Genomic DNA, 142,697 nt, shown 5'->3' on the forward strand with positions numbered 1-142,697 from the left:
TTTTACTAAGCAGCTGGATATTGAATGTTATAGTGAAGCAAGTTTAGTTGTACGATACTTTTTCTATTTCTATTTCTATTTCACTTCAGTGATAAAGACTGAAGTAAGGTAAGTGACCTATTTTAGAGTTAGATTCATATGTAGGATATTGTGCTTGTGTTAAAATGTATGAAATATGTATTAAATAGTCTTGCATGTGTAAAGCAGTACTGAAAAGGAAATCATACTAAACGTGATGTGTAACAGCTTTAACGGGAGCACCAGCACTAACACTGCTGTTATGATTGAGACAGTGAAGAGAATTCACACAGAGAACCACGAATAAAGACTCAAATGGCTTCCTAGTTTATTTTATTTTATATATATATTTTTTACCAGATTCTGATGCAGCATCTCTTTAAGTTAAATTAGACATGAAAATAATCCCTGTGCAATAACCCTATTATACCAAAACATCTACTTTGCTTACAAATGCCAAATACTACAGTTTAATATACGAATTGTGCAATAACATGTACATATAATCCATTATTGTGTATATCAACTTATATTTTCTGTATATAAATGTGTATCCATGCATATGTAGCGGACGTGGATAGGGCATGGAAGGAGACGACCCAAAAGATAGTTTTCCAGCATTTATTTGCTCCCTGCAGAAGACAATATAACACACTTAGATTGCCTTCTTTTCTCTTTCTCACTCTGCACCTCTGCTCCCTCAGCAATGTAAAACACCACTGTGAGGAGAAGACGGAGCTACTGAAGCTTAGGAGGTGCAGAAGAGATGAGACGCCATTTCCAAAGGAAACATAAATAAAAGTAACGCTAAATAAAAATAGCTCATTAAGATAAAATTCACACATACTCAACAGGATCGCTAAAGGAGAAACTAAATTCAAATATTACAAATAGGAAATAAGAAATGATAAAGTGCATTTTTAACTGCGTTACACATACTGTACTGTACTGTAATGGTACATTTCTACTTAGTATATATTTCTACTTAGTACATTGAGTAAATGCCTAAGTGCTTGTACTTTTGCTCTGAACTCAGTAGATCTTCATCCTTTGTGTTAGCGTACATGCTCAAATGTATCTTGCTGTTTGTTTTATGGAAATTTGATATACTTATGTGTATTTTATATTCTTATATGTAGAACTGTTTTATATACTTGTTGTGAAACAGTCTATCATATGCTTGCATCATGAGACTTGTGATCCATGCAGCAGCTGACTGCCTGCACACATATCGTCTCCTTCTCTGTGTTGGATAACAAGTACCTATTGTGTTTTCACATGTTCTGTGCCTTAAGGATAAAACGTATATATCGGTGTGTCTGTTGTTACACAGATAAAGCACCTCTCATACTTTAACTACCATGGCCTGCACGGCCTGAAACAGGATGTTCCATTGATCACTCTTGTATATAACTTGGTGTGATTTTTACTTCTGTAGTGCACACTTCTACAGAGTCCGAGTGACTCTGTGTAACTGTGCCTCTTCTCTGGCCAGAGAATAAATACTTTAAAGACAATTCCTGTTTCACAATATTCTTCCTTTCAGTTTAATAAGACTCAACAGCGGGTAAAATCATTTTCCACCACAGTACACAAACAACAATTTGACATTTTTTTAATAATTTGACCCGTATATAGTTACCTACATATCTACTTTTACACATTTCCTCTGCATAATAAACGTTTGTGTATCTTTGTTTAGCTCCTTCTCAGAAGATTTGGAGTTACCCTGAAATACACACACACCGGAGAGGATGAGGTCGCCCTATTTCCCAGCGAGGTCGGTGCTTTTTCACAAGGAGCCCAACGGAGTGACGTACAGAGTCCCGGCGCTGCTGTTCCTGTCCCGCTCCAGGACCTTCCTGGCCTTCTGTGAGGAGAGACTCAGCCCGTCCGACTCTCAGGCTCACCTGCTGGTCATGAGGAGAGGAACTTTCTACAGGAACTATGTGGAGGTCGGTGTTGAGTCACTGGCTCTGGACTTTGAAGTGTCCTGCTGATTTTAATTAAGGAAAAAGGAAAAGCACTTGTTTACTTGAGTAAGAGTAGCAGTTCCTTCAAAATGCACAGCTCCAAATTCAAGTTACTGATTTAAAAGCAACTATATACTGTAAATACACAAATAACAGGTAACACAGTCAGGTTTGAAAAGTTACAGAGAAAGAAAGCCTCAGATAATGAGGAAGTTCATTACAGTATATTCTCTGTATTTTCAGATAGAACAGCGTCATTAATCATACAGATACAATACAATAAGACATAAAAGTAAACAACAATAAAGTCAAGTCACTCCTTGGTGCTTGAGATTGATAAAGTAAAGACACATTGAATACAAACCATAACAATGATAGTGGTAAAAGAAGAACATTTCTATGTAAGTTTGTAAATGATGAGATTGGTGAGAAAATATGTGACCTAACACTTTAATTTTCCTTTCCTTTTGTGTGTGTCTATATAGCATTCTGCTACATCTGTTTAGATATAATGTAGAGTGATCATATCTTTTAGACTCGTCATTTCTAATCTCCTTTCCTTCTTCCTTTTCCTTGCTGCAGTGGGAGGACATGCGTGTCCTGGGCACTGCCTTCCTGCCAGGCCACCGGTCCATGAACCCGTGCCCGGTGTACGATGAGTTCACAAACACTCTCTTCCTGTTCTTCATCGCGGTCCTCGGCCACACCTCGGAGTCCTATCAGCTGGTGACGGGGAAGAACCTGACCCGTCTCTGCTACATCTGCAGCACTGATGACGGAGACACCTGGAGTCCTGTCACCGACCTAACCACGAGGGTCATCGGAGATACAATCAAAGGTCAGGGATACAAACAGGGAGAATCCACCACGAAACTTCCTTTGTGTTATTATGATTATTAAACACATAGAAAGATTTCTATTTAAAAGGGAGCTTCACTGATTTTACAGGTCTGGGGGGGGGGGGTAAACCCTTGAGGGGGCTGTGTGATATTTCCTTAAATTATGTCATTTGATTCAGCATCAGAGTTCGAAAGAAGTGAGCTCACCAGACCTCTGTAGCCTGCTCCTCATCTCTGCTTGAGGTTAGCAGTTAGAGGCTACATTAGCTGCAACTATAACACACAGTCTGCATTCTTGACTGAACTATAAGTGGACACGTTGCATTGTGGGTGATGTGGGCACCAGGCTTTGACAATGAAGAAGAATGCATGGAATTAAAGACAGATCCCCTCTCTGGTTCTGATGCATCAATTATGATCCTTTTTTTCTCTCGTTTAATTTAGGTGAATCCTATAAATCTGAAAATGCCCCCTTATCATGAATTGTCAGGTTAGAAAACAAAGAACAAATATCTGCTGCACAAAATTAAGATTATATAATCTGTAGATTTGTATTTTGGACTTTTCTCAAATCTTTGCCTCTCACTTATGAAATACTGAATAGTTTTATGTCTTCAGGACTCTAAAATTATTTAAATGACACACTTTGAACTGTTCACAACCAAATCATAGTCAGGCAACCTGAGATGAGTGGTCACAAGTAGATGTGGCTTTGTACTGACGGGTCACACATCATATCACAGTTCTGTCTCACTGCTGTAGAAACTAAAGAGAGACTTTCAATTAACAAATTAAAACCAAACGGAGCGATATTATTCCATGAAATCTATTGTAAGAATCACATTACACATATTTGTTTGTGCTTTAGGGTACCTTTTCTCTTTAATATATGATGTGATATAACTAAACCTGTTAAAGGATAGTTTCCCATTTCTTCCAAGTCTGTCACAAAACATTACTCACATCCTCATTACATACAATGAAATGTTTTGGGATGTTTTAGGATGCTGTGAATGTCCTAACTATGAAAAGATCCCTTCCTAAAGAGAAAACTACAATGATCAAAAACGGTTTCGTATTTGTCACTTCCTCCCCTGTCCCTGCAGAATGGGCCACCTTCGCCCTCGGCCCGGGTCACGGCATCCAGCTGAAGTCCGGCCGTCTGCTGGTTCCTGCCTACGCGTACCACATCGAGTGCAAAGAGTGCTTCGGACGGCTCTGCCAGACCACTCCCCACGCCTTCTGCTTCTACAGTGACACCCACGGGCGAACCTGGCGTTTCGGGGAGGCGGTGCCCGTGCCGGAGAGCGTGGAGTGTCAGATGGTGTCTGTGGATGAAGAGGACGGGACTAACGTGCTGTACTGTAATGCGCGCAGCCCTCTGGGGTACAGGGTGCAGGCCCTCAGTCTGGATGACGGAGCGGTGTTTCGGGAGGGGCAGCTGGTGCAGCGGCTGGTGGAGCCTGGAAATGGGTGTCATGGTAGCATTGTGGGATTCCCTGCACCGTTACATTTAAGTCACTCTCTTGACAATCACTTAGACCAACCTAAACATCACTCCAGACACTGGACATCCTGCATGACTGACTCAAATCACACCACCTCTGTTCCCACCAGCTCCTTGACACCCAATCATCCGTATTTCCTCACCCCCACCTGGGTGGTATACTCCCACCCAACATGGACCACTGGGCGCAGGGATCTGGGTTTGTACCTCAGCCTGTTTCCCCGTGATCCAGACAGTTGGCGTGGCCCCTGGGTGATCTACGAGGGCCCCAGCGCCTACTCTGACCTCGCCTATCTGGAGCTGCCCCCCTCTCTCGGTGCACCGCCCGCCGTGGCCTTCGCCTGCCTGTTCGAGTGCGGCACCAAAACAGCCTACGATGAGATCTGCTTCAGCATCTTCACCCTCTACGAGCTCATTGATAATCTGCCCCGGGAGGCACAGCTGGGACACAACAACTCTGAACGTAAACGACAGCAGGATCAAGTCTCTGAGACGGATCGTACGAGTGGACAGGACGGTCAGAGAACAGCAGCTTTCCATCAGGCGCCCCGTGTGAAGAAGAAGAGCAAGTTGACTAAGATGTGCTCGGTGTCTTGAATATAGTTTTTCACCTTTTAATACAGCGTTAAAGTCCAGTAACTGTTTTCTATTCACACTCAGTGGGCACTTTATTATATGCACCTTTATCATTGAATCGAACTGTTCTGCCATAAAGTCTGCGATGCTTAATTTACGACGGAGCGGTTTTATTTACCTGCAAAAGATCGTACAGGTTTATCTAGTAACGTACGAGTGTGAATTAGACGTCAATATATATTAGACTGTGGAATGAACGAGTATTCCACACAGGGAATCTCAAGGGGAATATTTCTCCTCTTTCATCTTCATCAAAATTAATTGATCAAAAAATGTAATTCAAGATTTTCAACCAAAATACAAAACCTAATTTTGAAATACAGCAGAGCAGAATAAGCCGTGGTTGCTTATTATCTCAGTCTGTGGTTCATGAACAATCTGTGAACAATATAAGATCTACAATTCTGAGAAGCTGGTAATGTTTTCCTGTGATCAGCCCACTTCTCTGGATGTTTTCAGAACTCTCCTTTTCTAATCTTGAATCTTAAACTGTGTAGATTTTGCATCCTAAGGGCCCCAAATTGCCAGAACGTGTTGAATTTGGCTCAGTGAGCGTCCTGCTACATTGTTCTTTGGCACGCTGTGGACCAGGCGAAGCTGCAACCCATCAAGCTCACATAGTAATCACAGCTGCTCTAATTGGATAACTGTTCTTAAACTAATCAGATCTTCTCTTTAGGCTGCTGAAACATTTAGCGGCCGACAGCTTAAGTGAGTTGCATGACAGCGAACGAAGAACAGAACCAGATAGAGTGGAGCAGTTTGTTTAGATAAGAGGGGAACAAAATAAACAGGTTGTGCCAAGAAGACAGGACGATCTGGACAGCCTCGACTTTCTGCTCCCACCTCCTCTTACATAAGTCCACACTGATAGAAGGGTCATTTCCCTTCCTGCGCTCTTTCACAGAAGTGGTTTTTCCCTTTTCTCTAGCATCTGTGTGTTACAGCCTCCTATGATGAGTCTGAGGATCATCGTTGTTCTGGCTGTGCTAACTGGGGTAACTGGGAGCCCCGGAGTGACGATCAGGCCTGAAGCTGACCCCGCGGACATGACGGCTCATCCCAACAGCGTTCCAGAGACGGTGGCGGCAACCGAGAACTTTGGACAGGTGACCGGTTTGTAATCGTCTTGTTTTTCTGGTGTTTTGTAGCTGATCAATTGCGTTGTTAATGTGAAATATCCAAAAACTGCCACACAGAATGCTGCTGAACAAGAAGAATCAGGTGTTTGTTGTTGAGGCATACATTATCTGTACAGAACTACACTTTAAAAGACGGGTATATATATATATATATATATATATATATATATATATATATATATATATATCTTTGTTGCAGTCATTATTACATCATAACCAGTCTGTACATAGTACAAAAGCCATTACAAGTCAAATCACTGAGCTTTCCTCTTTAACAAGATCAAATGCTGCTAAAATCAAAGTAATAAATAGGTTTTTTTAGAGGGGTCAGACATTAGGGAGAAAAAATGCTCAAACTACAAAACAAGTTTTTCATGGCTCCACAAATGAACGCCTTATTGTCACGTCACGGATGACGATGATGATGATGGGCAGAAATGTGTGTGAAGATGAGGGACGGTGGTCACAGTCCTGCAGTATACATTTGGGTAGATCTGACAGTTCTTTAGCTCTTCCACTTGTTCTTCTTTGCGGGCAGCTGTCCTGTTGCCTCCAAGTATTTGTGGACGAGTTCCTCTTGCGAGGCTGGCAGGCAGGGCTGATATCTGCTGAAATCCATGGTGTACTCCCCTTTTCCCTGAATAAACAATAGATAGAGGATGTTAGTCTTTCAAATTATAATGGCAACTATGGCAGTTGTTTTGAATGTTAAGACTCCTCTGTAGTGATTGGAGGATATTGTGCCAACAACAATTAGAGAAGACTGCAAATTCCTGGATTTGTATTACTTTAATTTACAATCAAATATCCTTTAACAGACGCTAGAATTAATCATCCAAATGTGATTGTAAACATGGTTAGTGTAATAACACAGGAGTTTACCGAGCATTTCTCTTTATGAGACCACCTGATCTGGACCATAATGGACTAAACATATGGAGGTTCAACTTACTTCAGTACAAGAGCGTAGTTCTGTGGCGTAACCAAACATATCGTTTAGTGGAACCTGTTGGGAGAAACGAGCTGAAATTAGTCCAATACAAATGATGGTGAAGGATGACAGGACAACTGCTGCAAGACTTCAGATACACGCGGTATGTGAATGATTAAACGCTGGACTCACATCAGCGTACAGAGTGAAGTATCCCTCCGCTCCGTCCTGTCCCGAGATGACACCATGCCGCCGGTTTACACCAGCAATGACTGTCCCCTGGAACTCCTGCGGTGCAACGATTTCCACAGACATGATTGGCTCCAGGATGGTCGTGTTGGCTTTCTCCATCGCTAAGGGGGAGCGTATGGAAGGCGGTGTTAACGTGTGCCGGCAACGGAATGAAACAGGAGGTCAGATCTAACGCAACCCTCACCTTGCTTTAGAGCGCCCTCTCCTGCACGGATGAAGGAGATCTCGTTGGAGTCCACCATGTGATTCGCTCCATCTTCCAGGAGGAACCGGACTCCTGAGATCCTGTGCCCGCTCAGGGGCCCCTTCTCACAGGCCTCCCTGAAGCCCTGCGGCATGATGGGAATAAACAAGCATTGATAGACAAAATCGAGTGTACGGCTTTCACTTAGTGTTCATGCGAATCCTGTTATTTCAAAGCTCACTGTGACAACATTAAAGTTAGGAAGACTAACCTTTTCAACAGCTGGAACAAACTGCTTCGGGATGTTGGTTCCAACAGTCTGGTCTTCAAACTCCAGCTTGGTGTGATGCTCTGGCTCAAGAGGCTCAAGGACTCCGATAACTTTACCGTACTGCCCAGAGCCGCCGCTCTGCTTCTTGTGCGTGAAGTCAAACCTGCAGAAAAATGCAGTGGAACCAGCCGTCAACCAGAGTCCACTCTGTTTAAGCCTCTCTGTACATTTCTATTGGTAATGGAGGCGGCTGTGTCTCTGGTTATGAACACTTTTTTAAGTTCCCGCCCAACCAGATGCACCAATCACATTACAGTACAAACATCATTGGTCAGTAACAAAAATACAACTTATAACTATAACTGCAAATAAAAAACTTTTCGATAAAATCTAAATTTCTTCTTTTGCACGATTACAATTTTTGACCAAGTAAGTACATGAGTCAAAACAAACACCAAGCATTTGTACACAATCATCTCTAAGATAAACAAAATTGTAATTACATGGATTAGTGAAGAAGATTGGCCATTTGATCAAATCTGACTGATCCACATTTGCTTCCATTGCCTGTTATCTAAAGCCGATTCTATAGGACGGAAACATCAGAAAAGAGCTCTGTCTCTTTAAAAAGGGGGCAGTCCTCCCTCACTTCTGGTGTAAGAGGAAGTGGGAAGTGATCTTTCCACTTGCATGAGGAGCGGAGGGCAGATAAGTTTCCACCTGCCAAAGTAACAGGCAGGGAGTAGCAGCATTTCAGTCACAGGCAAGATCATACTCCTTTTATTTAATTCAGTTTTCAGCTGTACACCTCTTACCCCTGTACTTCTACTTATTTGCTTTCCTTTCCCCTCAATGGATGTTCTGCTTGTGTCTGAATCTTTCCTACTCTGGACACAAACCGACCCGAGACAGAAGGCTCCACCCTGCTGACACCTGAGGGTCAAAGTCCTTCAGGGGTTAGAGGCCCATCCCGGCTCATTAAAGCAGCTTCACTTTGAAGTCTTTTCATGATTCCCTCTCTCACTCTACTTTCTTTTTCTCTGGAACAACAGCAGGAGGTACCAGGGGAAGAGGAGGCTGAAGAGGATGTGATGGCGACTGGAGAGCTGAACCCCAATCACTACCCAGCTCAGAGGGCAGCCAAAGTGGTCCAACACTACCTCAACACCCACTACGGCTCTCCGTTCAGGCTGTTCGGACTGCACAGTGTCTACAGTGGAAACGCAGAGGTCAGCTGAACTGAAACGGTTGTAGTTTAGTTTACAGTGACTTTCTAACGTCTATAAACTCTGGTTATTTGTGACTTCTCTTTTAGGATGTGGCAGAATCTGGAAGGAGGTATCAGCTGGAGCTCTCGGTGCAGGAGATCATCAGCAATGTAAGATATGATTATACGTCCCACAGTGACATTTACACACGGGTTAGATACAGGCCTTCAGTCTAGAGTGGGTTCATTAACATATTGGGTCGTTTTCACAAATGTGCCTTAGATCTGGTTTAGATTCTGAATTCGTCAGTAAATGTCCAGTAAATAAAAAAGTGCCTTAAAATAGAGCAAACATGGAATAACTAATGACAAAGCCTGTTCCTGAATCATTGAAGACCTTTGACCCCTCTGCTCTGCCAGGTTTACTTAAAAGCTCATTTGGTTCGTCTGTGAAAGAAATCTAAATTCACTTCTCAAATAGGGAAATACAATCCGTGTCTAACTCGCTGCATTTACTGTCAACATTTCAACATTTGATGGCATTGCATTCACAATGTGCTGGTGGAAAGGTATTTTAAGCAGTAATCTCTGGCTTTACGGTGGGCAGGTTTGACAAGATTTAACTAAACAGCAGATGAAAGGAGGCAGTGTGGTGCAACCTTGACTCACTTGCTTGGCCTACGCCTTTGCTCTGTATACTCCCCTCCACTTTTGTCTTATCAACCCTGTTTTTTTTTTTCTCTATTTGCTTCTGTTTAATCCACCGTCCCCCCTTTTCAAAAACAAACAAAGACTACAGGGAAATGCTCTGCAGAGGTTTTGTTTCCGAGAGGAGAACAGCAGCGCTCGCCTCAGGTCCAGGTCTCGTGTGAGGAGCTCCTTAAAATCAACACCAAAGCTCAGGAGGAGGCCTTGTTCCAAAAGTACAAAATGAACCAGAGCCTGCTGTCGGCACAAAATCTACCTGGTATGTACAAGAAAAGAAACTCTGCGGACTATTCCCTCGGAATTGACACACAAACTCACATATTGCACAACATCTGCCGTTTCAAATTGCGGCATTTTGAGGATTTCAACATTTAGTATTTCTGTTTTCTGCGTGTTCCTACGCTGACCTTGTGAACCCCGATGGAGTAATATCCCGTTTATTATGAGCTCACACAGTTTGTTTACATGACAAGTCTGTATGTGGCATAAACAAGCTCCACTCGTACATACAAACTAACTTCCTGACGCTCTGACCAACAGACAGCTACGGTCACATTGAACCCGACAACAAGCCTCTCTGGCACCTCGGCATCGTGGCCTCCAGCTCCGTCATGCTGAATGAATCCACTGAAAACACTCTGTACAACATGGCTCAGGTAGCCAACATCACGCAGCTGGTACGTTTGTTTTATCGGTCACTGGGTCCGATTATTAATCTTAGATTGATGAGTAGAGAGATAATGAAAATATAAGAATCTGCACAATCTATTAACTGTATTACAGTCACAGGTTTTCTCTCATTTGGCTGCATTTTTCTATTGTCTGCTGCAGGCGACTGAGAACGAAGAGCTGAAGTTTGACTGTCACATACTGCTGCATGAGATGGTGTCCCAGGTAACACACACACACACACACACACACACACACACACACACACACACACACACACACACACACACACACACACACACACACACACACGATGTATTTATTAATCTATAACATAACTGAGGAACTAGATGGCTTACACATCTTAACATTTCTTGTTCAGACTAATGCAACTAAAGAAAAACTATTTTTTAATCATTTAACAGTGATTTGAATTTTCAATGAAAGCTAATTTATGACACTGTAAATGGTAAATGTTTGCTATATTTTCTTGATAAATAACTACAATTATTAGTTGTTTATCAGAATAAGTTGATAAAGCAGCTAATAACTTCAGTACTGGTGGCATCCGGCAGTAAACTGGCACGAGTTTGTTGAGAAGAAGACTTACTCTCATGCTAGAGATGCAGTTAGTGAGGTTTTAATACTTATATATATTGTGTTGATCTGACAATCTGTTATTTTGGCAGGAAATCATTCACTGGAAGCTGCTGTTCACCTGGTCTCCTCCAGAGGGAGTGAAAGTGCTGCAGATGGAACAGCTGCCACACTGCCACCATTGTGAAAAACCTCCAAACACAAACTAAACTTCTGACATCCATCACACTGCTAGAACAACCAAAACAACATTGTGATGCTCCCATTCTGTATTCGAATATTGGAGACCATAAATGCTGCATGTAAAAAGCCATCATATATAATGATGATATCCTTACATTGTGCTACGTTTGTAGTACTTTTGGTATTGTATTTTAGTCAAAATAAACTGTTTATACAATTTTTGTGTGTGTGTGTCAGCACTTACTGTACAGGGCTGGTGATGGACTCTCTGAAAGCTACTTTGGGCTTTCCCATCACACAGAGACAGTTGTATTCCCTCTCCATCCTCTGAAACAACGAACCAAAACAAGAATAAACCCACAGACACAGCTCGGATATGTCAGGTTTATTATAATAGGTAATACATTCCAACATAAGGATAGAGAGGATTTCCTTAAGTCTGGAGATCTTACACCAAATACACTGAAGCTCAGTAGCGTTTAGTTTGTGGTGCAGCAATGTCTGCAAAAAGACATTTCTTCATCTCCATAGAGAGACAATGAAGAGCAAGGAGTTCTAAAAACTGTCATCTTTACAAAAATTATCTATTATTAGTTACTTTTTAGTTATCTGACCTGATCTGATCTGATCTCAAAATCTCCACAAATTGAAAATAATATGATAAAAAGCAGCACCAGTAAGAGACAATATATGTCCGAATGTATCAAACATGCAGAACATCCTCTGGTACCTGTGAGTAGATTTCAAGATGCAGCTCTCCCATTCCCGAGATGATGGTTTCTTTGCTCTCGGTGTCAAAATGCACTCTAAAGGTTGGGTCTTCCCTGGTGAAACGGTTAATACCTTTGGAGAATTTATCCAGGTCATTCTGGTCAGAAGCAGGATGACAAGAGGAGAGCAGAGTTAATAGATGAGATTTAGACTGTAGAGACAGTATGTTTGGGTAAATTAAAGTATTGTTTTTACCTTGTTGGCTGGCTTCATTGACATGGAAATGACAGCCTCTGGGACGTGAATTGACTCCTGTGGGACAGAATGATAACAAATGAGCACAATATTCTCCTCATATCTTGGCATAAAGAAGGCAAAGAGGGATGCTTTCTAAGACGTTACGCACCATGGAGAGGTTAGCGCTGGTCCTGGATGTAAAAGTGTCTCCGCTGGCGCAGTCAATCCCAAACAGAGCACAAATGTCTCCTGCATAAACCTCATCCACATCCTGAAAACAGCATGGATGGAAAGGAAATGATGGGAAACAAGAGGACAAGATGTTAATTTCCAGGACTGATTGAAAGGTCTTATTATATACAGACATATAGGACTGGACAGTAAACAGTTTCATGTCTTGTTTTGATGTGAGAGATGGAAATAGTCTGGTGTCACAGGGGATGTGGTTGTTATCTACACACTTGAGTGGTGCCAAAAGAGGAACCTAACCATTTTGACAAGTCATGGAGCTTAAACAGAAAACCACAAACGGAAAACTTTGACCTCCGACATGCTGCTGACGTCGACTTGTTCTCACCTCCAACTGGTCAGCGTGGAGACGCACGAGCCTCTGAACTCTGACTTTCTTGCTGGTGCGTGTGTTGTAGATGTACTCGCCCTTCTTCAGACAGCCCTGGTACACCCGCACATACGTCAGCTGGCCAAACCTCCCCGCCTGATAGTGAGAAAGCGCCACAGGAAACAACAAAGCATGACGGATTAAGACATTCCTCTTGCGCACAATTGCAAAAATAAAGATAGAGTCGAATTTTACCTCCAGTTTGAAGGCCAGGCCAACATACGGTTTTGTAGAGTCTCTTGCCGCGTCCATTTGAATCTTTGATGTTTCGCTGACAGCTCTAATAGGTGAAAAACCCACTGACGTTAAGAGCACAAACATCCTCAGGAAGGATACTATGAATAGAACCTGGTCCGTACTCACTCGTCATTGAGGATTGCATAGTTTTTGACTTCAGTGGGGTTTGGCAAGTAATCCAGGACAGCGTCCAGTAGAGGCTGGACGCCCTTGTTCTTCAACGCTGTGCCCACCAACACCGGTGTGAAGAGACGCTGCACTGTGGCCCTGCGGATTGCGGCCTAAAAGACAGTGAAGTGACACAAGAGTGTTTTTTATTCTTCATTCACTCACACAAAGGACAAACCCTGCTGACATCATGTTGGCGACATTCTTATGTAAACTAACACGCATGTAAAGACAACGGGTAATATCTAGGTCAGCAAAAATGGCCGACGTGTCGTATGATAAGTCGATAATGTAAATATCGTGACAGGCCTCAGCATGTTTGCGTGCTGACATTAGTTTAGCTCACGCATGGCTGTAGAGTCTTTAGTCTTATCTACTTGTAATGTCAAGAAATGATTGTGAAACGTATTTTAAAACTGTGAGTCATAGTTTGACAGGAAGTGAGGTGCTACTGCTTTTACTGAGAGAGATAAATACGGTTCTATGTTTTCATTAAAACAAAAACATTGGCACTTTATCAGAAACATTGAAGGCCTTGTTATAATTTTCTGAAAACACTTAGATTTCACACATGTGCTCTCTCTCTTTTAAAGACACACACCTTCAGGTCGTCATTGGTTGGAATCTTTTCCTCTAAGAACATCTCTCCCAAGGCTTCATCAGCGTTGGCCACACACTCCACAAGCTCCTGCCTCCGGTCCGCAGCCTCAGCACGGAAATCTGCCGGGATCTCATCGTAGCGGATGTTTTGACTGCAGGGAGGAGTAAACTGTTTGAATCATATTGTTCAGGAACACAATCTCAGAAATTGTGACACAGGGGTAGAAATGAACCTCTGTAATCTGACAGATGCTGATTTGAATGGTTGTTGATCCCTGTAGGTCTCATAATTCTACTGAAGCTAAGCTGTCATCAATCAGTCTCATATGTGGTGATTATTGCTGCTAAACTACTCTGTAACAGAAACAGATCTGTTCATGTTCAAGCTACCACCACGGCAATCCCTCACCCGAAAGGTCCTTCGAAATACATGGTGCGCTCCTCTACCAGGTCGATGATGCCGCGTATGTTCCCCTCCAGGCCGATGGGGATGCTCACGAAGGCCGCGTTGTGTTTCAGCTTGGTTCTGAGGAAGGCAAAGAAACAGTCTGAAGTGAGAAGAGAAACACAGGAAGGAAAACCACAGCCGATGACAACATTGTTTGTGGAATGATGATTTCATGAGAGCTAAAAAGAGAGGCACGGAGCTTCAGCTGGTTACTGTGTGTGGCATAAAAACACAGCTGCAGCGAGTCTCCCTTCTAATTTCCGTTGCATCCACGTCTGTGTTTGGTCTATTTAAAACTATTAACTTAGCAAAAATCCAGGAAAGGCATACTGGATGGATGTAGAAGTTACATTTAAACGAACTATCACGCAAAAGGAGCTGGGAGATATATTGATTTAAATCTGAATTGTGATCTGATCTGGGTTTTCTATTGTCATATGATGATTATCATGTTTTAGCCGGTTTTACGAGCTGTGTTGTAACTTCATAACAACCTCTGACTGCCTGCTGAATGAATGAAATAGTAATGATACAGCATCCATCGGTTTGGCAGACATAAGCACACAACTAGTGATTAAAACATATTGTTTTAATACATAAATATCATCTATGTGAGGTATCAAGTAAATAGATTATGATGGTTCTATGTGTAAATGATCAGGAGCACTCTGGTATGCATGTGCATGTATTTACTGCGAGCGTGTAACTTACCTCATCTGTTGCAGGGCTCGGCTGGGGTTGGCGCCCATGCGGTCCAGCTTGTTGATGAAGGTGAGGAAGGGGACGTTGTAGCGCTTCATCTGTCTGTTCACCGTCATGGTCTGACACTGGACCCCCCCCACCGCACACAGGACCAGCACGGCTCCGTCCAGCACCCGCAGCGCTCGCTCCACTTCGATGGTAAAGTCCACGTGACCTGGAGAGACAACGTGGACAGCGATGTTCAGAGAAAGAAAAAAAGACTTTGTAAAGGCTGGTAAAGACTCATCATTTTGGACACTTCAGCAGGGCCGACCCTCGCTGACACGGTGGCTAGAAGCTGCACAGTCCAGGAAAGCACAACAGCCTCTATCATAAGCACAGATAAAACTAATTATATTTACATCTATTATTGCATTTGAGTAACTTTTTCTGTTATTTTACCTTTCTAATTTCCTGGACAAAACAACCACGAGTGAGACACAACAAGAACTTGTCTTTCTTGCATCTGACATGAAATGTTACATGATTTGCATCTCTAAAGCACAATATCACCTGAGATGGTGTGGACCTAAAAAGGACACATGACTGTCCAAGTCAGAGAAATGAAACCCATTGATCATCAATGTTGTCTTGACTTAGGATTTAAGACTAGAAATGTGTACCAGAGAGCCTGCATTACAAACTGGGGGCATTTGGCTGAAGGATATTTAGCAGGCAGATAGATAGGGTCTAATAAAGAGACATGATCAAGTTGCATCATGGGAAATCTCTGTTCTGCTTTTGGAGCTTGACCCATATGATGATCGAAGGTATCTCAGCAGCTCCGATTTTTTAAACTGTCCCCAAACTTGAATGAAGACCAGTACTAAACCATTGGATTAGAAAAGGTAAATATTACCTATTTGTAACCAAATGACCACATACAGGAGGTCATAATGAGCAAACTCTTGTCCCCAGGAGACCCAAATCAAATACAACTTGTAATACCTGGTGTGTCAATGATGTTTATGTTGTGATTCTTCCACACGGTGTATGTAGCAGCGGACTGGATGGTGATGCCTCTCTGTCTCTCCAGCTCCATAGAGTCCATAGTGGCTCCTACACCGTCCTTCCCCTTCACCTACACACCGCAGAGGAGGAAAGCAGTCCATGAATGATGAACTGTGCACCTGTAAACCTCACCTGACAGCAAGCACGTGGGCCCATCCCGGCGTTCACCTCGTGAATATGTGCTATTTTGCCGGTGTAATAGAGGACACGCTCGGTCAGGGTGGTCTTCCCTGAGTCGATGTGAGCTGAGATCCCGATGTTGCGGATCCTCTCGTTGGGAAAGAAACCAGAGGAGCATGTCCGACAGCTGTTGATGAGCACCTGTTGAGACGAAACAGATTAGATCAATAATCAACCCCCGTCTGTCTGTTTACCGATTGTGAAATGCGATGGGCTGATGGCAGAGTTTTGGGAGTCTTGATGTCAAATCAGTTCAACAGCAGTAAGCTACCCAATGTTACCTTTTTAAGAGTGACGCTTCCTGGCGCCAAAAGATGCGTTTTTGCCAAACACAACCCCGCTTGTAATACTCTCATGTTGACGACTGCTTGGTCGGGCAAAGCGTGGTCGTATTCCTCCTTCTTTACACAACCCCCGACTCAGACAACCCGGTGAATGTCACGCCGGGGCCCTGATGGTTGTGAAACGCTACTTCCGCATCTACGGAGGCTTAGATGGACCAAAATTACACGTTTGCGTTGCGTTGCAAAGATACTTTAAAAAGAAGCAAAGTAGCAATGAAGGAAAAGGCATGTGTGTGTGTGTGTTTGTGTGTGTGTGTGTGTGTGTGTGTGTGAATGAATGATGTCGATGTTATTTGTTCTGTTTAAGGTTAAAAGTCACATCAAACAATAAATAAATAAATAAAGACAACGTTATGAAATAAACAATTCACTTCGGAAAGTTTTAGGATTGTAAAATGGTATGGCAAATTAAAAAGAGAGCCCTTTTAATAATAATAATAATAATAATAATAATAATAATAATAATAATAATAATTGTTCATTGTAATTGGATTAAGTTAGAATGATTTCTTAAGTTATTTCACAATTTAGTTGTCCATATACATCTATGGGACTGTCAACATGTGTGTGATAACCATTCATTAGCCTGCGTGTTTTATAATTTCACGTACGTTATTTAGAGTGTCAACAGAGTGAAAATAAATGTTGCTCATTTGAAATGTCCTCAATAAAGATTTTATATTTTTTTTGGAAGCAGACTATTTGAGTGGCTACAGTGAAAAATATCCAAGGTGTAAGTGAAGGCAGCACTTTTAAATACCGTCTTATGTCGCGTGCAGTACACCATCAATGGTGCAGTCTGTTTGTACCGTTTTGATAGAAACAATATAAAAGTAGTTTCAGTTACTTCAGGTGTCAGTTGAAGTGTCGGAGTTAGTGGAGCTGCCGCTGTTTTGACAAGCGTTTCCTCTTTCACTTCAACCACATGCTGATACTACATAACACACACACACACACACACACACACACACACACACACACACACACACACACACACACACACACACACACACACACACACACACAAACACACACACACACACACACACACACACACACACACAAACATACCGAGCTGAGCAAACAAGCCGCAGACACCTCCCCTTCAAATCCTGCTGTAACGTTATAAACCTCCACATCTCTGTCAGCCTTTAACAGCTGCTTCACACACACACACACCAGAGGAGGAACTCAGGATCAGTCTGGTACGTTTCTGCTGATATGTTTCGTGTAATGTGATTTTAGCTGTCTCCTAAAGTACAGAAATATTTTTAATCTTCTGCCTATTTAAAGTCAGCTTTTAGAAGTCATGAAGCAATATTGGTGTCTCTGTATATTTAAAACAAATAATGTATGTCTTCAAAATGGAAAGTATTCTTAAAACAGATTGTTGAGTGATTAGCATGAAACAAAAATAAATACATATTTATTTTTGTAGAGCAAAAGTGGTCTCCACCGTGGCCACATGTGGCTGCAGATTACACAAATATAGATGACTGTGCGTGAGTGGTTATTGGATTTGACTGTCATGTATAGATATTTTTTATAGTTTAATGTTTGTCAAGGAGGGACCATTGTCTCTTAAAGAATGTGTAACTGTTTGAATGTGTGTGTGGGTGTGTGTGTATTGCGTCAAAGAATCCATTCAATGTCAGCATGGCACAGGACTCTATCATTCCTCCCGGTGTGAGTCATTATGTATGATTATTTATGATTTTGATTACACAAGAATGTACTCAAATGTGTGTGTTTGTGTGTGTGTGTGTGTGTGTGTGTGTGTGTGTGTGTGGTGCACGATGAGCTGTTCTTTCCATTGTTATCCTTCCTGTCCTGTTTCCTTTCTGTGAGCATTCCTTCCTTACAGCAGGGCGACAGTAAAGGACAGTGAATAACACTCAGCCTGCGACACATGAGAAATTATTTCAATGTTTCCAGTGTGATGAAGAGTGTCTTTTAATAGGCAAAAACCTGCAATCTTGTGGAAAATATTGATGTGAAAACAGCAGATTGTGAATAGCTACCAGCAGGGTGGAATTCATGACTACTGCATAGAGAATTGCATCATTCACCTTGAAGTTTTTTACATTTTACCAACTAAAATTCACTATCAATTGGGACCAAACAGAGGCTGAAGCACATACACTGTTTGTATTTGATGTGTGTGGACATGCCTGCCTGTGTTGGACACATACAGTAATTAGTGCTCGATTGATTAGTCGATTAAGCTTTTTGTTGATTACATCACCTTTAATCAGTCAATAACTGATTCAAGTTATCTTTTAACATCTTTGGGGTTTATATGACAATGCTGAAGTGATACAACAAGCTTACCTGAACAAGAGCCTGTGTCCAGACACAGGAGGGCAGTATTACTAGTGAAACTGAGTCTGAAACGCCCTGAAACCGTAAACATTTCTTTGCACTCAACTGTTTTATTGTCATATTTAAATCACTCCTCATGTCATATTTTCCTGGAACTATACTCTCGTTGATTTGACCCCCCCCCCCCCCCCCCCCATCAACTATTTTTCCTGGGAGCCTGCTCATATCTGACTTCCAGAACTGATAAATCACTGATTAATTGTCATTGTTGAGCCAGAAAGTGTGATTAATGACAGACAGTGTTTACTGGGTCTGTTATGCAGGTGCTTTTATGTGTTAATGATTACATTTTCAGTCTGATTAATGAGTTTAAAAGCAAGGGAGTGTTTTCGGTACATTGGGCTATTGCTCATGCATGTGTGTGCCAAATTATTCATCATCTGTTTGTTCTCACAGATTTGTACAATTCCGACGTGGGGAGAACAAAAAAGGGATGGAGCTATTTAAGTTCCCCCAGGCTTAATACATGGATTGCATTAGTAATGTCCTACTGTACATAGGGTAGGGCTCACTGTGCAAGTGCTTCCGAAAAAAATTCAACCACTTAAGGGTGTGTCTGGGTCACTGTTACTACTACGGCATGCAGGATGGGACAAACTCGCTCGGCTCTTTCGCACACCACCGACATTCCAGGCAGAGCGAAGTTGAAAGCAGGCGAAACAGCCCAGCGACTCCGCATCTGCGGGTTTAGGAGCGGAGCGAAGCGTCGGACGGACCAGTTAAAAAGGAATCCGATGAAAAATAAAGTGCTATCGTGTCTGGGAAGGAGAAAGCGAGACTCCAGCCCAACAGAAGCGGATTCAGGTTGCGGAAACGAAGCCGGAGATCTAGCGACGCACCGCGATCACAGAGTAGGAAAGTTGCCGAGGGACGAGGTTGTGTCGGGGGTAGAGGATCGTCGAGCATCCCCGGGCTGTTTAGAGTCACCGTCCGGCCTAGATGACCATGTCGAAGCCACCCAACACGTCGTGAACCGAGAGCCAGCGGCTGGCTCGTCCGATGAAGTCCGCTGCGAGGAGCCAAAGCCCCAGCGAGAAGACAATGCCTCGGGTCCCCCGACGAGGGCCATGGAAGATCAGCCACTGGGGGGTGTTGTGTCTGAGGCTCGGGAGGCTCTGAGTTCTGCCCCTTTCCTCACCTCTGACCCGGACACTGAGCGGGCTTTCTCTAGCTTGTCCCCACATCAACCGTTGGGTCGTGGACTGACACAAACAGACGATCACGCTGAGGGTGAAATGACGAAACGTGACTGCAGTAACGTTTCATGTCGGCCCAAAGCGACCGGGGACCAACACGAGTGGTGTCCGGTGGAAAGTGAGAGCCCAAAGGACTCCGGTCAGTCCCCTCATGGTCCTCCAGAGGGCCTCCATAGTTACCCAGGACCTATACCGACACTCATCATAACGAGAGACCCCAGCCCGACCCGCTCTCAGGGGACTCCGGCCCTGCTGACGGTCCGATCGGAGCTCAGCACCGGCTCGTCTCTGGACCCTCACCCGGACGACGAGTCCCCCTGCTCGGACAGCGGCTGCGGAGGGTCCCCTGCGCTGATGCGCTCACCGAGGAAGCTGTCCAACTCCTCCTCCATCGGCCTGTCCTCCGCCTCGTCCTTCGAGGAGTCCGAGGACGACTTCATCGGGAGCGACATCGAGTCCAGTCTGTCTCCGGCCCGGCCCATGTGCAGTCCCGACGATGGGACAGGGGTGAGTGCTTTTCTTGTGTTTCCCACCACAAACACTTTTATTGAAACTGTCAGCTGTAGCTACTACAAAAAAACAACAACGACTATGAACAGGTTTTACTGCTTTGACTACAAAAGAAATGCAAGTATTGCACAATCGAATGGCAGCCATATAGTATTCACCCCTCAACCGAGCAAATCATGGTGTCAGGTGTACAATTGCTACACACTGGTTTGAGAAAAACAATGGAATAGAAAGGATAACATTTATGAATCCATGCATGCACACACACACACACACACACACACACACACACACACACACACACACACACACCCAGGACACGTGCAGTCTAACAACCCCATGAGCCTGAAGACACACTTCTCATTGTGTTCTGTTGTGCACGTGCATAATGACAGTCCTATCAGTCACTGTCAGTGGCTGCCAGATGTCATTATGTCAGTTTTGTTGGTCAGATCATCAGGCTGAAGAGCATGTCAGAGCTCAGATACTAGAAGATGTTCAAACTATGTCATGTTGATATGTTCGGGTAGTTAATTCACATGAGCTGTGCAAACTACTGCAGCGCAGCGTGTGTCTAAAGGGGTTTTGGTGGATCACGTTTTTGTTGATGAGGAAACGTCAAGTGACGACGACAGTACTATAGCTTTTCATTTGAAATATTTTGTCTAATGTGCGGTTCAAATTCTCAACGGTTGGACTCGCACACTGATAATGAAACACGACGATAACACATTTAAACTAGAGAAGAGGAAACTGCCTCTTATCTCCAACCCTCTCCTCTGTGTCCCTTTACTCCCAGCACAAATATGCTGCCACAGCAATCCAGAAGTTAGTTTACTGCCCGAGAGGCTGAGGGTTTTCCTCTCCTCCAGACATGAAATGCAGTTTAAAGCTTCTAAGTAGGAAGTTGTGCAGCCCCCCCCCCCAAGGCAGGAGGCCTTGATGTGCTGTCGACTTGAAATGAGTCTTCTCAAAAACAGGATGTCTCCACTTCAGCCCTTCCAGTGCCTCCACTAACCTTCTCTGCAGAACCTGAATCTTGAATATCCAGGTTTTGTGTTCACCAAGCGTCACTAAGCAGGCATGTTGACAGGTGTTCAACTGTCTGCATGCCATTCATATTAAGCTGCACAACACGTAGAAACCTGGCAGAAGTTGCACTCGTATGTTTTTCAATAATTTAGCCACAGTTATTTTTCCACACGCTCCACCCTCGTCTGGTGCTTTGTTTTCTTCTTTTTTTTCCAGAGAAAGACAAACACAAGACACACAATATGACTCCAGTCTGATTTTATGGTAGCAGTTTGTACCGCCTGGTGTCCCCACGTTAATATGTCTTTCCTGTCATTAGCTGGTGTCTTACATACTTCATGCTTTATCTGACAGCTGCACCAAACACTGATGCCTCATTGGGAGGTGGGAATAGGCCTCTAATGTAAGACTGATAATCAATGTTTTGCTGTGATTCATATTCACAGAGTGCGTGTGCTCAGGTCTACACAAACTTAGATTAACCATTAATAATAAAACAGCTTGTAAGATCATAACAGGAGAAAGCGGCAAAGCGTAAATACAAAAACAAAGAAGAACCACAGTAAACACAATCAAGCTCAGCTTCATTATCCTAATATGTTATAGCTTAATTATTGTTGACTAAACATAAACAAACATAATTCTTCTTCTCCAGTCAGATGGTTAGATTACCCGTCTTCTGTCCTCATTCGATTAATATTCATTCTGGCCTCATTGTTATCGTCCTATCATATATCCCAAAGGTTCAGATGATTAATATTAAGTCTGGGTTCATTATTATTTATTAATCTGCCAACTATACAATGTCATAAAATACTGAAAGTAAACCCATCGTCATTTTTCGGAGCCCGAGGTGACATCTTCAATATGTTGTTTAGTTCGTCCTGCAGTCAAAAGCACAAGAGATCAGTTTACGATGTAACCAAACAGAGAAAATAACCAAATCTTCACATTAAAGACGCTGAAACCAGAGTGTTTGGAGTTTTTGGAGTTATGTCTAAATTATATCAATGCCTTGAGACTAGATATTGTCTTTGGTTTTGGGTATCGTAATATGGCATAAGTGTTGTCTTTTCCTGGTTTTAAAAGCTACATTACAGTAAAGTGATTACATTATCTGAACTTACCAGACGGTTCTATTTAAGGTCAATTGATTAATTGACTGATGGCTTCAGATTTGTACGGCTTGTGATATTTCTCCCCACGTGGTTTTGAATGGGATTAGTGTATTATTTTCTACAGTTTACGTCTTTTCCATATTAAAATAATAACGCATTTTTGTTGCGTTAGAGGGTACAACGTTTTTTCAACGCTTTGAATATACTAGATGGAAAAAAAAGAATAATACAACTCCCATTATAGTCTTGTTACTGTCCCTCCTGGTTCAGTCTTTGCTTTTTGAGCTATGTCATGGGAGTCTTTAAGAGGCTCGTTTCTCCACATGACAAACACAAAGACTGGCTTCCAGTTACAGTGATGATCACTTGACCCAGCGGGTCAGTGGACACTAGTGTCATTTCTTGGCTGTTACACTGACAGACAGGAAATGAGCAATCCGAGGAGTTGCACAGCTGTGACAAACATGAATACACTGGACTGTGTTTAAGTCACATTTTGTTCTCTAGCAGTTGCGTAAAACCTCTTCCTCTTTACGTCACACAGTAATTAATATGAGGAGTGTGTGTGTGTGTGTGTGTGTGAGAGAGTGTGTGACGAACCAGTTACATTTTGTTCACTCGGCGAGGTGAGCAGATACTTGCTCAAACATGCATACTCAGAGCGTATGATGCCGCGTTGCATTCAGAGTTCAGCGTGTGTCATGGAAAATTGGGCTGAAGGCAGAGCCGGTTGCTAGGCGACATCGTTGCCATATATGGTACTTTTTTCTTTTTTTTTTCCTCTCTCTACTTGTCTTGTTCTCTTTCACACTCACACACACGCACACACACACACGCACACACACACGCACACACACACAGTATCGACTCTGTCCCTGACATTTGAATGATATTAGATGCTAATTCCTACACACAATGCACATATTATTTTATAATTTATTATCAGATCATACATGTTGCTCTGAGCCATGCAGCGGAACAGAGAACGAGAGGAAAATGTGTGTAAGCGGACAAAACGGAGACAGAAGATCCAGTGAAACTGTGATCACAGTAGCCGACACGTGCTGCTGATGATTCTTATTTATGCGTCCTTATTCACATGAGCCACAATTGTAGACTTGTTTTCCGTGACACACATTGTACAAAGTCCCACACATCACTCCCACACCCCTTATACACATAATCCATGCTGCAAGGAAACACTCCATGCTGTTTGTTTGGGTCCACATTTCTTTATAAACTACTAGAATTCTGCAGCATGACGATATAAATCAACACCACACGCAGTGGTGGAGGAAGTATTCAGATCCTTTAATTCAGTGAGCGTTAAACTATCATATATTTTATCATTAGGTTATTATGACTGGATCAATGTGTAAGTGGCAATTTACTTTTGTAGTTGGTTGAGATGGAGCTGAATTTAACCATTTTATGAGCTGTTGGATAGAAAATAACTTGTAAACAAATGTAGTGGAGTAAAAAGTACATTATTTCCCTCTGAATTGTAGTAGAAGTACTTTCACATTTTCACCAGTAATGTTTTTACCTTCATTCCATCACTGATGACATTATGTTCTCTGATTTTGAGTTTTTCTTTTAATGGATATGAGATTTGATTATTTACTCAAACAGATTAGATTTACCGTGCTATAAAAGAGAGAATGCCAACTAACAATGCTCATATTTGAGAGGATTTAACCAGCAAATATTGAGTATATTTCCATGCTAGATGACAAATGAATACTCCACGATCAAAAGTGAGTAATTGTCTGATTTGTCACTCCCACACACACACACATACAATGGAACAGCACACACCACATTAGACAGAGAGGACACTCACAGAATCAGAGAAAATAAATACACACAATTAAATCTAAAGCCACGCCCTCTTCTGTTCCCTCAGTGGCCCGCCACAGCGATGAAGACTTGAGGAAGGGAGGGAAAGGGATGTGGTTTTAAAGTAGTGAAGTGAAGCTCTGGCGGTACATGAAGACACGCTCGGTGTATGCACATGTAGTCACTCGTGTAGCTGATAGTCGTCTGACAGGTTCTACACAAACACACAAACACACCCCTCTGTGAGTTACGTAGTGCTGAGGAATTTGCCATGCAGACAAAAGGAGAGTATGGGAAGGCATGTTGTCCCTGCCCCCATGAACCTGGCAGGAGATTGGCTCAGCATGGGGCTCAGGATAGGTCCTCTGGGGATTAGGGGATGAGCGAGAGATGAGAGAACAACGGTGAGACTGAAGGGAAAGAGAAGACCACTCATTGTGTGGAGGTTATGCCTTCAGGGGGAGAGGGAGGGAGTGAATGATTTAGTGCAGGGAGTAAAAGCAAAGGGGGGGCCGGTTCAAGCAGGCAGATGGTCGAGAAAAAAAGAGCAAAGTGACAGATTTCGGTATGTTGATATGCTTGATCAGTGAAGAAGATCTATTGAGAAAGTGTTTCGAGAGGAAGGGAGGAGGGACTCCATGTCGAAACAGGAGAAATTTTGACTCGGGATGACAAAGAGAGGGTGTACAGACCGAGCAGGGGGTCAGTGTGAGAAATGAGTGTGAGCTTCTAACAGAGGAGGATTATGTGCCAGGCAACACAAGCCTCAGTGTACAGCAAGGGTTTACAGCCTGAATACCTGGAATAAGAGAGAGCCGTAGCTCTGGGCGAGCGGTAGACCCGGTTATAGATGATTGTGAAGGATCTCAGGCCGACAGGGAGGCACACAGCCTGTGGAGACCCGGGGCCAATGGTGCGGACTGCTTTGAGCTGGCTACGTTCCCGATTTGTCTCCGGTGCGGTGTGCGCTTGTGTCAGCGCCTGCCTCCTCCTCCACTACTGCTCTGTCTGCCAGGTAAGAAGTAGAAAGTGGCACGTTTCTGTCCAGGGGCAGCGATGCAGACTGACGGGTGTGTATTTGCTAACGTCAGAAAGATGATACATGAGGGTAGATTATGTCAAATGCAGGTTTGGGCATTCAAATGTGAGTGTGATTGATATCGCTGTGTGTTGTTGCTGTTACAGTACGTGGTGGTTGTTTGGCACACATATGCAGGTAGTCCTGTGTCACTGATGATCCCTCTATCCGGGTTAAGAAGCAGGATCAGCTTCAGGCTGTCATACTCTATACAATCACTTTATGTCTCAGACTGATCACTCATTTTATAGGTACACTTAGCTAAAGCGAATGCTTCAAACTGACGGTAGACTGAATATTACCAACACCATTCACTATCATGTAATACAAACTAACAGCCCCACAAACTTAAGCCTTTAAAACAGGTGCAACGTTGAATCAGCACCTGTCTAAAACAGTTAATCAAAAACTGAACATTAAAACCTCGGAGGAGGAAGAATGAATAACAGGACTTGTTGTAGTAGACTGCATTAGTTGTAGCTAGATGTACCTAATAAACTGGCAATGTGTTTAAATATCTTAATACATATAATAGCCAGCTGATCAAAGAAACATTAGATGAGTTGCAGAGGACTCAAAACAACCTCCCAGTAAAGAATATAAGTCTACTTTACGATTATTCCCACCAAACATGAAACTTTTAGCAAAATGTGTGTAATTATTACATTTAATACTCAGTTGTTTGGTTAAAGGCTAAAAAAAAGACTGAAAACCAATTTAGAATAAAAAATGTTTCCTCTGTATTCATGTTTAGCTGTCAAATCACAAAGTAAACAGTTTGAAAAGTAACTTGCAAATAAGGACTGTATTACCAGCCAACTACCCTTATGTTCCCCCAAAGCACAGTGTAGTATAGTTCAGTATAGTATATGCTGATGTTTGTCTTCTCCCACTTGAGTGTGTGTGTGTGTGTGTGTGTGTTGGAGAGGTGAAGTAGGGGACACTGTAAAGACACATTCCTGTGTTCAGTGTGACTTCTCCCAGCATGACGGCATTGTTGTTGTCATGTGAACCGCATCCCAGCGTGCGCGTGTGTGTGTGTGAGAGAGAGTGTTGCTTCATAACGAACACTAGAGACATTCCCAGATAAATGCTACCTTTGGGGAGAAAAAATGCAGTTTGATTGAGAGGACGCTGTAGAGACGTACAGGAATGTGACTTCCATTTGACTTAAAGTAGGGAGAATATCAAGAACTCGAGCACATTCATCAGCAGCGACTCTTTGGGGAGTGGAGAAGAATCTTATACAACACTGAGCGATGACATGAGCTCTGTGTTTCAGATCCGTGAGTTATATAAAAGAGAAAGTGGAGATGGCGAGGGTTGAACTGTGAGAGGTGAAATGTGACCTCAGTGTTTAAAAAGATGGGATGTGTGGGACGAGGAGACGGCAACACAGCTACACAGTTTACTCAGTTTGAATGGAAACAACAGTCCACGTATCATTTCAACGGGATTATCTGCATTAAACGTCTCCATTAGCAGCATTAGCTCTGGCTGTGACCTGTAATTTTAGTCGGATACATTTGATCCCACAGAGGCAACACATTAAGCTGTCAGCTTGAAGCAATCAGAGAGAGAGCCTGAAGGCAAAAGAGACGTGAAAGAAGAGAAGCTGGAGATCTGGGTGTCTGCTTCACCGTTCTCTCCCTGAGGAGGACAAAAGAAACTAATACTGCAAAAGCCAAATGGAAAGAACCCCAGGTTACAGTGGTCTGCTGGGTAAACATGCTGTGTGTTGTGTCCACAAACGGATGTTATTAAGGAGATTGGATAGTTTTGTACTACAGTGTTGGCGGCTTCTTAAAACGGCTCTTTTGGTTGGTTCAGCCGGGCAGGAAATGTCAGTCTTTGGAGACAGCGCATTCATATAATAATAATAATATATAATAGCATGTGATCGTTCTTAATATGTGATTTATTTGTGCACTGAATAACATGATATTTGCATATCAAACACCCACCAAAAAGACACCTTAAATGTAATGGCACAGAGCAAAATACTGCTTAAACCTGAATGTCAAGTATGATCCTGTGACTTTAAAAGAACTGATAAACGAGGAAATACCCGACACAGCCGAGTCCTCAGCCTCGTAGACTCCTGTGTTATCAACACAAGGGGTTCTTAATTATCCCTTACAGCAGCACTTTGGAGGCCAAGCGCTGGAGACAGTTTACTGACCTGGAGGAGTGTCTGAAGGTGGATTGCTTTCTGTTTTTAATGTAAAGGTTGGGCGGGATATTTCTCTGCTCTATTTGAGTACAACTGTCCTGAAAAAGAGGATACGTGCCGGTAAAGGCTCGCAGGGTGTCGAGAGGACGTTATCTCATGTTGCAAATGCGGTGAAATGCGGTTAGTGTTCACATGTTTCATCGCCATGCTTTGCCCCCGACGGCGTCGGGAGGTGATGTCGGGGTTAATCTGTTGAGGGGATCGACGGTCTCAGGTCACAGGTGTCTCGTATTCACTCATTCCTCTCTGAAGACCTGACATTGACCAGCTGTCTGACGAAGCACAAACATGTCGTACAGAGTTTCCCATCAGAAGAGAACTTCTTGGTAAAACGGTGAAAGCCCCTGAAAACTAGGCATCAAATCTCAAGTTTTTCTCAATAACACAAAATATTCCAGACCAAATATTAACTAAATATGTGACTTTTGGACTCCATCACTCATAGTAAGGAACACATTTCAGGGCCTTTAAAAACTTTTGAGTTACAAAACGGCACTCCTAAATTCAAATAGGTCCCGTTTTGTCTTCATCTTCTTGGGTAAACGCAGACCCTGCAGTTTCCGTTGTTTTATTGTGACAGAGTTTCAACAGAGCAGCTGTGGAAAGAATGCATGAAAGGAGAGCAGAGATAGGCTGACATGTAAACATGGCAGAGATATGCCTGACAGGGAGCAGCACAGTCGTTCACAGATGTTATAGAGTTATAAAAAGATTAGTTTTATTATTATAGCCTCTTGTCCCTGCGTTTTATTACTCACATGTAAATTGAGAAAGAGCCGAGATAAGTTATACTCAGTAATGTCAGCAACGTCTACTGTAATGTGACACACACACACACACACACACACGCACATATTGCCGTCCTAAACTGGCTTTTGGTTTGTTGTGATTTCCCACACACACACGTTCTAATCGATCGATGTCATGTTCCGCTCAGATTGCTGACGTCAATGCAACCGTTGCACACTGTCCTTGGTCTGGTGTTTCCCAACACAGATAACCGTAACACACACACACACACACACACACACACACACACACACACACACACAGTTTCGGACAGTAAGGCTCTGTTTTACGACACTGCAGGGGTAGCTTTGGTAAATGTTTTATGAATGGACTTTCTCACGTATGTTGTGCACCTGGCCTAAGCTAAAGGGCAGGAACGGTCCAATGTCTACAGAGGTGTGTGTGTGTGTGTGTGTGTGTGTGTGTTTGAGCGCACCACAGGGTGTGTTTTCCTTTTAATGAATAATCATTATCTTGCCTGTATTTGGCTCATTGCTTAATTGTGACTGGAAGAGAAGCCCTCGCACCGATTAGTCACAGCTTCGTGTTTGTCATTTGTGTGACGATGCAACGCCTTTCTGCAACAAGACGATGACGTTCCTCTTTGTTTGTATTTTTCCAGAATAAGTCCTGGCAGAAATTGAAGACCATAGTTCACTGGTCCCCCTTCGTCGTGTCCTTCAAGAAGCGTTACCCATGGGTGCAGCTAGCTGGCCACGCAGGTATACAGTTTGCTTAACGTCATCACACGTGCATGATTTTATCTTCAGTGTTTTAATTCTGTCCGTCTCCGTCTCCAAAGGGAACTTCCAGGCCGGCGAGTACGGACGCTTGTTGAAGCGATTCTGTGAGTGCGAGCAGCAGTGCCTACAGAAGCTGAAGGAGGACACACTGCGCCCCTATGTGCCTGGTTATTATGGGATAGTACAGAGGGAGGAGCAGGATTATAACCTGATGGATGACCTGCTGGCTGACTTTGACTCGCCCTCCATCATGGACTGTAAAATGGGCAGCAGGTAAGACTCGGCACAGGATGATAGCAGCGTAATTGTGGGGGCGAACCATTTGCCAAGATCATATTGAGCCAGAAACCATTTTATCTTTTATCATTTTACCTTGAAAATAAATGAACCTTCCTCCACATATAAGCCTTAACACAGTTCAACCCCATCAGTTATCTGCCTCTCTATCACATTCACTCTACATGATAATAATAATAATAATGGCTGTTTGTAGTCAACAAAGTGCAATTAGACAATTAGAAAATGACAATATACATAACAATAAAGACTTAAAATCAATTAAAATAGCAAAGAGAGGAAAATGGAGGAACAAATAATAAATCATCAAAATGCATAAAAAAGAAACGATTACATTTTAAGCTTTTTACGTTTCAGGACGTACTTGGAGGAGGAGCTGATGAAAGCCAGAGAGCGTCCACGATTGCGGAAGGACATGTATGAGAAGATGGTGGCAGTGGACCCCGAGGCCCCCACTGAGCAGGAGAGGGCCCAGCAGGGAGTCCTCAAACCCCGATACATGCAGTGGAGGGAGACTCTCAGCTCCACAGCCACTCTGGGCTTCCGCATCGAAGGCATTAAGGTCAGAGGTCATCCTGGACTGTTAGCATGCCTCACTGTCGTACTCGGTGCTGGCGAGGAGACAAATAGTCTCTAACAGAAGTAAACCGATGAGTGGGAGTAAATATTTATCATTCTGATCACTGGATGGACCACAGAGGAAATGGAAAACACAGTCTGTTAAAGTTTGGGCTGGATGTGCAGACATAAAGGGAAATGTTTGTTCCTTCAAAAGTAAATATAGGGCTGGTTGTCACGTTGCACTAAGAACTGTAGTTTTGCATGAACTCAAACTGCTCATGACACTGTGAGCATTAAAAGCAGCGGTTTTGTTTCCACAAGCTGTGGCTGTGGAATCTTATCCCTCTATATTTACGAGTTAGCGTGTGTTGTTTCTCCTCAGCTAAACACAGGCGTAGTTGCACCGATAGTGCTGCACTGAGTGCTCAGCAGGAAACAGGATTTGAAGCTGAAGCTGAGTCTTGAAGCTTTAAATTCTTTACTTGATTGAATTATTGTCCTCGTGGAGGTAAAAATAAAAAGAGTAAACGGAGTGAACTAGATATCTTGTTTTCTTTCTTTCCCTCCAGAAAGCTGATGGAACTTGTAACACCAACTTTAAGAAGACGAAGCACCGGGAGCAGGTGATGCAGGCCCTGGAGGACTTTGTAGCTGGCAACACTCAGATTCTGGTATGTCACTAGTTGTTACGTTGCTGTTACGGCTCGTCTTCCAAACAAGCAAGGAAGCTTTCCCTTGTTACCTAGCAACGGGTCCTCGCCAAGAAAGAGTTTGCCGCATAACGCCTCCATAACAGCAAACTGGTGTTTATACACGTCAGGTTCTGTATGTGTTGAACAAACAATATATGATTCATCATCTTTAGAGGTGCTGGTGACTTTTGGGCTCCTTCACCCTGTTTCCAGTCTTTATGCTAAGCTAAGTTAGCTATCTGCCGACAGCATCTAAATATGTATTAAGCTGCAACTGCATCAAGGAAGGACATGAGGCTTTAGACTCAGTTAAGTGGCAAATAAATACAATAAAAGTGTTTTTTTGATCAGTTTCTCTGATGCCGTACGTCTCTTTATTTTTCTCTTTTTCTTAGAAACTCTACCTGCAGCGGTTGGAAGAACTTCGATCCGTCCTCGAGAAGTCGCAGTTTTTCAGGACACACGAGGTGAGACACACTGACAAACATTCAGTTTTCATGCTTTCTAAACCGACCCGTTGGCCGAGTTGAAGATTTCGTGATATCATCCTGCCAGTAACTTCTTAATACGCGTAAAGCTAGACTCACCCGTCTCACCGGTTTCTCCGTCGCAGGTCGTGGGCAGCTCTCTGCTGTTTGTGCACGACGCCTCGGGGGAGGCCAGAGTGTGGATGATCGACTTTGGGAAGACGGTTCCCCTGCCGGAACCTCAGACCCTGGACCACAGGACTCCCTGGATGGAGGGCAACAGGGAGGACGGCTACCTGTGGGGCCTGGACAACCTCATAGACATCTTCAGCACTATGCTGCCACAGACATCGTGAGAGGGAGACTCCAATAAAACTTTGATGTCCAGATGGTGGAAGAGATACAAAATTGGGAGAGTTTTAAGAAAAGATTACACAAACTGAGAAGTATCCAAGTGTCTTTATCCCATTGTACCTGTGTAAGAAGAGGATGAACCAAGTCAAACACAGGATTTCTATTGCAAAGTGGAATATGGCCAACTTCATGCATGATGCTCCTCTTGGGGACAGATGACCTGTGATGAGTTGAGGCAAACAGTAGAAGGAAGAGAAACGGGGAGACTTGAATGCAGAATTGTAACTTTTGTCACATGGACAGTCTGAATTCATGGACCTCAGCAGTCACTTTTTCGTGCAAAGACACACGCTTTGACGTTGCTCATCTTCCTCCTCAACATCCCCCTCTGTTGGTCAGAGTTGCACACGGCACTCTCACAACCATGAACTCCATCCAGAGGTATGAAACCTTTCCACAAGGCCTTCGAGGAGCATTGGCTAACAGGAGTGATTATTTTTTTTGTCATGGACCATTTTTGATGTTTCAGTAAACAGCAACACTACAACACTGGTCAGACCACGTGTTAACTAACTCAGTGTGTAAATACATTTTTTTTATTTAAATTTTTTTGGCCTCGGTATAACCTCCTTAACTTGTTCGTACAATTTCTGTGCCTAGCTTTTTTTAATGAACGAGCTGTTTGATCATTCCAGTGCAGTGGACTCCTGCTATTTTTCTTCCAAAGAGTTCACCCACGTATTAACTGCTTTACAATATAATCCCAAAGTTGAACTTCTTGCAGAAAAAGTGTTTTCTAAATTTGGATTTTTGTATGACAATGCGGTGAAACTGTTTTTCTCATTTAACTGTACAGTAAGCAGCTTGGCGGCCATGTTTGTCTGGAATTTATTGCACTATGGATCCTCACGAAGCCATCGAACAAATCAAGTGTGTCTTAAAATGGGAAGCAGCAGTCAAGTGCTGGGTTTACAGATGCAGACTTTTAGACGTTTAGAACATGAATTGAATTTGTCGTTACCACTTCATTCTCTCTGATCAGTGTTGCTTTAGATTTGCAGGGAGTTCTACAGCGAAGCAGTGGCGAAAAGGGTGAAATGAAACTGGAATTACCTGATTTAAAGGTTTTTGTGAGGTTTCACTTGTGTATCGGCTTAAACGTTAACTAACTGGAAATTTTAAACGTCTTATGATTCAAGAATGACGCATAATCAAATACAAGAATGTCCCTAATAAAAAGACGAGGACGTTGCTGTAAATCATTTAGCTACACTAAACACTTGGTTTGTGGGGTTGAATCTTGCCATGCAGGATGGAGCGTTTACAAAGAGACATTGTTTTATTTAGATATTACGTCGCAGTGCTTATGAGCATGTGTGTCATCCCTTGACTGGAATGCAGCAGGTCCGGTAAAAACAACGTAGTCAGTGTCAGGCAGCAGTGTTTGGGGCGTGTGCGTTAGTCGCAAACAGCCGACTCAATGAAATTGGAATTCAAATTCAGGAATTCAGTTTTTTCCACTTCCTCAGAGTAAACGTACTGGGAGAGAGGAACAATCTAGTGTTTACAAAGTATTATATTCCTTCGCCCACAAATCCTCTATATTTGTAAAATAACAAGCTGTCAGGTTTTCATACAGGGTGCGGCTTTATTATTTAGAAAACTGGATTCATAAACACATTTTTTTTATTTTTCAAAAAGCAGTGTATTTGAAGTCGCAACGCACAGGCAGACTGGTGACAAATTATATTAATTCTCTGCTTTGTCCAAGTCATGGATTGCAATAAACTGGAAATAATTTGAGTTGTTGTGAGAAATGTTTTTTCTGTTGTCGGACTCTCTCTCTCACTCTCTCACTCTCTCACTCTCTCACTCACTCACTCACTCACTCACTCACACTTACTTTTGTAAACACACTCTGATTTCAGCGTTTGAATATTAATTTTACTAAATATCCCAAAACATTTACCGGTAGGCAGTGAACCAAGATGACAAAGTATTAAATCAAGAATTTAAACAATTTACCGTACAAATAGATTCCATTCAGTCAGTGATGTATTTGTCACATTGTAAACCTGCATGACAAACAAAAACAACTATTCTCCAAAAGAACTGCACTCAGTTTAAATAATGTTTTTTTCCAACATATTGATGAAACAATATTTTTATAATGCCATCCTATGTGTTAATTTGACCACAACACTGCCTGCAAAGGGCTCAACGCAGCTAGAGAAACTCGAGCTACCCCAGTGTTGTAGAATATGTGGACGCTCGTATCTTCACCTCAATTCCTCCGAACAGGATCCACAATCACCACAACAGTAGCACACACAGTAATTCTCTTTAAAGCCCTTGACCACACACTCCTGCCTCACATGTATTACCGCTTCTCTGTCCTTGTGTGGAGCATCACCGCCCGTCCAGCCAGCCCGGCCTCCAGCCCTCCCCGAGGAACCACATACTGGGTCCCATCAGTCGCTCTCTGAGGGTCCATCGTCCTCAGCTGCTCGTTACTCCGAGCTACGCTGTCCAGACTCCACAGCTGGTAGCGCAGGCTTTTACCCTGCTTAGCCAGGACGTAAACCTCTTTGACGGCCGTGTTGCCGACGGGACAAGCCGAGCTGCTGTCCACGGCGAGGCAGAGCCAGGGCAGAGTGGCGTCAGGCCGGGTGTGCTCGCTGCTCACGCTCCCCTGGTCCACACCGAGGAGAACACCTGGAACAAAACCAATAGATGTGTCAATTGTGTGACATGTGGATGTTGTTCTCGTATATCTGCACAGTATTACACTCAGTTGTGCTTTTAATATGCTTATGTGAACTGCTATTAATAAGATAACAAATAAACAAGTTTGACAACAGCAAGATATAGCTAGAAACATTTCACTTTAATTATTTACTCTTAAGTAAGTATTTACACAGTATTTTCGCCATGTGGACGCAGTTACAGTATATTAAGTGTACAAACCAATTAACATAATCAAAGTGATTGAGAACTTCCTAAAAAATACAACTCATCTTAATGTCTTAATATATAATAAATAACCTGCCTGGTGTCCTATTTGAGACGTCAGTGTTGTTCAACAGTATGTTCCATCAAATACACCCACACCTAAAATCCACCGAAGCTCACTGCTGACCCACAATATGCTGCCAAAAGCTCAATTGTTTGTTTACTGCAGTGAAAAAGCTCCAAACCAGCTTCATGAAACGGACTTACCCTGGTTCAGTTAGTGAGGGATAACTCAAGACCCTTCACAATAAGCCCTGCTGTTCTGAGCCACCTTCATCAAACACCCCTCCGGCGAGCGAGCTACCAGTTACCTGAGGCGACTGCCCAGTGCGCCCTGTGGCCGCTCCGCTGGCATGGCTCATGGTTGTAGTCCTCATCATATCTGTACGTATCCTATCAAGGAATTATGTCCTTTCATGACACAAGTAGCAGTTTAAAAACAACAACCACACAGTGAAGTGTGTCTCCATCACAACAGCCCTCATGGCTGCTTTGTTTTGGGGATACGGGATGAGAACAGGCTGTCTCCCCCACAGGTGTGTGGTGATGGCTGCAGCATTATGACCACTTAAACCCCCCGACAGCAGCTCTGCCTCACAGCCACAGACCTCCTCTGCCAGCAGGGCCATGTTGTCAGCTGACAAAATAAAAATCTTAATGAGAACATAAAGAAACCAGACAACATCATAAACAGTTGAAATTGCACTTTAGTTGCTTGTGAAACATGAAGAGTGAATTAATACAAAAAAAAAACTTATTTTAGTTGCAAACCTGGTTAAAACTTCCACATTATAGCCTAATTACATCCTACATCTGGAGCGTAATGTCGTATTTGTACTTCTGAAGACATCCAGTGATGTCATGGTAGGCATTTTATCTTCAGCGCTGCATTGTGCTATCAGAAAACTTCCAATTTCCCTAAACAAAAAATGGGTGATCCATTACAACAGAGACACACAGCCCTCTTTGTTCCACACCTTTTTATTCAATATCCTTCAAAATAGACTCAAAACCGTTTGCACACTTTTGGTACCTGAGAACATTTCCCCCTGCGCCGTGTATCCCCTGCTCAGTGCCGTCTGAACGACAGTTTCCATGTCGATGCTCAGCTGAGGCTTTCGAAGGTGAGCGGACATCCACAGAGCCACCAGACCGCACCTGAAAGTAAATGAATAACAAACTCAGTCACAAGCTGGCAGATCGTATCACGTTTAATGACTTCAAACAGAAAAGAATTCAGGTCAAACTAATAAAGCCAGAGCCCCGTTGAACATACAACAGTTTTGGTAACTGTTTAATTTGTGTTATAAAAGTAGATCACGGTGTTACTTGACATCAGAGATGCACCGGTTGCAATTTGTTTGGGTCGATTCTGATTAGCGATTATGTAAAAGTCAGACTTGCCGATTCCTTTTTTCTTTTAAAAATGTAGAATTGACAACACCAACTTTCTTTAATGGAGAATTCAATTGTACAGCTGAGGCTGTGAGTGTGATTTTCATGGCGTGTGTGTGACGTTACTATCGGCACCACATTTGCCGCAGCAGCCCGGGATTGAATCCAGACTCTTTGCTGCATGTCGTCCCCTCTCTCTCCCCCGTTCAGTCTATGTAACCTGTGTATCTAATAACGGCAAAATGGCAAATAAAATCATCTTATAAATAAAATTGTTTGGCAAAGAAATCTGATCCACCAGTCACCGGACATGTTCGATCAGCTGACAGCAGCTTGGCGGTCGACCGGTCGCATCTGTACTTGGCACATCTGGGCCTGACACCGTAGTTCACTGACTTACTGCGGACCATCTTGGATGAGAGAGGGCACATATGTGTTCACCAGTATCCACTGCAGGTCCTTCCTAAAACTGAAGCACACAAGAAAGCACACGACATAAATACACATTATATTACAATCCAGTTCATCAGCTCTGCAACAGCACGTTTTCAAGTGAGACATTTTCACAGTGCTTTTACAAGTAAAGATGTCTGCTGTGAAAAAGGCCGATAAATCCTTTCTTTGTGAGGCTCAGAACATCAAGTTTGACTTTGTGTCAGTCGTTGATTCAACTCTACGTTGATTAGAGAGGCTGTAGTTAGTGTTGAGTCAGGATTATATTATCATATATTGAGGTTTTTACCAACCGACTTAATGTTTGTAAATTTGGGTGGACGAAATATTAGGAACACCTTTCAATATAAAGCAGTCCAGTACAACATCTCTAGAGCTGCAACTCAAGTGCTTGATTAACCGTTTAGTTGCAACGTGTTGTAACGTTAAAAGAATATTTAGCATCTGTCCTTTAAAATTACTTTCATGATAAATTCATTACCACAGTAGTTTTTTTTTGTATTATCAATTACCATATTGCCTATATCCTCAACAGAGTTGACAACACCTCTGTGACAATGTCAACAGAAAAGTAAACATCGTACGCTTCACACAGGTAGGATTTATTGCAGAGCAATTGAATTGGATTGTACATGTGTATCTTATAATCTTGTAACTAATTGATTGTGCTCAAACTATGGTCTGATGTTCAGGTTAAATGAGCAAAACTAATTATGTTGTCATCCCTCGTTGTAAATCTCACCTGCTCTCTCTCTGACTGAGCAGTAAGCGGGCCTCTGTGTGGTTCCCCTCCACAGCACTTCTGCTACTGGCTATGGTCTGATACAGCTTCTTCTTGGGGGATGAGGCTGGAGGAGGAGGTGGTGGACCTGGAGCAGGTGGAGGAGGAGGAGGAGGTGACAGGGGGATCTCCACTGACATCTCTGCTGAGCTCCTTTTGAATTAACCCGGACAGAGGTGGTACTTTGGTTAGTATTTGTGTGCATCTTTGGAAAGAGGTAAGTTACAATTGTATTAGCATTGTAATGCATGCAGCCTAACCCGCCCACCCTTCACTCTCTCCTACCTCCTAGCCTGCTCGCTCTGTAGCCTGCAAGCAAGGCGAAAAGTTAGAGAAGTTATCTTCGCTCAGTGTTCAATGCTATTTGGTTAGAAACCGAAATCAACGTTCGTCTCCTGTTAACTGTAATCGCTCACAAAAAGTATTTGTCATATTTTATACACTTGATCCTAAACACACGTTAGAGACTAGCAGAGCTGTGCTAACAGCGCCAGTGTTTAGGTTTTACCCATATTTGGCAGAGTGACTCTTCTTCGTGTTGGCTGAGCGAACACACCAACGGTTAAAGGGTCATAGCGCCCTCTGCTGCATCCACGTTAGAGTGCAGGTCATAGGCTGTATTGTGTGGGATAATGGCACTACATCATTTTGATATCGGCTGCACTGCTAATGTATGTGTCCGAGTAACTATTGCCTGCCTAACAGGCAAAAACACGATTCAAAAGGGCAATAAAAGGTCGCTAAGCTCATCTGAACAGGAACAGGTGTTATACCACATTGTGTGACCCGAGCTATCAAAATCTGTCAATCAGACGGTATCGAAAGGGTCCATTTATGTATGTGAAAATATATGGTCCTTTCTAAACGATATTATGTTGGCACCATGTGTGGTAAAAGCAGCTATCGCAAAGTACAGAAAGTGTGATAAAAAGAAAATGTTTTCGGTAGTCACCGAATCTGATGGGTCACAATATTTAGCGGAAACGGTCCCTGTGTTGTTTTGTTAACGCGAGAACAGAGCACGGGATTTGCGAGGACACGGGGTTTCATTCAGCACTTCGAGGTGAGTATTCGTCGACAGCGAGCTGATCAAATAAATAAATACTTTCTTGTTAATCAAAACCTTTTGCAAACCCGTTTGTACGTTATGCGATAATGAGGGCCGTCGGGCGTAAGCGATAGATTATAACATTTAGATCTAGTGAGCTAAATAACGTTAGCTATAGCTAGTAGTTAGCTTGTAGGCTAACGTTCACCCCACGTTATTCAAGCCGGGCGGTTGTTACGTTAGCTGCTTGGCGGCTAATCAAGAATTGTGCTCTTATCTGGTTTATACAGAACATTTAAATAGTTTTCCCTCCAACCTCTCATCCGCAGGTTAAAATATGGCCGCTCCGGATGTACGGCTCAATCATACAATCTACATCAACAATTTGAATGAGAAAATCAAGAAAGATGGTGAGTTTATCCTTAACGTTACCTTCTAGCTTTAAGTTTCTGGCTCCAAGTAAACACACACACGGCTCACAGAGGGCCTCTCTAATCAAACTGATGGTTTCTCACATTGTTTTTCCTGTTTCTACAGAGTTGAAAAAGTCGTTGTACGCCATCTTCTCACAGTTTGGACAGATTTTGGACATCTTGGTCGCACGAAACCTGAAGATGAAGGGTCAGGCCTTTGTTATTTTCAAAGAGGTTAACAGCGCTTCCAATGCTCTGAGATCCATGCAGGGATTTCCTTTCTATGACAAACCCATGGTAGGTGAATCACACAGTGAATACCAAGCCACTTTACAGATATTTAAAGATGGCACAAATGATCTACACAATACTACAACTGCATATAAACTGTAGCCTCTGAGGCACATGAGGTCTTAACTAACTCATCCGTCTCTTCCAGCGTATACAGTATGCCAAGATCGACTCGGACATCATAGCTAAAATGAAGGGGACTTTTGTGGAGCGTGATCGTAAAAAGGAGAGGATCAAGAAGGTCAAGGGAGCTGAAGCAGCAGCAGCAGCAGCAGCTAAGAAGGGTGTAGCAGGAGCTGGGGTTCCCATGGTTGCTGGCGTACCTGCTGCCATGCCTGTAAGTAGAGCAATAGGGGTTCTATTGTTAATCAGTTTTTATAATTGATTAAACGAAAGCATACAGGCGCCCCCAGATTAGAGTGGAGGTCATTGATGGTGTAGGTTGGGGGCAAAAATAGGAATACGATGGAACTGACGCGCTCGTCGCTGTTGTACTTCCCTCTTCAGGGAATGCCTCCCATGAGCCAGGCTCCCCGTATGATGCACATGCCGGGCCAGCCGCCTTATATGCCGCCTCCTGGCATGATGCCTCCTCCGGGGATGGCGCCTGGCCAGATGCCCCCTGGTGGCATGCCTCCTGGCCAGATGATGCCTGGACAGATGCCTGGACAAATGCCCCAACAGGTATGTTGTCGTTTATTTGTTTGTAAATGTTGGCCCGGTGGTTGTATTGTGATCTCTACTGTCCTCCATCCGCACAGGTTGCAGAAAATCCTCCCAATCACATCCTCTTCCTCACCAACCTGCCAGAGGAGACGAACGAACTCATGCTCTCCATGCTCTTCAACCAGTCAGTAACGACTCCCTCTCTGCATTTGATTTTGCACTTTTGTATTCGTCCATTTATTGGATGCCTGACTGTATTGTTGTGTGTTCAGGTTCCCCGGGTTCAAGGAGGTGCGTCTGGTCCCTGGTCGTCACGACATCGCCTTTGTGGAGTTTGAGAACGAGGTGCAGGCCGGCGCTGCACGAGACGCACTACAAGGCTTTAAGATCACACAAGCGAACGCCATGAAGATCTCATTCGCTAAGAAATAACTCCTTTCCAGTCAGGTCTTTTTCTTACATGCGCACACACAGGTCTTTTTAGAAATGTACAGCAGTGACCCAAACTATGAAACATTTTTAGAGATAGACGCGCAAGAGTGCAGTTCAGGCGGTGTTTTTTCTTTTTTTTCCCTTCATTCAGGATTACATGTAAGTATACATCCTTTGCATCAAGTTGCTGTGTATAATCGTACCACACTTGCAGAACTCTTAACTTACAACAAAGGTCAGGTAAATGTATGGAGGAGTTTCTTCATCCTATTGATCAGTATCCATGCTGGTTTACATTTTTTTTTTTTTTACACTCAAAATCCTCGAGCAACTTGATGTGTCGTCTGTATTTTGTTGTCATGAAGCATTGCACCCAGCGTCTGGTCTACCAGACATTGTACCTGGAGCTTTTTTGTTTTTATAATTAAAATGAATTTCCTTTGAGACGGTGTTCTGCCTCACTTCTTATGTATTTAGGTTTGGCCAATAGATGATGCTGAAAACCTACTTTCTTCTACCTCTGGTGTCGAGGTGTGTTGCTGTTGTTCCTGGTGCCATGAATTTTGCTGAAACTTTGAATTTTCAGCAATAATCTGTTAATGCAGGGGTCGTATGGGAAACTCAAAGTACGGCTTATTTAAAGAAATTGCTTGTGTGGCTTCTTGGATCATAAAACAGCCAACCCTGAGTCCTCTGGAGGACAAAGTTGATTATCATAATAGTTGTCTTTATGAGTCAGCAGTGGAGCTCTAACGGAAATGTAGCAAGGCAGAGAACGGCATTTATGTCATGCAACAAAACTGCTTGACTGGACTCGATCTCAAAACTGATTTACTTCCAAATTCTCTAGAAAATTGAATTCTTAGACCTTTGTTACAAATTTTATTAGAAAGTGGTTCAGCTCTGATAACATTCAGATCATTATGGGCCTCGATACAAATCATCATATCCCTCCTGCTTTCAAAGTAAACCAATTGGACTCATTCAATTTGTGCTTTGAAGTACACATTGCCCGAACAAAAAAATCCATCATTTATTTGGCCTTTGAGATAGATTACTTATTTACAAAAATAAATTGGATTACACAATTACCTGGCCAGTCTTGAGCCATCAAGCTTTTCCATTTTTTTTTTTGTATTGTAGAATTTTCTATATATATATATATATATATATATATACAAATCTATATAGGTAGATAAATTCACAGTAAAACGGCATTGTAATTTATATACATTGCTGTAACTTTTCAAAATTAACTAGCAATTAAAGCTGTCAGGTAAATTTAGTGAAGTGGCTAGTAGAACGGTACTTTTCTTCATAATGTAGTGGAGTTATTGAAGTATTGGGTAGCATAACAAACACGTCAGAATTCTGTTCATGCTGTAGACCTCTTTCCATAAACACTATGAGTAAACTGATGTAATATTTAATGAACGCAAATGGGAACAATTGTCTTGAGTTTGCCAATTAGTAAATGCCTGCTGTGTGTTGTGCAGCAGACCCTCAAAGGCCTCTACACACGAGTAATTACAGGCCAATAAGGACCACCACCTCCCCTCAAAGGCTGGATTCATGAGTGCGGGGCGGAGTGATGTGTGAATCCGGCCTGAAAAGCTTAATTTAGACTCACTGCGCTGCGGCCGGTGCACACTGGGCCCCCCTGTTGTGGACTTAAACTGTGGCCGTAGTAGTTGTCTTCAGGTCAGCTCAACAGTGTACACAGAAATGCACATTCTTCTGAAGTTTCCCAAGCCTTTCCACACTCCCTTATTTTGCCTTGAGAAAGCGCTGACCTTAGCCACAAGGGCGCCATGTGTGAGTGAGTGTCGCATGCTCTTGGCAACACGCCTAGTGCCTTCCCATTCACCAACACAGTGATCTTTCAGTTGCAGGGTCTGAAAGGCAACTTCTACGTATCCGGTGGGCTAGGTTTGGGAGTTGTGTCTGTTAGTGAGCTCAAACATCAGCTGGTGACGGTGCATAATCTGTATCCACGGGCACTTTTTGCTTTTTTTAAGATGGTGTTCACTTAAACCCAACCCACAGACCAGCCAGTGGGCCATGCAGTCCTCATACAGACTGACCCCATACAAACCCCTCAAACCCTCGCGTAGACCTGAATTTTATTTTCTACAGTTGATACCAAATATGGCATTCTGAAGTTTGTGCAGCTATCAAAAAACGAGCTGATCCAAAATAAATATTTTCTGAATAAAACTTTGTGTGGGAGTTTAACTTTTTAGAAAGATTGTTCTTCGATTTTTGACAATTAAGAGCAGAAATTGACAAACCGCACAGAATGCTCACGTGCACCAGATGTTCCCAGCTATATTATCTTAAGACTTAAATGGTGATTCTGCCCAAAAGGACACGTGACCATTAGATGGTGCCAAATACACTCTAGGTGACCAGAACCCACAGAGTTTGAAGGTTGCTGGTTTTTGTTGAGTCCGGCTCAGGTGAACCACACACGCACACAGCAGCCTCTGAGCAGACCCAGTCATATCTGCGTGTTTCCGGATGGTTCGTTAGAATTCAGCACAAGTCTTGGAGGTCACTGCTCCGCTATGCAAATCAACCCCTCTGCTCCTTAAGAGCCCTCTGTTCTGCTCCGGGGGTCACTGCAGAGCGCCGGGCCGCTGAAAACACCAGCGGTTGTCAGGGAAGCTCTTGAGCAACAAGCTCGTGGAGGAGGGAGGCAGAATCTCATTAGATTTCCTCCGATGAAGAAGGTACATTGTGTGGAGGTCAATGCATCCAACAAGACGAGCTCCGGAAGTCAGATGTGGAAAATATGCCATGTGACCAGTGCCAAATATTCAAAGGAAGCCTAGATGCCCCACAATTCTCTTTTATATCCATGCTCTCACCCGGTTAGTATTTATTGCAGCCGGCGGCATCATAAAGCGGCGGCATGTTCCCACAGCCGACAAGTCTAATCATAAATGTGGTTATGACAATGAGTATGCAGGTGCGTGTATGGGCACCTGTGCCACGTGTGCCATCACGCGCGCAATAACTACCATCTTCAATAGAAACTCTCCAAAGCTGCAGTTTCGTTTCTTTTTTGCCAATATATTTGTCACTTTCGTGTCACCAGCCGTAGCAGAGTGGTATTTTAATTACGGAGGGCTTCAGCTTCAAACGCCCATAGAAACGTTCCCGTTCAGAGGCCACCCGAGCCTGAGCAAAAACTGTGACACGCAGTTAATTGGCGCGGCGGCGCTTTGAAGCGAGCCGCGGGACAGCAGCGCTCTGAAACCGGAGGAGAGGAACCAGCGAGGTGCCACAAAAGGTACAGAGGAATCGGTAAGCCCACAGAGGAGAACTGAAACGCATTCGGGATAATCCCATGCGTACATGTGACATATTTAGCAGAAAAAAGTTTGGGAGGGTTGGTCCGCAGGTTGCGCAAAGTGTAGAGAGAGAGAGAGAAAGGGATAAGCGAATTGGTGCGCGCTGGGAACCATCCGGACAAGAGCTGAAAGACGGATATTCCCTGCCTCAGGACACACCCTCCATGCTCTCTCTCTCTCTCTCTCTCTCTCTCTCTCTCTCTCTCTCTCTCTCTCTCTCTCTCTCTCTCTCTCATTGTTTCCCACACTGACTCTGTCGCCGCCGGGCTTCGTATCGGGTTAACAACTGACCAACCACCGGCTTAGATGAGAGAAGCGTAAAGTGAAATCATTCCCCTGGAGAGATGCAACTTCGGTGCCGGCTTTCATGCACTCATCACGAAGTAGGACGAACATAGATGTTTGGGGTTTTTTAAAAAGTATTTTTGTGCGTTAACCAGGCTTGAAGAGAGACCGAAGAAGAAGAAGAGAGAGTGTGAGCTCATTTGGATGAGAGTTCAAGTCAAGTGAGCCGGCAGATTGGACCTTTTAAAGCCTCTTAACGCAGGTGGTGGGAGGAATACAGCGCAAAGGGGAGCGTGTTTGTGTGTGTCATTCCCAGTGGAAATCCACCCCAGACACAGCGGCAAGGGGTTGATCAGGTGTGCGTTTTATGAGGTCGGTGGGTGGGTAGAGGGGATTAATCCAAGCGGAGACAGAGGTAGTTATGGTTTCTCTGACCTGGACGCGATGAAGTGGCTCTGCGTGAGTTTCAGGGTTTAAGAACCGGAGAGGAGGAGAGCTGGGCGGACGGACGGACGCAGGGAGGGAGGAGGAGGGGGGACACACCGCCAAAGCGCACAACACGGTCCCCGATACCCTGACGCAGGGATGGAGAGCACAGGAGCGCACAGGGTATCTGGGCTCGATCCCAGAAACGGGAGCGGAAAGATCACTGCGGGGCCAGGCACGAGGAGTGACAGACACCGGGGACACCTCCACCTGCAGCGGACTGTGATTTTTCTGGTCGCGCTTACGATACAACCGCAGGTAAGCCACCGATTAAGTGCTATTTCGGGCGGCATGTACTTAAACCCCCGGAGCTGACTTTTAATGTGGTTCAGTCTGTATTTCTTATCACAGCTGCGTGAAAACAGTCAATAATGGAGTACACACGTATACGCACACACCCTGTCCCTTCCCTCTTTGTGCTGCCCTCATTCTGCTCCTACATGGCGCTGTGCCCACCTGTTGTTTCTGCCCGCTGGTGTCTATTATCCCACGCAACACTAGCACTACTGTAGTCCTGTTTTAGAAGCGGGCTGCAAATATCACTGCAAAAATGTGTGTTGGCATATGAATATTTAAGCAGGATCACATTTATGTGTTATAGAGGTCAGTGTTTATTACTCCATTGTTCGTAAACAAAAAGTAGCCTATATAATGAGGCGGACAACACACAAGCCAAGCATGATGTATAACGGAACAATTGGTTATTATTGAGATACGACCTTTTTTTGGAGGGACTGTGATGGCTCCTCAGCGAAGACGATAAAGAACACCTTAATTACGCACCACACACCCTCGGTTCAGTGTCCACTGCTTGCAGTGGCTGAATCTGCTGTTTTATTTTTTTTTACATTATTTGCAATATAGACAGTCTTTGATTGTTTCCTATCCCCTCGATCTTAACATCTCGTTGACTTTCTTTTATGTGTTACAGTGCGTTCTATAAAACAGCATATTTTTACATTACATTACATTACATTCATTTAGCAGACGCTTTTATCCAAAGCGACTTACAATAAGTGTATTCAACATCGGTATTCATATAGTCACTGCAGCAACTTGTCAGTGATTCAGACAAGCATTAGCTTAAGGCACTGTGGGCATTATTTTTGGTAGAATGGAAATGCTTTGGATATGCCAACATAATATTGTGCATGAAGGCGAAAACCCACAAAACATTTTTCTGTTTTTTGCCCTGCGAACTGTCAGCTGCTGCTGCTGGCCTGATCAGGATGCTTGTGATGTGTGACAGGATCCAACAGTAGCAAGAACAGGCCCAGAGGTGCTCCAACGTGTGCATGTGCTGTGTGTGTGTGTGTGTGTGTGTGCATGTTTTTTTTCCCAAACACTAAGCTTAGATTCAGCATCTGTGTCTTGGGTGTGTGTGGAGCCCGGGGCCACAGCCGAATAAACTCCGGGGCGTGTGAATGTTGAACGTTCGGGCAACTCTGCGTGTCTCTCTCTGCACCTCTGCAACCCCCTCACAGCTGAGGAACAACACACTCCACTCCCTCCATTCTCTGACCGCACTGCAGTGAGAAACACACACTCTGGATCCTCTGCTGCTGCCGGGGACTATTTAACAATGCAGAAGACAGGAGATCATGTTCACGAGGACATACTCAGACCTGGAAGCTTATTGACTGTCCAGCGTGATGTCTGTTGTCCAGGTTTATTATCACCAAGGCTCAAACTGCAGCACAGCGTGAGCCTTGGGGATACTGTGACAACGTGAGTTTCAGTTTGTCAGATTCAAAAGGTTAAATTTGGTTAGTCTACACTTTATCATCAGCTTTCTCTCAAATGTGTCAAGCATCAGGAGCATAAACTGTTTCACATACAACAGCTTGTATTTGTCATAGTCTTTATATGCAAGTGATTTGAATACTGAGGAAACCTGTTGTTCTAACTGGAAATCCCTCAGGACATATTGTGTTGAGATGTGCTGAGAAGCTCAGCTGCCAATATTTTTATTATCAATTAATATGCCAGATACTTTCTATCATTCTGTCCATAAAATGTCAGAAAATAAAATGCTGAGACAAGTCAAAGGTATAACTTCTATAAAAAGCTCATGTTGTCTGAACAATAATTCTAAAACAAAAGATATTCCGTTTGTTAAGACAAAGAAAAACATTCACTTTTGTCATTTTAGAGGCTGATACAGACATTTTCCCCACATTCAATGTAAAATTACTTAAATTATTAATTGATTATCAAAATTGTTTCCCATACATTTTCTGTTGATCAAATAATAGATTCATAAAGTCATTGTTTCAGCTCATTGACATTTAAAGTACCACAAAAATATTTTTGAAAGCACTTTTCCTTTGGACTTGCATTCAAACTGCTACTTTGACGGTCTCGGCTGCCTTTTACAGTGAAACAGAGTTCAGGAAGTGACCCGTGAACGTGTTTAGATGGAGAGGATTTGTTTGTGAGCCACTCTGAGTTTTGTATGTAGTGATCCTTTAACTGCCCAACGCTCTCCTGCAGAGACTCGGCTTTGTCTCTCTCTCCCTTTCTCTGTCTCTCTCTCTCTCTCTCTCTCTCTCTCTCTCTCTCTCTCTCTCTCTCTCTCTTTCTCTCTCTCTCTCTGTCTCCCTTTCTCTGTCTGTCTGTCTCTCTCTCTGGTGAGTCCTAGCGCTGAAATGCTGGTATGCAGGGAATGGCTCGGGCAGCGAGAGGAGGAGAGGAAGAAAGGAGGATGTAGAGTGATGAGCGCCACTGTATCTCCACAAGCCTTTTGATGTAGACCAGTCCGCCCCCCCCCCCCCCATGCCCCCGACCCCTCCCACCTCACCCCCTCAACCCCTCTCGGCTCAGGGACAGGGGCATGAGAGGGACACACAAACCAAACACAATGGGGCGACTGAGATTCTGGCTCGATGTCGGGCGGCGGACACATGAGAGCTTGTTGGTTGTAGTGATTTCTGTCCATGATGAAGCGTACAACACCGCTGGGGATACATGACTCTAATTCCTGGACTTAATGAGCAATAATTAAGCTCAATGATTGTGCAAGGATGCCAGAAAGGGCTGTGAATTATTCAGATGTATTCATCACTTGAGGTTGCATGGCAAACTGAGATAACAGTGGCTTCATTTTTTTTGTATTTGCAATTGTTGGAAGAAGCCAAAGCTTCATTCTGCTACAGTGACACACACACACACACACACACACGCACACACACACACACACACGTATGCACGCACAAACCTGACCCGAATGCTCTGAGACTCCCAGGGGGTCTTGTTAACTCTAGTGTGTGTGTGTCCCCTCCACCCATTTTTAAACAGGGAGGGAACACAGAGAAAAGAAAGGGAGGCGGATGAAAAGGAGCATGGCAACAATGCAGAAAAGAGTTGATAACCACAGAAAGAGAAATGACAGGAGGGTTACAGCTCGTTCCCAGATAGAGAAAGAAGAAAGGAGGAGGAGGAGTCCCCCTCCCCCCTCAGTGTCTTCCTCTCCTGGGAAGAGAGAGTGAGAAATAAGAAGGGAGTGGTGGTGACACACAGGTGAAGTGAACGAAAAAGGAAGACAATGAAGTTGAGAGATAAATGGTTTTATGTCGGGCAGTGTGTCTCTGCATGATTTGAATGGAAAGGTTAGATGTATTCCTCTTGTAAAGGTCAAGCAGAGTTGTGGGAATCAAAGTCATGTCCTCGTTTATTTTTCCTCTCTCTCTCACTCACTTGTCTGACGACTGTTTTCTTGTTACATACTGATAAACACATGATACAGAGCAGACATGCAGGCTGTTGCAGATTCCCAGAAGTAGTGAGACAGCACATTGCAGGAAACATGAAAATCTGCTCTCAAACACTTTATGAATTGAGGTATGTTATTATGATGTTTTTATCAGGTGAAATTCCTGTTTTCAATTTTTACCAACTGGAGACCAAGATGTCTAAATTGAGTGTACGGGGATTGTGGTTCTTTTCTCGGTTTACAGTGTTTGGTCCCATGCATCTGTCATTAATAACGTTGCTGATTTTTGTGTCATTGTGGAAAGAACGGGTGGTTCTGCACAGAAGTTGCCAAACCACCATTTGAAGTTTTGTGGCCAAAAATGGGATTTAGTGTCTTGACTGTTGCAAGAGACCACTGCAACTAAAGGTTTGTGTGTCCTTACGGTGGTCAACAATTACTTCTGATGAGTACAGTAAATATATAGCTACAGCCAATAGCCTTTAGCTTAGTGTAACACAAAGACTGGAAAGAGGGAACCAGCTAGCCTGGATCTGTCTAAGTGATCCCGGTTAGAGGTGCTTAGTAGCACCTCTAAAGCTTATTCATTTACATGTAATATCTTGATTTTTTTAATCGTTGATTTATGGTTGTACAGGAGGTTATGTGCTGGCTATGTCTTGATTATTCTGTAAGGATCTTCACATCTAACTCTCGGTAAGACAGCTCATAAGCGTTATCCCATTGTGATGCTCTATTCCTTGAAACGTTCTGTTCTACAGAGACTTGAAATCCCGTCCAGTTTCAAATTAGCTTCTGTTCCACTCGCTTTCATTTCTCACTAAAGACTTCTTTCATCTGTCTTTCTTAAATGCTTTCTGTCCATTTCTGAAGCTTAATTAGTATCTACAACTTTCCTAGACAGCAAAACTCAGCACATTAAAACCCACACCACCTAACGCACGCTCTAAACTCTCCTCTACCATCGAGGCAGCCATCTTTAAAATGTCCCGGCATTTTCACAGAACCTACCCTTAAATTTCAGCTGTTGACGTTTGGTGATTTTGCATCCTTGAGAACTTGCATATTGTAATTGCTCGTGTTTCCATGCAGTGCCTTTGTTTAATTACAGATCATATATTAATGTAACTCTCTCCTCTCCTCTCTGCTCCTCCTCTCTCTGGACTCAGGTTGTGTGTGCAGTCGGTATGTTCGAGCTTCAGATCCATTACTTCGAGAACACCCTCGGACTTCTGCAGAGTGGAGACTGCTGCGACCTGCAGGCCAGCGGCGGGCAGCGCTGCTCTGCCAGGGACCAATGTGACACTTTCTTCAAGGCCTGCCTCAAGGAGTACCAGGCCCGGGTCATCCCAACTGGAGCCTGCATCTTCGGGTTGGGCAGCACGGGGATCCTGGGTGGAAACTCCCAGTCGCTCCACCACCGAGGACACGATGGAGGAGGAGGAGGAGGAGGAGGAGGAGAAGATGGGACTAATGGACAGATTGTCATTCCCTTCAAATACGCGTGGCCAGTAAGTACAGGGGCAGTGCTGGTTATCAGTATGGTTACCAAGGGAACAGGCTACGCTTCAAGTACAATACACTCAAAGTGAAGCTAGAGTTGAATAACAATGACTAATAGAAAGTCAGATTTCAGAAATCATTCATTCATGATTGCCTTGATTCATACAGTGACAACCAAATTGTTGATCAAATTATAGCAGAGGTGGGCCAACTTGCCTAAAAAGAAGACCACCACCTCCACAAAGAATGAATACAATTTGCTGAAATCAAATATTGATCCTAATGTAGATAAAGCAGTGGCGCTATTTCACACAGCTGTGTTGTGTGAAATATTGGATCAATAGTTCACCTGCAAAACTAATCACATTCCCATCAGCCTCAGCTGTACTTTGTATTTAGTGTTAATTGGCGAATGTCAGCATGCTAACGCGCTAAACTGAGATGGTGGACATGGAAAAAATGTTGCCTGTTAGCATCAACGTCTGATCATGGTTTGTGCTGTTAGCATTTAGCTTAAAGCACAACTGTGCCGTGAAAAACACCATTTTCACGTCTTTAGATCTCTACAAATCATTCACATATCCACAATATTACAGAATCTCATTATATGTATCTGTGTAGTAAGGTTTCTCATCCCTTGATCTTCTCAGAGTCGTATCTTTTTCTTCCTCTGGATATTTCTGTCCTCTGTCTCCCTTCTTTCCTCCGTCCATCCTGAACTTTCTGCACTCAAAACCTTTCGGTCCTCCAGGGCGTATCGAACAATCATCTCGATTAAACACCAACGCTGCTTCATCTTGTGTCCTCATTAAAGAGCAGACCAATTAATCTTCCATTAGCACCCCCAGTAAGCGAGTGGGGCCCGAGATAATCGATCATTCAATCCACCTTTCTCTCCTCCTGCCCTCCATCTCTCTCTCTTTTCTTAAGGTTTTTCTCCAAATAAATTCAGGGAGAAGCTAAAAAAAACCTCATGTTTTTATCTGGCCGCCTCAAACAAAACAGTGTTCGATAGCCCGTATTAGGAGTGTTGCAAAATACCGGTGACGATAATAGTGATATTTAAAAAATGAAATATTGATATCCTCCTCCTCCTCCTTCAATAATGCAGTGCCTCTTGAACAATGCTTTTTACGGTAGCACTCTCTCTCCAGCTCCATACACGCATAGTTTCAGTTTAATTAATTTGCCAAAAAAGGAGGCAAAACATACAATAAACAAAGTTAAAGACCAATTTGACTGATACTGAGATAAAATAAAAAAGTTCTATGGACATGGCTATAGTATCATTATGGTGAATTTATTTAGGTATGATAATCATGTCGTTAAAATGTTATATTGCGACAGCCATAGCCCATATAAAAGATTATTTCTGCATTGTTCTTTAGTGTTATTTGTATAGAATTTAAGCACATTGTTATGCATTAGAGCTGAAACCATTAGTCGATTAACTATTTTGATAGTCACTAAATCGTTTTTTTATTATACTAAACTGAACCTCTTTGGGGGTTTTGACTGTTGATTGGACAAAACAAACAATTTGAAGACATCAACTAGCTTTAACTATTTATTGACGTTTTACATACCAAACCCTAAAAATAAAGGGTAAAGAAAATAAGGTACAGTCCTAATATAGTATATATACGATCATTTCACCTTGTTTTGTTTGTTTGGAACACTGAAATCTTTACAAGGAAAGTTAGAAGCAGTAACACAAATATTGTCGTATGGCAGAGCTCTTAAAGTCTAATAATCCATCAGTCCATCCCTCCATCATCACTAATTATAGTGGCTTCTTTACTGCACTCTTTATTACTGCAATTAATGCTCGTTTATCAATACAACTAGAGTTAGAGGGAATCCCTTTAAAGCGACTTGGCAGGAACAAGAAGGAGTGAGCCACAATCTTTCTGCGGATTGCAGAGGTTTTGTTTGCTTCTTAGTATTTCCTCCTGCAGTCTTTCCTTTCTTTTAGCCTTTGATCGCTCTCAGCATGGTTGACTTCTTTCTCAGAATGAAAGTACAACAGAAATGGCAACAAAAGGCCTTGTGGCTCTGGTACGGTTCATATTGTGCTGTAATAATGTTTCTAATATTCCACAAAACCCAAGTGAAGCTTCAGCACGACACACACATACACTCCTGATGTATCCACGCTGACATGAGCACACACACACGCGAATGTAACACACAGTTGGCTTGTGTTTCTTCTTCTCGATTAGTATCAGCCCATTTACCTGTGAGACTCTCTGTCCCAGAGCCAATTATCTTCCCTTATCTGTGTACTGTTTGCATCTGTGTGCGCTTCAGTGTGTGTGCATCATGCATCATGTTGCGTGTGTGTGCCACACGGTTTCTCCTGCATGTCGGGGAGGTGTGTGATTGGCAGGTAAAGGAGTGTGAGAAAATTCTCCATCAGAAAGTCTACCTGGATCAGTTTCAGGGCTGGGCTGCAGGGAGGGGGGAGGGGGGGGGGGGGGGGCGCGAGTGACATAGAGAGAGAGAGAGCAAGAGAGAGAGAGAGTGGGGACACACAGTGGCAGCGTGCATTTTGGGCTGAAAGACTCCCTTTATCCGCATGGCCATCTCTGAGAGGTGGAGGGAGGGAGGGAGGGAGGGTGATCCCCCTGCCCCAGGTGAGGGGATGAACAGGTGAGCGTAGTCATTATGAGGAAAGGTGAGCTCTCTCTGTCCCCTGCCCTCCCTCACTTGTTCCTTCTCCCACTAATCTCTTCAGGGAAATGTGCGCAGTCCCATTTGTGTGTCTGTGAATGTGAGCAAAGTTGTAATTCGTTGTGTTTGTTTTGCATATAATGTCATCAAGATTTCAGGGGAGGTTTTATCCCTGTTAGGCTGCTGTAAGTCTGTGCTGTGATGGCTCTGGTTACTGACGTCTCACTTTTTTACCAGCCAGTTACTGTAAACAACTGGTTTTCTCTGTTTATCTGTATCACGTGAGTCTCATGTACAGTCTTAATACACCAAACAAAAGACCCACTGCCCTGTCTGTAGCAACGGCAGTAAATGACCACAGTAATATATATATGGACAGTTAATGGTATGAATATGTTTGTGTAAGAATAATTTATATTGAATAGTGTGTATGTAGGCTATGATGATTTAGAATTCTTACTCACAATCTCCCAGTAGGTTTTCTCTGCCCTCAAAAAGTGAAAAAGTCCCTTTTTAAAGTTTTCTCGAAGTGTGGACAGAACAAGTCCAAACAGCCTCTTAAAGACTGTATTAGAAGACTAGATTGATATTTTGGGTATTGCGCTTATTTGTTTTGTTGCTGAGAGTTAGACGAGATGATTGGCATCCCTCTCATGTCTGTGCAACAGCGTGAAGCGAGAGCTAGCAGCCGGTTAGCCAGCACAGCAGTAAACAGCTAGCCAAGCTCTATCCAGAGTTTAAAAATACGCCGGTCATCATTTGATTGAGGCTGGCTAACTAATGCTAAGCTAAGCTAACCACCTCCCAGCCCCTGCTCCGTAGTCTCCTTTATGTGCAGACATGAGAGTAGCATTAATCGTCGAGTGGATGAATTTTACAGATATGTCACTAAAGATGCCGCCTCTTAGTCGATTAGTCGACAGATCGGTCATTTTGGTCTTCGTCGACTAAGATCCCTGAAGTCGATTAGTTGGTTTTTATTACTTATTTCCAAGAAACTGACGAACACTTCTCTGGTAAACACAAGATGCAAAGTGGTGTTATTGTGTGATTCTTTGTGGAGAAACTCAGTTTTACAGATTTGTCGATTAAATCAATCAACTGTAATTGACTCATCGAGTGTTAGCTGACTAAGAATTTATTTTGTCGAGGAGTCGAGGAACTATAATGACAGAGGATTCGATGCAATGTCTCTGCTGTTTACCTCGACCAGATTTAGCTTTGCCTCCTATCAGCGATCTTACAGATACTCTGAGGGTCGTATCTTCATTTTGGCCACAGCGATAGAATCACAGACACTCAGAGGTCTGGGATGTTTTAGCTGCTGCGCCTCCGCTGCTGGTTTTACTGTTGAATCTGTTTGGATGACGTGGGGAACAGAGCGAACTGCCAAGAGAGAGTGCTCAGTTTGTTTATCTGACAAAAGTGTTTGTCAGGAGGATGAATGGAAAGTTAAAGAGAAGGTAAGCTGGCAGGTCCACAGTACAAAACTAATGACCAGGTGGTGCTTATTTGTCAGTCTTTATGTCTAGATTCTGCACATGACAACTTACCAGACATTGTGGGAACTAAATCTGATGTTTCCTGACGACCTTTTGTCCCTCAGAAGTAGTTCATCAAGCTCTGGTGAAGGCCTGCTCTTTTGTTAAAAGGACCTGTGACAAATGACAATATGATAGGTGCTATAGAAATACTGTTAACGTGAAATGAATGGAGTGAAGTCCCCACCGTTTATAATCCTCATGTCAAGTTTTAAAACTCATTCATGGTCAGGTTCACTGCCAGAGGCCATGGCTGACTGTTGCTGCGAGAGACCCACATTGGGCTGAGAGTGTGTGCGCTAATTTCTGTATGTGTGTGTGTGTCAATTGTCCCGTGTCATTAAATGTATCTTCTGCGTTTGCATAGATATGAGTCTTATATATGTGTGTTATCACATTCTGAGCCGAATGCTGATTCATGCTACACATTCAGAGCATGAAGAAGAGAAATACAGTCAATAGATTCATCATTTTGTTCTGATGTTTGCTATCCATACGCAAAGAGGAGTTTTAAGCCAAAATATTTTTTAACAAGATTCTTATTTCTAAGATGTGATGTTAGTGCTACATGCTGTTATTTATTTAAAATTGAAAGAGGCTCAGGTGGCCGAGTGTTTAAGTCACATATCATATACAAAAGTCGTCCTCAATGTTGAATTTACTTCAGCTTAATGTGGACAGTTTTCATTGGAACTACTTCACTGTTTTTCCAAACAGGTGTAGGTCTGTAGAATATCTGTGAAAAGACACATTGTTGTTGAGTTTGTTCCCGTGTCATTCGTTGATGCTTTGAGCAGCACAGATCACATTCCTTTCATTTGTGTTGTGTTGGCAGCAGACGCGTTAGAGGCAGATAACTGAGAACCTCAACACATAAAACAAGCTATCTTCAGCTTGCATTGAGGTGAACAAAGCACTTCTTCCTCAGTGAAATTCTTGTCAGGCAGCTTCTTGACGCAGAGCTCTGAGTTCAACATGCAAAGTGCGGCCGTCATGCAAATAGGTTCAGGTGTAGCTGCTGTGAGTCTTCTTCCCATCAGTGTCTGTCTGCTCTACTGTTATTCTGCTTTCCCTGTGTTTCTTAAGAAATAGAAATAGAAAAGGTCCTACAATAAAAATCCCACTTAAGTAAAAGTACAGAAGTATTATTAGGAAAAAGTTCAGTTTGAATTAGCAGTAACTTTGCCACAGACACCCGCTTCGTAATACTACACATATATAATCATTGCAATACTTTCATCAGTGGTCCATAGGCTCAATCACCATTGTGTTAGCTTTAGCGTTTTAATAATGACTTAACAGACATATTTTTAAATGAAAATCTTTGAGATTGCCACTTTAATTAGGCTTCAAACTGTTTAGATTTCATCATCTAAGATGTTTAATTGGAAATCCTCTCTTTGGTGGAGCTGATAACATCTCATGAACAGCCATATATAGGTGAAACAAATTCAGAGACAATAAATAGTCCGGCACAGAGCCAATTGTCTTCTTTATCCTTTATCCTTTTTCCTTATTGAGGTTAAACAAATGATATATAATGTGCTGAGTTACTGATTAGATGAGCAAGTAGGTGGATTGTGTTGCCTTTGCACAGAGCCAGGCTAGATGTTGCACCCTGTTTCCAGTCTTAATGCTAAGCTAAGCTAACCGCCTGCTGCCTGTAGCTTCTTATTAAGCGTACAGACGAGAGAGAGGTGTCAATCTTTTCATCTAACGCTCTGCAAGAAGGCAAATAAGCATTTTTCCCAAAATGTTAAAACTGAACTTTAAATGTTGAATCTTAATCTAAAAGTAACCATTAGGCCTAATTGTCAGGTACATGGAGTAAAAAACACAATATATCAGTTCAATATAGTACTTGAGTTAATGTATTTAGTTACCTTCCATCACTGAAACTGATCAGAAGAGACCTGATCATATCAGACACACACACACTCTTTCACACACATGTGTAACCTGTGCATTCCTGCTGTGTGGGAGCCGAACAGGAGGAAGTCAGTGAAGGGAAACGAAAGGAGAGGAGAATAGTTGGAGCTTTCTTTCTTTCCAGAGTCTCTCTTTCACTCTTTCTCCTCCTGTCGTTTGAGCTCTCCTCTCTTTTGTCCCTTAATTGACTCTCCTACGCAGCCTTGCATACCTGCATGTACGCTGATACTGTTGTGCACATGGTTTGTACACAGGCTTGCAGGCTTGTATATACACACACACACACACACACACACACACACACACACACACACACACACACACACACACACACACACACACACACACACACACACACACACACACACACACACGCACGCACATACTCACACACACTTTTAGTCTACCCCAAACACACAGATCAGGAATTCATCAGCCAGCAACACACAAAACACAAAGAAGGTTAATTCTTCTGGGATCTGGAGCTTGTGTTTTTTAGAGATAAGTTAATAACTCTGGGGGTAAACGTCTCAAGGGAAGCGTGTTTTAATGATTTCATTTGTGTGCAAATTGGATTGAAGGTGGGAGTTTCTTTATTAGGAGAGAAAAGAGGAAGAGGTACCTTGATTTACATGATGTCAGTGAAATTACAGTCTCTGGATGTCATTGTGTGTCATTGAATGTATGGTATACTATCCTTTAAACACACGGATGTAATCACAGCAAATAGTTGACTTTCTTCACAATCGATCTCGTTCTCTTCTTGTCATATCTCATCACCCTCCTTCCTCCACCTCCAACATCGCCCACACACACCCTCTAACGCTCTCTCTCACTCATTGTGAACCCTTTGTTCTCCGTGTCACTGCCCTCCAGTGATGTTCAGCCACATCACGTCCCGGTGGATTACGCAGAGCAGGCAGAGATATGCTATAGCTGTCACAGATCCTCCCTCTTCTCTCTCCGGGGTTTCTTGTGTTGCCCGAAACTTGACAGGAGCAACCACAAACATTTCACTGAGCCGTCACATAATGAAACATATTCTGACCAGAGTCCTGAGTAATGAGTTCAACCCTGTCCCATGATGCCTCTCCACCTCCGCTCTGTCATTCCTGTCCACTGAGATACATTATCCTTATTGTAGCAAAATACTGGAGCACATATCACGGAAAAGACATTTTTCTTATGTTGACAGATACTCTATATATTCTGAGAGGAGGTTCAGCCATTGTTTAAAGGAGAGTCGGTGACTGGATTCCCAATTAAGGAGAATAGTTTCCATGGCGATGGCTAGAGACAAACGTAACGATGTATTGCTCGTTATTATTAAATCTTACAGGTCGCCGAGAAGGCAGATGGATTAATTGACTATTAAAATAATCGTTGGTTGCCCTTATCTGTCTACCTGTCTCAACCAAGTGGTGCTTTCATTCCGCTGTTCTCTAATATTTCTCTCACGTCAATTTGAGACCAACACGTTTAGGTTGTCATAGAAAATGAATGCGCCTCCTTTTAAAAAGAAAAATATCAGACGTGTTGTAGGGTTTGGATTTCCCGGTTTGGCTCAGACGGTCAAAAGTGACCATCTTCATAGAGATCTCTTAAATGTAAGAGTCCTGCAATTTGTTTATCAAGACTGTAGAAATATGGGCACACACACACACACACGCACACACTGTTAACACACACCATCCTGTGCAGACACACACCACTCCCAGACCATTTTCTCTCTCATAATGCCTCTCTCTGAAAATCCAGCCGTGGATGTGAAGCGTCCAGACAAGGTAATTTCCTGCGGAAGTCGGAGAAGAGGCGGGAGGGGGGTTTGGAGGGGGTGAGGGAAAGTGGTCTGGTCTGCGGGGGGGGGGGGGGGGGGTAAAGAGTTGAGATTAACGAGCCAAAGGGTAAAGTTGATTTCAGCGCTGTGGAGGAGAGACGAAGAAGGAAGTGCGAATCGGGAGGGTTTAGTGGATGGGCTCAGTGTGGGGCACAGGTGTTTTGGGCGGGGGTGCAGATGTGTGTCTGTCGTAGCGTCTCACACATCCTGGTGAGAGAGTCATAAGCAGCAGGAGGTAAAGGAGGGAAGAGATAATGGGGAGGATCGGGTGAAGATGGGGCAGGACGACATGGAGGATTAGGGCACGGCATGTTGAGAGGCCTCTGTTGTTCAACAGCATAGTTCACTTTAAGTCAATTAACTCTGCAGGAATGTGACAGTCAGAGAGGGACAGACAGTAGTGGAAAGTAATGAAGTGATTTACTTAAGTACGATTTTGAGGTACTTTATATTTCTACTCCACTACAGGGAAATATGGTACTTTTTACTTCAGTATATTTATCAGCCTTGACAGCTACTAGTTACTTTAACATTAACTAAGCATATAAAGACGTTTAATGATGTGACAACTCTTTGGTTAAAGTTCGGTGTTGTATGAAAAGATCATAGTTTGGGTTGAAACAAGTACTTTGTATATACTTAGTATTAGGGGACAATAATAACCGGTTAAGGTCAGGGAACTGTTCATGGCTTAAAGATGTCAAATTATCCAATATTTCACAAAAAAAAAGAAGATTATGAGTCCAAAGGTAAATACAGATTTGTGCAGCAAAAGTTAGATTTGTATTCTTTACAACCACATTAATCATCTCACGACCCCTCAAATATATCCTGTGATTCTTTGGAGGGGCCAGACCCCAATGTTGAGAGCCACTGGACTAAACTACCTAACTAGTAAAAAGTAGAAAGCAGCTACAACAATAACATGCTGCTTACACATTGAAGCATCAATCTCACAATTATGTGAGATTTATGTATATATTATTAATACATAAATACAATAAGGGACATTTTACTGCAGAACGAGTACTTTTACTTTTGATACTCGCTAACTGATCGCTGACTTGTAATGAAAGATGTTTACAAGATTGTATTCTAATTAAAGAATCTGAGTACTTCTTCAACCACTGGGTACGGAGAGTTGATGATGATGAAGCTGGTATCTGGTGGTGGGTGAAGAGGGGAAGATAAAGGTGACTGCTAATTATGTCCAGAATGAAAGAAAAACAAAGGAGACATCAAGAATGCGACAACAGAGACATTTAATTATAGGGACGGGGTCATGGGAGCAGGGTGGGGTGGACGGCTGCACACCGGGGGTCTGAGTCCACATCTCGTACTGTGTGTGTGTGTGTGTGTGTGTGTGTGTGTGTGTGTGTGTTTTACCTGAGGGCAGGAAGATGGATAATACCCGCAGACTTTGGAAATTCACAAATGATCCACCCTAAAGTCACGTCTGTCTCGCTCTCCTGTGTTTTGGACACCCCTTGATACAAAGAGATTGATCTTTCTTCTGTATTATTGTAAGCGAAGAATCGATCAATAACACAATAATCATGTTTGACACAAGGCTGCTTTTAATCATGAGTCTGTGGGGAGCCTCAGTGTCCATTTTATTTTATTCTTTAGTAGAATGGAAAATAGAAATATATTATACTTTCAGCTGTTTTCAGCATTCTAACACAACGTGAAACTGACGACATGGTTTCATATCTACGGCGCGTTGCCACTGGAATAGTAATGGCATTGTTACTGTGGTTACCTCCACCACTAATTTGCTGTGCAGGTGAGGAGGCCGTCCAGTCGGGCTCAGGCACAGCTGCTGCCATGACAACCGTTTGCATGTTTGTGTGTGTGTGTGTGTTCATGTGTGTTGTCTTTCGTGTTTGTAAATGTGCGAGTCTGTAATTACTTGAGCTTTCTGACGCTGAGAGTGAGAGTTGCCAGGTGCTCAAAGTCGACCAGTGCTCACCTGCAGACATTTGTTTAATTACTGTACATAGACTTTACTTAATGCCTCTGAGTTTGGACCTGCAGAGACGAGCGTAGTGTGAGGCAGTTGATTGTATATTAGGATTTATGCTGTTTAATTAGCATTAGGCCAAAATACATATAAGATTATCAGACACGTCAAAAAAACAGCTAAATAATAATGAAGTATTTAATAATAAAATAATAGTGTTAAAACTAATATAAAGATTTCTAATTTTCCTTTAAACTCCGGTTTGTAAAAAAACAAACAAGAGGGAAGCTTTTCATTTCCTCACTGTGAGTTGATAGCATGAATTAAAACTTTTAATTTAAAACGGGATCTCCCACCCTTAACTAATCACGGCTCTGGACGTAGATGGGCACTTCTCCTTATCATTAATGCATTAGGGAAATTGGAAATAGTCAGGGAGTGCAAACGTTGTCTGGTGAAAATAGGGGATGGATAAATGTTAAAGAACAAGACAAAAGAAAGAAAGGAAAGCGATTAAAAATGTAAGTGAGCTAAAAGATATGTAACTTAGATAAACTTAATTTAGCATAATACATTTTAATGTAATCATTTCCAAAGAAGTTTCAAAAACACATGTTATTTGTTATTAATTATAGGGAAAATAGAGACACTTCCAGTCACTTAATTCTAGTAAATTACTGGCACTGCAGGTAAGCTGAACATGAAACACAAGCTTACAATTCAACACATTCAATATCAGCAAAAGAGTCTCCAAAAAAAATTAATGAATATTTTCGTTTCTTTCAATGCAGTTATAATTGCTATTTTTATTATAACAATGTATCAAATGACAATGTGAAAAGATAGTATTACGTGAAATTACGTGGTTTATCTCTTGAATCTGTAGCTCCTCTTGGCTTCATGAAGCTTTGTGAGTTTCAACTCATTGTTCAGCCGTCTGGCTGCAACTTTACTGTTTTGTTTCACTCTAACCGGCTGTTTTAAAAGAATAAATACATAAATGAAGCTCTAAAAGCCACTGGTCACTACCTGCTCAGCTTCAAACAGTAGGCAGACAGAGTTAGCAGCTAGCTGGTGAACATAGAGCAGCATTTAGCAGCTAAAGAGACAGATATTTCTCTCTGAAGTTGGTGGAGACCAAAAACGTTTGTAAATAATTATATATATCTTTCCAAGAAACAGGAAACTTACAAACCCAAAAAATAAAGTGTTACCCATTCAGTTTGTGGCCTTCATAGCTGGTAGCTAACTTTAAATGATTAAAGCACCAAAGCCTGTTGTCTAAAATGATAAATGGCACATGTTGTCTACTACAATCTCCATTGTAGTATGTCGACTAAAATTTTCAGGGCTCAATCAAAGCATTGTGGCATATGGAAAAATAAAGATTAGCAATCCAGCCGGATAATATTGGATGCCTGTGTGTGTCTGAGTTGCGTATGCGTGTGTGTAAGTGTGTATGCATCAGTGTGTGAGCTCTGAGGGGAAATTCCTCTCTCAGGGCTGGGAGTTCTTCCTGTCGTAGAGCTGTGTTTGTACAGCCTGGCTTTGTCGGGATATCCTACCCTGCCCATGTCTGAGAGAGAGAGAGGGAGAGGGAGAGATGGAGGGATTGCAGGGGGGAGAGAGGGGCACCTACAGGGGCTGGGGGGGGGCTAGAGAGTAAGGAGTCAGGCTGAGAAACTGGAAGAGTGACAGAGGCAGTGGTGGAAGTTTATAAACCTTCATTAAATAGAATTTGACATGCCATGACAAATGTCTGCACAGGGGTTTGAACTAGCATCTAATCCAGAGTTTTACTGCTGTTAGAGTAATGTGAGGCTGGAGGCGAAGGGACAGACGACAAGACAGCAAGGGAGGGACGAGTCATCATAGGGACTAACTCTTGTTTTGATGTACTGTTTTTTGGGAAATCCCTTTTCTCTCCGGCCATGGCAGGCACAGACCATCTGCACATGTCATGACTGGCACCAATCAGAGTGAGAAGAACTGATAAAAAATGTGGTTGTTTCTGTGCAAGAGCCCTCTGAGTGGAAACAGTTTAGATGGAGAGAAACGGAGTAACATCCACTTCCACTCAAAGATACTTTCTCATTTGCTACAGTCGTGTTCTTCTAAACACAAACAGGTATCTGATTACTAGTCTGATTATCTGATAATTTGTTATACAAATCAATATTTGGACAGATTTAAAAGTTATAAAAACATATTAACTACATAAAGTCTCACACGGTATTACATATAACTGTAAACAGTTATTTGAGAGAATGTGCAGCGTTTAAACAGGATACTAGACTGTATATTTCTCCATTAAATAGTCAAACAAGCTATAACTGCACCAGAGTTCAATCCAATGTCCTCTTTCCATCTTTTCAGTGAGTGAAAATCACGTTGGATACTTTTCCACTGGAACCCTTTTGGATTTGTCAAACACAGGTGTAACTAATTAACTAATTATACATGTCTGCATTGCATTGCCTTAATTGCTGGAACAGAGCACATCAGTAATGTTATTAGTTCCACCTGTGCTTCCTGCTATGAGAAGTCAAATTGTCTTCTGTATTCTGTCCACTGAAATGGTCAATAAATAATTTTCATTTGGAAACAATAATGAAACAAGAGGGCTCTGATGCTATCAAGGCTATCGTGATTAAGTTTGGTAATATAAAAAGTGTGAACAACTGGCCCTGTCAGAGTCATTCATTCTCAATGTTAAAAAGGTTTTCCGTTTTAATTTCATGGGGGCAAGTCATTGTAAAATTCAAATCATACTTTATCAGGAAAAGAAGACAATACATGTTTTTAGAAGGACTTTTGTCCCCTGCTGGACCACACACACACACACACACACACACACACACACACACACACACACACACACACACACACACACACACACACACACGTGTATACAGTACGCACATTCCCATGATGTCATTTCCCTGCTGTCATCACTTTGGCCATTATCTCCACAAATGGCCCAAATAACACTGCAATTTCGTTTGAGTCAGACGGAGGTAAAAATATCCCTCCATCAATGACTTTGATGTTATCAGCTTCTTCTTAGTGATGTTTACTGTTTAAATGTTCCTCTCTGTGCATGTCCACTTTGCCTCTAATGGCCACAGGTCTCTCTGATGTCACAGACTTTGTGATTGCAAAACAAATTGCTTTGTTGTCCGTGTGAATGTGAGAGTGTTCTGGAAAGGTTGTCAGGAAGGGTTTATTGTGGGTGATTCTCCTCATCTTTTTACTCACATATTCCGAGTCATATCAGCGGTTGTTGTTGTGATTTTAACTTGGTAAACGTGGTTAGTTTGACCCCTCCGGGCTGCCATACAGAACCACCAATCTCAGCAACAGGGCTTACCATGGATACGCCCTTCCTGTTTTAATGACAATATCATAACTTACCTGGCTGCGTGCACTTGTGGGTGCAGAGGTGAGGGTGTGAGGGAGGGCTGAATGAGAGAGAACAAAAGAAAAGCAAGAGGCTCTGGACTTCCCCCAGGTCTTAACCTGCCATAACAGTTGGTAGTAGGAGGGAGAGGCACATACGGTGGATGGAAGGAAGGGTGAGGGAAGAGGGAGGGCGATTGGAAAGATGATAAGGCTAAGAGGTCTGTGAGCAGTTCAACGGTGAGGTAATGCTGTGTGTGCATTTTGTTGTAGTGGTTCATCATAAAAAATAAAAAAATCGCTCAGACTTTACGCAGTGTCGAGCTGAAGACTACAAGATTGAAAATGTAAAGAAAAATCTGGGGCGTGTGGAGTTAGAAAGACGATAGTTTGCAATTTTTTTTCGGGGGGGGTAATGGAGGCACCAGCCAGGTTTTGACAAGGAAGAGGAAGCTGTGGATTAATATAGACAATATCTCTGGGTTTGCTGTATCGATTTTGATCTATTTAGAGATTGACATGGTGCTAAATGCTTAATCGGCATAATAGGCCGACTCGTTTAAGGATTTAACCAGTGTATTGTTACCCTGTACCATAACGTATTGACTAGGTGGGTCCCTCACAGTTTAGATGTAAGAGTTGTTATCAGTTCTACCAAAGAGATGTTTTCGCTCTAAATAGTTCTGATTAATTTATGTAATTGTTTGAGGCCCAAAGAGGTCAAATTAAACATTTCCAAAAAAAATCTGACAAATTAATGCAAATTTGTCTACTAGAATATAATTTTTTCTTATACCACATTAATCATTTCACGACCCTTAGGTTGGGAACCACTGGACTTCCTCATCTGACTGTTTATGTAGTTAAAACAACTACAACAGTAACATATTTTACCTCTGATGCATAAAGCACACTTTAAAGTATCTGAATACTTCTTAAAACCTCTGATTCTGTAGAACTAATGTGATTGTAATGGACTGCAGCGTCTCACAGTATAACGATGTAAATCATGAATATTAAACACTACTTCAGGTGAGAGATGTAATGACTCCAGCTGGTCCATCTGTGGGCTACCGGCTATCTGCCGGCCTTAATGAAGCGGCTGCGAGCCCTTTGCAACCCAGCACATCTCATTAGCTCCATGACTTGTGTGTGTGTGTGTATGTGGGTGTTCTTCCCCTTCAACCTTTTAAAATCACCTTTTGTGATCTCTCTTGTATCACGCCATCTTTTGTTGCACCTTCCTCTGACCTATTTGCTCTTCATTTCTGAAAATCTGACAAACTCCAGGAGTCTCACGAATCGTTACTGCTCCACAGTTGCATTTCTCCTCTACCTTTCTTTGACCTTTTTCTTTACATACGCCCGACATAATTAGTCTTTCTACCCCTTTTCTCAGTCATTTTCTCCTTCTGTACAGTCGCTTTTCCTCCCATCTCAACATCTGTTGCAGTACAGATATACTGGATGTACCTCCACTTGGAACGAATCCCTGACTCAGTGTTTTCCACTTCACCAATTATCTCCCCCCTAACATTTTGCACCCTCACTGCAGCCCTTCATCTTCTCTTCTCCCAGCATGGCACCTCTAGCTAACAGTAGCGCTGCTGCCGACCTCCTGCCTTTAACCTCCCTCCGAATCCCTCGCTCACCTCCTGTGCCCATCACCTGCTTCCTATACAGTGTCTATCTCCCTCCCTCAGTCAGATTCATCTCCTCCCACTCACCCCCCCCCCCCCCCCCCCCCTTCTGCCAGGTTGCGCCCTCGCAGCAGAGACGTGACTACACATCCATGTAGCCCTTTAGTTTAGGAGGAACCTTACCCACAATGCGCACGGTGGAGGGATTTGCATGACAGGCGCTGGTGCGTTTCACAGAAGGAGGAATGGATGGATGGAGAGAGACAGAGAGTTGTAGAGGGAAAGTGTTGGTCTGAATTATTCATTGGTCTATAAGATGAGCGAATGCATCAGAAAAGAGAAAAGCAGAAGAAAAAAACACCTGTCCTCTGTTACCTCTCCAGAGTGTGATATCTCTGGAAGCTGAAAGTCATCATTTGAAGATGTCCAGCTTATGACCGACTCCTCTGCTTGTGTAATGCACTTTATATAGGCTGAGTCTATCTTTACATAAGGCTATGCATTTCAATAAAATATCAGGATTTAGTCAAATTGTAAATGCTGCAGGCAATGCTACCAGGATTAACCTGCATTCAGAAGTACGGGACACACAGACTCATCATACCTGCTCCAAGAGTGTATTTTTTAAATTGGACTGTTGTTTTTTTGGATGTCCTCTCTGCCCACACTGAGCCGACGGCCCGTCTCGCTCTCTGCATGGCTGCGGGTTGAGGTTTTCTTGAATCAGCACCCGGCTGCAGCCTTGACTTCTTCAGGCAGTGAATCACTTCTGCTTTTTATTCAAGGCTCAGGCAACGATCGAAACACACAAACACTTTCCACAGCGGTGGAATGAAACTACATTTAATCAAGTACTGCACTCGAGAACAGTTTTGATGCCATCATACTTTACATGAGTATCTATACATTTAACTCTACTTTATACTTCTACTACACTTCATTTATTTCACTGCTGTAGTTACCTTTCAGATTAAAATGTTACAACATATAATCAGTTTGTAATATATGATCCATATGTACAGATGATAGTATGATGTAAGCTGTTAAAATTAGCTTCATGTTAATGTGTATCAGTATTGTGTTCACATGTTAATGCATCACTACAAATACGATAAATATAACACTTTCTTTTGCTGCTAATGATTGTACACTTTAGTCTAATAATACTAGTGATCTAAGTAATTATTACTTGAAATAAAATAACAGATCTCTATACTTCTTCCACCACTTATTTAAATGCTTTATTTTAATCCTTTTACATTGAAGGACATTATGTAGAGAGAACAGGAGAGGTCATATACACCCACGAACAGAATCAAATATCAGTATCAGTAATCGACAGTCATGTCCTAGCAGACGGATATTTGCAACCAGGAACTGGTACTTCAGTTACTCGGAAAAGGTTCATCCATGTAAAAAAATCCAGCTCATCTCTCTGTTAAAGACTTATCTTTGGCCTCCATCAACAAAAACCAGAGAATACATTGTTGTTGATTAAAGTGTATATTTGTGGCACACGTTGAACAGATTCTCTCTGTGTTTTCTTCACAGAAGTCCTTCTCTTTGGTGTTGGAGGCTCTGGACTATGACAACGACACGTCAGAATCAGGTGAAGCTGCAGTGTGTGTGTTTGTGTGTCTGCATGCCTTTCTAACCACGTGTCGATGTTTTGAATGTGCATATGATTATCTCCTCCTTCTTAGACAAATTCTGCTTGTTTTGAAGTTTGAAGGCTACTAAGCCAAAGTGTATAACAGCTATGTAAGTTCTAAAACGTCATGATTTTCTGGATGATTAAAACCAGATACTGCCATCTATCTATGTTTGGTCAATCTGGTCAAAAAGGGAACCTAAGTTAAACTACTTAGCTTTTAGCATGACTAGTTGGTCCTTTATGATTGTATTTAGCCTTAATGATGTGAAATAATACATCAGTTTAGAGATTAGCTTTAGCTACGGCTAGCTCTCACCGCACCTCGGCTATAGCTTCAACTAGCCGGAGTCACCGTGGTTTGGTTTTTAAGCCGTTTTGTAGTTTTTGGAATTTCACGGGGGTTTTTTTGGGGGGGGGGTTGTATTTCTTTTAATTAAACATTTCAAAAGAAAATGTCAAAATAACTCAATTTGGACCAAATAAGTAGTAACTGTGTTTTGGTTTTGGAGGGCAGTATACTAACTTTTCTTTAAATTGAATTGTCAACAAGCAACATTTCCATAGAGGCAAACAAATCACAAGCGCTTGTTTACGAGTGTGCGTTGTTCAACATGGTGAAACAATGGGAACATATCCTAGAAGGTCTTTTAACCAGACCCTTTAATTTCCTGCTCTCCTTGTTGTTTCTCCTCATAATCAGGAAAAGCTCCATGACGGAGAATGTGAGCTGCATGCTATAAAAAGCACAACACCCACACACATACACACACATACATGGAGACAGATGTTCCTGTGCCTTCCTCATTCCTGTCATACCACAGTCCTCTCTTTCATCCCACCATCCTCTACCTCCCTCTCAGCCAGTCGTATCCAAAAGATCCAAAAGATGGCTGAGATAATGAGAAACTGGGAACCATCGTTCTCCCTCTCTGTGTTCGTCTTTCCTGTCCTCTCCTTTCCTCTCCTTTCCTCTGCCCTCCAGCGCTGCTCTTATATCTTGTTTGCATTATCTGTCGTTTCCACCTGAGCTCCTGACAGCCTTTACATTGGGTCTAAAGCCGTTCACTAGGCTGGCAGCTTAGCTCTGCCCAAACAGAGGCGTCCTGTAGCAGTCTGTCTGGACTTATCAGGACCTGCTGCTAATCAGAGAGGATTACCGAGCACAACTGTACCTTCTGAAACCGTCCTTGGTGAGAAAATATGATGTCCTATGAGCACCGACAGTATGACCTTCATTGAGTTTTGTTTAAATAACATTAAGCTAGTGTTAATGTGCAGGGGCGTACCTTGATTTAATAAAATATGATTCTAGTTTTTCAACTTATTTTCACAGCTTTGGTCTTCATTTTTAATGGTTATGATAACATTTTACTAAACAAAGTAATTGCTAGATCTGAGAACACGTAAGAAACACAAGTTGTCAATCAGATTGTAAACAGCCAGATTATCGAAACCCCTTCATTTAGAAGTTGGTAATAATCCCTCATTGCACACAACAAATGTGTACACAACGCTATATTAAGTGGGTTGAACCAGGATGTCGGTCAATAATATCTCACGTTGTCTCCCATAAAACTTTGGCTGATGTGGGGCCCACTTCACCAAAGTGATGTGTGAGCGCTGTTTCTTTTGGTTCTATTTGCATGTATTCTCAGTTGCCAATTCATCAGGTACACCAAAAGATAAAATGAGTGCAGTCTAGCACAACAGTCCTGCAATAAAACAAAGTTTTTGTGAGGTGTTGATTCAACTTTATGATCATTTTGGAGGATGTTGTTTGGGATGCGGTTGAACTGTAATCAATTATATAGGGAGGACTTTCTGTTTACATCAATGATATAAATGGGATGGACAAAGCAAGATACTAAAAGATGTGAGAAAGTGGCAATAACATGTAAGTGTCTAAACAGTATATTACCATTGTGGTACTTATCTTGAGTAGTGAAACATGTCAAAATGAGCAAGAGGAAATCATTTCATGGAGTAAATCCATGAGTAAATCACATCTTGCATGGGGGAAAATGGGGAAATGGGCCCCCGGAGGTTTGTTTTAAACCTGTCTGATCTCTAGTATTTCTTGCTCCGTCTGACTTCTTTTCAGCAATGTCACCACGTTTAGATCTCAGCATTGAAAGGTACCACGTACATTATTGGAGTTTTTGCTAGCATTCGTCCTGTTTTTCTTTGTGTCTGTTGACATATTGCTACATTTCTCGGCACATTCACACCACCAACTGTCGATAAGTGGAAAAGCTAGAAACCCTATGCTTCAAAGTATGACCCTCTGCGCACCCCTCTAGCCTCCTCCTTTACTCCCGCCATAACTACGGCCAGGTAGAGCGTCATAGTTTGACACGTAGCACTGCTGACCAAGATGCTGTGTTTGACAGCTTGGGAGTGAGTACGGGCTGCGTGCACAAGATGAAATCAATGCACTCTTTGCTAGTGGTCAAAAACCTCCACACATACTTTTAACTTTGCTAATAAACCAGCATTTTCTTAAAACAGCAGCAGTTTCATTGTTTCTTTTCTATCGTCTGGTGGCATATTTATAGGGTCATTTTGAGTCCAGATTTGCTGCTGTGTTCATCCGTGTGATTCAACAACAGCCACAAAATTGCCACCCCCGCTGGCGAGAAAGTGAAATTCAATAGAAGAATCCTAATCGAGACGAGCTTTTCTATAAAAATTCAAGACACATGTTCGGACTTAGTGTTTTTATCCAGATTAGAATAATTTCCTTGGAACATCTTATAACAGAAGCAAAAACAAAAACTGGACCGCTCTGAGAATTACCCACATAAATCAAATATAAGGGAGACACAAACACCACACAGCTGATCTGTTGGCTTCCATAGATCTACTGTATTGATTTCTCGGTTCTGGCGATGTGGAATAACAAGTCAAAAGGAGGCGTTTTCTCTCCTGCAGTGTTTTCTCAGCCACTGCCAAGGGCAGGCACTTCACAGCTAGCAGCAGGCAGCGGGGGACAATCACCAGAGGCCAGAGAAAGTGATTTAAGTGTTATGCTACCTGCAGACACAATCTCTGTGTGTCCGTCCGCTGCTTATATTGTCTTTGCTTTTCAGGAAAGTGCCACTTCAACAGGGCTTCTTGTTGCTGCTGGTTTTCGCCAGCTAATATTTGAGTTTTTCGCCATCTTTCTCTCTACTTGTGCTCACTTGCTGTTGTCCCATCTAATCACATTAGAGAGGAAATCACACTCTGTTTTACACCTTCCCTGCTGTGTCGGCTGATAATGTGGTTATTTTTTTCTTCTTCTCTCCTCTGCTGTTCTCTGGCAGAGAAATTACGGTGACGATGACATTAGCTCTTTGACATGCCAGAGTCATAAAATAGTGAAAACCCCACAAAGCACTGCAGTAGTGTAATGAGCGTGGAGTGGAGGAACGGGACAACGGCTGAGTTAACACAGCGCTCAGTGTCGGCTCTGTTCTCAATCCTCTCTTACTCTCTTAAACACACAGTCATGCCCAAAAACACACACACGGACAAACACATTCACAGCGGCCACTATGTGATTCTGTTTTCATTCCTTTGTGTCAAACTACGGTGAGCTCATCTCCCCATCAGGCAGTTTGCTGTGTGTGTGCGCTAATAGCTACCTCCCTTCCTCTTTGACTCTGTTTGCCTCTGTCACACGCACACGCACACGCACACACACACACGCACACACACGCACACACACGCACACACACACACACACACACGCACACGCAATGTACACCCTTCCTCTCTCCATCGCTGACTTACATATACTTCCAACAAGGCTTCTTTTTCTGCTTTATTATCTCACAATCTTTCCCATTATCCACAATCTCTTAAATACACACATGCATAGATTGAGACACACACATACTTACGCACACACACACACATATTCTCAGTGCTTTGTGTGTGTTAATACCCTGTCAGAGGAGATAATAACTGAGTTGGGGATGACAGTGCCTCTGGGAAATCCCCTCCGGGGGTCAGGAGCAGCAGCCGCTGCCCCAGCGCTGCCCCAGCGCTGCCCCAGCGCTGCCCCGGGCCTCGTCTGGTCCTCTCTCGTGTTCAGGCCGCCCTCTCTCTGTTCTCTGCAGACCCCGACCCCTTTTCTCTGGTCTTATAGTCTGCTCCTTGTCTGCATCAGCCTTGATGCTGATGAATGTACCTGGATTCACCTAAACCAAAACACACATATTTGAAAATGCATCTTGCTCTTCATTTTGACCTGTCCTCAGCAACATTGCTCTATTCCAAAAAAACAAACAAAATGCCAGCTTCACATTATTATGTAGATGAGAAAGAAGCTCTTTTGAAGACACAGGCATTTGATTGTCATGTGATTGCTTGCTTAAAAAAGCTGTGAATGCCAAGTGGCAACTTTATAGCTGCACTATATGTAATGTTTAAGGGGTGACAAACCACTCTGAGTATTACCAACCCACTCTGCTGTTCCCCTCGGGTCCTTTAAGCATCTCGTTTTAGTTTTAGTTTTATGACAAACAACTTAACTGTTCTGGTTTAGTACAAACACGCTCATCAGTGTTGTTTCCTGCAGCAAGGAGCTGTTTTTTAAATTCCAAGTGTACAATACTTGCTCAGCACCAAACAGGAGACATGCAAAGTTTGCAACTAGCTGGTGAAGAGTGGGGCATTTAGCATATGAAAGCCAGATATTTCTCTCAAGAGTTGAGCTAAAAGGAGAGGGAGTAAAGGGCAGAAACTTTACGCCCCAATGAATGTTGAACTTCTGAATGTGTAACAACTTAATATGGTGTTAATATGTCAGTGTTGTGCTTACAGCTTGGTCTGCTGCAAGTTTAAGCATTTCTTCTCTCACAATATCAAGTAATGTGTCCTACTCTAAATCTTTCCTTCTTCCTCACTCCCTCAGGTCAGTTGATTGAGCGAGTCCTCCTCTCCTCCATGTTGAATCCTGGTGAACAGTGGCAGACGTACCGTCACCACGGACAACCTCTCAGTCTGGATTACCGGCTTCGCTTCCGCTGTGATTCAAATTACTACGGACCTTTCTGCAACAAGTTCTGCAGGGCCCGCGATGACTTCTTCGGTCACTTCAACTGTGACCCCAGCGGCTCCAAGGTCTGCATGGAGGGCTGGACGGGGCCAGAGTGCAAAGGAGGTGAGAGAAGAAATTTAAATCTGAGGTGTGTTACAGTACACGGCACAATATATCCTGCATAACCCTAATACAACCACAACTAGTTGTTTTTACACTTCAGTTTGTGTCAAATTAAATACATTTTATATATATATATGAGCTTTAAAGGAGCTGCATGGTGGACAGATTTTGTTTACCTTTGGACAGAGCCAAGCTAGCTGTTTCCTCCTGTTTTCTGTCATATTCACTGTACAAACATCAAAGTGGTGTCAATTTTTTTTATCTAACTCTCGACAAGAAAGCTGAGTGCATGTCCCGAAATGTCAAACTATTCCTTTAACACCATTTCTGCATCATCTTGTTGCATTGTAGTGCAATTGGTTAATGAGCTATCTGACCAAAATAAATGCAGACGGGATGTTTATTATGATGGACAACTCACACATGTTTTAAATCTGCCTGGAATGGTAGAAAAATTAATTCAAATTTGTAAAACACAACAGCATAGTTTTCATAACACTCAGCTGTGATATAACGTCATGAATATATTAATATAGCTCATTGAAAAACAACAAATGTGGCCCAAAGTGCTTTACAGGGAAATTGACAATACAATTAAACATACTGAAATGAAACTAAATGGCTTAATAAGCGTAACACACAACAATCAAGCCATTATGTAGTGGCATTAGTAATGGGGGGATTTGAAAGTGTTCATATATGGTGGAGACCTGTAATGTGTTCCACAAACAACAACGTGTGTGGGATTTGAAGTTAATGGACATTAATGGAAAACAAACATTGTAACGGTTCTTTATTCAGGTTTCTGCTCAGTCATTTATATAAAAAAGCTTCACAGGTTGTGCTTGCTTATTGAGTTTCATGTAAAATGTTACATATACTGTATATATTTGGGGAAAATGTTTGCTGCTAGAAAATATTCAGCTAATATTTTCCTCAGGATGACTTGAGGCCACTGGTGAGAAAAAACTGAAAATGTTTTTGCTTTCCATTTATTTTCCTACTATCCCTGGAGGGGGTTTCCTCTGTAGTGATCCTCCCCAAGGTTTGTTAAAAGGTTTTGCCGTGAGGGTGTCCGTTCTGAATTTGACCTCTGAATCCTTTAAAAACTGTTATTGTGATTAAGTGCTGTCAAAATATGCTTGACCGATGAACCAGTGTCATCAGCTTTAATTACTAGATGTGTTGTTTTGGATTCTCTCATACACATGCATGTACTAAGCCTAAAATCAACAAACAGCCCATTGACCAAGTAACGATCGGCCTCATAAGTGTCCTCACTTTTCAAAACTCTTTCGGCCTCTTAAAACTCTGCTGTACATCAGTAATATGCATCAGTTAGCTTCAGTGTGTGTGTGTGTGTGTGTGTGTGTGTGGGGATTATTCTCTCGTCGGTGACTCATCAGCTGGATGACCTCGCTGCGTAACCTCGGAGTGCTGCCATCGTGTTGCGATGGTAAAAATTAATGGAGGAAACCAGAGTGGAAACCATTGGAACCCTGAAGGACACGCGGCTAGTTTACGGACATCCTGCGGCCTTGCCCATCCCTCCGCTGTCTCACTAAATGTGACTTCCTCCTCAGCAGGTCGCTGATTGGACTGCAGAGGTGCAGGAAGTCTGGAAAAATTAGCCAAGGTCCCTCTGTTACCCCCTGCAGGTTACTGACGATGACGAAGTCAAGGGAGTTTTGTCTTGAGTTCTCCATCTGGAAATTTTGAGTAGCTGAACTGTTCAAGTAAATAATCTCACATATATTGAAGTAATATTGAGATTTCGTCGAGGTGATGATCTGGCAGTGATCCAGATCTATTCAGTGTAGATTGCAGGCTTTAATGCCCAGTGACTCAACTGAACGTCACCGTTTCATAGTAACTGTTTCTCTAGTCTCTAATAATTCCCTTTTTGTGTGTTTTGTTTACAGCGGTGTGCAGGCAGGGGTGTCATCAGACCCACGGCTCCTGCACTGCACCTGCAGAATGCAAGTAAGTCCAAGGAACGCGTAATGAAATGTAGTAATTTCAACTGTAGGCACGAGCATAGCAGACACCAGGGCTGAATGATATGTCATTTCAGAATCAATGCCATGATGTACAAAGTAATTTCTACATATTTGTGTCTGGATTTGTGTCTGACATGCTGCAGCAGTAGGTTTGTGATTGCTTGACTCATTTCCTCTTGCCACGCTTCGCTTTCTCTGACTTGCATCAGAGTCATTCTGAAGCTTATATGACATAGTGTGATTATCATGCACTGATGGACTATTTCCACTCTGAAATCACTGCAGTCATTACTGGAGCGACTTTCTTCACAAACTGAACTACTGAAGTTAAAAGCTGCATATAATCTGTGAAATTATGTATTTTAGGAACACAAATGTTTCCAGTCTAGATCTGCCGTAGCAGAAATCAGAGCAAGTTACGAAGCATGCACATAAAATGACTAAAGGCACTGGTTCAGAACGGCTACTATCAATCATATGAAGGTGATACGAGCAAACGATTCTTTGCTCTTCCTCTTCAGGTGTCATTATGGCTGGAAGGGCCCTCTGTGTGACCAGTGTGTAACGTTCCCCGGCTGTGTGTACGGAAGCTGCAGCGAGCCCTGGCAGTGTGTGTGCGACGTCAACTGGGGAGGACTGCTGTGTGACAAAGGTCAGATATGAGACATGGGTTGAAAGTTTTGAAGTAAGAATTATTAATATGTTTCCTTCTTCTGATTAATTCAACATCCCAAACAGACAAAAACTACCAATGTTTTTGTCGACCCAATAATACTATGTGATGAAAAACTGAAAAAAATGTATACTAAGATAAGTGAAAAATCCCAGCTGACAATCAGACCAAACTCACTAGCACCCAATGTGGTGATCCTAATTGGTTTTTATTTTACTGTTAGCATTTAATAGAAACACTGTTTTCCACAACGAAACTCAATAAGTACAGAACTGTGTCATCCACGTAAAGATGAAAGAGGTTTGCATACAATAGTATGTTTGTGTGTGTGTGTGTGTGTGTGTGTGTCAGAGAGAGACAGAGAGAGAAACATTGTGTGTGCAGTATATTAGTTTGTCAGGCGTGGTTCTTCACACACCTTCCCATGCATGGTGTACTGGTCACTCAGAGGATCACTCTGCATGAGATAAGACAGCTCCTTTAGGGCTTCACTCTCTATACTGTAACTTTTCCCACCAGACTGTAGCAAAGTTCCTCCTTTATTGTCCCAGAATATAACAGCACACCTCCCACCTCTGTACCAGTGTGGGAGCTGGGATACGGGAGCCCACGGGACGGTGTATTGTGCAGAGGAAAGGCGATAGCCTTGGGTAAGGTGAATGTGAGCGGGGATGGGCTCTTAGCTAGGTGGGGTCCTAAGATGTTTCTGTGTCTTCCGAAAGAGCTGTTGTGAGACAAAGAGACTATGGGCATGGAGGAGATCATGACAGAAAGCTTTAATCAGCTTCAACACCGGAGACAACAAGCCCTGCAGCTACTGGCCTGCACAGTCAGCACACAGAGCCTGGACGTGGACTTCAGCCTCTGTGCAGTGTGTTTGTGTGTGTGTGTGTGTGTGTGTGTGTTTGTGTGTTTGTGTGTGCGTCAAACTGAAGTGAAGCTGGATCCATCTTCATCCAAATTTGTGTATCTTTTGTTGCCTTTATACTTATTTTATGCTGTTTGGAGCGGTGAACTGAAATATAAACATATATTATAAATATTGCATACTTTAAAATCATACTTTTTTATGACTTCAGATCTGAACTACTGTGGCACCCACCAGCCCTGTAAGAACGGCGGGACCTGCACCAACACGGAGCCAAATGAGTACCACTGTGAGTGCCGGGAAGGTTTCAGAGGACGCAACTGTGACATTGGTGAGTTTGTCTTCACCTTACAGCCACTGTACCAGAAAACTAATTATTCAAATACTGTATGTGGATACAGAAGATAGGAAATGTGAAATGACATCCTGGTTGTTTGTTTACTCAAATGAAAGAGATGCTCATGCAAAAAATGTGATAACATTATGTGGCACAGGTCAAATTCAGCATGTGAAGTATATAAAAATTACTAATGCAAAAATAACTTTATAGACACAAAATATAGGCAAAAATAAATAATATATGTGCAGGGCCTTTACATTTTAAGTAGAGGTAGACACGCTCATCCCAACCAAAGCATGAAGGTGCTGAGCCAGAAGTGGGCAGATCATGAAATACATAAATTCACATCTCACACACTGCGGTGCTCCAACGTCCACTTATTTATTACACCGAGACGTTTCGAGCAAAGCTGCTCTTAATCAGACTAAAGCTGACCATTTTAGAAATAGTCATGATATATATATTATGATGCAATCATGTGACCCGGGTGTCTGAAGTGACATAGAAAAAGCATACATTGCATAGTAGAAACACACCTCTATACACATCTGCACATTATGTATCTATCACACCCGCGTTTATGTACATAAACATAGATGCATACATGGTGTACATCGCTCTACATTCATAAAGTACCAAGTTCTACAGTGTAAGGTGACACTCAATGAACATTCCTGGAAAAAACTGTAAATATATATTTGCAAAAATATATTACGAGGAAGTCAAATCACATCCTAACGTGTCTTTTCATCATCCTCTCCTCTCGTCAGTGGAGCATGCGTGTTTGTCGTCGCCGTGTATGAACGGAGCCACCTGTGTGGAAGACCCAACGGGCTTCAGCTGTACTTGTACCGACGACTGGACCGGACACACCTGCGCTGACGGTGATTGACAACGCTACACACACACACACACACACACACCACAGATGCTCATCACACACACAACACTGAGCTGAGGGGCTGGGCAGTGTGAGATTGTCTGTGATTGGCAGTTATTGGATGAAAGCCAGTCAGTTACTCTAATCAATCAAACAGAGGAAGCTAAATTAGCCTGAACACAAACTGCAATCAGTGGTCTGTCTCGCCCCGTTTCTGGCTTTGTGTGTGTGCGTGAACAGTATTTACACTGCCAAGAAAAGGTGAGTTGGAGCATCTTTAATCAACTCTGTTGATTGACTGTAAAAAGAAGTGAAACTGTGTGTTGATTGTATTTTTGAATCAAGGGCTCATTGTCTAGTGTTCCTCGTTCAGACATGATGTCCTGCAAAGTACATCCAGACTTTGATCCAAATGTGGTGGATTAGAGTTCACAAATGTCAGCAGAGTGCGTCACCTGATCAGACAGGTGTGGCTGCAGCACTGTTGTAAGAGTGGGCTCCCATGTCCACATATTAAAGTGTTGAGTAAAACGAGAAAAACACTGAAGCCCAAATTGCTCCTGATGCAATTAGAAACAATAGAAAAATTACTAGATCTGAAACACAAAGCAGATCCTGATAACAAGGAAGCTACACAAGATGAGAACAAAAGTACAAAAGTTACAAGACTAGCATGCATCAATCACTAGTCTTCTTCCTTGTCGAACTACTCAGTGAATAGCAGCAGCCTTTAATCCCACATGTGAGAATTTGTGCGGCGACATCCTGTTCCCTCGTGATGTGCGTTCATGGGAAAACAATGTTGTTTTGGGACCAAAGTGTCTGCCAAATAAATGTAATGTTATCAGATTGTGTTTGCTCAGCGAGGAAAGTGAGACCAATGCTAAACATTAAGACAATACACACTTGTGTTTAGAACAGGAATGCTATGTTGTTGTTGTTGTTGGCGTTTGTCCTCATCAGTTGTGGTGACATTAGTTTGCTGTACAGTTGCCTGATGTTTCTCCTAAAAATATCCAATACTCGACCGTCTAACTTTGGCCATTACGAAGACTCTGCAACCAGTAACACCAGCTGCCCATAGAAGACAAAGCAATTCTCAGCCACAAAAATGACATTATAGCATGCGATCTGTTCCAAGAAACTTGAACCGCTGTTATACCACATGAGGAACACAGAGCAATTAAGATTTTATTTTGCATCACAGAACTCACAAAGAGTCCTCAGTGTTTATCTTCCGATCGGTGTTTATTTATGTGCACTTTAGTCACTGTCGGTTTTCTGCACTAACCTGAATTCTTCACAGTCACGTAAACAAATAACATGGTTTCTGTGATCAGCGTAAAAGATCTGAGAAACTTAACACAACTAGATTTCTGCCAAAGAAACCTGGTCTCTTGGCCATGTAATGCAAGCACGGGGTTTTATAAGAGTGCAAGAAGAAGACTTAAGACAGAGAAAATAAAGATATATATAGAAGGGTGGTAGGATGAAATAAATAATCATTAATGATAGTGGTGCATCCTTGCATTAAAAATGATTTAATTAAGTTTGACTAAAATAATGATGAAAATTGAAGCAACAAAGATATCCTGACTTTTAATGGAAAGTATGAGTCATGCTCAGAAACACCGGATCATACATTTCCCATGATCCCGATCTCGTAATCCGAGCTATTTTGGATGAAATTGTCGGGGTTCCACATCCACAGAAGAGCGTACACTGCTTTTTTTTCACAGGCTAAGTAGTAAACTTAATTACGAATAAAGTGACCATTCAGTGTAAAAACAACAAAAGTGGAATGTCCCTTTTTAAAGTAGCCTCTAGAAGTCAAAGTCAACTTCTACAGACACATTTGTAAACATCTTCAGTTGGAGGAATATTTTTAAAGACATGCATTGAGTCACAAAGTTTGATCTGTCCACATCTCGATCCCCGAATCACACTTTATTACATTTTGCAGCATCCGTCACACCATGTACGATCTCCCACTTCCATGTTTTCAAACGTGGGTAAAGGTCAAACATGATTTTGGCCGCTAACTAACAACTGAGCTGTCACAACCGCCAGTCATGGGCTCGATCCTGTGGTCTGTCCGTGTGTGTGTGTGTGTGTGTGTGTGTGTGTGTGATAGACTTGTGTAAACAGCAGGTTTGAGCTGTGTGTGTGTGTGTGGCTACAGGTGCGATTGGACCGCACAGGTTATGGTCTGTCAGAGCTGCGTGTGTAAACAAGGGTTCCACGTCTTCTGCTTTCACCTCGATCAGGAGAAACAACGCTGGCATGTCAACACTTTTATTACACAGAGAGAGAGAGAGTAAGAGGAGAGAGGGACAAACAGAGGAATAAAGCACTCGTTTATTTTTGCTCTTGTTATTTGTTGTTGGCTTGATTAACTGTCCATCTATCTCTGTCTCTGTGTGTGTTGTGGGGGTCTCTCTGGGGAATACACAGTGAGAGGATTGTCAGACTTGCAGAGAATGACAACCATAACCACAACACAGCTCTGCTTACAGACTTAGATTTATGTATGTAACCGATCTTAATTAAAGGCTTCTATGTTTGTTATGAATTCCTCGTCTAGTTTTGGGAGACGTGCTGCTAGCTTGGCTGGGTTATTATTGGAGTCAGGGTTCGGGAGGATTGAAAGCGGTTGTTCTGCAGGGTTAGATATGACAAAAGGTTATGAGACAGAGAGCCCTTGACTAAAAGATGTATAGCACAGAGGGAAAAACTATGATGGCACGACTGCACAAATATGCAATGTGTAATAGGAAGTCATGCATGGTTAACCCCTAATATGAGAGCATCTCTCTGTCTGTTTGTGCTCCTCACATTTCTTTATCTGTTTTTAATTCCTCCTCACAGGAGTGGAATCAGGCATGGCAGCCCCATTTTTCTATTAACCCCTTGTCCCTTTTTCCCCACCATCATGCTTCCCTTTATTTAAATTACCTCTTTCCTCCCTCCTCTCTGGGAAAGGTTTGAGGCGACAGCCATGTCCGCGCAGCAGATGATTTCTTTATCACTGTTTGCACAGAAACCAGAGCAGCAGAAAAGAGAATGAAAACACGGACCGCTAAAGCATCCGCATACCAATGCCACAGTTCAGATCACACATGTCCACACGGTGGCATCACACAGACCCATTGAGACACAAAATGTCTCTTTGATATTCACACACACACACACACACACACACACACACACACACACACACACACACACACTCACACAAATTCCCATTACACACTCCAGTTGTTCATGTGCCATATTTTCTCTTCCCAGCTGTGAGGCAGTGTGATCGGAGCCCCTGTGGCCGTGGAGCAACATGTCAGGAGGCTCCTGGAGGTTACCGGTGCCTCTGCCCGCCTGGATGGACCGGCAGGACGTGCCAGCTGGGTCAGTGTCTAAATTGACTTCAGATGACTAAATCAAGACAGGGATAGGCAATAATTCATTATCATCGTTTAGTGAACCCAAACAAAACCATTGGTATAATATTATCTTATGATGTCATTCCACAAACCTCTCTTATTCAAATGAATGATGCTAAATGAAATGAATGACAGTTATTGACCAAATTAGCTACACAAGGTCCATTTAGTAGCTGTTCTCGATGTAGTCACGAAAATGCTCAAATTTAAAGAAAAAGACAGTGTCCACTTGAAGAACTTCTGGTCCATGTCAGCTTCAAAGAGATTCAAAGTTCATTCTTGACCTTGACAAAACAATCTCACCACACGGTCCATTCAGCAGCTGTTCTGGAGCCTTCAATTGGAAATCCAAACTAGTTATTGAGGGTTTTGTTTTGAAAGGTTTAGCCTGATGCATACTGGTGGAACACAGTACACTGGTTTGACAGCAGTTTAATTATTTAGTTTCTGTTCAATTTGCATATATTTTTCTTATAGTGATGTAACATCTGCATTTTACACAGCCTTAAGTAAAAGGAATGTATGCAAAGAAAGAATACTGAGACGCAAATAATGTTTTAAAGATGGAGGATGGAAGAACTATGTGCAACTACTGTACAACTAATCACTAAAATATTACATTTTAACCAAAGACTCAAAGTTGGTGCAAAGGGATCGAATCTGACTGTAATGCTTCAGAAGTTTAGCATACTGGGGTTTTTGTAACCGTGATCATTTTTCATCATTAAAGTCTGTCATGACAGTTGTTTATACAAAGTTCTATTAATGAGAAGATCTGATATTTATCATCCTCAAAGGAATCTATTCATTGGAGTTTTAACACTGATCCTCTAACAAGTTAAATCAATCTGAGCTGTAATTTACAGCTGGTTCCAAAGGCTGTGTTTCAATGAGCAATATGTGATTATGTGTTCCTTTTGAAGGGTAAGATGCTTTTAAAGCACAGATTAAAGAGGCTGAACAGGCCGACGGCATGTTAATTCTCGCATCAAGCCATCCTGACTCAGAATCAGTATTCTCTAAATGCACTGTCACGTCGCTTTGGGCCGCATTCCCTCATACTGACAAGTATACTCCCACAGGGTTGTTGTGTGTGTACAGCAGAGGAAATAGTGTACAGGATCAAGTCACACACACACACACGCACACACACACACACGCAGAGGATACACACAATCCATACAGAGGCTTGCGGGTTATGAAGTTAAAAGTGAGACATATTTCAGGATGACAGCCTCTCCTGCTCCTCGGTGTTACAGTGATCTGTCACTCTGACACTTGATAATCCCCCATAGTTCCACATCACAGGTCAATAGCTCACAGTCACACACACACACACATACACAGTGTTCAAACGCAAGTGATAAAAGTCTTTATAGCCTGAGCCATGAGGCAGAGCATCAGTAGTGCCTCAAATGGGGAAAGGCAATTATACTTTCTATCAGTTCCACTTTTATTAGCCGACTTCTGTCCCTACATATTCTCCAAAGGCTTTTTCCATAGATAAAACACACACACACACACACACACACACACACACACACACACACACACACACACACACACACACACACACACACACACACACACACACACACACACAAACACATACACATTCTTCACCGGTGCTAAATCCTAATAGACCTCTCACTGACTGTAACAGGTTTAGATTACCTATAACTGACTGACTACTTCCTCTTTATTCATTCATTCTTTCTAATCCTCCTCCTCCTGCTATCCGAGCCAAGCCCTCGGGGGTTCCTGGCTTCTTACACTCCCTGTGCGACAGAGGGTGGGAATAGGAGGCACACATACACTTAACAGCAGCAGTGATACAGGAGGGGGGTCTGTGCGGGGAAGATGTAAGAAGATGCTGCAAGGCATTACTTTGGATGTACTGTGCATTCGTAAACATAATATTTGTTAAAGGCAAGCGCTCTGTCTCCAAGTGCTGGTGTGCGTCCTGCTGGCGTCTGCCCAGCGCTTCCCCACTTTACAGTTCAAATCAAGCATCCACTTCAAAATTGAATTGAACAGGTGGCTGAAGATCGTTGGGGCCCAGTAGGAGACATCCAGGATTAGATTCAGTAGTTTTATGGGATGTTTTATCTCATTTCAGTGAGAGGTTTACGGTTTAATTTGTGTAGTTTGAGAGTTTGCAACAAGATGAGAACGGTATTTTGGTTTATTAATAGATTGGGTCAATAGTGGCATTTTGTGGGTCTTTTCACTTAATTTCCTAAATACCAACTGCCAAAACAACAACCTATAAATAATAGTACATATTGTATACTTTGTAATGTTACCGTGTATAGTGATGGCTTTTGCACAATTAACTGAACAATAATACATTTCTGTAAAAGAAATTAATAAAAAATATCCAAATACATATGAGTAGAATACTTCTGCAGAGTATGTTGGCATGGCAATCATGCTGGGTCAAAATACACATTTGCGGTTGAAATGTCGCCATGTCCATTTAGAATTATAGAAACTGAAGTGCTCAGTTCATCTGGTTTAGATCTATCAGAGACATTAGATGTGATGTCTAAAGTAAAGGTGAAATGTTCATCAGATTTTGATTTTTAGAAACTGCTTCTTTCTCCCTTTAGACACCAACGAGTGTGAAATTAATATATGCGTCCACGCCCGCTCTTGTCGCAACCTGATCGGTGGATACCTGTGCGACTGCCTTCCTGGATGGACGGGGCCTAACTGTGACATCAGTGAGTATAAAAGGGAAAGGAAAGGATTTAAAGAAAGAGGAATGATTGTCCTGCAGCCGGTAGAGTAAGATGAAGAGCCTCAGAGGATTGTGTTTAAACAGCAGTTCCCCTGCAGCCCAGAGTCCCTGTGGGCTGGAGATCATTTCACTCAAAGGCCAGTTCAATCAATCTTCTGTCACAGGGAATCACTGCAATACACTCAAAATGTAACACTAACCAAAAAGAGTGTGTGAAGTTTCGTTTTTTTATATCATCTCCTGCATCTCCATTGTGACGTAAAAAATACAATCTGACATCCTGGTTGCACAGTATATACTGCAACATCATTAATCACAGTCTGTTCTCACACAGACATATCAAACCACCGTGTGACAGATTAATATAGTGGTTGTGCTTTCTCTGATTTCTAGGGAACAGCAGCTGTCAGGGTTTGTGTTTGAACGGCGGACGTTGTGAGGTGAGAGTCCCGGCTGTGCTGCTGTTCTCTGTCTGTCTAATGTGCCTGTCCTCTCTGCATATCTCAGCTTCACTGTCTTCCTCTCACTCTCTCACATGCACTGCAGTGACATTGCCACATTGTTTCTATCATTCATTATCTTCAATCGTATGCCTAAATGTTCTCACACAACTCGAGAAACTACGTTTTAATCGCCGTCTCTCTAGAGTGCCCTTTCCCCTTATATAACCGTTACTCACTCTGTTTCACATTTAAATAACCAATAATCTATATACTGTCCCATATAGGACCAGATGTCAGGGTCCAGATGCTTGTGTCCACCTGGTTTCTCTGGGAAATATTGCCAAATTGGTCTGACTCCTTGTGACAGCGCCCCCTGCCTGCATGGAGGACAGTGTGTGGAGCAGGATGGAAGGACCGTCACCTGCAACTGTCCCACTGGATATTCAGGAGTCTTCTGTGAGGTTGGACAACCTTCATAGACGTTAGCTTAAGGCTAGTCTGCTGACCGAAAACATCTTCAATCTGGAAAACATAGAGTGTAATCATAAGAAGAAATGTAAAACAGTAAAACACAAATGAAATAAATGAAAAATTGAAAAATATATATACAATATTATTTTGATATTCTTAATTACATCTTGAAAACACAAAGTAGTTCACATTACTGTATATTTGATGTCATGCTGTTCCAAAGAGACGGACCTAAATATATTTAATGGAATATTAATTGCAAAAAGTGCACCACTAAGGTACATAACACCATTTAAAGGAATACTTCAACCACAAAATGACCATTTGTATGTTACCTTTAATTCTTGAAGAAACTTTTTCTCACATGCTCCCACTGTGAATGTGAATCCAAAAATAGGGGCCGCGTTTAACAATTACAAAACTATATCAAATCATCTGTTTCCAAACTCTCAACAACACAGTATAATCCAAGTCTAATTTTTACAGTGGAATGCTCACTTCTTCCAAAATACTTCCATTTTCGCAAATATCCCTCTAAAAATAACTTTGGTTGACTGTAAATGCAGAAGTGTCTTAGTATGATTTAGACAAAATGCCTGTTTGGAAGTAGTCCACTAAGCTTAAACTGTATAAATGAGATTTGGATTTTACTGCACAAGTGTGAGATGAATAGATGTTGTGATATAAAATTGCTGTTGTTAAACTCAACAAAGTTTGCTTCAAGAGTTTAAAGTAACACGGGTTGAGTCATTGTATTACTCAATTGTATTCCTTTGAAGACTTGGTAAAATGTGAATGAGCACCTTAAAACTTGTCCGGCAGACATTAGGCACGTAGAGATGCTCATACATGAACCCAGAAGATATACAGAGAGATTTAATACATTTAATTTGTTAAACATTTAGGCAGATGTCTTAAATCTACTTAAAGATGCCTGTCAATACTTGCTTTATCACAGATCTGACAAAATGGATGTAACTGCAACTGTTTTGTTTTTTACCATGATTTCAGAAAGCGTTGGATATGTGCAATCCCAACCCTTGCCACAAGGGGGTGCCCTGTCACAGCATGGAGGGCAGGTACTTGTGTGCATGCCCCGAGGGTTACTATGGTAACGAGTGCATGAACCTCAAAAATCCCTGCATTGGTCAACACTGTCCAGGTAAGAAAAATGTGGGTGCGTGCCTTAAAAAGTACAAAATCTCTATGAAGTCTGGTCCGACCTCTCTGTCTCTGCCTCCGTGTCTTGTAGGCGCCATGTCTGACACGACTCACGGGGGGGTCAGCTTCTACATCATCCTGGTAGGCGTCCTAGCTTTAGTGACGGTCTGTGGCTGTGCGGCGTGCGCCTTCATCCTCTCACACTTCCACCGAAAGCGGAAAAAGCAGCAGGCCGTCCCGCAGGAAGAAGGCATCAACAACCAGAGGGAGTTTGTCAACCTCATCAGAAACGTGGACCGTCCCGTGCCCCTCCTGCCTCCTGCCGCCCCACTCGCACACCCTCCGGCCCCTCCTGCCCCAGTCTCACGTTGCTACGAGGAGATTGAACTGACACTGCCGCCCTCCCCAGCACCTTCACACCCGTCTCCGGCACTAAAGCCTTCCCACGGCCCCAAACTGGACATTTCAAACCGGGAGAGGGAGAAGTTGAACCGCTACAACTACACAGACAACCAGGAACTGGAGGCCTGACCGTTGAACCTTTGGGCCTCGGAGGAGCTTTTTTAGTTATATTTCATTCTGTGTTCTTCGCACTCTCTCGCCAACGGGGACCTGTTTCCAGTTTCTTGCACTGTGTCACTGTTGCAGTTATGAAAATGGGGTGACCTTATGACCTTTATGTGCTCGAATAGCACCAGAAAACACCCGAGGAGTGAAGGCTGCTAAGTAAAAGGGTCAACAGTCTAACTGTGTTGTCGTCTTTGACTTCATTAACTACGAGAGGCAGCAGATGCATGATGTTTGACTGACAGACTCATCAGACTCTTGATTTATTCTTGAGGCTTAAAAGACTTGCCTTGGAGTGCCTGAGATACAGTCAAGAGGAAATAGAGAATCATCCGCTGTAGGAGCCTCTCAACCTGTTTCATGATGCCATTTGATTGGGGTTCAGACCTCCATTTCTGTTTGTGACTGAACTCTGAGATCAATGAATAGACGCTTATTTAACACTCAATGTGTGTGTCTGTGTCTGGTCGTGTGTGTGAGAGTGAAAGAGAGAATGTATATTATGAGTGTATGTGGGGGAGAAGGACTGTTTACTTTAAGAAAAAAAAACAAAGTTGATATATGTCAAAGTGGGTGCATACTCCTGCTCTAAAGGCCTTTAAGCCTTTGTTTTAAAACTATACACTGTTGCCTGTATTGTCTTTGTAATACTACAGTTTGTCGAAGATGTATGATTGTTTCATACCTGCGTGTAAAGTAGCTTTTTTGTACATGAATATATTGTACATATTGATGCCCTTTTTGTACTGTGGTTTGGTCTGAAAGTATCACTGTATTGCTTTGCTCTGTTTGTCCCATTTCACTTTCCATTTGGAGCAACCAGCACATGTGGATTGTAATAAAAGTGCATTTACCAACTCTATTTCATTTTTTTATTGCCTTTAATCATTTATTACCGGAGTTACAGTTGCTGCTATGGGAGGTGTCAGCATTGCCACACAGAGATTATTGACTCTTGTCAGCAAGAGTGAAGTGCTTCTCGCCCTTTTTATCTGTGCATAACAAGTGCATGTTTGGAATGCGACGACAAGCTTTGTTGTAAATATTGTCAGAGGCCCAAGCAATGATATTTCACGATGGAGCAATAAGGAATTCATACTGTAGTATTTGTGAAGTTATCATTTGCTCTATATTTATTAGTTTGTAATTCAAGTTAGTTAAAAGCTCAAAAACTGTGCAGGCTCAGTTGTCACAGTCCAACGTCTTTCAACCTCTTAAACCACAGGTTGTTCCATTTGTACAAATGGATGTTGTGCAACCAGCAGTGTGTCTACAGTGACCTTATGGATGCCAAATTTGTAAGGCTGAGGTGTATAAAAATGTGTAAGTGACGCAGAAGTGATACTATATGAAATGATGCAGCCATAGATAATATTTCAGTCTTTAAATATGTCTCTCATTGTAAGCTTAAAAGCAGTTTAAGAACAAATCTACAGAGAAAATCATTGTTTAAAGGGTTAAACAGGGAAGTGGTGTTGGCTTTACATTATAAGAAAAAGGTGCAGCAATAAACAAGACTTAAGGATACAGAGAACCAGCATCACTTTTAAAAGTAATATGACATGATATGAGTACTTCTTACCCTTTCTGATTGTGTGTGTCCACTTCTCAGATGCTATGATAAGCTGTCTTGTTCAAATCACTGTCCCAAAGGAGGATATTTCATGACGGAGCACAGCTCACAGCCACTCACAGTCTCTCTCACTCTCTCTTTCTGACACACAACAATGTTGCTGACAGTGCAGGAAAATAATGGCAAACCACCTGATTGACCCGAGTCTTCCTAGAGAACGACCGTTTAGTTGTGAGAAACTTGTTTGTTGTTGGAAAGTTGGTCAAACTTACAGTACACCCTCTTGTAACCTCAGTGGTGTGTAATTGTAAATTAATTATAATCATTAACTTGGAGTTTCTAAGTGCAACATGTGAGGTATAACAATAAAACAGCTCAAATATACTGTATCTATTCATATAAAACATGTAAAATACAACATACAACATGTACAGTTTGTGGCAGTGTACTGTATGTAAGCTGCAACCCCCTTCATCTATGTGTGTCATGATAATATGTGAAAGGCTGTGAAAGGAAAGGTTTTATGTCGGGCCAGTGTAAAGTGGCTGCAGGGTCACAGCAGTAACAGTTAATGGGCAAATGGATGTGACAAACGTCACCTTTGGCCTGTGCAAAGAGCTGCAGGCTGGAAATGGACACATGCTTCCTGTCACCACCCTGGTCAGGAGGAAACATGGGAAATAAGAGTTTAACACATGCACAAAGTACTCTGGCCCTCTCTACACCTGCTGTATGCACCAGGATGTCAGGCACCAGCCCGCTGACTGCCTTAGTAAAAACGTTTCATCTTAACACCTTTTCTTACCCAAGTGATGAAGTGATGCAGCTGATACTTGCATGTAAGTTTGTTCCCTTCAGCTTTGATGCCATGACCGGACATTAACGCCAGACTCACAGAAGCTAGTTTGTCAACTCCTCTTTGAAACAGAATCGTTCTGGTGTTTGTCTTTGACTCCCCTGACAGCTGGTGGGTGAGAGTACAGATATAGGATAGTCTGTGGTTTAAGCAATGATTTACTTGTCAATTGGGATAAAAATGTCAGCATTTATAATTTATAAGGCACATTGCATACAAAATACTGTAGACTGTCAGAATGGCATGCTTCTTTGTAGGAGAAGCATCATTCATGTCAATTCTGGATTGCAGCATTTAGTATTTGTTCACAAATGCATAGCGTTTGTTCGCATTTTATTTCATTACATCAAGGTGATCTCAAAAGTGTGGATGACTTCAAAGCTATGGGCTTTCCTCCTGTCTTACAGGGACATCTTGTGGCCACAGCAGGTATGCAAACGTTAAAACCACGTTTTAAATAGTGTATGACAAGTGTTACCATTCTCACTTTCTAATATCACTAACAAGGGACTTGAAAACAGGTATTTGGCATGAGGAATTAACATTTTTCATATATCTTTAAAATCTTATAGAGCACTAGCATGAGTAAACAGAACCAAAGAACATGTATCAACTCTTGGTACTAACAGGCTACTTTGAACAAAAGCATATTTACAATGTGACATTGAATTAATCATTGATGTATTAATGCATACATCAGACATACTTGAATGTTTTCAGTTCAATTTTACTGCTAAACTACTGATCCACACTCCAGTCCAACCGGTGGCGGTAATGCACCTCAAAGTTGTTTGCCAACCGCCGGTACAAGTCAAAGAAGACGAAGAAGAAGAAGAAGCAGCAGTAGCAGCAGAAGAAGAAGGAGGCGTGTGACACTCCGCTAGCGTCGCCCTCGACAGATCGAAAACAACCCAAGTGTGTGTTGGTGGTCAGTAAAACAGGTACGACGTGAATTTGAAAACGAAGCTCATTGTGTAGCGCAGCCGTGTTTCGCGTGTTGTTGGTGTTAAAGAGGTTGCGATACACGCGCTGCTCCCGACGTCTTTGAAAACTAGCTAAACTAAAGCTAAGCTAGGCTAGCTGTGATGCTAACTGTCTAACGTTAACAGGCCCGCTGCATGCGCAGTCAGGCCGATGTGCATGCTATCAAACTCCTCCGCTAATTATAAAGACATTGCTGTTTGACATCTGAAAACCCTAAAAGTGATTTGAAGGGTGCATGAATATCCGAATTAAATTAACAATGCACAAACAGGGCTGTTGTGTAACTTAAGCGTGACAATGATATAAGACCTCGGTAGTTTGCTATGTTAGCACATTGGCTGCAGGCGGTTTAGCTGTAATGTTGATCTACTAAACACACAAATAATGCATGCGACAAAACGGAGAGGTGGTTATCTATAAAGCATTGGCAGTAATGTGCAAAAAAAGGTATCCGTTTTAGTTTGTTATCTTGAACGTCACTTCCCGCTGCAATGACACAAGTATCGGCTGCAGTCAGGGTTAGTGCACAAGGAAGTGACTAAAACTATTAATTCACTTATAAATGAGTTAGAACATATCGTCTTTAGTCAGAGCTGAGTAGGAAGGAAATCATACCAGAAAGTATATGTAAATAACTTGTATGTCTCCTTTTGATATCAATACATATAGAATGTAAAGTATATATATGCCATTGATTTGTTTAAACAAAATGTGCTTGACCCACAGTATTAATAACACGAGTAAAATAGAAACAAACATCATTAATAATACCGCAGACAGATTAGTCTGAGATATTGCTTTCCTGATGTTATCTGTACTTGAGAGGATTGAGAGTCACACTTTGTGTTTTGTGTAAAACAGCTACTGAGTCTCTGTGTTGTGCTCTTAGATGTATTGATGGTGGTTTATTATTTTAGTAAGAACTGGTTATGTGCAGTAGTTTCTGAGCTCTATCTGTACAGCTTGTCTCAGTCAAATATTTATTTTTAGAAAAAGTCTTTTTTTTACATCGGTCTCTTTCACTCAACGCCTCTTCCACCTCCACATTTGTGCTGCATTTCTTCATGTCCTTGTGTGCTCTCTTTCTCCCTCGCTCTCCTCTCTCCCATGCTTCTTCTCGCTCTTCCACTCTACAGCAGCCGTGCCACGCCGCGCCCCCACCCCCAGCGGAGCCGTCATGTGGCAAGAGGCCCGCAAACATGAGCGCAAGCTCCGTGGCATGATGGTAGATTACAAACGCCGAGGAGAGCGACGGCGAGAGTACTACGAGAAGATAGTAAGAGACTTCTATCATCAACAGATCCAGAGACACTTGAATGTGATTTATGCTACGGTGGAGCTCTGTGGCACGAGTTCCTCACGGGCCGTATCCTCCGATTTCATTTTAAATTCTAAAATGTTATTTTAACGACACACATATATATTTATACTCTTACTAATTGTGAGCTCCAGATCTCATCTTTCCTGATCTTGTCTCAGTTGTTCTCTCTGTTGAGGCACCGGTTTGCGCTTTAAGTAGGCTGATGCGTTGGCTGAGACTCCTTCACCTCCTGCTAGCTTTCTATTTCTGCGATTTGGTTTTTGTTCTGGCTGTCGACATAGAGCCACATTTAGACCTAAGATGACAGATGACTACACTAACTCTCTTGCGTCAGCATTTTGCGCAACAACGAAAAGATTTGTGAGCCAAGATTGGCCTCACTTTACCAGACACTGTGAAGCACCACGTACACGAGCCTATATTGTCCTTATGGGTTGAATAGAAGACGACATTGAGCAGTTTATTGTCTGTGCAGCATGATATCTTTCACTATTTGGTTAGTTTATTTTATTTAGTTCGTAACAAGATGCCATTTTATTGTCTTCAGACTGCCTCTCATCTTGTCTCAACAGAAAAAAGATCCAGCGCAGTTTCTGCAGGTTCATGGCCGAGCCTACAAGATCCACCTGGATCCTGCTGTGGCGATGGCTGCAGAGAGCCCCATCAACATGTGAGTACACACACACACACACACACACACACACACACACACACACACACACACACACACACACACACACACACACACACACACACACACACACACACACACACACACACACACACACACACACACACACACACACACACACACACACACACACACACACACACACACACACACCACATACCAAGAAAAGTGGGGCTTAAAGTCTAAAACCTGAATTTCATTTTAAACGCAATCAGAATAATTAGTTTCAGGTTTAAGTAGTCAAGATAATTGAGTGTTCACACTACTCGAGAGCAGCATTCCTCTTTAGAGGATGAGAAACACTGATTGACTTGTAGAAATCCAGTCAAATAAAGAGTCGGATGAAGGTTATCATGAGTCATTTATTATTTATTGAAGTAGATTTTATATAAACTTTAATTACTTTGACTGATTAGTGGTCAATGAAGTCATATAATATGGCAGCACTCCAGAAAGTCAGAGATGAAATCAATGCTTTCCCGTCAGGTCAGTGTTGCTGATCAGAATATCTCTCTCTCTTGTTTTGTCAAAAGGATGCCATGGCAGGGAGATGCCAACAACATGATTGACAGGTTTGATGTGAGGGCTCACCTGGACTACATTCCCACCTACACACCTCCGCTGCTCAGCACATCGTAAGTCTTGAAGTTACCTCACGTAACGCTGAATCCAGAATCTGTCATTCACAGATTGTTCTACATTAGGACATTTGGGGCACTTGATTTATAGAGAACGCAAGTCATGGTTACAAGAAGCTTGTTTATTCATATTAATATAATAATCAATATTGAACGTTTTGCATTTCCAATTTGCACCAACTTCGACACTGCATATCCCTGTCTTTTCTTAGCAATATGCTCTGCCAAATGTGAGGGACATCAGATGAACAGTTCTCGAGATATAATGCGAAGAACAGAGACAGACAGAAATTCCTTGCTTTATAGTCAGAAGTAAATTAACAGTATTGCGTAGTATGCGACAATCGTTTGCTTTGTTTGGTAGGTATGTTTAAATACCTCCTGTGAAGTTTTCATTGTTTTATTTACATTTCTCATTACATCATGAGGCTAACACAACTTTTGAATGCATTTCCTATCTCATATAATATAAAATAAACCTTTTTTAATGATTTAACTCTGTTCTACCTAATACTATCACCCAGTCTTGTTACTCTACTCTTATAATGGTGCATTTTACCACCAGTGGTGATCAAAGCACTGGTTGTTCTAGTTGTTACTGTATTTAATAATAACTGTGTTACTAAGTAATCTAACGGGTCATTGGTGAGATTATCTTCTCAGTTTCTCCCTCTACTCTGCTTCAGATTCAAATGTTTCAGGCTCAAATAGAAGTAAAAACTGCTCAGAGAAAGTGGTCAAATACAAAACAACCTTCTGCTCTTTGTCTCGTACAGAACCCCAGAGCAGGAGATGGAGGAGAGAAAGTGCAATTATGAGCGATACAGAGGCCTGGTGCAGAATGACTTTGCAAACAGTGAGTATCACAAACTTCATAGCTGAAAAGTTGAAATCCATTCGACTAATACATTAAACATTAGGTCTCATGTTGCAACACTGTGAAGCCACTGTTAATGCTTGTGTTCCTAACGTGCCTGTAATAGTCTGTTAATCTGCCCTCGGTGGGAACATTTTTCAGTCGTGTTGTGCTGCTCTTAAACTCCCTGCTGTCCCACAGTCTCTGAGGAGCAGTGTTTGTACCAGATCTACCTGGATGAGCTCTACGGTGGCCTGCAGAAACCAAATGAGGACGAGAAGAAAAAGTATGTCCCTGTCATGTTATTTAAATGTCGTCGTGTCCCCCCCCCCCCCCCCCCCCCGTGCATTTACATCGATAAGTCTTAGAGTTTTAGGTTTGCGATGCATTTCTGAATCGTTGCTCCTGTTGTGCAGACTGGCTGAAAAGAAGGCCTCTATTGGTTACACCTATGAAGACAGCACCGTGGCGGAGCCAGACCCCGAGTCAGACAAAGATGAAGACAATTCAGAGAGCGAATCCGAAGAGGATGAAGGCATCCCAGATATCGGTGAGGAAATGGTTTTTGACACTAATGAAACTTACACATCAGGAAAATGAATAATTCAAAGATTAACCAAAACGGTTATTCAGAAAAAGGATGCAGAGCAGAGATGTTAGTTTTAGTCAGATGTAGTCAACCTCATCTTGCTTTGTTTAGTTGCCTCAAGCTCTGGGTATTTAAATCTCATCTTAGTCAAAGGAAAACAAAGATGTTTTAGTTAAACTGTTGACATGTTAGCCTTTTTTTAGACATCTAGTCCTGACAAAATATCACCTTCTTTCTCCCAAGCCGTGCTGTTGTCATTGTTAACTTTAACCTAAGTAAGTTACTCTGAGTATTATTGTCTGTACTCGTTGTGTGCTGCCGGTGTAGTCCCGACGTATTTTAAACTACCCTTTAGTTGTTGTTTTGTCAACAATATTGCAGTTTATATCGTCACAGTTAGTTTTTAATGACGTCTCGTCTTAGTCCCAGGAAAAAAAGATTGTTGACGGACATATTTAGTCAAAGTCAGTCAGTTTGTAACCATTGTTCCATCAAGCATGACAATTCAATATTTTCCTCTTGTGTGCAGATGTGGAGGTTGATGTTGATGAGTTGAACCAGGAACAGGAGTTGGACCTAAACAAGATTGCGACCCCATATGGAATGGCTGAAGGAGACTTTGTTAGGTAACATATCAGTAATTATATCATCATGTCTCAAAGACTGTAATGTGCTATCATTGAGATTATTTTGCTTTTATAAATTTACTTTTTTTTTTAAAGCTGAGTGACTTTCCATCTGAATATTTCATCTGTATGTCTCCGTCGTTGACTTTTCATGTGTATATTTAAATAAGCAGTTAGAAATATAAATATACAACTCAAAATGTTACACTCTTGATTTTGTTATTGTCGTGACACCATTTGACTTTGATTACCATGAACTGTTTATCAGGATGTTGAGGAAAGACAAGGAGGAAGTGGAGGCCATCAAACATGCCAAGGCGCTGGAGGCGGAGAAGGCCATGTACTCTGTAAGACAACATCCACTGAGAAATATGAGTGTGTCATGTGATTGCTATGTGAGATTTTATAAGTGACACGTTTGATCATTTCAGGGCCGGCGTTCTCGCAGACAAAGGAGAGAGTTCAGAGAGAAGAGATTAAAAGGGAGACAGATCAGCCCACCAAGGTAAAATAGATTTCCTCCGTAACATTAAACTTGCCTCAAAACATGTTTAGCTAATAACATAATTCTCCTGTATTTCAGCTATGCAAGGAGAGACAGCCCAACATACGATCCCTATAAACGGTGAGTTGAATATTTTGTCCTTTTTTTGTTCTTAACTTCTTGCTTTGTGGAGTCTGTGTTTATATCTGAACTTTGTTTTCTGATCTCTCTTTCAGGCCAGAGTCAGAGTCTAGCTCTGAGTCGCGGTCACGCTCTCGTTCTCCTGGTCCAGAGAAGATCACCTTCATCACCAGCTACGGAGGCAGCGACGATGAAGCAGTAGCCGCAGCAGCAGCAGCCGCCGCCGCAGCAGCAGCCGCCGCCGCAACAGCAGCAGCTGCAGCAGCCGCCGCCGCAGCAGCAACAAAAACAAGCGCCCCTCACTCTGGACACGTCCCCTCCAACTTGCAACACCCTGCAGGTCATAGCAGGGGCTCCCGGTCGGTAACTTTCCGGCTTCCTTCCATTAGTTATTGTCCTCGTACAGTTGAATTTGTGTCTGTTGAATTGACCGCAGCTGTTGAGGCAGAAAGAGTACTGACGATGAAATACAGATTTTTGTGGTAGGTGAGGTGGTTCACAGTTTTTGATCAAGTAAAATGTCAGTGCAGAAAGTTGCTCGATCGATCTATTCTGCATGTACTATAGGGTGAGGTTGAATTAGTTTATGATTGTGCATGTCAGATTAGGGCAAAGCAATGAGTATATCGCATCTGCAATCGTATACTATGCAAGTATATGAGATTTTGATATTTGCTTATTTATGCCTCTCTACAAAGTCCAGCATGTGAAAAAAACAAGAAACCAGAAGTATTCTGAAAATAGGCTAGGTGCTGGGCTGGTGTTGTTACTAAAACCGCGTGTCTCTGTTTGTCCAGGAGACGAAGGTCCTCCTCCAGTCGCTCCCCTTCCTCCTCCTCCCGCTCTTCATCTCAGTCCACCTCTCGCTCTTCCTCCCGCTCGCGGCGTACCCGGCGTGGACGCGGGGGAAGGGACGGGCGCCGATCCCGAACCCGATCGAGGTCGAGGCGGCGTTCCAGATCTCACTCCCGGGGTAGAGGAGGGAACGGAGCGGCCGCATCCTGGAGGAGACGGGACCGGACACGATCGCGGTCCACCGACAGAGACCGAGAGCGAGAGAGAGACCGAGACAGGGACAGGGACCGAGACAGGAGACGATACTCAGCACGCAGACGGACGAGGTAAGACTCCCCGGTGTCTCCCAACAGCGCTGCAGTTCTTGTTTTGCAACACACACATGGCAGTGACACATGCTCGCTTTCTGTTTTCTGTCAGGTCCCGTTCCAGCTCACGGCAGGGGGGCAGTTCGAGGCGAGGGGGTCGGAACAGTGGAGGCCACCGGAGGGCAGACAGCGGCAGCCGCAGTCCCTCTCTGTCTCCCAGTCGCCTCAACCTCAGTCCCTCCCCTCACAGAGGAGACCTGCCTTCTCCCAACACCGTCCGTGACAAGCTAAGAAAGTAAGACGATCACTGCTGTAAACACCCATCCACTGTAGTCCCGTGCTCTTGGGAAAACCCTGATTTTCATAAATTGAATCCACATTTTACGTTCCATTATAAGTGATTTCATCACAGCGCCCAAGCAGAACGAACACAAAATAAGCTATGATTAAGTTTCATTTACGGACACACTGCTCCTATCCTCTGCTGTGTGTCAGTTTTTCACAGATAGAGAGGATCAGATCCTACACACACACACACACACACACACGCACACACACACAGTTGAAGAGGCCCTTTATGACGGCTAGCGTAGTTCACACTGCACGTTAGCCTGATTTCATACTCGCCGATAGCTTTTGGAGCTTTCTGACTAAAGCCCCAGGTCGTTGGTTCAGCGCTCGCTGTTCAATGGCTCGCCGATGCATCACGGAGCAGGCTGAAGATCTGACCTGTCGTGGAGAAACCTGGGGGAAGGGTCGCCTATTAGTCATCCAATAAAACGGAGCAATTTAACACCAACAGCTACATTTAGAGCACTTTATTTTACAAAAGGCTGTCTTGTTTTATAACCGTATTGACTCACTTTCTTTTATAAACAAAAATGTTTTGTTACATCAAATTCATTGCTATTTATGAAATGTTAAATTTGATCTCATCCATTGTTAAAATGTAATTAATCCACCATGTTTAGATTTTTCTGATGACAAAATGTGCTTAAACAAAGAAGTCAGAAAAATGTAAAGCACAGAATCTATAGAAAGAAATTAAACCTATTTCATAGATCGCTACAGTGTTGTCAAGCCACAGGAATGATATCATGTGTTTAATATGTTTACCATAACATGATAATGTCTGCATCACCCGAGCTAATTGTCCTTTCTCTGTCCCCGTCTCCAGGCCTGATACTCCGGGTGGTAAAGAGACGGGAGCTGCCAAAGTCAGTAAGAATTTGATCTAGCTGGGGTTTCTTGCTAAAGCCTACGCCTCCCTCATCCCTGACAGGCTGACATGGTTGTCCACCAGACTGGGATGTAGAAGCCATTGTTGCCCACAAAGTGGACATGCACTGCAATCAAAAGCCTGTCATCTATTTTGCAATTTCCATTACAGTATTCCTCACCTTCTCAAGTGTTGGGCTGAGAAGAAACTTGCCACCGCTGAGAAATGACAGACTGAATTAATGCTGCCATCTCTGTATGGAGTGAACATTTCAGCACCCTGTGACGTCGTTATTGTCTTGCTCTTAGTGTGGGTTGTGCGTGCATGTAGACATATACGTGTGCGTGAGAGAGTGCGGCGTTTTTGTATCTGTTTGTAGTCTCATGTACACGTCAGTGCGTCACACATCTATGGCCCCTAAGAGGAAGAAGATTTCTTCTTTTGGTTTCTGACCATGTGTCTTGTTCCAACTTGTGACTCAGTGTTGGCCAAGATGTTTGATTAATCTCTGATGGAAAGACGAGATGGGCGTGCTGTGGACAGCCGTTTTGGGGCTTGTTTTAACAAGCAGCAGAGCACGCTCTTACTAAAACTAAAACTTATGTCCCACATACTAATACTGGGACACTTCATTCCTGTCTCGTGTCTGTAGCCTAAATATGAAGCCACTGGGAGCAGTAAGTTGGCGTAGATTAGTGCGAAGGCTGGAAACAGTTCAAAGGTAACAAAATAAGCTTTCCAGCATCTATAAAGCTCACTAATACACATTATCTTGTTTGTTTAATCCGTACAAAACTGAAGTGTAAAATGAAAATCACTTTGTTTATGCCAAACTATATCTAGAAGATATAACGTGTAAATTGCTGAGCTTCTGTTTCCTTCTCACGGTATCTTCATATTTAGTGTACAGAGTTATATCAATCTCCTCATCGAACTCTCGACCAGAAAGGGAATATGTGTATTTCCCAAAATGTCAGACCATCTCTTTAAGACCAAATAACACATTTATTTGTTGTTAAATTCTAACGTTCTTGACCGTTTGCAGTCCTGAACAAGCTGCTCGCTGCATTTCATGGCAAAGAAGAAAACCTTTTGAATATTCTCCAACAGACAAATGGAGTGGAAGTAATAATCTTCTTCTCTGCAGTGTTGTGACCTGCAGTCTTTCTTGCCTGACCAGGTTCAAACGGCCCAGCGATGGGTGTGTCCGTAACACAATGCCACTGGCTCTTTCTGAACTTTCCGAACTCACCGAACCTGTCCTTGTCCTTGTTTCACTTTTTGACAACCCCCCCCCTTAACTCGCTGACGGGGGTTCATACTATAAATATATTTCAGTGTAAAGGTTTATGTGACTGGATCCTGTCCTGCTTCTAAACTATCCTATGTAGCAGCTTTGAGCTCCAGCAGCAGTTTGCCTCTCTCCACGAACACACACTAACACACACACACTAACACACACACACACACACACACACACACACACACAAACACAGAGCTTGTAAGATTCAAGTGCGCTTGTTGACTCATCAAACATCACACGTAATTCATGAATCTGCTGCCTTTTTATCTCCACAAGCTACTGTACATAAAGGTGATAGTATTATAACTGTATGTCAGCGCTGTCTTTGATCCTCTCTCTTAAACACACACACACACACACACACACACCCTTACACACACTTTTGTCCGGCTTTGAAATGATGTGCTAACACAATTGTGTCACCTGCAGCCCAAGATAACTCCTCAGGAGCGGCTGAAGCTACGAATGCAGAAGGCCCTCAACAAGCAGTGTGAGTACAACTGAACAGGGTGCCTGTGTCGGTGCACAAGTTGAGAAACATGTTGACATGCATCTGATGGGAGTTTTGTCACATTATGCAACTGACAAATTTGTTGTTTTTTCGCCCCCAATTTCCTTTTATTTTATTTTTTATTGTTCTGCAGCCAAGGCGGATAAAAGAGCCGCTCAGGTGAAGATCCAGCAGCAGGAAAACAAACGACAGGTGTGTGTGTGTGTGTGTGTGTGTGTGTGTGTGTGTGTGTGTGTGTGTGTGTATGTGTATGTGTGTATGTATGTACTTTAATATCAGGTAGAAACAGACTCTGTCATCCTGTATCTCCACTCATTGCTGAGTGTTTATTTTACAGGAGCGGGAGGGAGAGCTACGAGCCATGGCACGCAAGATACGCATGAAGTAAGAGTCTGTCTGTGTGTGTGTGTGTGTGTGTGTGTGTGTGTGTGTGTGTGTGTGTATGTGTGTGTGTGTGTGGACTGTTTGGTATTTGTGTTTTGCAACTGTCTGACCCAGAGGCTCTGCGTTTAGGGAGCGGGAGAGACGTGAGAAAGAGAGGGATGAATGGGAAAGACAGTACGGGCGACAGAGCCACTCGCCTTCTCCTTCCAAATATGGTAAGACTTTAGGTTTCTGATCACAAACAGCGAGATGGAACTGATAAAATAACTTAGTTTATTGTGTGTGAGCACAGTCATTGTATTTGTCTGATTTGCTGGCATCAGTTTCTGCTCTGACAGTTCCGCAGACGTTGAGATGCTCTGCCATGATACTGTTTAATGATGTCTCTGTGTCCTCTGTCCCCTCAGGCCGAGAGCACAACTCACACAGAAGGTATGTGAGAAGCCACAAGAATCTACACAACTCTAATGAAGCAGAATGAATCATGGGAGACTTTTCAAATTAATGCACAAACACTGTCTCAAAGGCGGCTCATCACAGTGCCTTTACACGCAACACTAATGCTACGTGGCTTTTTCCTCACTCAACTACCATCAGTGTGTCAAGTATTGAGAGAGAAGTGGAGCCAGGAACAGAAATTAATCCAGTAAAAAGTTAAAACAGTCAAAGAAAATACCTCAAACATTTCAAAAGTTTGGTGTAAAGGGGACATATCATGCTCATCTTCAGGTTTAGACTTGTATTTTGGGTCTCTACTAGAACATTTTTACATCCTTTAATGTTCACAAAACACATTATTTCTCTTATATCATCTGTCTGAATATACCTGTGTTTACCCTCTGTCTGAGACGCTCCATGTAAGACTTTACGTAAGACTTTATGCCCTCTAGCAAAACGGCCCAGTCTGCTCTCTGATTGGCTTGCAAGAAAAGTATGGTTCACCTTTGCGAAGGTAGTTCTCAAACTGTGGGTGGTTTATTCTAATGAGCCTGCACGTGAACAAGGAAGTGGAGTGAAATCCGACTAGCTTGTAGAGTCGCATGTTTTCTGATCTAGGCAGCTCGCATAAAGAAACGGACTGGGTTGTCTTATTTCACAGACCCAGTCTCAAAGTTTTAACGATGTATCTCCCTGAAGTCGAGACTAAAGTCTATTATTCAGTAAATCAGTGTTAATCTTAAGTGTCATTAAAGGGACAACTTGTTATTCACATAAAAACACGAGGAGCCCAACGACCAAAATATGAAGAGCTCTTTAATACACAGACTCACAAACAGTAATGTCAATTATAATCTGTTAAACTACAGGCTGCTTTTTCAGCTGTTTACACCCATAAAATTAACCGATGAGGCGTTTAAGACACAAAAGAGGCACTTGCATATTTTCTTCAGGATGTTTGTCAGATTGTGCTGCTTTCACCTTCATACTGATTGTTTATTTCTTCTTCCAGGAGGTCACGCTCCCGGTCACGGAGTCCACACTACCGACACTGAGCTGTGGGAAACATGGACGCGTCATACAAAACAAAACCTTGTCATTAGCACACACTGTCAAACAAGCAGCCTATTACAGTATGAAGAGATGGACTGAACACTATGTTCTCTGGTATGTGTCCACACAATATTTCACTTTGACTGTGACGCCTTTTAGTTTCACTAACTACACAGCCAATTGTTTGAGCCAAGCATAGTGTGATCTGCCCTTTTCATTTGTGCTTCATCTTGTAAAGAGACTACAGGTTTATTAAATGAGTTTCTGGTTTCTTATTCTGCATGCTCCCTTTTTTCTTTTTCTGCCTGACCGGCCCTTCTCTAGTTCAGGGTACATAATACTAAGCAATATGTCACCTTTCATCTGCCTAACGTTCTCTAAACACTCTCACTAAAGACCATTTAAACCGTTTTCATGAGCTGATGTACAGGATATTTATACACATCCATTTCAAACGTCTTTATTAAAGAATATGAAGTCAATGTATGAATTCAGTCTATCGACCCCTCTTTTTATACTCTGTCCTCTGCCAACCGGTTAACAGCAGCAAATAACTGATTTGTTTTCAATAATATCGAATGTCAAATACAGAACAACAAATAAAATGAACTTTGAAATGATTTGCTCGTTTTCTTTTTTCCCTCTAAAGTCCCTGTTGCTTTTACAGGTTGTACCCAAATAAACAGTTTTGTTGGATATTTAGGTTTTACATTTGGTCTGCATACCTTTAAATATTTGATCAAATGTAGGTCACAAATTAACAACAAACACAAGAAGATGCTCAGAAGTTTTTCACTTCTTGCAGTTTATTTCTTATCAGTAGGTGGCGACAAATCTCGGGTTTGCGGCGAAAGTTGCCTCACTGCAGCAGCTTGTTACTGACAATCTCACTTTTGGGGCATTTTTCTGAGTTTTTTTCTGTGTTTCTGTGGTTTTATAACAGTCACATCCGACCAAGGAGAAAGGAGTGCTCCTGTTGTAGTTTGGGAGACACCTGTGGGAAATCAACGAGGTAGTTCCCCTGAGCTGCTGAGGAGAAACTACAATGTGGATTTCCACTATCGGATGTGAACACCTTGATTTAAACTGTCGTAATTGATTTTCTTTGAACAGAAGATCAATTTATCAGAATTCTTTATTGGACATGAATCATGGGAAGAAACGCACAGTTTGCTGGACTGCAGAATGTCTTCAACTCTGAGGAAAACGCACAGCCTTTAGTTTATACCCTCCCGTTACATAAAAGTGGGGGTGAACATACATGGGTGTCATCTATGTGTCCAAACATGGACGTTAGCCAGTTTATACATAAGTCCGAACCTGGAGGTCAGCTATATATTCTTCCAGGGAGAAGTACAGAGCACAGGCATGCCGGACATAAGTCCATATATGGAGATGGTCAGATTATAGGCATGCAGGTCATAGGTCCCTACATAGATAAGAGCTGACCACACTGCGTCAACCAGATACACCTGTTCAACCAGTGTGTGTTTAATCTTACAACAAAGTGGAAATATATACTAATAAGTTGTGTTGAGACTGCTATAATATCACGTACAATGTTATCAATCCTAACATGTACATACAGGAGATATAAAATATATCTCCACAAAACCGACAGCAGACGCTTAAGGGGAAAAAAAAACCTGTAAAAGGCAAAAAAGCTTTAAAGTGATAGGCAAGCTTGTTTGCGGAGTGTGTTACACGAGGAGGGCGGGGTCAAGGTCGTAGGAGCGGGCGGTGCCTGCAGTCGCCCATGCCCCCTTTTGCCCTCCGCTTGCTGGGGGGGGGGGAGAGAAGAAGCGTGAACTTGAACGCTGCCTTCAGAGCTCAGTGCAAGTCCAGGCAGCGGACAGTCGTCGGTCTTTATCAGTTTGTCCCCGCCGCTCGGGTTTCGGTCAACTTATCGGAGAAGACGGATTCTGGTTTTGGAGGGTTTCGTTGTTTGGGACCCAGAAGAAGGTGCTCGACGCGATGTCCAGGCGCAAACTTGGAAGCAGACCGCAGCACCTGAGTGCAATTCAAGGTAAGCAGGGGCAGCAGCGATGTGTGGAAGCACGTTGGAACTGTTCGGAGGCGGATGTGATGTTGTTTTTAGATGAAATTAGATTTAATTCAAGTCACAGTTTTGTTTAGTTGTCAGTTTGCGCCGCATGGTTTCAGTCTGCGCTGCCGCCAGTTATCAAACGATATTGATGTTATTCTTTTAATTTACAAGCATGTAAAAAAAAACATCCCAAGAGGATTTAAACTGTATTTGTGTATACATAGACTTAAATCATGCCAATGTGGATGTATTTTAATCTCTTTAAAGCATATATATATATATATATATATTTAAAGAAGGGCTCATATTCCTGGCATGGTTGTGTGTATGGGCTACTGTTGTTGCAGTCGTGCTCACAGAGGAAGGACCGGTTTTATTGGCACGTTGTTTTCAGAGGCTACAGGTCCGAACACGATGATTAATATTTCCAGGTTCGACCATGATCAAGTTTCTCTGTCGGCTTCTGGCTTGTCTGGGGCAGTTCAACCCATCGCCTGTTTAAGGGCCTGGCTCCAACCTGCTTTTTTTTTAATATATATTTTTTTGTAGTTGGACAATTAAATAATGTTCTGAATAAAAATGTAGAATAGATCCCATTCAGACTCTCCATTTGATCCCCTTCAGACTGTTCAAACATGAAGACAACAGTGCTGCTCACAAAGGACCATGTGTGATGTGTGGAGGGAAATAAGACAGAAACTTGAACACAATTTGTTTTTTACAGTTCTCTACTGGAGACCAGTGGTGCGTGTCTGCTGTGACCACAGGTCCTGACTCAACTCTGTGTCTCTCTTTCTGAGTGTGTGTGTGTATGTGTGCGTGCGCGTGCGTGATTGTGGAGAGACCGCGCCTTGCAAGTCTGCACAAACAGCGCAGCCCTGAAACAGGAAAGGTGACATTTTTGAGTAACAACTGGCGAGATCCAACTCCAGACTGTACTGTCTGTACCTGTCCTGTATGTTAGCCGGGGCAGGTGATCCAGTCGAGGCATCAAGGTGTGCCCATGACCGCGTTGAGCAATACTGACCCCTCCTCCTCCTCCTCCTCCTCCTCCTCCTCCTCCTACTCCTACCTGGCCTGAGCTGGAAGTCTTTCGTAACAAACAGCCAAAGTTTACTCAAACTTTGTAGGTTTGGTTGAAGTTGTGTCCACTGCCTGCACCTGTCTGCAGCATTTCAAAGCGCTCCCTGCTTAACCACATACAGTTTGACAGGTTGTTGAATGAGATGAGCTGTCCTCTACATATTTGTGAGCAGACAAAAAAACATAGGGGCTGTTCTTATCTCAAACACCTTCAGTCATTTTTTTTTTTTTTTTATTGCAATCCACTTCCTGTTGAGAAACTCCCGCCGCTTCTGTTTGATGTGGCACGTTGTAATTCTGAGTAAAAACTGAAAGCTTTGGTTCTTTTTTTAAATCAATAACTTCACTTGTCAGCACATAGTGATCGTCACATTATTCTGAGGCTGAGGTGGACAGTTGGGGCTCTTCTCTCTGCGGCGGCCTCTGTCAGAGCACGGATCTGTTCTGGGTTGGTTAAAGGAAGTGGTCAGTATTGTCTTAGCAGATTGGCCTCGTTGCATTTAGAGCTTACAACTGAAACTTGCACTTTCGATCACCACGCCTGCTGTGTTGTTCCACTGAGGTCTAACAGCACTTTTGCCACTTTGGGTTGTCAACTCATAAGCACATGGTCGAAAAAGAAAGAAGACATCCAAATTAACTGGGACTTTTGTTGTAGGAAGTGTGGGTCAGAATATGTTGGTGTTGTCTGTATGTTCAGCCTTTTTTTTTTTTTTTTTGGAGAGAAAGTAGGATGTTAATGTCAAGGTTTAGTAAAGTGATTTTAAAACCACTCTGCTATGGACCTGTTTTATAGACTCTGCCCACTATCTCTGCTGATGTGAAAGATGATTGCACCCCTCGGCTGTAGAAAGACAAGGGTGAAAAATATTCAATGAATCTATAGATTATTTTCCTGATCAAGTTTTTGGTTTATAAAATATCAGAAGTATAAAAGAAAATGCCTGTCGAGTCCAAGGGGATGTCTTCAAATGTCTTGTTTTGTCTGACCAACAGGACAACTCACTTTACTGTCATAGGAGACTAAGAAAACCAGATAATATTCACATTTTTAAGCTGGAACCTGTGAAGTTTTGTCTATTGGCTAATCGCTTTCTTTTTCTAACTGTTGAAATCCCTGTGCAATGAATTGTGCTTGTGTGTCCGTCCGTGTTCATCAGTGTCAAATAGTGCAATCTCTGTTGGTAATTGAACTTTCTCTCTTCCCTCTGCTGCGTGTCACGTTTGTCAGATGCCACTGACACGGCGAGTGGCACCACTTGCTCAGAAGACCGGCCTGCTCCTGCTCCACAGGTCCATGCTCCCGGCGAGGGTCGTGACCTCTTGACCTGTGGCCAGTGCAGCCGGGCCTTCCCTCTCGCCCACATCCTGGCGTTCATCCAGCACAAACAGGGGGGCTGCCGCCCCCGAAGCCAAGCCCCGAACGCCAATGCCACACCCCCCTCACCTGCCAACCGGGCGCAGCAGCACATCGCCAACGCCGAGCTCGGGCCGGCCTTCATCGAGCTGAGGAGAGGGGGCAGATCCTGGGGGGGGGGGCCCGGCGTGAAGGTGAAGGCGGAGCACGGCAAAGCAGGTGAGTGCTTTTAAGAAGAAAAATATATAGAAGGCAGGTTGCTAATTAGTGACTCTGTTTTTTGTTTTGTTTAATTTTTTTTTTTCAAACGCCCTCCTCTTCATTTAACAACGGCTCCCCCCCCCCCCTCCCTCCCGAGTCCAGCTCATTAGCTAGCCGTTGCCATTAGCAGTCTTGCGTGAGTTAGTGACGCACAGGCTAATTGTGTGGAAAGGATAGGCGTCAGGAGCGTTCGGAGGGCACCGGGGGTCCCCGAGGGCTCCACGCTGAGCACCTGAGCTCCCTCTCATCTCCCTGACTGTCAGTCTCTGAGGTGGAATGGCCAGGTAAACATGTTTCTGCATCTCCGTCCTCCGCTGCGCCCTGGACAACGGAGACTGAAACCACGTCCTCCTAACGCCAGCACAGGAGCATGTTTCAGTGTTTTTAAGGCCATCCTGGTTCTTGTGTAAAAGGCGTTTGTTGTGCACCACAGTATGAAATGGTCAGATGAGTGAATGTGAGGCTGTTCGTGCGGCTCTCCTCGCTGTCATGACACTGTAATGGAGGACGTTGCATCATGTGCTGCTCCTCTGCCATCTCCCTCTGTTCTGCCCCGGGCCGAGCCACCTGAGCTCCTGGGAATTTCCTCCTTCCTCCTCCTTTTTCCTCATCATATGCATCTCCTTCTTCTTCCTCTTGTTGTCACATTTTTCCTGTCTTAAGCCTTCCCTCTCTTCTCATTCTATGTCTGACATTAGAAGTGATTTTCCTAAAGGTCTTTTTCTTCACGCCTTTCTCTGCTGCTGTTTTCTTTTAGAGAAGAAGAGCGCAGGATGGTCATGCCAAATATGATCTGTCACGGTGGAAGTCAATCAGCAATTCATGAATTCTCATTACAATCCTTTTTCAAAAAAATGTCACATCCAGTGGCTAACACTGTGTTTCAGATGGAGGAGAGTTATTGTATTTTTCCTGCAAAGGTCATATATATTTGACGGTCATGCTGTATCTGAGGTGAAAAAGGAGAGTATGCAGCAGGATGTTGTAAATGATTGCAGATTGACAGGGCATCTTGCTGCACACTCATAGTAGGTATGAGTGCCCACTCGCACATTTTGAAACCTTCGCTGTCATGTGCACACACGTTAGCAGTTCCTTCCTTTGTGTAACGCTCAGGGGACTGGTGCACGCACCATTTCCGTCTGTCCACAATCTCTTTGTTTTTCTATTTCAGTCTGTTTTTCATCTCTCGCTCCGTCTCACTTACAGTCGGGGAAGGCACAAGTTTGGTAATTTTGTGCCCGCAGGATTATACAACGAACCTAACGTGTGCACGAGGCGAGAGGGAAAGAGCATGACAGCTTGTGAATAATAAAAAAGTGGATAAGTTTGGATTAAAGTTTTATAAGCAAATGTAGCTTGCATTTGTTTGGAGTTGGTAATTGCGATTTTTACCCAGCTTTTAGTGTTTTTATCTCCCAAGATGTTTTGTGACATGAAGTTTTGAGTAGTGGTATGTTGACGTAGCAAAGGGACAGTTTTATTTGGACATCCTGCAGCATTGTAAGTAATAGGAAGTCTTGTTGTTTCATGGGAGGGAAACTGAGCATCTGAAGCTTCTGAGATGACTGAAAGTGAAACGGCAGTTATCCCACAACAGAAAGGTCCTCCATCTATTTTCTGTATTCAAGAGAGAAGCGGCGAGGACGGAGGAGAAAAGAGAGTGGGATGGATTACCGAAGAGCCGCATGCATCTGTCTCATTCCTTTTTATTTATTCTCCTTGTTTGTTTTTTTCCTCATCTCCAACATCCCCCCCCCCCCCCCCTCCTCATTTCCCCCCCCCCCCCCCCCCCACCCCCCATCTTCAACACACTTTCGCTTTGCCCTCTTTCAATTTCTCGCCCCCCCTTCCTCCACCTCTCTTTTCTCCTCCCTCTGCCTCCCAAGGGAGAAGAGATTCTGCCTGCTGCTCGTTAGTGCTCCCAGCCAATCTGCATTTTTAATTAGTAGTTATTGCTTCTGCTTAATATTCAAGTGCTACCCCGGGCCAAATGGGAATCCTTACAAAAAAAAAAAAGAGAAAGCGAGGGGAGAGAGAGAGAAGGAAGGAGAAACCGGCTGGGTATTGTGTTTCACTCCAGGACCCCGAGACAAAAGCCCCCCCCCCCCCTCAGGGAAAGATTTGGAGGGTATTTTGGGGGGGAGTGTAGAGGGGTGAGAAGAGCTGGGGTTGGAGGATGGGTCTCAAGTACAATCCAGAGGGGTGACATATTTTCGTGGTGTCTCTTGGCCCCCCGTACTACATTATAATCTTTTTATCTCATTTTCTTTTTATCTCCTGAGCCCTGACCTACCTATCTCTCTCTCTCTCTTTTCCTGCTCTCACTCTTCACCCTATTTTTAAAAAGAAGTATCTCAACTTCTCCTGGGTTTCTCCTCGGGCTAGGTTAAAGGACATGAACACCACAGCTCCTCTCGTCTCCAGACAGAGGGAGGGTGGGAGAGGGGGGGGAAAAAGAGAAAGAAACAGTTGCTCTCTTTTTCATCTTCACTCTCCTCCCCCCCTCCAGTAAAATACAGAAGGATTTGACTTGAGGAAACATGAAAGAGGCTTATACCAGAGTCTGCTTTGAACCTCTCCAAAACAGAAAAAAAGAAAAAAGAACTGTTTTCCCCCACAATTTGGGGATCTTCTTTCCAATTTTGATTTATGCAGAAAGGCCTCATTTGTCAAGCAGGCTGAGTCAGTGCCTGATTTGCATAAAGCGTTCATTTTCTACGTTCTGCTAATTAGCAATTTGCAGCTTAATTGGAGAGTAGCTCTCAGTTAGGAGACAAAGCTATCCACATATAAAAATATCTCCAGATGTACTTTGCAACACGACTGCATCTCTGTTGGTCTTTCTGCTTCTGCAGCCCCATTCCTCTAATTTCCCACACACTTTGACTTTATTTTGACATTACTTCTTCATCACCTGACCCTCCTCTTCATCTCCCATTAATTTGAGTCCATATCAGTCTATCTGTGCTTTTTTTCTGGTAGATGTGGCTTCTATCATGCTGATACTCATGTTCCTGTTCACTTTTTATAACTTTATAGCGTCTTTTAAGTCATTGTTTTGTTTTTTTGACACATGAATGTACTCCCATCGTTTCGGCTGTAGCAGGCAGCTGCTCTAAAAACACACTTTACATCAAACGGGCATTTAGCAGCTAAAGATCCAGATATTTTCCAGAGTTGGTAGAGACATGGAGCTAAAGGGAGTGAATTCATCAGGTGGACTCAAAGACAACTCGAATTTCAAATTGGTTTTGCTTCGCATATGCTGGATGTGTAACAAGGCAAAAATATGTCTTTGCCAAAATAAGATTTTGTGTTCACACTTGTATTCTTTACTAACTAGCATTAATCAAAAATACTCACTCAGTTTCGTCCGTCTTTGTTTTGCAGTGAATGAGGAGCCCTCCTACTTCACCTGTCAGCAGTGTGAAGGCGTGTTTCCATCTGCATGGGCGCTCGTACAGCACGCTCAGCACACACACTCCTTCAGCATCTACCAAGAGGATGAGGAGGAAGACACAGACATGAGAAGAGGAGGAAGAAGAGGAGGACTTAAAGAGCACAAGACTGCTACAGCCACTCTGGACCCTCGCCACCTGAGCCAAGCCCTTGCCTCTGCCTTTCAGCCCTCCGCACTGCGCCCCGGTCGCTCCCGTCAGACACACACCACCTCCTCCTCCAGTAACATGCAGGCTCTGAACTTTTCAGTGCGGCTCAGGGAGCTCGCCGAGGGGAATAACAACACCACTGGCAGCTCCCACGGAGGCCTGATGCTGTCTCCGTCCTGTTCTCCACCAGCAGCTTCTCCCTTTCCTCAGACCAGCGCCCTCCAGTCTGACTTCCACTGCGAGCTGTGTGACCAGAACTTCCAGTCCCTGCACGCCCTGTCCACCCACCGCCGGACTCACTCCTGCAACAGGCCCTATCACTGCGGAGTGTGCGGGCAGGCCTTCGCCCAGAGTGGCCAGCTGGCCCGGCACATAAGGAGCAATCACAGGGTGCCTGGTAGTGGAGGAATTGGGTATGAGTCTGTAGATATGGTCCTGATGGAGGAGGATGTAGGGAGGCACGGGATGAGAGGCAGGTTTCAAATGCAGCCAGCTGGAACCATCATGGGAAAGGGAGCGGTTGGTGCAGAAGTAAGAGCCCAGGGTCCCTCCGAGTTAGACCTGACCCTGCCCAAACACCCGTCCATAGCTTCAGGCCTGATGCTGCTGACCTCTCAGGTCAGACCGCCAGACAGGGAGCTGCTGAGGCTGTACCAGCGCCAGAGAGAGGCGGGAGAGGGAGGGGAAGAGGATGCAGAGGGGCAGGGGGAGCCTCAGCACACCACACCGTGCGCCAGCCCCTCTGAAGGCTCACTGGAGAGTGGAGAGACGGGGGGCAGCGGCGAGAGCGGCATCGCCAGTGGCAACTGCACGCCCAAACGGCCAGAGATGGGCGAGAGAGTGCGAGGAGTCGTAGAGTGGGAGAACGAAGGAGGGGAGATCATAGAGAGGGAGACAGACTGGAGCTCAGACAAAGTCAGCGAGGTTGTGCAGGAGTGGCAGAGGGAGAATGAGCGGAGGAGTGTAGGAGGAGGTGTCAGCGGCGGCGGAGGAGGAAACAACAACAACAGCAATACTACTGCTGGTTCAGCTGGTAAGAAGAAGAAAGATGAAGCTTGCGAGTACTGTGGTAAACAGTTCAGAAATAGCAGCAACCTGACTGTGCACCGCCGCAGCCACACGGGTGAACGGCCGTACCGCTGCGGCCTCTGCAACTACGCCTGCGCTCAGAGCTCAAAGTTAACGCGCCACATGAAGACCCACGGCGCGCAGGGAGCCAAGGCGTCCTTTTTGTGCCAGCTGTGCTCGGTACCCTTCACCGTTTACGCAACTCTGGAAAAACACCTGAAGAAAGTCCACGGCCTGAGCCACGCCAGCGTGGGAGCGTACGCACAGGCCAGCGCTGCAGACACTCTGGCTGCCATAAAAGCTGAAGAAGGAGTGGTGGTGAAAATGGAGGAGGATGATCTGGATGAGATAGAAATGGAGAGAAAACTTCTGAGTGATGTGGTGAAAAGCATGGAGGAAGAGGAGCAGGTCCATGCAGAGTGTGTGGAGAACGGCCCAGCCACAGTGGCTGATCTCCCGCCCGAGAGCAACGCAGAGGTTAGCTTAGCTTTGATTTCTGCGCCATGAAAGCTGTTCTCATTCCCTTATTGACATTAAAATAGCACTGTATAGGATTTAAGTCGCCCATTCGAATAAAAATAATTAGTCCCATCATTGAACGGACAGTCAAGTAAAACTGGAATCTAGCTTAAAGCAGCAGCAGCAGCAGCAGCAGCTCCGTCATCTCTGCCAGCGCCGAGGCGCACAGCAGCCTCGTTGTTCATGACTGTATGCAAAGCTGCTGGTTGAAACTTAAGTGCCTACAGTTCTTTTAGACCACAGAGCAAAAACAAGGCCATGACATTCAGCAGGGAGATTACCAGAGCTCTTGAACAGGAAGTGAACCGCCACAGTCCACACAGACACAGGAAACTGATCACCACGTTGCAGTGCAGGATGCAAAAGACGAGTGATTTATCTCTCTGGCGACTGGACAGGTGGAGACAGATATTAACTGTCAGATAGTATAGTAAAGGGATTCTATTGATTACAAAAAGCCTAGCAATAGAACGATGTTCATACATCTTCAGCATCAGCAGATGGAGAAAGGTCATATTGTGTTTTCTAGCTGTTGCTGCTTTTCTTTTGAGAAGACCTTTTAAAGACTAGAAATGTTTGAACAGACACGAGGCTGAAATGAATCCAAACACTGTCCGCCTGCTGTTTCTCAGACTCCCAATTTTTAAAGGCGCTTGGTTGTCACAACACTTGTCACTTATGTAATGTTTACAGGGCTCCAGGAGCCTGGCAAGGTTGTGCTCCTGACTTTGTGACAGTATATGTATGGATCATTTTCTGTTTTCTAATTTTATAAATGTGAATACGGAGACTTTAAAGTCTCATCTACTGATGTTTTTTTTTCATGATTCGTTTCTATACATAAAAAAACCCTGCAATTTTACCTACATGTGAAACGGGTGTGTATTATTTTCTCTATTTGTACCTATTATTGTGATGGTAATTTCTCTCTTTCCTTGTTTACATTTGTAAAGTGCCGGACTGCTTGAAGCTCGTGCATGTTTTGCAGCCATTTAAAACTGTTCTTTTGAATTTTTCCTAATTTATGGATGCTGCATGTTGGGAATTGTGTAACTGCTGAGCGACAGGGTTGAGAGGTGCTGGAGTAGCGAGTTGATTGGTGGAGTTTTGCGGGACGCACTTGGGTGAGTTTGGGTGAATGTCGTTGTTTGTGTTTACATATCGGGGGGGGGGGGGGCGAAATGCTCAGGTGACACTTCTACTTGAACCCTCTGTCCTGTGATCTTGTGTCCAGAGCGTGACGTCGCAGGTCATCATCACCGTGTCATGCTTCTGGCAGGTGTGTCACTGACGAGGATTTAAGAAACACAAGTTAAGAAAGAGGAACCTGCGCATTTTTTTAAAAAACAAACAAAAAAACAAACAGGTCAAAGTTGTCAAGTAGAGTGCAGCCAACGTTTTTGTGACTACTGTGATGACTTTGTGTGATCTACTTGCATTCATGTCAGGGAAATTCTTGTGTGTGTTGTGTAATGAATGATCGTGAACGAGTGCAGTGTAACTGTTCAGGGATAATATTTTGTACATAGATTGACATTCTTGCTGTTGCTATGCTTATTATTGTTATTATTGTGAATATTAACTGCCTCCACTTCCCCTAGCATCGTCTCCGTTCTGCTGAACCCCGGCTATTGTGAAGCTCTGCTGTCTTTGTAAACTTGACACCATTTTGTAATTCACCTTCTCAAGAGGAGCCTCAATAAAGAATTGAGGTGAAATATTTTGTATTATGGAGTCTTTTCTGCTTGTGGTTGCTTTTCCGAACATGCCCCCATCCCCCTCCTTCTTCTGGTACCCAGAACATAGCGTTTGAAACTATTTTTAAGTATCTTTTCTCACCAGGATGTTGTCTTAGTCAGAGTGGGTCATTTCTCTGAGGACCACAGTCGGCGCTGAGTTATACATTTTTAATGTGAGTGTTTGGATTAGGGACCCTCACTCCTTGTTTACATCCTTGTGATGTTACTGGCTTTGTCTAGAAATGCTGTAATGTAATTCTAGCGTGCTGTGTGTGCGTGTGTGTGTGTGTACTATACTGTTCATGTTTGTGTGTCGATATATTTGAGTTGGTGTCAGTCCTCCTGCAGTTTGTGGGATGGGTGCAGCGAGCTGTGATGGGACACGGGCGACAAGGGTTTCTCAGGATACAACATTGAAGAGGGCCAGTTTGGTTATTGTTTGTGGGCAAGTTAGGAGGCAGAGCAGGGTGGGTGGGTAGTGTCAAGGGGTTGAGATAATTGCTGACTCCATTTTAAGGGCATAAAAACCTCTGCACCAGCATCTCTGGCCTTAACCCCACCCCCTCTAATGAAAATGAAGTTCTATGATCCCTCTAGCTCATTAACAGCAGGTCTTTTAATGAGCTTTCAACAGGGTAGGGGGCTGGGTGGATGAAGAGGAGTGGGTTTGGATGGTGTAAGGGGGGGGGGGGGGGGGGGGGTTATTGCACCAGATGCACACACGCCCACTCCTACCAATTACCATTGTGTTACAGAGAATAAGGAGGAAGTGAAGACCGAAGCCCCTCAGAACCAGATGAGTCAGTTTGTCCGTTTCTCTCCGCAGAGACAGAAAAAAACAAGGAGGGAGTACAGTACAGGTGACAACCTCTCTCCCTCTGGTAAACTCTGCCCTCCCTGCCTGTTGGGCGCCAAAGCAAGCGCCATTTGGTACTCGTATGGACCCAATTATGTAAGGTAAGGTGATACGTGGCAGAACACGGCACAGTAGCCCCTACAGCAAGTGGATATCTGTTCCACGTCCCAGAGTGCCCTTTGTCTTCCTGCAGTCCACACCTCTCTGAGGCGCTGTCGAACCCTGCACGGGACAATGCCGGCACCCATACCAGCCAATCACAACGTGAAGAGTTTATAATGTCAGCCAATAGGAGAGTGAGGCTGGTGCTATGTGTGTTTTCTGACCAGTGACTGCCCCTGGGCAGTGGAAACATGGACTTTGAGATCTAATGGTTGTGTCTCAGCTCCACAGAGAAAGCTTTTGTTGGTCTTGAAGTTGGGAGAGGTCGCTTCAGGACAGAGACACAACAGAGACTGTTACAGGAAATTATAATAAGCTACAAACACTTTAACAACTTTTGCTAAACACATTCTACCTCTATAGTGAGATATATTGTTGTGAGGAGAAGAAGCATCTGGGATTTTAGTTTATGTAACATTGTGCGGCAGCTTAAATGTTGTTTCAGCATCTGAAGGGCAGCATTCCTGTTAAGAAATACTGTTTTCTGAAATCATTGGGCTGTTTGTAAATAAAAAAACCTGAATGCACCTATTTGCTTTCCATATCCCCAGGGCCATAGCCATGATGTTAGAAAAGTTAGATTTTTGCCTTTTTATTTTTATAATCAGTTCACATACATTACTTGTTGTCCATACATTTTATTCCACAATATAATATAACAATAACAATATTCTGGTGGCGGAACTACATCCAAATTCACCGAAATGTTTAATTTGGCAGCTACAACCAGCAACAACATTACAACTGAAATATCATTACATTATCAATAGTATTGTTATAAAGTTATTGAGACAGACAGAAATATTATGACTTTTCTCTGCCAGTTTTATTTTCTTCATCTAACATTCTGAATCATGAAATGTGAGCATTTCTTTCAACCAAATTGAATTTGTGAACCTCCATATAAAGCAGTGAGTTTGTCTGTTCTATAGAAGAGCTGTAAGAAAATGTCTGCCACCATTTTTTATATATAGAGATCAGGCAGTTTATGTAAAGTAGACAATGGAATTTCATCTGCATAGTAGTGAAAGACCTTCAACTTATTATCTCTCCAAGGGGAACACCACAATCCAGATATTCAGATTAGGACTCCACCAAAGTAACTGTGAACCCACTCGTTGTCTCAGTCATAATATGGTGTCAAAGAAAGTATTCTGTGACGTTCACCTGCATCATTTTCTTGCATGGGCTGACTGATCCATCTGACAGCTCGACCTTGTGTTGTTTATAGACACAAAGTCCAATTTTCTGTCAGTATAGTGGCAACATCACAAATTCAGATTAAATTTAAGGTGATTAGCTCTGGAAGTGCTCACAACAAAGGGAATGTCAGAGCTCTGTTTGCTTTCCTACAGGGCAGGCCTGTGGCCATGAGAGGCTCTCACTTATGTATGAGAAGATTGTGCTTTATCATGGAAAAAGCCAATTAACTGGGATTTTTTAATTACATTTCTCACGGCGTACTGTGTGTAGCCTCCAATCATCTCTGCAGTCCCTGTCCTGTTGTCCTCATCCTCCCCAGAACAGTTGAGGAGGAGAAGGCAGAGGCTTGAGGATTAAATCATCTGCAGAGCAGACTGAGACAGGGATAACAAGAAAGAGAAAGATGCATTCGGGAGTGATCAGACAAACCACAGGAGTCCCCCTCTGCTCTTTATCCTTGCACGGTTCCCACAATCCCCACCTTCTCTCACCCGTCCCTCATCCCGCAATGACCGCAGAGTGAAATCTGAACCCTGGAATTACACCCACTTCTCCTTTCCTCCCTCACCCTCCCCTCACCATCCTAACCTTTGAGAGTGAGGGAGGACGGGGTGAGGGAGCAACGCTTACGCGGGCAGCTATCCGTCAGTCCAGTGTCTCTCTTTGCCATTCAACACCGTTAGATAATGAGAGGATGGAAAGACAAGGAGGGCTCATTCTTATAAGGGGTGATATAATGTCACTGATCACTGAGGACGAGCCCTGTGGGACGAGTGTCAGTTCAGTTGGGTTGGAGTACGAGGAAGCACCGATGAGACTGCAGTCAGGTTGATTTGAAAACAAAAGAGAGGAAGTGCAATGATTTCTCTTTTTTCACAGCGTGAGACAGTGGTACATCAAACAGGCAGAAATTGTTGCCAGATAATTATGGTGAAAATAAATGTTAAAACAAACCTAAATAAGGCTTTTCCCAGAGTGAAGGGAAGCTCATTTTTATCCCAGTGAAGTTGTTTTTCGACAGATTGCAAAGACAGGGTGTGGTAGACAGACACAGAAAAACAGGCACTCATACCCAGAGAAAACAATGCTTCTTTACATGCACCAAACTGCCTCTGAGAAGCATATCACTGCCTGAAATCAGCTTTGTTTACAACCCTGGTCCGAACTGAACCAAGTGTAGTCTTCCAGTAGATTTTAACCAAGAACACAACTTTCTTGTACATTTACAATGCAACACAATATGATACAATACGTTTCATATATTGCATTATATACAACATGATACAATACAATACGTTATAACAACGCGATATGATTCAATAGATACAACATATCAGATGTCATATGATACTATACAATTCAGATCAATGTGATACATTACATTTCGATACAATACGACATAATGCAATATAGTATCATACAATACAATACAATGCAATACAATATAATATAAAATATAAGATATGATGCAATGTGATACAGTACAATCTGAATAATGTTATACGATATAAAATGCTGAAAAAATGTAAGATACAATACAATGTGATACAATACGATGCGATATGGTTGTACACGATTATTCAGTGTGGGCCTTGACTAGATTTTCACTTTCTTTCATGAAAAAATCTATTTTGCTTCCATTTTGCTTCCTGCACTGCAGACGGAGGAGCCGTTTCACAGCCACCCCCTCAGTCTAGCGTAGTTCATACCAGCAGTTAGTTAGTTACCATGACGGGTTGTATTAGGATCTTCTAAACATGAGCCTGCACATAGGGACAGGCTGACTGACAGCAGTTGTGTCTGAACAGTTGGAGGGATAACAAAAGATCCTGTGTAGCTTAATGGCATGATACATCATTGTTTTGGTGTCTGAGCTGGGCCTCTGAAATGGATTGTTGACCTGCATATTGGCAAAAGGTGTTTTTTACACCACATCCTGTTTACAGGCAAATGTCTCCTCACAAGTTATACCTGCAATATCCTGTTCATATATAGAGCTTCGAGGGTGAACAAAAGTGCAACCAAATCACAAACTTAAGAAGATGGCGAGATGAGATAATCAAACATCTGACGGCTCCAACACTCTCTGACAAACTGTTCCTCAAACGGCTGTTATTCTCTTTGTCTTTCATAAACACCCCCCCCCCCCCCCCCCCCCCCCCCCCCCACACACACACACACACTACTCTGTACTTGCTGCACCTGGTGACCCTCCTTGTGAAGCTCACAGTTAGTCAGTTGCTCAGGTAATTATGCACAAGCAAACAAATATATTCAGGTCAGTCAGTTTTGTTTCTCGTCTAGCAAAGAAATGTCCAAAAATACAAGAAAAACTGGGCTTGACAACCCCCCCCTGCCCACCCACTCCTTACACACTCACATCGCTGGGGTCAGAGGTGTTACCTGCTAGCATGCATAGTAAGGTCACGAGGTATAGAGCTCAGTCCCATGACAGGTGAAAATGCTTTCATGTGTTTGTCCCCTGCAGGCCTGAGGGCAGGTGAACTGGAGCCTCTAACCGCGTCTGCACATAGAACAAACATCCACTCTCAACCAGCTTATTAAGGTCTTTATGTTTCAGACTTTGCATCTATACGAATGATCCTTGAAATTAGATGTAGGCAAAGTGGTAGGTACTCATTATGTTGCAGAATGCCCCCATCAGAGTTATATTGTGATATTTTCATTATTAAATGATTATTACTGATGCATTTAAATGTGCACTGCATTTGGTTTCAGGGGAGCTTGTTCTAACTACTTTAAATACTGTTGGGCTGCTTAATCTACAACAATATATCATAATTTAAAGACTGATCATATATATATATATATATATATATTGAAATAACAATACACCTTCCAGTAGAATTAAGTTGAGTAGAACTATAAGGTAACATAAAATGTAAATACTATGTTAAATAAAATTTAAAAAAATTAAATATATAGTGGTTCTTTACTGCCCCACACTGAAAGCCAGCAGCAACTAATAATGTGACTAAACTTCAACATGAGTTTAACCATGAATTACACTAGAACAATCCATAATATATATTGCCTTTACATCTGCCCCAGTATTAACAAAACTATGTGGAAAAAAGAAAATCTCAACATGTGAGAAGTCTATAATTAAGATAAGACTACAGACATCAAAAACACCATAATTAGAAAGATAAAACAAGTTACAGGTATATTCTATTGGTTTCTCCTCTGAGTTGCTGATGACCCGCTCAGTCCGGTTTGATTTCTCTGAGTGATGCGGCAGAAAACGAGCCGGGACAAAGCCGCTTAACCAGCGGGGAGAGTAGGGGGGCCCGGGGGCTGCTGGTGCCGGGGTCGTGGGATCAGAGCAGGTCATGGAGGTGTGGGAGTGTCTGCTCAGCCCTCTGACCTTTGTCGCTGAGGCTTCCTATAATCCCGTTCTCAAAGACCAAACGGACATAATGGAGAGCCCATGAATGGAGTTAAATGGTGACCATTAGGCAGATCTGTGTCGCTATTCTTCTTGTTTGTTTAGTCCTGGTCAGTCTCACGTTTTCAGTGTAATCAGGCGTGTGATGGAGGGACGCCTGGAGACGCCTGGAGACGCCTGGAGAGGCCTGCATTGAGTACCGCAGGACAAGAGTTTATTGGAGATGGATATCCACCTAAATATAATGAGTGACAGACACAAGAGAGCAGAGAGAGAGAGAGAGAGAGAGAGAGAGAGAGAGAGAAAGGAGGGGGGCGGTAACTGAATCTCCACTTCAGATCATTTGAGTCCCGATCAGAGTTAATAAGTGGTCTAGGAGGGAGCCAAAGCACCGCTTCCGAAAGCTGTTTGGTCAATATAAGCATCGCAGCAAAACGATCCCTATGAATAGTCTACACTGTTATATGTTGAAGGACTGACTGTCAGTTTTCTGGAAACAAGTTTACAAAATATGTCAATTAGAGGAGATTATTTTATTTCAAGGTAATTGTAAGTGTTGTAAATAAAATCTGCACAATGGAAAATGGTGAAATAATGTTTCTCCATTGGAATATGTTTGTATTTGTTTACTTTGTTCAGGGTACAACATCATAATACAGCATGAATAATAGATCAAATACAAACCTTTAATTAGAACAACGTTTGGGTTGCCAAGTCGTAAAATGTATCTGGCTGTTGAGTCGTTGAATCTCACTTTATAATAAGCCATTCAACTATGCAGTTATAAATGTTAATATATTCTTAATTTTTGTAATTTTCCAGTCCATCAAAGGTTTGTTGGAGCAGTCTGATGAACTAAAAAGCTAAAAAAACAACAACAAATTGTTGAAGGAGGACATAGATTCACAACCTGGCAACCAAAGATTTGTTCTCATTAATGGCGTATAATTGATCCATGAAGCACGTGTAAAAGCATGGATGAAGCCTTGTATTAAAATCAAATAAACATTATTATAAAATTGGTACTATTAACACACTAATGCCAATTGAAATCACATTTGCTTTTGTTAATAAAGAGCTCGTTCTTTAGACATAACATAAGCCTCCTTGTAACAAAGAGCCAAGTCCTTTATTACCTTATGTTTGAATGATATTCAATCCTATAGCATCTTTTTTAGGAAAATATTCACTAGAATCAAAAATATATTCGATATTAGAGTGTATCAACATTTTTATCAGCTCCTCTTTCCTCTCATCAAAAATTACAATCAAAATTATACACTAGACATTAGACAATTTTAGAAAACTTATATTAAAGCAGATTATCAGGCATCTTCTAGGTGACAAATAATACTAAGAATTGCAATTATATCTGACATGGTGCTTGTCATAATTAAATTCATTATTTGTTGTGTCATTATTTGTTGCATCTTGTAAGTCATTTCACAATGTGATTCTTTCAGTTAGTTGAACAGACCTCTTTTTAAATGCCTTTCTCCTCACCTGCTTATTTATCATCTTCATCATCACCACCGTCACCACAGTCCTAATTAATGTCCTCCATTGATAGTAGAGGTGATTGGTGGTGTGGTGCCTTTATGTGGAGTAGACTGACACCTAGCGTCAGTTTGAGACAACTGACAGTGGTCTCCTCTGATCTACTTTATATGTAAGCAGCCTCCCGGATTCAACAGAAAGGTATAGTATGGTATGAAATCCCAAAAACTCCAAAGTCCTGGTTCTTGCAGCCTGATAGAAGCTTCGTATAGAAGCGTGTTGCCTCTCTCTGGCCTCTCTGGACCATTAGTGATGAATGGAAGATAACTCACGGTGATCAAAGAGGCTGTTGGCACCGTGTCATTACTCCGACTCCAGCTCACGGCCCCCGGCGCTCTGCATACCTTTCCGGGCAGGGCAGAGCCGGGGAGGCGCTCCGAGTGTCCCTCGCTGGCTGCGGTGGGTGTGCGCTTTGATCTGTATTTAAGCACCGGCTGCTCAAACCCAATTTTGCAGATGAACATTGACTGCAGATTCACTAACAGCATGGAGACTGACAAGAAGGCACCTCTGGGCTCCATCGTGAACCCGATCAAGTTCATGGATCAGGACTTCAAGACTCTCCTGGAAGAATGTCTGAAGTCCGGAAAGCTGTTTGCTGATCCAACATTTCTAGCTGAGCAGAAGTCCATCGGTATGCCGGAAGATCCGGATCCAAAAAAGGCGATCAAGTGGCAGCGACCCAAGGTAGACAAAGTTGTGCATGCGTGTAACGTGCCAGTTGTTATCCATATGTTGTAGGGCGTCTTTTGGTCTTTGTTCAAACAATTGACACAACATTTTAAGTTGTAAAATAATCTATAATCATGTCGTGTTACAGCTTCCTCTACGTCCAAAACAAAAGAAATTCATATTTGAGAGTATGCTGCCATATTTAAAAGCATATTCTGCAGGCATACCAACATTTAGTTTGAGATAAAGGAAAGTTGACTGCATGTATTTGTTTCGGCCACTTGTATATTTAAACAAATGGCTTCACAATAAAGTAATGTGAAATGTATTCCCCACTTCTTGGCATTGATTGCTTCTTCACAGGAACTCTAATCAAGACTGTTTGCAGAGTTGTAGACAAGTTGATATTTAACCAGGTGTGGTTCAGGTCTGAGGAAGCAGTTTCCTTAAGAGACAAAGTTAGTAACACAAATAACACAAAGAGTACTGAAAGTATTTTTTTAAATATCTCCAAGCCAGAAGGGTAGATCTTTGAGGATAACAACTGACATCACACATGTATGTTCAGTCACATATTACATCCTAAACTAATATAATACATTGACAAAGTGTGTAAACTGCATGAAGAAGATTTAAGACTTAAGATGAAAAGAGGATATTATACATTTTAGGGCTGTAACGATTTTTAATACCGGTTGATTCTTGGTAAATTGTTTGGTCAATAAAATGCCAGAAATTAGAAATCGTCATATTTTCTCAAAGTTCTCAAAATGTCTTGTTTTAGCCAACCAACAGTCCAAAACCCAAAGATGTTCAGTTTCATACCACACACATAACCAGCAAATATTCACACTGTAGAAGCTGGAACTGGAGATATTTTTTGTAGTTTTTGCTAAAAGAAGGATTTCAAATATTATACAAAATTGATGCTAATCGTCTCACCTTTTCTTAAAGCGTCTACTCTTTTCGCAATTTCTGATGTGGTTTGTGGTGTTTTATCATGTCTTGCTCACATTGTCCTCCTCTTGCTCCATCTCTGAAGGACATCGGTGAGAACGCTGTGTTTGTGGAGGGCACGATTGGGACCACTGACATCTGTCAGGGCCAACTGGGTGAGTATCAGGAAAACTTCAACTTCTATCTCTCCTGCCCACTGCTCATCTAATCTCCCAGAGGAATGAGAAAATGGGATGTTCGTCATGCTGAATTGTCTTAAACTGGCATTGCATAACATCTTGGAAGAGTTAAATCCACATAACCAAAAGCTGCAAGAGCCCTTCCCATTGTTCAGTTTGTTTCTATTTATTTCATTGAAATGCAGTGACATCATAACATGATGTCTGCACCGCACAGCCCCAGGGACCAAACTTCAAACACACAGTGAGGGGGAAAGAGGAATGACACTCTGTGTTCCCTAAACCCCAAATCTGCAGGGGTCCAGACACCATCATAGCCATGTTGTTAACAACCCGCAGACTGCTCAAATATCTGTGTTATTCAGTGTGTTTCTTATTTGTGGTGAACTAGAACAACAGCAAGCTTTCCTTCATCCTCTGGGATTTCTAAATTGTTGGTTTATGTCACCAGTTATGTGCAGATATGTTGATTAGATCAATACCAATTTGATGTTCTTGTTCTTGTTCTTGTTGTTCTTGTACTTGTTCCAAACTCTATCTCAGGATGTGTTTTACTGCAACATCTCCAGAGAAATAACATAGAACAGGTGTTTGCTGTCAGAGGAATGTGGTTTATTATATGTGTGAGACAGAGAGAGAGAGAGAGAGAGAGAGAGAGAGAGAGAGAGAGAGAGAGAGAGGGGGAGAGAGAGAGATAGAGCTTCACCTGCCCTAAAAGCAATCATTACAAAACACTAAGAATATTTTAAAATGTGCCCTTACCAGCTTCATGTGTTTCTTTTTGTTTATCAGGTAACTGTTGGCTGCTGGCAGCCCTGTCCTGTCTCACCATGCACCCCAAACTCTTTGTGAAGGTGGTGCCACCCAACCAAAGCCTGTCCAAGCCTTACGCAGGGATCTTCCATTTTAGGGTAACATTTAAAACACAGAACCTCTGACTCCCCGCCTTTTTCTTTCTAATGAGAAAAGTTGCTAATTACACCTCCAATCAAGCCAACTGTTACTCACACATTGTTTGCTGCTGACCAACAGAAAAAAACCCAGTCTTGCTCATATTCTTATGCTTTAGTCTACCATACATGCCATTGCTCGATCTCATCTCTCGCCCCATCTCAACCTAGACATGTTGCTTAATATTCTATAGGAAAGCACATACTCGTGATAAGCTGAGGTTTTAACCATTTATTGCAAATACAATATGCATTTTAGTTTAAAGGTGTGGCTCTACTTATTTGATGCTCCTGTGGTAATATGTAACTTTGTTTGTGAAAGGACATAGGACAATATCAACTGACATAATCAGAGCCTTAATGGAGTACTCCACTGATTAAGTATTGAACGTCTATAACATTGGACTCATGATGGATAGTTTTAGAAAATAAGATCAAAATTGACGAATACATTTTTGTTTAATCTAAAAAACCACAAACCCAACCTGGGGCCAAGAATGTACACATTGCATCATAGAGGTGGAACGGTCGTGCTCATCTGTCATTTCATATTTTATTGAGCATGCAACTATAAAACAACTCTCGTGTCTGCACTACCGTGAGGCTCAATTAGTGCTGATCACATGCCAAATACAACACACAGTTTGTGTTGTGTGTGTCGCTGTATTCAAGCACACTATAGACATACAAGATTAAGTTTGATTTATATACCTAGTTCAGACATGCTCATGTTCCTTCATGTAAGAAAACACTGATTCTCAGTCTCTGAAGAATTATCTGATTGGGCTATTCTCGAGATGCGTTGAACGGGTATCAACTCATCCTGCAATCATCACTGCATGATGGGCTCACACTGAAGAAGAGGAGACAAACATCAAACCTTATCTTTATCACCTTATTAGAAGTGGTGATTCTAATCTAGAGAGGTAATCATCCACACGCTCTGACCTGCACAGATCAATAAAATATGTACGCAAGACGTATCAATCGTGTCAAAGCAAACAGTTAGATATAGATCTTTTGTACAGCTTCTGCTCAGTGATTATTTTGACCCTGGAGCGTTTAACCTAGACTGTGAGGGAGAACATGACATGACACGACAAGCTGGACGGAAGGACTGGAAACTCATTCTTCCCTGTCAGGCTGATGGGAGAGCAGTCCAGACATGCAGGTCGTGACTATACCCTTGGGACACACACACACACACACACACACACTGCTATGAAAGGCCAGTGCAGGCCTGCTGTAAGCCGCTGTAGTGTACACACAGATTAGCAGTACAGTACACGCCCCTGGTCACGAACACTAACTGCCCCGGGAGGTGGTTTTATAAATATAGAGTCAAGAGGACAGTGTGTTTATTTTACTCGTCCTTTAATGGATTATTTTCTTCATTCAGTTTTGATTCACTCTAAACATATTTATGTCTTTGATTTGTCCTTGAATATGTCATGAGATAGTTTAGTATCACATGGTTCAATAACACAAGTTATTGTGTGTAGCAGCTTTCAACAACAAGACAATTTAAAGTGATTTACAATACATGAGATGTATTAAAAGATAGTCAGTAAAAAAGGCCCTGAAGGCATACAAAAGGGTTTTAAAGAAGAAAATAGATATAATGGAATAAACAGAGGTTTCAAACATTCAAAATGCAGTTACAGGTCAGTGATAGATATAATTAAATAACCCCAAATTTAATTTCATAAAAGGTATATGACAAGTATATGATGGGACACTATCCCAAATCCATTTCCACTAGATGGACACAGTTAACAAAAATATTGCACTGAATTGAGCGACAGTGCGACTTATTTGTAAGAAGAATAATGTGTTATTTCTTCCATTAAAAGTTACAAAATGTTGCTTTAAAGAGGCTTAAATCAATATCATTACAATAACAATTGCTCCTTTATGAAGGGGTAGCTCATGAGCCTACAGATAAAGATAATTACTCATCTCTACTGAGCTTTATAGTTTGTTTCCGCACATTGTTTTTTGGTTTGGCACACAGCTTTATTGTCTTGGTTCACTCTCACTGCTCTAACAGCGTCGCTTCCAGCTGTTTTCGATGAAAAACCTAAAAACAGACACAGTGAGAGAACAGCTGGTTGACATGGTGCAGCGTTTAGCAGCTGAAAAGTCAGATATCTCTCAGGAGTTGGTGGAGACCAAAAACAGAGCTAAAAGAGAGTGAGTATTGGACTTCAAGTGTACACAAACACAACTCCACTAAAAACAATCAGTTGTTGCAGGTAGAAGGGAAATATTTGGGACATAAAGTTCAGGTGGTGGGTCTCGTTACACTTTGTCTTCCTCCTCGTTATCGTTCCTCCTGATTCATTACATCCATTTCTGTTTCTCTGTTCTCACCATCCCTGTGTGTCCCTGTGTGCAGTTCTGGCAGTATGGTGAGTGGGTGGAGGTGGTTGTGGATGACAGGCTGCCAGTACGCGAAGGCCGTCTGCTCTTCAGCTACTCTCACACCCGCCACGAGTATTGGAGCGCCCTGGTGGAGAAGGCCTATGCCAAGTCAGTTTCCACTACCAAGCATATGTTTCTGGGTTGTAATGTCTGATCACGTCTGTGTGTGTGTGTGTGTGTGCGTGTGTGTGTAGTGATTGGATAAAAATACACTTTCTCACCTCATCTTATGTAGGTTAGTTGGGAGCTACGGAAGCCTGAAGGGGGGCAACATTTCAGAGGGGATGGAGGATTTCACAGGAGGAATCGCGTACACGCTGCAGGTCTCATCTCGTACCCCTCGAGTCCTCTGGAGGTGTCTGACAGCCGCCCTGTCTCAAGGCAGCCTACTCAGCTGCTTCATCCAGGTGTGTACACATGTCTGGAAGTTCACACTACACAGCTGGATGCTACTTTAGAGCCACGAGTTGCTCTCTTTGTCTTCACAGGCCAGCAGCAACCGAGATACTGGTAAAGTGACAGGAGACGGGCTGATAAAGGGCCACGCTTACGCCATCACCGAGACCGACAAGGTCAGAGACGACACTGCATCACTGTCATTATTTATTGTTGCATCGTTATCATTATGTGGTTTTACTGTGCTCTTTGTTACTGCAATGATAATGTTCTCCCCAAAGACCGTAATCTAAAACCATGTAATGTAATTTCATGTGAAACGGATGTAATGTCATATAATCTCCTTGAAATGTAATCTAATCTCCTATAATCTAATCTCAGCCCATCCGACCAATTCATCACATACAGTTGAATCAAATCTAATGTCATTCAAACAATCTCAACTAATGTAATCTAATTTAATCTAATCTAAACCCATCTCATCCAAACAATAACAATGCTATCTAATCTAACGTAATCTAATAATCTAATGTCATTGCAAGTCATATTATTCCATTTCGTCTCATCTGTTTCACTGTAATTAAAAAATAGAATCTAAGTGAGTATGATCTCACTGGAATTAAACTTAATCTCATCATCCATCTCAGACCTGATCTAATCTTATCATATTTCATGAGTAAGCAAAATAAATCTTAGCACAAGGTCCCTCAGAAGGTGTTCTGGAGCTTTTGATCATGTCACATGATCTTCTTCGGCAGATTAATTCTGCCTATTTGTCATGGGATTGCAAATGATTACATTTCCTTCTATTTATATTTTGAGCACTTTAAAGACGTGCCGTGTTTGTTTAAAAGTTGTGATTGAAACTTTACTTTATTGAGACTTTACTTGTGAATTAGTTTCTTCTCTTCACTTTTTAGGTAACAAAAGCGTTGGATGAGATTCTGTTGCTGAGGCTGAGGAACCCCTGGGGTTTTGTTGAATACCGTGGACCCTGGAGTGACAAGTGAGGGAGCTTCCTGCTTGTGCACATTGTATACAGGGGAGAGAAAGAGCACACTCACGCGGTTTCTCTTTGTATATGTGTGACTGCAGGAGTAAAGAGTGGGATGGCGTGGTCAAAGCAGAGAAGGAAAGGATTGAGCTGAAAAAGAAAGAAGATGGAGAGTTCTGGTACGTGCTAAAACACACATTTACAGAACAAGTTTACAGATCGTTTATTTATTTAAGTAAAAGTACTAATACCACACTATGAGAATGCTCCACTACATGTAAATGTCCTGAATCTAAAACTTTACTTAAGTAAAAGTATAAAAGTATGAATTACTTAAATTAAAAGTACTCATTCTGTCATTGTTTTACGATTATATATGATGATTCTAGATTAATATTACTACTGTATTAATGTGGATGTCGCATTTTACTGCTGTGGATGTCTTTAACTCCTTTATTAACTGTTGACTAGTTAGATCTACAGCATGCATCAATCCTATAAAATCATCATGTTTGTAGCGTCCCTTGAGAACCTTGTATCTCTTAAAAGTCAACTGTTTACGAGCACAGAAAATAGCCCTGTTTTCAGTTTGGTGACAATGGATTTTACAACTGATCCAAAGAGTTTACTTAAATAGTTTATTTAGTGTAAGAAGTAGAACAATTCCAAAGTAGTAACTGAATCTGTCAGGTGTCAAGTGTAGTGCAGTAAAAGGTACAATATTTGTATAAAGCTGCATAAAATGGAAATACTCAAGTTAAGTAAATTCAATTTGTACGTATGTACTTGAGTAAATGCTGCCCCTCACATACAATAAGCTCTCTGATGTAAATGACCCTCTCTATCAGGATCAGTGCTGAGGACTTCAGCAGCCTGTTCGACATTGTGGAGCTCTGCAGTGTGAATCCTGACAATCTGGAGGAAAAGACACCTGCCTCTCCCTCCTCTCCCTCCTCTCCGTCTACCTGGACCATCAGTGAACATGAAGGATTCTGGGTATCGGGGAGCTCTGCTGGTGGTAGCCGCAGATACAACCGTACGTTTATGAATTTGTACTTGCACAAATATGCATTCAAAACCTCACCTGGATCATTTCATAATTCATCATATTTTATTTCCTTAGGATCGTTCTGGAAGAATCCTCAGTTCCAGTTGGTTCTCACGGAGCAGGACCAGGCGGAAGAGGACGATGAGGACGATGAAGATGACGAGGATGATGATGAGGAGATAACCCCAGAAGAGAAGAAGAGAGCAGAGAAACGGAAGGAGAAGGCCAAACAGTGCACCGTGTTGGTGGAGCTGCTGCAGAAAAACCGCAGGAAGAAGACTGAAGTCCACTTCCTCTACATCGCTTTCCACATCTACAAGGTCACAACTACTTTATTTGTTACTTATTGATTAATTGAACATTGTGATACTGTTTCTGAATAAACTTACACCCGTCTTTGTGTTTCTTTTTTTTTGCAGGTTCCTTCTGAGGTGAGTATCTCATGGGCAATAGATTGTACGTTGTCTTTTATTATGTGCTTAAATTAACACCTTATATCTTATATTCTTCATAATGTTCTGTTTGTCTTCACATAAGAACTGGTTATATCTTTCTTCATACAGCTTCAGGATGTGTGTCTGAGCCGCAACTTCTTCATGACAAATCGCCCTGTGGGTCGCTCTGGGAAATATAGGGCTCAGAGGTAAAAGACCATCATGAGAAAACGCTTAAAAGTAATTATTTAACAATCTGTTCATAAAAGCAGAAAATGTGGTTCTGGTGCTTTTACTTTGTAGGAACTGTAGACCAGAGTAAAACATCCAATATACTATGTTACTGGTGCACTGAATCGAGTGGAAACACAATTTTTACTCCTTATATTTGTACCTCAATGTAACAAACCTGCGTACCAAGTAAATCTTCTCCAAATAAATGCAAAGCTTGATAAGTAATTTCAGTAATTTTCTTCATCGGGTGAGAAAATTCAAATAGAATGAAATAGAATTTTACTTTCTCATCCAAAAATACATTTGTCAAGGGGAGACAAAAAACAATACAACATACATACAGATAAAACAATAGAGACAATATATGTAAAACCTATTTAAGAGTAGCCATTGTTGCTCATGGCTCTGATGGTGGCAGCTATTAAACACATGAATCATGTTGTCTTCATACATAAATTCATTAATTTTGTGCCACAGGGGTGCGTGGAGGAAGCTGCATCTGGACCCGGGTAACTACATCATCATGGCTTCCACCTATCGACCCAACCAGCCGGGAGAATTCTTTGTCCGCATTTTCTCCAAGACCGGAAACACTCTGGGGTGAGATGGAGAGGATTTTTCTTTGATGGCCTAAAAGATTCCAAAACAAGGGACAAAAATCAAGAGAATAATGTTTAGTTGAATGTTACAGTACTAGCCTGGTCTCAGAAAAACAGCTCCACTTACTAACAACCTTGTGTAAATATTATAACACTGAATCACCTCCTGCCTCTCTCGCACTCAAAGGCACAGTCATAGTCACCCACACTCCGCTGTACCTCCACTCATTTACAACATTATACTATGTAATTAGTCACAACATCAACAGGCTGATAAAAACACCTTTTATGGCTTCTGTTACAAACAACAATGAATTATACAGCTGAGAGCTGTAGTACGAGTACTCACGCCGATATAATAAGCATCTTTATTTACCATCCATAGGAACATTTACTTAAGTACTGTACTTTTTGAGGTACTTTACTGGAGTATTTCTATTTCTATAATTTAAGTCTCTAAACTGAATAATTAGCAACTTTAATTTAGAAACTTTAAGTACATTTCGCCGGTAATTCTTAATACTAAAGTAGAATTTTACTTTGGTAAAATATCTGAGCCCATAGCAAACATTATTTGGGTGTTTGTAAGGTTCAAACTGTATAAAAGTATAATTCAAGAGACAATCTGGTGTGGACTTTGTGTTCCAGGACTCAGGACTTCACCTGCTCCTCCGGCTTCCTCCAGGTGAGTTCAGTGGTCTCGTCCGGACACGTTAAAACAGCGGCTTAGAATACCGCATGTTGATGTTTGTTTGGTGTCTTTGTTCACGACAGGTGATGGCTACTCCTGTCTCCCCAGAGGATCAAGTGAGAGTTCAGAGGGCTTTTGATGAGGAGGCTGGCACAGTAAGAAGTCCTCATCATTGTTCTACATTACTTTGTTTAACAAACGTGTACATTTGTGGCCTTTGGTTTTCTGATTTCTTCTTTCTCCCCCTCAGGATGACAGACTGAACACCAAGGAGCTCATGAAGCTGTTCAACACAGGTTAACATCTCCAGTATATCAGGGTTTTCATGTTTTAGCTGCGTAAAATGACATGCCTCAAGTGATATTTGACTATAGCATACCTGTAATGGCCACTAGATGGGAGCAAAGTAGTGACACGTTCCCTCAGAAGTCGGCCCAGTGGAGTCACTGAGGTCAACAGTCTAGACAGAGGCTCATAGCTGCAGTCAGATAGAGTACATTGAGCTTGGTTAAGTAATAAAAGTGGCTACACTTGTCCTCACCTTCACCTTTCCTCATCTTAATCCAATATAAACCTTTATTTTCTTTCTCTGCATCAATCTGTGCCTTTCTTCCTGTAATCACAGCTCTTGAGAAAGATTACCATCTGCCACTGGAGACATGCAGACAGCTCATCTTTGGAGAGGATGTATCCTTTTGTCCTCAGTATATACTTTAATACAACTCACAATCTCTGTGTTTCTCACAAATGACAATAAACATGTTAAAATCTTCATTGACCTCTGCTAGTTTTACATAGTTTCACATCACAAACTGGCATGTGCACGGCCCAGGACAGCAGGGCTCTTCAGCGTGTGATTAAACAGTCCAGGACATCTCCGGTACCATCTACCGATCATCAGTGATTTTGCTGACAAGAGGTGTTTGCAAAGAGCCCACAGGATATTAAAAGATAATACCCTGCTGCCATCTAGCAAGAGATACAGAAGTGTCAGCTGCCTTATCGCCAGACTTCTGAGCAGCTTCTATCCTCAGGCTGTGAGACTCCTAAATTCACCCACCCTCCACACATATCATCATCATGTAGATATAAGTTATTGTCATTCTACAACAGGGTTGTACAACGCAATGCAGTTTGCAGCACCATTTTGCTATTTTGTGTTTGTGTGTATTTAAAATGGTGCTACAAACTGCATTTTGATGTACAACGCTGATGTACAATGACAATAAATGAACCTTGTAACCTTGTAAGTTAAGCGAGGCTGATGCTTGCTGACGAAGGGGTTCAAACCCCCGGTCCTCCGGTTGCGTCATTGTGCCGCCCCGCTGTTTGCTGAACTCTGCTTCCTCATAACTTTATCGCACTGTCTTCTGTCCTGTTGAGCTGTCCTTAACTCTGCTGGCAGACTAAAGGGCGCTGCAGTCTCAGCCGTGAACAAACAGGAACCCTGCTGACCAGTCTGCGCCATCTGCAGGTGCATCTCTGTGTGTGTGTGTGTGTGTGTGTGTGTGTGTGTGTGTGTGTGTGTGTGTGTGTGTGCGTGTGTGTGTGTTAAAGACAGAAATAGACGGAGAGTTGTGTCATCATTACTTATTCTGATGCTGCTTTCTTTTTCAGTCCATCTTTTTCCAGTTTGATGAGGACTCTTCTGGGACCATGAGCCCCTTTGAGCTCAGTGAAGCGCTGCAAGCTGTTGGTATGCACACACACACACACACAAACACACACACACACACTTACACGCTGCTGGTCACGGCTGTTCACACTATCACTCACTCCTCTGTTTTCCAGGGATACAGTGTGATAGTAAGGTCGTCGAGCTGCTGTCTGAGCGCTTCGCATCTGGAGAGCTTCACTTGCCGTTCCACGGCTTCGTGTCATGTGTCACCAGGATGCAGAAGCTTTTGGGTAACACACACACACACACACATTCACACTCACATTCACACACATTGTGTGTAACACTTTTTTGTTACTTTGATTATATATTGCTTATATCACTTCTGTACTTTTACTTATATTTGTAATTCAGAACTTTTCCTTGAAACAGGGTATTTTTACATTACTGTTTCGTTACTTTACTCAAGTAAAAGTGTGAGTACTTCTTCCATCATCCGTTAATGAAATTACTTCTTAAAAAACGGTATCTTATTATAAAGCCCATGATGTGATTATGATGCACAAACATAAATGTTACACATGTGGCCACTTAGTGGCATTTTACAATTTGCTTTTAGATGATCTACATCTGCACAGCTTGTTTACACAACATGTTTTATGTGTATTTAGATCTCTAAATAAATTAGGGATACTTGTCAGGATATGTGCTTTGAAAATGAATGCTAAACTGGATGCAGAATTGACTGAATGTTGAGCCTTTGCAGAGACATGCAGTCATGTCCTCTCCTCTTCTCCTCAGCTCTGTATGAATCAGAGACCAGTCAAGAGGTGAAAGACAGAGGGATCAACTCTGTGAGTATTTGGCCAAATATGCTCTGATTTGTGTTCATATAGCGACCCGGACAAGTCTTTTCTTTTTTTTTACATTCTGCTCTCGGTTCACCTGTTGTCCCTCTACAGTGGCTGACTCAGTTCCTGATGGTGTGAAGATGCTTTGTGAAGAGGGGCTCCACATTAGACCCAGCTGAGCCACAGCATGCTGCTGATTCTACCACATAGACAACTGTATTTCAAAACAGTTCCTTCCTGTGTGCCTTATTACAAAGAACCAGCGGTGGCCTCGTTCATGCTTTGCTATGCCGTTGCTTTATTTTTGCTTCATCTCGTTCATTCTCCTTCTCCTGGCCTTGATATATTCTTATTAGCCTTGATGCAGGCTCGAGGTTCATGGTTTGGCTTTATTGTCTTTATACAGTACAGGATTGCACAATGAAATGCATGTAGCCCAGCCCATATTACACACAGTATATAAGAAGTATAAATTAGAATAAAACAATCAAATAGAACAAAGTACGTAAAAGTAGCACTAAAGGAAGAAATAAAAATGATATTATAGAATATATTGTAGAATTTAGAAAGATATACAGTTACGCACATACACATACAAACAATTAGTAGAGAGTATGCAGCACCATCATTTATGTAATACTGTTATATTACTCCACATAATAAAGGGGATTTAATAATTATGTGAGTTTAAAGGTGTCCTTATTCCTTTTGTCATTAACAAGAAAATTGTTTCAAAACCTAAATGGAGTCCACATTATTACCCGTTTTCTCAAAATAATTATCATTTTATCAAGTCGCTCTTTAGAAATTCTGTTCTGATGAAAAGGAAATGGGTTTGGAAAAAAATGAAATGTGAATAAAATGGTAGCCTATACACATAACTTTAATTACACAACTTGTAAAATCACTGCAAGCCCAAGAGTTTACTCATCCATGCACACATGAGCATACTCTGGGAAATATCTGTTCACACACACACACACACAGTCAGAGAGAGCGCTGCCTGCCCCACCGAGGGTGTGAGGTTTATGTCTCAGCAGCGCTGCACGCAGCATCTCTATTCTTATCGCACTGACGCCACGTACAGCGTCAACACACACTCGCCCCCTCCTCCACTACGTTCCCTCGCTCTCTCCATCCATCCCTCACTCTTTCTCCCACCTCCTGTTCTCTCTAGTAACTGTCTGAGTCTCACAATCTGTATCCTCCTCCTCCCTGTCACACACACACAGGTGCTCACTGCACACTCACACAAATCAGCGAGCAAATGTCCTTTTCTACACATGCTGCTATTAATAGGACCTTTGCTCACACACCACTTCCTGTTCATCATTAGGTGAGTACACACAGGTTGTCCTCAGCAACCGTCCATCTGCATTGCAACAGAGAGAAGGAAGAAGAGCGAGACAGGAAGGACCAGTAGATTCATCTCAGTGTTCGGCCTCTCCATCGATGCTACCTGCTTTACTGTTTTATTTTGATGTTTCTAAACCCTGTGCTTTCTCTTGTTTGTGTCTGTGGCCTCCACATGGCTGTAAAACTAGCTATCTATAGGCCTGACAGGACTCTTATAGTCTTTTATACTCTCACCCCCTCTGTTTCAGAATAGCCAAGAAACCAGACTAGAACGTCTGTACCTTGGCACAGCAGTGTTTAAATGCTAACATGGATGTTTGGCAGGTATCATTTTTACCATGTTTACCATATTAGCATAGTGTGTTATCATGCTAATACATTTTCTAAACCAAAGTATTGGACATATTTTGACCTGAGGATGGTGCTAGATGAAAAGTCAGAGGATCACCAAAGTTATTACAATTCATCCTGAGTAGGACACGAATGTCTGTAGCAAATTTCACAGCAATCGATCCCACATTTGAGGTATTTCACTAAAAGCTACAAATGTCAACCTCATGGTGGCGCTAGAGGTGAAGTCAGGGGATCACCAAGAATCAGTAGGATCCATCCTCTTGGGACCATCAATGTTTGGACAAAATTTCATGGCAATCCATCCAATAGTTGTCAAGATATTTCAGTCTGGAACAAACCAACGGACGAATGCTACCAGCCCTAAAGCCATACTAGAATGACTAAAAATATCATTTTGATTCATCAATAAACTACACTTCATTTTTCTCTAACCTTGAATTTCACCACTTAAGAAATTACCTCAACTCGAAAACAAAGTCTAGAATGAGCTTTGATGAAAAACTGGCAAATGAACCTTTTAGTGGTATAATTAATTTTTTCCCCCCAGGAAACACTTTACTTTAGCATTTATAATCACCAACATGTACTAAATTATTAGTTACACCCTATTGTATTAAACATATATAAGGACATTTGTAAGTGTTTATTAATTTACTCTTGTCAACGAATATAGCTTCTCCATGAAGACATAACATATATTCTGACGTGTTTTAAGATATTGTCACTCATTATCTGTTTATACACCAGTATCGAGGATAGTTGTATCTCCTTACAAGTACATTATAGTGTTCTTAAACTTGATTAAATGTCTAAGTTAAATGCTAAATCGGGCATTAGAAAAGACAATGTTACCTAAAATCTATTAATTTGTTCTCTTCCTCAAAAAAAAGCAGTAATTATGCTCCTATGGTCCTCATAAATGTTGTAATATAACAACACACACCTCTGGAGAAGAGCTCCAGCTCATTAAGATCAAAAGTAAGAGAAACAGTTTGTGGCTGATCTACCAGGATATAATTATGTCCTCTGTTGATTTACTCTGTTCTCTCTCTGTTGATTCTTTCTCCCGACAGCGCCCATCCTTCCACCTGCTCGTCTCCTCCCTCCCTCACTCCTCTTCCCCCAGCTGTCCTGTGGGATGTGATGATGCTCTGACAGGCTTGGCGTCTGTTCTTAGAGGTGCTGGTATTTTCGTGCCACAGCGGCGGGGGCTGCTACAGGAATAGTGCCGGAGTTGTAGTGTGTAGTGTGGGAGTGGGATCTGGGGAGGGCTGGGATGGTTTGAGAACTGTGAGATTCTAAGCCATTGTGTAGACACGGGAGGGAGACCAGGGAGGATTGCGTAAGTCGACTCCCTGGCTGCAAATTTAGCCTGGGCTCACTCACGCACAAATTTGATGAGCAGTACTATCTCAGTCGTCAGAGCCGGGGTATTTAAAGATGTGAGTGTGTGTTGGCATGGAGCGTGGGGTGTATTCATTGTGCGTGTTTATTTACAAGCCGTGAAGATGGCGTATAATTTGTGATGCAAAGAGCGACATTTGCATTACAGCACCTCTCCCCTTCACTCTGCTCTCTGTTCCTCATCCTGCTCTTTTATGTTCTAAATGTGTTATGGTCGGTGGTGACCAGGTGTTTCATCTTACCAAATATTACAGTGATGTAACAGCTCACTGAAGCTCCTTTTTACTTCTCGTCCAACTTCACGACATGAATAAACTTGAAGCAATTAGACAGCAACAAAAGATCTTTGAGGTTAATTAGATTTGTATTCTTTTTTTACACAGAATAAATCTCAACCTGTGCAACAACCTCCTCAGCTCTAAAGAAATGCCACAACATTATATAGTAAGTATACCGATGCACTTAATTAACTTTTTCTTTACTGATAGCGATACCTCGATACTGACCGATCTGATACCAGTGCTCCCTTTTTCCCAAATTTAGAATCTGTATACCTCAATGTGTTGAATTCAGGGTCATTTTTATGTGAAGTTACATGGGGCCATGTAGAGAAAGTGAATTTTACAATGACATTATCAAAGAAGCTGGATTTATTGTGGATTGGGTATCAGATTGGTGTATACTATAAACTACTGTATGTATTTAAGAAAATGTGAGCTGCAATACCTCAAGGTACAGCCCCAAACTCAATTACAGTTTAATCAATGCTTGATGACTAAACTGTGGAAATCACCGGCTCTTCTGCATGTAACTCCGGCCTTCGTGATCTCTCATTATTCCTGAGACTAAAAATAATCATTTGGATGAAGAGGATCCTCAGCTAACTTCTGCTCCCGCTGGTAACCCCTAATCTCCTTTTTTTAGAAGCCTGTTATGTGATGATACATTATTAAAGCATATTAATGGGACCTTACTTATTTATTTAGGTTATTTCTCCCTCTGCACTGACATTTGGGTGCTAAACTTCTTTTGTCTTAGTTCTGCGTGTTTTGTCTCTTAGGGAATGTCATGTCTCTTTGGATATCCTACTAACTGAATGACTGTCTCAGCAGTGTGTTTCTTTTCAGAGTCTCTGCCAGTCTACGGCCAGACTGAAGATTACAGCCGGCCCTCTGAACTGTTTACTTTACAGTAAACAGTCTTCTTACAATAAACCTCTGAGACAGGAATGCTGGATGTCACCCTCCTGTCTGAAAGTCTGTGCTGACCAGCTGGCCCCCATCTTCACAGATCTTCACTAGATCACTGGAGCTGAAGTCCTTTCCTGCTTCAAAGGCTCCACTATCATCCCGGTCCCATAGAATCCCTCTATCACAGGATTAAACGACTACAGGCCCGTCGACCTGACGTCTGTGGTCATAAAGTCTTTCGACTGGTGTTGACCCGCCCGAAGGACGTCATAGAATGATGAATGAACTGAATGATGCAGTGAACATGGGACTGCACTACATCCTGAAACAACTTGACACCTCGGGGACATAAATAAGGATCCTGCTTGTGGACTTCAGCTCTGCGTTCAACACCATCATCCCAGACATCCTCTGCTTCAAACTCACCCAGCTCACTGTCCCGGCCTTCGTCTGTCAGTTGATCACAGAATTCCTGCAAACTGGAGGCAGCAGGTGAGGCTGGGGAAAATCACATCCAGCACCTGGACCATCAGCATTTTGATACCACGATTATTGTCAGTGGAAATTATTAACCAGAACATTTCTAACGGGCCTATAGCTACAGAACTAAAATATTTATTATCAACTATTTCCTTTTACTTTGTTTATGTCATCTATAGTGGTGCATAGAAACACACAATTTAAATGATTAGTAAATAAAAGATTGTATTTTTATTGATAAAAAATATTTGCATTAGTAATTTTAATGATGTATAATAAACTCCTTAGAGCTTTTGTTAGGAAATTAAAGAGGTCATAATTCACACACAACTGGAGTTCTTTAAGTTTCTCACCAAAACTACATTTTACAAAATTTCATTTGAACACATGATAACGTTAAGGTTATAATCATAGACTGTATATAAGAATGATATAATTCACTTTCGTCGAATACTATTTTTTACTGAATGACGCTTGAACGCACCACAGTGTAACTAAATGGAAACGGCCCTGCTGCATAACTGTGTCATTAATCAACGGTTCACGTGACTCTCTGGTCATTTCATACAGAAAAAATGCTCCCACACTGCCGATTTAGGGCATTTTTTGGCAGATATAAGGCTGGATTTATTGGTTCCCTTTAAAATGTTTACAGCAATTCTTCAGGTGAGTGGCCAAGACTCTCAAACACACAAAACAAACACGTGGTACATGACTCTTGTGAGATTTCACCGCAATCACAAGATCAGGTCTCAATGCAGGAATCACAACACCATCATAGCTTCTTTACCCCTGGTCACTTGTCACCCCTGTGGTGACAAGTCTGCATACAGAGGGGAGGTTGACCATCTGGCCCTCTGTGCGGCCAGAAAGACCTGGAGCTGAATGCTCTTACAACTGTGGAAATGACAGAGAACTTCAGGAGTCCCCCAACACCATCCTGAATAACACTGTGTCTGCTGTGGAAGTCGTCAGGTTTCTGGGATCCACATACACTGTCAATAACCTTTCAACACCAAAATATCTGCTGCCATTATAGATTATAATCTAATTTAATATTAAGATAACGTTTTTAATGCACACGTTTTTTATGTACAGATCATCTGTCACTGTCAATATAAATCCTACACGCTGTTTACAGTATTTATTACTTGTATATAGATGTTTTATTTTAATTGTAATGTTGGTCATTGGTGCTTTTTATATATATATATTCATATGTTTATTGATACATGCTTATACTTTTTCACTACCTGAGTAACATACCTGTGTATACTTTACCTTTAGTTGTCCAGCTTTGTTTCCCTTGTCCCCAGCTGTAATTTGCATTTTTGTGTACACACATCGAGAGAGATGCAAAAAAAACAGAGTCAAATTCTTTGGCCAATAAAGGTGATTCTGCTTTTGATAAGCAATTATGTGAAAACAGTGAACAATATGAATACTAATGCACTACAAGGAGACATAAACATGCTGAAAACCAGTCCACATGTGCAATCCCAAATGTCAAACTGCTGCCGTCAGTTGTTTGTGTGTTATGTAAATGCCCCACAGCAGCATGTTTGAAATTCCACTCATTACTCGAATGTCGTCACTGTGTGTCATGCTCAAGTTGTTGTTTCAAGCACCTCATCATTGTTTACATAGATAGATAGATAGATAGATAGATAGATAGATAGATAGATAGATAGATAGATAGATAGATAGATAGATAGATAGATAGATAGATAGATAGATAGGTAGGTAGGTAGGTAGATAGGTCGGTAGGTGGGTGGATGGATGGATGGGTAGGTAGGTAGGTAGGTAGGTAGATGGGTAGGTAGATAGATAGATAAATAGATAGATAGATAGGTAGAGAAGAGAGGTGGGATAAAATGAGGAGCACAAGAACAAAAGGAGAGGGTGAGTCGATAAGGAGCACTGTGTGGGCAGAGAAGGCCAGTGAGGTGAGGGGGATGTTGGGGACACATGCTGGTCTTCCTGACGTGTGCTGTGTACACAGTCCTCTCTTCTACCCCCATATCTTTCTCTCTCTCAGTCCCTCTTCCTCACCCACTCACTCCCTTTATTCCTACCTCTTATTGGTCCCTGAAAAAATAGGGCAGTCCTTATGTAAGGAAGAGAGAAGAAGTGTGGGGAGGGGGTGCTTCTGGATAGAAACAAGCAGAGAGAGAGAGACTGAGTGGGGGGAATAATGAAGATGGAATCTGTGCTTATTATCCAGTTGGAAGAAGAAGTATTAGTCTACTCAAATAACGGCAGAAATACTGCAATGTGAAAAAAAAACACTTGTGTACTGCTTTCAAAATGGAGTGGAAAAGAAAAGTACCAGTTCTAAACCCTAACCCTGTCAAAATGTTGAATTATAATTTTGTCGGGTCTACCTCACAGTTTCATTGCTGAAATTAGAGCAATGCACTGTGTTCCAAGTGTTTTGTAGTGCAAGTTGTGTGAGATCTTTTAACAAATGAAAAAGTGATGTTTCAGGTATTTTTGCCCTTTTATGGTGAAGAGTACAGAAATGGCTACAATTTTTACATACGTTTTTAGAACACTAACAACACCTGTGCTTTTCCGACTATTACAAGGAAGCCACCTAATGTGTTTAAAATGTAGTAAATCTGCGTAATTTTATGATTAACACTGTATTTAACGACAGCAGCTGACTAAATACACTGAGTTACTCCCCCCTCTGATCTCACCCTCATTCTCCCTCACCCCCTTGCTCGTTTCCCTCCTTCTCTCTGGCAATTTGCCTCTCTGACTGGCAGCAAGCCCGTTGAAAGTAGGCTAGGATTGACGCGCTGCTTGTGTCTGACTCACAGAGAGCTGTGGAATACTGAAACCCACTGATAGCATTTAACTTTAGGCATCCGACTCCCATGCAGTGCATGATACAATAGAGCCTCAATGCTGACGTTTCTGGCTGCAATTACGACAACAAAATAGAAAGAAAGGACGCCAACTGTTCTGACGCTGTGAACAATTTTTAAAGATGATTATTTACAGGCATTGCCAACATATCAGACACTAAAAAGAGATTATCCTACTTGTGGTCGCACACTGATGTGTTTAGGATGATACCAAACAAACTGAAGTACATCATCTTAATTTTCTGCCGTTATACAATTTCTTCAACGGAGCTGCCGAAGGATGCAAAATAGATTTCAGTGTAAATTGACAATAAAGTTGTATTGTATTGTAGCCTCTCTCTCACACAAAGCTGTCAAGTTTTTTTTTTAATTTGTGCTTCATTGAGTGCTGTTGAGGGCCTATTTACAGTAGGTCAGCTGTGCCACGGTCAACCACAGCCTCACTCACCTACACTGAGGGAAATGAGTGTAAGAGGACCTGACATCACTCTGCTGGGTGAAACAAGATGACGTGAGAACATTTTTGTCTCAGAAGAGCCCACAACCAAAGCTGTGACGCATGCACAGTCAAATGTTTTACCTTCTCCACAGATCACTGTAAATTATTGCTGTGCGTGTGTGTGCTCTGTGGGTTCATGTAAACACACAAGCTCGTTATTTAACCAGAGAGGCACAAGGATTGCACAGTATAAACACAAGTACATTAACGTAAACAGGACAAAAGCGAGCTGCTAGGGAGCTCTGTGCTGAAGCAGGGAACAAGAAAAACTGGAAAGTCATACGTGTAAGTAATATAACCGGCTCCTCACACAGACACTGAAAGGGTCATGTGAAATTTCCCTTTTCACTCAACAAGAGTTTTGTGGTCTCAACTGTCGATTGAGGGGTCCTGTGGGGTTAAGGGGTGACGGGGATGCTGCTCCAGGGCTTCTAATCCCTGTGAGGCGAAATTAGTGTCTGCAGCAGAAAGTCAAGCAGGTTTTTAGGTTGCTGCCTTAGTGAGGGAGTTCGGGTTTCTCTGGGTTGTGTTCAAAAAGTACACAAGTAAGATCGAAGTGGCTCCCTGCTGCATTTGAATTCTAGCAAATGTATGTATGTGGACCATCATGGCAAAGAGGAAGCTAGATTTACTAATGTATGTGTTACACTCCTCACTTTAGGTCAAGGTCAGTGACTAAATGATAAGCAGATTGATACAAGAGGCTGACAGCTTATAGTTTTCTTTCATATATTTCCTAATCCAATAACTTAGCTTAAATATGTGCACACTAACCTTGGCAGAACTGATATCAGGTACCTTTTATATGGCATGAACTGCAAACTGCCCCCAAGCTTTACTCTCTTTCAAGACTTTTTAAAAAAAATAGTTTTAACTCTACGTGTCACGTGATTGTCAGTTGTCTGGTCTTATGTTGCTCATGTGTGCTGGTTGTCTCATGAATGTTTCGTGTTTCTCAAGTCTCTCTTGAAAAGGAGATGTTAATCTCAGTAAGAGTCACTGATTAAATAAAGTTAAATAAATAAAATGAGTCATCAGGGTGCAGGGTGAGGAGTTTATATATCCAAAAGAAAGAGAGAGATACATAAATGCAGAGTGGACCCTCTGCATTTATGTATCAAAAGGCGAACAACTGAAATGATGTAGGCATCAGGGCTCAGTCCTTTCACCTAAACATTGTGTTCCCATACATCAAAACTGCATTGTGAATTACGTTCAGAGGGAAACCTATCTTGTCATGGATTATGTTTGCTTTTAACATATCACAAGCAGCTCTGGGTGGTAGACGGATCCAAAAACACAAAGCTTACACCCAGGAGACTGCTGTTCATGTCCTGTGTGAACCACATACTTTTGTTGCCTAAACATAACCAAGAACTTTTGTTGCATTTTTGTTTTGGCTCAATTTTGTAGTCATTTTAAACCCTGATGTTTTTCACTCAACCTAACAAAGTAATTTTGTAGCTTGCTTTGTTTCAATTACAACATTAACCACGTGTTTCAAACTGTTTCAAACTGTTTTAAACTGCGATCGTTTCCCTCGAAACATAATTGAGCAGTTTAGTTGCATGGGAAAGTAATTTTGTAGCACATGGGTGCTGGTCAGGATGCTTCACACACAACTGTAAGTATTCTGCTTAATGTACTACTCAGTGGTTAAATGTGCCACAACTCCTCCAATCTGCAACTACTATTTCACATGTAACAATTCTTAAAATGACTTAATGGCAAATTCTGACTGGAATGAAACTAATTCACCCTACAATTGTACGTAACACAAATCCAATTCTGTCTGAACAACACAATGAACACTGCAGGGAATCAGGAGAAGGTGGAGGTTGATATCAAGGCTTGCATGTTTTTTGGCTCTTAAGAAAAAAAGGAAGACAGTTTCTCAGCTCCCCTCCTGCTTTGTGGCACAACTACAAAACAGTTTCAGCTGTGAGACAGAACACTAGAGAAACTGCACTTAATTGCCCTTAATTAAAGGGACAAGTGTTTGCACTTTTTCAATAATTGCTCATAAGATAACAGACACCGAGGGCAGTGAAGCATGCTTTTTTCTTTTCACTCTATCATTTAAAGACTACACAGACCAGTGTGGGAGCCACATACACAGGGAGATACAAAATAACGAGAGCTCATTACAATATAACAAAATCCAATGCAACACCACAACCTGTGACCTCAAACTGCCATATGTAATTGACAAAGTTCTAACAAAACTTAACTTAACTAATATTCTCAAATTCCAGAGAACTATTTATAGGTGATGTGTATATTTAGGCATCAAATGTCTGTGTTTGTCTTGCAATTCAAAGTCACCTTCATGACTTTAATCAGGATCACAATGATAATGAAAAATATATTAAGGGTACATGCTGCTTTGTTGAAATGAAAAAAAGGGGATGTCCCAAGTTCAAAAGTTTACGGTTCAATCTGAACTGAAATATTAATAAAATCAGAGCTCCACTTTTTCATTTCAACTTAAGCATTTCAGTTAATGCAGTGTACACAAGCCATGTTTACACAGGCATGCAGCAAGGCCTTCAACTTTGCCAAGAAATAATTACTGGATTTAGACGAGAATAGATGTGTTATTCATGGTTATGGGGCAGACCTGAACCCCCACCAGACAGAACATGTAATGAAAAGCTTCAGGGATTCTGAAAGTCAAGTTAGGCATCTTCTGTATAAACAAACTTTCGGTTTTGTTGCTCCGACTCGCTGAGAACAGCTCCGAGTGAATACAGCAGACAAAGACCGAAGAAAACTGTTGAGTGGCTGAGGGAAAAACTATGGTATGAGGGTATGAGACATGTTGATTGGCTGGAGAGAAAAGGCCGATCATATTTCTCTCAGTGAGGTGGGGAAAGCCTGTGAGACTTGTGCAATGTTGTTGGGATACAGAGCCAAAAGGGGTGTAAACAACACCAGTCTGAAGTGGGACAGGCCTAACCGTTGCCTGGTAACAAATATTTTGAGCAGGAAGACACGGCCCGCCTCCCAAAAGGAAACAGGGGCTGGCCTCATGAGCACAGTGCAAGTTAGTGGCTTCCCGAAAATACGCTAAGAGACAGGGGCAAGCAAAACAAAGCACATCAGGGCATTAGACAACACTGGGTCTATTTTTGACCCGGCTTGGCCGGAGTCTAGACCACCACAACATGTGCACAAACAAACTCTCAAGGAACAAAAGAGTTTAGAGAGAGGATTGCAGCCTCAGTTGAACTCTATAAGGGAGTGCACACTCTGAATGTAATCCTGACTAGTACAGTGGTTTAGGTAGCCTACACACAGCCTGTGATGAGACATACAAAAGGAGACAAGTTGTAACACTTTTTACTGTAATCTGTATTTTACCCACAATGTAAAAAACGTTCACATAAACTGCAATAGACACACTGTTAGGACTCTTGATACCTTTTAACTGACTTCTTGTTTGTTGTATTCTGTTCTGAGGATTCTCTGAAATCAGTAAGAGAAATGAGTGGATTCTCTTTATTAAATAAGGTTAAAATGTACTAAATGTATTTCAAAGATAACAACTTAATTGCTGCCACATTTCCACAACATTTCAGCTGCTGAGCCACTTGTATATAAAAAAAGGGGGCTTATTTTGAATCTGTTTATTCGCTACATTAAATGAAAATAGCCTGCTTGTTCTACTAATTTAGCGGTTACAAGAGCACCAACAAGATGCATTTCAGTGTATATTATCCGTTGCTAAGCGTGCGCACAATTTGCATTTTACAGGCGACGACGAGGACACGAGACGAGGACACGAGTATAAACTGTAAACGCTACAAACGTAGAATTAACGCTCCTCGTACGTGCCCGACGTTACAACGCCAAAAGCAACACCCACTGACGGTTAAACTGTTCCGAAAGAACAACAACAGTCGCGGCGGTATCCTCAGATGTGCTGCCTGTTCGCTGCACAGAAC

General features: G+C 42.5%; 10 protein-coding genes across 12 annotated transcripts; 8 read left to right on the forward strand and 2 right to left on the reverse strand.

The window, feature by feature from the left end:
* Positions 1-1,772: 1,772 nt before the first annotated feature.
* Positions 1,773-4,934, forward strand: neu4 (sialidase 4; the record flags this gene model as incomplete). Its single annotated transcript, XM_079166463.1, has 3 exons — positions 1,773-1,973; positions 2,574-2,829; positions 3,937-4,934. The coding sequence occupies 3 exons, from the start codon at positions 1,773-1,775 to the stop codon at positions 4,932-4,934; spliced, it is 1,455 nt and encodes a 484-aa protein (XP_079022589.1).
* A 943-nt stretch (positions 4,935-5,877) lies between these two features.
* On the forward strand, positions 5,878-11,336 carry lxn (latexin). Of its 2 annotated transcripts, none has more exons than XM_079165683.1 (7): positions 5,878-6,082; positions 8,806-8,982; positions 9,069-9,131; positions 9,753-9,927; positions 10,209-10,345; positions 10,500-10,562; positions 11,027-11,336. In XM_079165683.1, the coding sequence occupies exons 1-7, from the start codon at positions 5,927-5,929 to the stop codon at positions 11,141-11,143; spliced, it is 888 nt and encodes a 295-aa protein (XP_079021809.1). In that variant the 5' UTR covers positions 5,878-5,926; the 3' UTR covers positions 11,144-11,336. The 2 variants fall into 2 exon arrangements, with proteins under 2 accessions (XP_079021809.1, XP_079021810.1); XM_079165684.1 differs by having other exon boundaries at positions 8,809-8,982.
* Positions 6,201-16,498, reverse strand: gfm1 (G elongation factor, mitochondrial 1). The gene is made up of 18 exons (XM_079165682.1): positions 16,351-16,498; positions 16,058-16,210; positions 15,827-15,959; positions 14,849-15,053; positions 14,099-14,215; positions 13,691-13,841; positions 13,048-13,202; positions 12,880-12,964; positions 12,643-12,780; positions 12,235-12,336; positions 12,084-12,140; positions 11,848-11,985; positions 11,362-11,444; positions 7,754-7,916; positions 7,483-7,627; positions 7,239-7,399; positions 7,068-7,121; positions 6,201-6,752 (listed from the first exon to the last, which is right to left on the reverse strand). Exons 1-18 carry the CDS (start codon positions 16,423-16,425, stop codon positions 6,621-6,623), a joined length of 2,247 nt encoding a protein of 748 aa, XP_079021808.1. The 5' UTR covers positions 16,426-16,498; the 3' UTR covers positions 6,201-6,620.
* A 2,884-nt stretch (positions 16,499-19,382) lies between these two features.
* On the forward strand, positions 19,383-31,727 carry itpkcb (inositol-trisphosphate 3-kinase Cb; the record flags this gene model as incomplete). The annotated part of the gene is made up of 7 exons (XM_079166092.1): positions 19,383-20,498; positions 29,213-29,312; positions 29,393-29,606; positions 29,988-30,192; positions 30,761-30,862; positions 31,279-31,350; positions 31,497-31,727. 7 exons carry the CDS (start codon positions 19,383-19,385, stop codon positions 31,704-31,706), a joined length of 2,019 nt encoding a protein of 672 aa, XP_079022218.1. The 3' UTR covers positions 31,707-31,727.
* Positions 31,728-34,070: 2,343 nt separating this feature from the next.
* On the reverse strand, positions 34,071-37,783 carry actmap (actin maturation protease). The gene is made up of 7 exons (XM_079166093.1): positions 37,631-37,783; positions 37,307-37,498; positions 36,512-36,580; positions 35,750-35,874; positions 35,224-35,353; positions 35,028-35,098; positions 34,071-34,419 (listed from the first exon to the last, which is right to left on the reverse strand). Exons 2-7 carry the CDS (start codon positions 37,483-37,485, stop codon positions 34,085-34,087), a joined length of 909 nt encoding a protein of 302 aa, XP_079022219.1. The 5' UTR covers positions 37,486-37,498; positions 37,631-37,783; the 3' UTR covers positions 34,071-34,084.
* Positions 37,784-38,343: 560 nt separating this feature from the next.
* snrpa (small nuclear ribonucleoprotein polypeptide A) lies at positions 38,344-40,639 on the forward strand. The gene is made up of 7 exons (XM_079166035.1): positions 38,344-38,408; positions 38,723-38,803; positions 38,931-39,103; positions 39,246-39,434; positions 39,605-39,781; positions 39,859-39,947; positions 40,036-40,639. The coding sequence occupies exons 2-7, from the start codon at positions 38,731-38,733 to the stop codon at positions 40,193-40,195; spliced, it is 861 nt and encodes a 286-aa protein (XP_079022161.1). The 5' UTR covers positions 38,344-38,408; positions 38,723-38,730; the 3' UTR covers positions 40,196-40,639.
* A 3,808-nt stretch (positions 40,640-44,447) lies between these two features.
* On the forward strand, positions 44,448-85,754 carry LOC306701368 (uncharacterized protein). Its single transcript, XM_079166658.1, has 14 exons — positions 44,448-44,580; positions 49,204-49,545; positions 66,071-66,128; positions 71,074-71,322; positions 73,245-73,305; positions 73,844-73,974; positions 75,075-75,194; positions 75,974-76,087; positions 79,372-79,485; positions 82,133-82,246; positions 82,657-82,703; positions 82,991-83,167; positions 84,189-84,339; positions 84,430-85,754. The coding sequence occupies exons 2-14, from the start codon at positions 49,222-49,224 to the stop codon at positions 84,867-84,869; spliced, it is 2,100 nt and encodes a 699-aa protein (XP_079022784.1). The 5' UTR covers positions 44,448-44,580; positions 49,204-49,221; the 3' UTR covers positions 84,870-85,754.
* A 2,401-nt stretch (positions 85,755-88,155) lies between these two features.
* On the forward strand, positions 88,156-100,295 carry clasrp (CLK4-associating serine/arginine rich protein). 2 transcript variants are annotated; one of them, XM_079166086.1, is made up of 21 exons: positions 88,156-88,275; positions 89,455-89,594; positions 90,212-90,309; positions 90,864-90,965; positions 91,745-91,824; positions 92,026-92,110; positions 92,241-92,374; positions 92,943-93,039; positions 93,308-93,386; positions 93,471-93,544; positions 93,623-93,664; positions 93,760-94,023; positions 94,462-94,785; positions 94,880-95,062; positions 95,945-95,984; positions 97,719-97,779; positions 97,934-97,992; positions 98,138-98,184; positions 98,314-98,399; positions 98,592-98,616; positions 99,635-100,295. In XM_079166086.1, the coding sequence occupies exons 2-21, from the start codon at positions 89,496-89,498 to the stop codon at positions 99,675-99,677; spliced, it is 2,022 nt and encodes a 673-aa protein (XP_079022212.1). In that variant the 5' UTR covers positions 88,156-88,275; positions 89,455-89,495; the 3' UTR covers positions 99,678-100,295. The 2 variants fall into 2 exon arrangements, 1 of the variants encoding a protein (XP_079022212.1); XR_013767217.1 differs by lacking the exons at positions 98,592-98,616; positions 99,635-100,295 and having other exon boundaries at positions 95,945-95,988.
* Positions 100,296-101,515: 1,220 nt separating this feature from the next.
* znf296 (zinc finger protein 296) lies at positions 101,516-111,333 on the forward strand. Its single transcript, XM_079165821.1, has 3 exons — positions 101,516-101,701; positions 104,037-104,381; positions 107,817-111,333. Exons 1-3 carry the CDS (start codon positions 101,650-101,652, stop codon positions 109,607-109,609), a joined length of 2,190 nt encoding a protein of 729 aa, XP_079021947.1. The 5' UTR covers positions 101,516-101,649; the 3' UTR covers positions 109,610-111,333.
* Positions 111,334-119,013: 7,680 nt separating this feature from the next.
* On the forward strand, positions 119,014-131,256 carry capn12 (calpain 12). Its single transcript, XM_079166245.1, has 22 exons — positions 119,014-119,234; positions 120,262-120,331; positions 121,148-121,266; positions 123,704-123,837; positions 123,965-124,136; positions 124,218-124,301; positions 125,046-125,131; positions 125,221-125,298; positions 125,968-126,155; positions 126,243-126,487; positions 126,587-126,598; positions 126,731-126,810; positions 127,313-127,435; positions 128,083-128,119; positions 128,209-128,280; positions 128,376-128,421; positions 128,751-128,812; positions 129,531-129,599; positions 129,743-129,821; positions 129,917-130,033; positions 130,545-130,597; positions 130,706-131,256. Exons 1-22 carry the CDS (start codon positions 119,034-119,036, stop codon positions 130,730-130,732), a joined length of 2,154 nt encoding a protein of 717 aa, XP_079022371.1. The 5' UTR covers positions 119,014-119,033; the 3' UTR covers positions 130,733-131,256.
* Positions 131,257-142,697: the final 11,441 nt, after the last annotated feature.

This window comes from Pholis gunnellus (assembly GCF_910591455.1).
Source record: "Pholis gunnellus genome assembly, chromosome: 9".
NCBI classification, from domain to species: domain Eukaryota; kingdom Metazoa; phylum Chordata; class Actinopteri; order Perciformes; family Pholidae; genus Pholis; species Pholis gunnellus.

Excerpts from the sequence above, each read along its gene's own strand:
- lxn (XM_079165683.1), top strand. The coding sequence starts at position 5,927 with ATGATGAGTCTGAGGATCATCGTTGTTCTGGCTGTGCTAACTGGGGTA. Across the intron at positions 6,083-8,805 it reads CAACCGAGAACTTTGGACAG|CAGGAGGTACCAGGGGAAGA; the intron begins GTGACCGGTTTG and ends CTGGAACAACAG. Across the intron at positions 9,928-10,208 it reads GTCGGCACAAAATCTACCTG|ACAGCTACGGTCACATTGAA; the intron begins GTATGTACAAGA and ends TCTGACCAACAG.
- gfm1 (XM_079165682.1), bottom strand. The coding sequence starts at position 16,425 with ATGAGAGTATTACAAGCGGGGTTGTGTTTGGCAAAAACGCATCTTTTG. Across the intron at positions 15,054-15,826 it reads AAACATCATTGACACACCAG|GTCACGTGGACTTTACCATC; the intron begins GTATTACAAGTT and ends TTGTCTCTCCAG. Across the intron at positions 13,203-13,690 it reads CAACCAATGACGACCTGAAG|GCCGCAATCCGCAGGGCCAC; the intron begins GTGTGTGTCTTT and ends ACTGTCTTTTAG.
- actmap (XM_079166093.1), bottom strand. The coding sequence starts at position 37,485 with ATGTCAGTGGAGATCCCCCTGTCACCTCCTCCTCCTCCTCCACCTGCT. Across the intron at positions 36,581-37,306 it reads CTCAGTCAGAGAGAGAGCAG|TTTTAGGAAGGACCTGCAGT; the intron begins GTGAGATTTACA and ends TGTGTGCTTCAG. Across the intron at positions 35,875-36,511 it reads CTCATCCAAGATGGTCCGCA|GTGCGGTCTGGTGGCTCTGT; the intron begins GTAAGTCAGTGA and ends ATTTACTTTCAG.
- snrpa (XM_079166035.1), top strand. The coding sequence starts at position 38,731 with ATGGCCGCTCCGGATGTACGGCTCAATCATACAATCTACATCAACAAT. Across the intron at positions 39,104-39,245 it reads CTTTCTATGACAAACCCATG|CGTATACAGTATGCCAAGAT; the intron begins GTAGGTGAATCA and ends CGTCTCTTCCAG. Across the intron at positions 39,948-40,035 it reads CTCTCCATGCTCTTCAACCA|GTTCCCCGGGTTCAAGGAGG; the intron begins GTCAGTAACGAC and ends TTGTGTGTTCAG.
- LOC306701368 (XM_079166658.1), top strand. The coding sequence starts at position 49,222 with ATGTTCGAGCTTCAGATCCATTACTTCGAGAACACCCTCGGACTTCTG. Across the intron at positions 49,546-66,070 it reads CCTTCAAATACGCGTGGCCA|AAGTCCTTCTCTTTGGTGTT; the intron begins GTAAGTACAGGG and ends TTTTCTTCACAG. Across the intron at positions 73,975-75,074 it reads AGGACTGCTGTGTGACAAAG|ATCTGAACTACTGTGGCACC; the intron begins GTCAGATATGAG and ends TTATGACTTCAG.
- clasrp (XM_079166086.1), top strand. The coding sequence starts at position 89,496 with ATGTGGCAAGAGGCCCGCAAACATGAGCGCAAGCTCCGTGGCATGATG. Across the intron at positions 93,040-93,307 it reads GCTGAAGGAGACTTTGTTAG|GATGTTGAGGAAAGACAAGG; the intron begins GTAACATATCAG and ends ACTGTTTATCAG. Across the intron at positions 93,545-93,622 it reads AGACAGATCAGCCCACCAAG|CTATGCAAGGAGAGACAGCC; the intron begins GTAAAATAGATT and ends CCTGTATTTCAG.
- znf296 (XM_079165821.1), top strand. The coding sequence starts at position 101,650 with ATGTCCAGGCGCAAACTTGGAAGCAGACCGCAGCACCTGAGTGCAATT. Across the intron at positions 101,702-104,036 it reads GCACCTGAGTGCAATTCAAG|ATGCCACTGACACGGCGAGT; the intron begins GTAAGCAGGGGC and ends CACGTTTGTCAG. Across the intron at positions 104,382-107,816 it reads GGCGGAGCACGGCAAAGCAG|TGAATGAGGAGCCCTCCTAC; the intron begins GTGAGTGCTTTT and ends TTTGTTTTGCAG.
- capn12 (XM_079166245.1), top strand. The coding sequence starts at position 119,034 with ATGGAGACTGACAAGAAGGCACCTCTGGGCTCCATCGTGAACCCGATC. Across the intron at positions 128,120-128,208 it reads GCTCCTCCGGCTTCCTCCAG|GTGATGGCTACTCCTGTCTC; the intron begins GTGAGTTCAGTG and ends TGTTCACGACAG. Across the intron at positions 128,281-128,375 it reads TTGATGAGGAGGCTGGCACA|GATGACAGACTGAACACCAA; the intron begins GTAAGAAGTCCT and ends TCTCCCCCTCAG.